The 118,938-nt window shown below is 45.9% G+C and overlaps 1 protein-coding gene and 1 long non-coding RNA gene across 2 annotated transcripts; both read right to left on the bottom strand.

Annotated features, from left to right (window-relative positions):
- Window positions 1-4,903: 4,903 nt before the first annotated feature.
- On the bottom strand, window positions 4,904-99,731 carry ME3 (malic enzyme 3). Its single transcript, XM_081909864.1, has 15 exons — window positions 99,434-99,731; window positions 98,985-99,202; window positions 50,472-50,605; window positions 48,018-48,167; window positions 40,631-40,706; window positions 31,526-31,687; window positions 27,726-27,829; window positions 18,157-18,266; window positions 13,620-13,717; window positions 12,618-12,731; window positions 11,864-11,969; window positions 11,577-11,719; window positions 9,817-9,990; window positions 8,196-8,294; window positions 4,904-7,159 (listed from the first exon to the last, which is right to left on the bottom strand). The coding sequence occupies exons 2-15, from the start codon at window positions 99,168-99,170 to the stop codon at window positions 6,998-7,000; spliced, it is 1,818 nt and encodes a 605-aa protein (XP_081765990.1). The 5' UTR covers window positions 99,171-99,202; window positions 99,434-99,731; the 3' UTR covers window positions 4,904-6,997.
- Window positions 57,806-60,637, bottom strand: LOC309369444. Its single transcript, XR_014168138.1, has 2 exons — window positions 59,757-60,637; window positions 57,806-59,093 (listed from the first exon to the last, which is right to left on the bottom strand). It is a non-coding gene; the product is annotated as an uncharacterized lncRNA (long non-coding RNA).
- Window positions 99,732-118,938: the final 19,207 nt, after the last annotated feature.

The raw sequence follows: 118,938 nt of genomic DNA, 5'->3' as shown, positions 1-118,938 counted from the left end.
GTGCCCACTGCAACCGCAGGATATGGGATCGCTGGGCCGTTTGCCTGATCCAGCAGATTCATTTCATGTTCTTATGAGGCGGGGCTGCCCCCTATGGTTGATGGCTGGTCTACCCCTAGGGGTCAGCAAACTTTTTCAGCAGGGGGCCAGTCCACTGTCCCTCAGACCTTGTGGGGGGGGGGGCGGAATATATTTTGGGGAGAGAAAAAATGAACAAATTCCTATGCCCCACAAATAACCCAGAGATGCATTTTAAATAAAAGCACGCATTCTACTCATGTAAAAACACCAGGCAGGTCCCACAAATAACCCTGAGATGCATTCTAAATAAAAGGACACATTCTACTCATGTAAAAATATGCTGATTCCCGGATCGTCTGTGGGCCAGATTGAGAAGGCGATTGGGCCGGATCTGGCTCCCGGGCCTTAGTTTGCCTACCCATGGTCTACCTACCCCACCAAAGGCCCTGAGACCAATGTTACATCAAGACACTCCGATGGGTATTTTTAGGTGCTGCAGGTGGGATACACAAAGGACTGTCCTTACTTGCCTCTTGTCAGTCCTTAGAGTTGCTCTAACTGTGGGAGTCCTCTCTTCTTCTACATTTCATTTATATACTGCTTTATGTTTTACATTTTTTTAAAAAAAATTCAAAGCGGTTTACAACACAAAAAACAATCCAGAATAAAATAAATCCATGCTTCAAAGAAAATATTTCAGATCCTTCTCCAAGTGACATTTTGCATTCCAATATTTATTTATCTACTTCATTCATAGAGCTGCCCCATAGCAAAAGTATTCTAGGAAGCCAGTGTGGTGTAGTGGTTAGACTACCGGACTAGGGCTTGGGAGATTGGGGTTCAAATCCCCATTTGGACACAAAGCTTGCTGGGTGACCTTGGAGTCAAGTCACGGCCTCTAGCAACAGTCAAAGCCAGAAAGACTATTGTACTGAAGGGTAATTGAGAAAACCTTATCTGAATTGCAGAAGGTGGAGTTGATATTTCTTCTCTTTGCCAGGGGGTGGCGGAGGAAAGTTAGGCATGCCTTTTAAAAACTGAAATAGAGCAAGGGCAGCTTTGTTAAGGAACGTAAAAAATGGGCTACTTCTCCATGAGTTGGCAGAGATGACTCATTCCCCACAGTGCAGCTCCAGGCATCTTGTGACATCTTATCGGTGTTGCCAGGCAGAACTGGCACTGAAGCTGGGTAGATAAGGGGCTCAGGTTACTGCATTCGGTGTGGTTGGGCAGTGGGATAATCCAAGTGAGACAGCGCGGAGCAGTTTGAAGAACAGGAACTGCAGAAAAGACTGCAGACTTTGTGAAGAGTTGCAGGACTTCAAAGCAATGGAACTACAGACTTGACACAGTGAGGACTTTGAAGCAGCGAGCCCTCTCTGGGCTCAGAGAGTGAAGACTACGTGTAACATCTGTAAATAGTGTGGATGTATTGTGGTGTTGGCCTAGTGAAGACAATTCTGCAAAATGGCTGTTTTCCGTGACGAGTTTAACAGCTTGACTGAGATTACGTACACATACACCCAACCAGCTTTTCCCGCCATGGAAACAAAAAGTTGCAGAAAACATCAACCACTTTATTTCCTTCATATCAGGCTACTGTTAAGGGCATAAAAGACTTGAAGGGCGGGGAGATTACTAACTGGAGGTGGAGTGAAAGTTTCTCAGTTAAGTTTCAGTCTTATTGGTGACTTGAATTTCACTGAGGTAACATTTGTGAGTGTGTCTGGGAATAATTCCTTCTGCCCCCGATGAACCTCCAACTCTATTTTTCTCCTTCCTTCCTTTTTTAATAAAAAAAGAGCAACTTTCTACCATTTGTAGAAGCTGAGATCTGAGGTAAAATGTACAGGGATTATTGTTGTTGTAGGAAACTAGCCTGCTCTGCCCTTTCGGTGCTGTCTGTGAATGGCTGTAGTTCAGCATCAAAGGAAAACAAACCCAGCTGTTTGTGGAGAGAAAACACAAATAAACTTAGTGCCTGCTTCACCAAGCCATGTGGCAGTAGCTTTTCTGTGGCACTATCCTACGTGGGTGTCATCATAGAATCACGGAACTATAGAATTGGAAGGGATCCCGAGGGTCATCTATTCCAACCCCCTGCATTTGTATGTGTGAATGCAGCCCTGTTGTGCCACAATTTGGGTGGGCTGAGGCCCTTCATCAAGTGGCAATGACAGTCTTTAGCCCAGAGGTTGGCAACCCAAGGCCCATGGGCCAGAAGCGGCCCATGAGGGTCGCTTAACCGGTCCATGAGCTGCCCCTGAACCGAGCCGCCCACTTGGCGAGTCTCTGCGCGCTGCACTAAAGTGGCGCAGTGCAGTGCGGGGACTCTCTTTTGCGGCTCTGGAAATCGCTTCTGCGTGTGCCCAGGCGCTGGAAAACATGTCTGCGCATGTCTGTGGCGCTGGAAATCGCATCTGCGCATGCCCAGATGCCTAAAATCATTTCTGCTCAGGCATGATTTTTGGCGTCTGGGCATGTGCAAAGTGATTTCCGGCGTCGCGCTGCACCAGGATCTCCACGGGAGTGATCTGGCCCATGCCTGGTATGCTGACTCCTGCTTTAGCCGGTAAACAAGGACAGTAGGTAAATGATAAACCAGATGGGAAGTTCATGGGGGCAGAATTATTTCAAGACAATTTTCACTCTGTGTTTCAAGTGCCCCCAATCATAGTTACAGACTTGAGAACAGACACGCTGTGAGCTCAATCACATACCGCCATTACAAGCACCTGCAAATAGCTTCTTCCTTTTCATATTAAATGCCAGAAGCGCTCTCTCTCTCTGTGTATTCTTATAATTCTCGTTCTAATTCAGGCATGGCACTTAAAAGAAATTTAGAATTAAAGCAATCACACCGGGAAGCAAAAGTTCTTGAACAGGTCAACTGGAGTTACAAAAGGGTTTTGTTGTCCGCAGCCTGGCATTTGCAGAAAATTACTGACTATCTGAAATACTGGTTTTGAAAAAGAAGCAGCGAAGAGCACTGTTATTTGGTTAGATGCAATTTAGTTTAAAAGGTGATTGCACTGTGATTATAATTCACCCCTAGTTGATTTCTTTTATTCTGTTAAAAACAGCCTATAGTTCATGTTCTCTTTTAAAAGTCCTGCAAATTCGTATGACGGCAGATATGTACTCTGTCTTCTGGAACCAGAGTCTTTATAACTCTGAAAGCTATTCTTATTCATGCAGCTAGAAACTTGTAATCCTTCAAGAATCATAGAGTTGGAAGGAATCCAGAGCTGGAAGTCCTACTCCCTTCAATGCAGGAATGTGCAGCTGTCCCTTACAGGGATCGAACCTGCAACCTTGACGTTGTCAGCACCATGCTCTAACCAACTGAGCTACCCAGCTATCCCAGCAGGGGGAAATGTAGGCACCAAATGACCAATTTGCCAGGCTACAACTCCAGCTCAAGACGAGGAGCTCCAGGGACAGCAATTCTCTCTTCCTGCTTCCTGCAAACATATTATTGGAAGGTTCCATTTTTAAAGATTAAAGACCCTAGTTGGAACCAATTATTGGCACTTAGATGTTAGCAGAGAGTTAGTGCCAAGGCGCCGGCTCTTTGTGGGCCAATGGCTGCAAAAGGAGATGTTTTTGGTGAGAGGGGGGTGTTTCAGACGGGGGGGACGGATGGCGACAAGAAAAAATCCTCTGTATCCTTTAGAAAATAATGGATACTGTTTGGCTGACTTTGCATGCAGCAGCTGCCCTGCTATTGGTAGATATGATGTTTTCCCACAATGCCCCACGGTCCATCTCTATCCTCACTTGCACAATACCTCTGGAATAACACTGCATCCTGGTGTTGCATTGTTACCAGTGCGGCACTGAAGGAGAACATAGCAAGTGCTAGACTTCTGCGAGCAGGACAATCACCGTTGGCAAGAAAACTTACATCTTTAAAAGGTCACAAAATGAACACAAGCCACTGTTGCAGGCACCGTCCATCTGCGTCGGCCTCCACGCCCATTAATTCCAATTTTCTCCTGTTCCGGAATTTGTGCTTTCTCCCCCTCCTGTTCTCCCTGCCCACTGCCCATTTTATTATTCCTCTTGTGGAGGAAAAAAAAAATGCCAAAAACTTCGGTTCAGATTTAGCAGGCTCAGAAACAGGTGCTACAATTGTTCTCTTTTGGTTTTGGTGCCGTGAAATCGCATCCAAGGCAAGACTCAAGACAGAAGTGTTCATGGCTTTCAGGGACAGAATACCATTGTGTAATGGTTCTAGGGGTTGCTCGTGCGCAAGTTGCCGCCACTCTTGGCTAGGTTACCTGGTTGAACCCTTTCTGTCTGGACAGCCCTTCACTTCGTGCCTGTCTCAGTCGCTGGCAGTATCCGTCAGTGGGCGTTTCTTGAACTTCTTCCAGCAAAGAAGTTCTTTGACACCAAGTCTACTCTCCCTGCGCGGAAGTCTTCTGCGCAGGGAGGGTGTGGGCAGCGGAGCACCCGTGCTCTCCCCGCTGGTCTCCGGTGAAGAGTCCTGGAGCCTCCTCTCCGATTCCCCCATCCGCCCCCCTTCTCCACTGGTGTTACGCTGATTTCCTTCCCCAGCAGATGGGCTTGCTCTCTCCCTACTGGGACCCTCTCCGGCATCCCTCTGGAGCCTTCCCTCCGCCTCTAGCTCCGATGGCAGTTCCCTGACACATTGAGTAACACCAGTTATAGAATCATGGACTTGGAAGGGACCTCGAGGGACATCTAGCCCAACCCCCTGGAATGCAGGAATCTCGACATACGGTCCATCCAATTTGAAACCACACCAGAACCTGCTTAGCTTTGCAGGTGTTGCAAAGGGGAGAGGCTGTTGCTTTCATACCCTGCTTATGGGCTTCTTGATAGCATCTGATTGGCTACAATTATAAAAGCAGAATGCTGGATAGGTGGAACTTTAATCTGACTAAACAGGGCTCTCATTATGGAACAAAGCCTTGATAGCAAACTTTTGAATGAATGGCCAGCGATACTAAGCACTATTCAAAAGGGGCTCCTGCGTCAGGTATAAAAGCTCCATGCGATTTTCCCATGCACGCTTCCTCCTATCAAATCCAAGCACCATGATACTTTGGGTACTGTCTTGCGCTCAGTAAAATAAACAACATTTAAAAATAAAACTGTAGTCCCTGAGGTTAAAGTTTCATCGTCGTAGCTGATACTCTGCAGAACATATCCTGACATGAGGACAGCCTTGCAAAGGAATCATCAAAACTTCGCAAGACCTGGTACCGAATGATATTTGTGTGTGAGAATTGAGGGCAAATCTGAAGGGGAAAGGGGACCGCTGCCGCAGAATAGCAAGCGATCGCCTGTATTTGCTGCAGTTGCAATAGATGCTGTTTCCGCTCAGAACCAGCCAAGTTCCTTTTTCAACAGAACTTGTTAGCAGGGGTTGCAAAAGCGGCGTTAAGAAAGGGCAATGTAATGCATTTACCTCCATTACTTTCCCCAACGTAAGCATATCTATGCACACTTTCCCCTAATAAATATGCCAGGTTTTGGTTAGAGAATTGCATCTCAAAATCTGGAGAAGTTCAATTTAAAAATAAAATAAAATAAAAAATACTTTTTATTTGTGAGACAAGGGAGTCTGTTCCACTACTGAACACCTCAGACTGTCAGAAAGTTATGCCTGAGGTTTAGTCGGAATCTCCTTGAAGCCACTGGTTTGTGTCCTACCGTCTGGAGCAGGAGAAAACAACCTTGCTCCAGCTTTCATGTGACAGCGCTTGAGATATTTGAAGATGGCTACCGTATCTCCTCTCTTTTCCAGGCTAAACAAACCCAGCTCCCTCAGCTGTTCCTCATAAGGCTTGGTTTCCAGCCCCTTGGTCATCTTGGTTGCCTTCTTCTGCTTGTCGTCTGAGAACTCTTGAAACAGCCTCCAACTCAGCGATTGCTTTGTGGTTGAGAGTGGGGAGAAATTTGTTTTGGTTCACATTTCAATAGAGAGCTACCAAAATTTCACTCTAGCCCAATGGTTGCTATTAATTTGATTTGAACTGATTTGATAATGATTTGATTTTAGAATGTTGTATTACTTTACTGTTGTTAGCCGCTCTGAGCCCGGCTTCGGCTGGGGAGGGCGGTATATAAATAAAATTATATTATTATTATTATTATTCCTGAATCAAAGACAGCTATCCTTTTGAATCTGAAATTCTCTTGAGTTTTGTGGTGCAGTGCTCCAACCAACCAACGTGTATAAGAATACCAATATCAGGAAAAAGTGTGCATTTAAAAATGCGTCAATTAAAATAAGGTACAAAATGCCTTCTGTTAGGGGCAAATGCTTGCAGAAATGCGTATATAAGGCAAAATTGCGTACAAGAATGTGTATATCAGGAAAAATGTGATGGATTTCTGTGTGGCTTTTTTTTTTTTAAAAAGCCACAAACTGATGTGGAATTGTGGGGAACTGAGCTTAGGAATGGGGGGGGGGAGAGATGCGAAAGAAAGTGAAATTGACAGATTTGGCCACATCCCTAGTTGTAAGGCCTCTCAGCAACTGCTATTGTGGGGTTTACTGGAGTTCTGTTCCAAGCACTAACACTGGGAAGGGCAGTGGGGTTATGCCAGAGCTGTGGGGCATTTGGTGGGATTTGGGGCATCTGCATTCCCTGCTGTAGAATGTTTCCCCAAAGTTGTGGCATGCACTTAAACTAAGAGAGGGAAGACAAAAGGATGGAGCCATCTTGCGCCGACCTCGACGCGTCAGTGCATTTGTTTGGGAACGCAAATGGCCCCTGTTGCGTCATTTCCGGCTCAGGTATGTGTGCGTTTTTCTTCGAAAAGAAAGGAAGAATGGAAAAATGGCACCAAGGAAAGATGGGCGCTTGCTCACCCCCCCTCCATCTATAAGCTGAGGAATCTATAAGCTTGAAAACCTACTGATATCCGAGGTGCTAGAAATGGGAGCATCTTAAGGATCAGAGTCTCTTTAAGACCAAAAGAGAGCGAGAGAGCAACATCAAATGTTTTGAGTCTGCATGGCTTCCTGCGGCCACCGGTAATTATCTATAATGAAGGAATCGTAGTCAGGGCTGTAGATGAGGGATTTGACAAAGGCTTCTTTGTCTTCCGGTTCCGGATACCAGGAGGCCAAGTTGTTTTTGTAGGCATAGTCGACAACCTAAAAGCAAGAGAAAGACGAGAAGGAATAGAGTGGCTTCCTCCAATCTGGTGCCTTCAAGATAAAAGGTAAAGGGACCCCTGACCATTAGGTCTAGTCGTGGCCGACTCTGGGGTTGTGGTGCTCATCTCGCTTTATTGGCTGAGGGAGCCGGCGTACAGCTTCCGGGTCATGTGGCCAGCATGACTAAGCTGCTTCTGGCGAACCAGAGCAGCGCACGGAAATGTCGTTTACCTTCCCGCCGGAGTGGTACCTATTTATCTACTTGCACTTTGACGTGCTCTCAAACTGCTAGATTGGCAGGAGCAGGGACCGAGCAATGGGAATAGTAAATAGTAATATATGCGGAGGTAGAATCAATAACCCATGCTCTTACATATTGCTCTTTTTATTGTGCTATATCTAAGATTTTTATTGAACCCTTTTAATGAAAATTCCCAGGACAATCGGATGGCATACTATACTTCTCTAACTCCTTTCAGATCAGAAGGCACCCACCTCTCCCAGGGTGGCTAAACATTCTTTGGCAGCATGTAAAACTCAACAGGGACTGGTTTTAGTAAACTTGTTATGTTCCTTGTGCCTGGTGTTTTATAGGAGCCTGGTAAATTTGTATACCGCCCTATAGTACAATACAGTTAGCAATTTTATTGTTATGGTTTCCTCTTTTGGTGTTATTCTATATATTTTTGTGTGCTTGTCACTGACTGTGATAGCGAGTTTGATTGATTTTAACCCATATCCACATTTATGCAACTAGACTGCTGTTCCCAAGGAGCTACGCCCACAAATGCTCTACAGGGAAGCGAGAGGATCTCATCGAGCCCTAAGCTGATCCCCTCTTCCGTGTCTGTAGCGAGTTGGTGGTGCTTAAACTGTGCTGTTTATGCTTGTCAGGTAAGCCTGCACCCTAGTATTTAAGTACCATTTTGCAAGGTACTTGCAAAAAGGAAGAGGGACTATTTTATTTTCAAGAGGAAGGCTTCCAATGTACCATTTCAACCTCGCCAAAAACGAAAAAGGCCACGGAACTTACTTTGACAGCGATTTTTAAGGAGACATCTCGAATGGAGCTCAGAGGCGGATACAGCCTTCCTTCTGCAAGATTCTCCTCAGTGACCTCTTCTGCGATTGACTAGCAAGGGGAGGAAAGGAGAGAGAGAGTCGTGTGGATTTTCAGCAAGATAAACGTGAAGGCCTTCTGAATGTGAGCTCTTCACTGCTAGTCTTCACTGAGACTATTATCCTACCTAGGCAGCCTTCGCCAGCTGCCTAGGTAAGATAATAGAAAATTCCCTGCCTATTGATGTCAAGCAGGTGCCTGATAAAGACATTTTTGTTTAGGCAAGCCTATGCAGACATGTAGAAGGTTGCTGTACATTTCAATGTGGTTTTCAGCTCCTTGCTGATTTTATCTCTTGAATGTTTTGCAAAATCACTTCGAGGTTTGTTTGTTTGTTTGCAATCTTGTCGGCATTTATCTGTCTCAAGGGACAATGGAGTGTGCCTCCGGGGGTGAAGCCAGACTGCTGTGTTAGTAGCACTTACCGTATTTTTCACTCTATAGGACGCATCAGACCATAGGAGGGGGATAACAGGGAAAAAAAATTCTCCCCCTCTCTGCTCAGCACCCCTTCAGCGAAGCGGCAGGAGAAACGGAGCCCCTTCCATTTCTTCTCCTGCTTCACTGAAGGGGCACTGTGCAGAGAGGGAAAACTGTGCAGGGCCTCTCCAGCGAAGCAAAGCCTGGAGAGCGGGAGGGGTTGGTGCACACTGACCCCTCCCGCTCTCCAGGCTTCAGGCGGCTATCCCGCTGCGCTCCGAAGGCTTGCGGATAGCTGCCTGAAGCCCCCTGAGCGCAGCGGCAGTTCGCGCTGTGCTCTGGGGGCTTCAGGCTTCTCCATTTTAGCCGTGGGGCTGGGGCAGGGGAAGCCCAAGCTTTTCCTGATCCCAGCCCCCAGAACAGGTTGGGGAGCAGCGGTCCCTTCTCCCTCCTGGGGAAAAGCCCGCAAGAGCTGCACAAAGCTTGTGTGCGGCTCTTGGGGGCTTTTCCTGCCTGCCTCCCCCTTGCATTCGCTCCATAGTACACGCAGACTTTCCCTCTTTTAAGAGGGAAAAAGTGCGTCCTATGGAGTGGAAAATACGGTAAGTGGCCTCTCCGGGGCACAAGCCTGGGCAGTGTGGATGGAGGTTCTGGGCTGCCCAGACAACAAGACCCCACTCTCAGCCTCACTGATGTGGTCCAAAGAAAAGCAGAGAAATACATTGCTGGAAAGAGGCCTACAAGGCGCCATCCAACCATCTTAGGGACTCCACTTCGGATTTGTGTAGAGTTTCCTCCTTAGCCTTTTCTTCTCCCGAAGGCAGCGTATAAATTTTATAAAAGAAAAATAAACTAAACAGCTTCCCTCACAGATAAACCTGGGTCTGCTCCTGCGCCTTGTGAGGAAGGGGACTCGGGTGTGGGGGTGGGAGTTGGCCTGAAAACGGAAGGTGTATGTGCCCTGGGAAGGAGTTCTGAAAGGACGAGGCAGAAAGGGGTAGTGGGCGCAGTCCTGAGAAATTCGCCGCCGCATGTGCTCGCTTCGGCAGCACATATACTAAAAAAGAGAAATTCGCCGCCGCAATGGTGGCAGAAGGAAAGGAAATTCCCAAACCTCTGCTGTGGTGAGAAAGATATCGTCGGAGATATGCCGGACTCCACAGGCGATCACTCCCAGAGCAACTCCCGGGAAAACATAGGCGTTGTTCCCTTGGCCTGGGAAGAAGGTCTGTCCATTTGGCAGGGTCACTTTGGAGAATGGGCTCCCGCTCGCAAATATGCCTCGGCCCTGTAAAGAGAGCGAGAAAGATTTGGGCACCTTGAGAGGCTTGCGAGAACGCCAGGCAGCTTGGGTGGAACTGGAAACCGAAAGGAAACTTGCAGCCTTTGTAGCAGCGGCCTTGGTTTCTTCAATCACTGGCAGAGGAAGGGGGGGCGGGTGCCCTTTCCATCGGTGATAGAGCGTGTGCCACCCTCCCTTGAACCCACTCTGCATTTCAGGGGGTTGGACTACATTGTAGGAATGGAGCACACTCCTGCCCGCGGGCAGCCTCAGCTGCCTGCACGCGTGAACTTGGGGTGCGAAGCACACTCCCCCTCACTGATAAAGCCACAGCTGTCTGAACATCTTGCCCTCTGTCTAACCTTTTGCGGTCTCAGTAGTCTGCCGCATCCTGTCTGTGACCTTTGTCTCTTTTGTCATACATTGTGCAAGGGGGAAATGGTGCAGTGGAAACAGGTGCCAAAATAACTTTGTACCACCCCATGATCTTGGGACTGAAAGATGTGTAAAGGTCACAGCCCAAAATGGATCTGCCTGGGTTTGCATATTGTGTCAATAAAAGGAGCCTCCACAGAGCTGGCTGGCAGCTTGCTCCTGCACAGCTCACCTGCATTATCAACTCCTGCCTCATGTCCTTCACTTCACTACGTGACCCTCGTGGTCCCTTCCAACTCTACAATTCTATGATTCTTATTCCATGAACTGCTGGGCAGGCCAGAACTCTAGGCAGGGGCTGGAGATAAGAACATCTTGACTGCCGACTGGAGGAAACTTCACCGAGAGACCAAGAGCCATGACTGACTGCTGCTTTTGCTGAAGCGATGAGAGGGGCAACTTGACACACCCTTGGGCTGTAATGTTCTGCACCCCCTCTACTGCAGACTTCCAAGTGTATAAAGGTAAAGGGACCCCTGACCATTAGGTCCAGTCGTGGCCGACTCTGGGGTTGCGGCGCTTATCTCGCTTTATTGGCCAAGGGAGCCGGCGTACAGCTTCTGGGTCATGTGGTCAGCATGACTAAGCCGCTTCTGGCGAACCAGAGCAGTGCACGGAAACGCCGTTTACCTTCCCACCAGAGTGGTTCCTGTTTATCTACTTGCACTTTGACGTGCTTTCAAACTGCTAGGTTGGCAGGAGCAGGGACTGAGCAACGGGAGCTCACCCCGTCGCAGGGATTCGAACTGCCGACCTTCTGATCGGCAAGTCCTAGGCTCTGTGGTTTAACCCACAGCACCACCCGCATCCCCCCCAAGTGTATACATGTTCTAATAAACCATATATCTTAAAGACAGTAGCTAGTAGCTTCCGCTGTGTCTCAATTTTCCCAACGGAAGCACAACCTTGGGGAAGCGCCTGGAATTCTGTAATTTCATTCAGCGGCTCAGCAGAGAAAGAGGCGGCAAGGTAGTAATATTTTTAAAGCAGCTGTCTTTAACTGTTTGCTTGTTTTTAAAACCAGTAACCTTAATATGCCGTTATATATTTTTGCAACCCACTTAGAGGTTTCCTTGCAGTCAACTGGTACACAATTATTAAATTTAATTCATTAATCAAAAATGAAATGAAAGCAGGAGGAAGGGGGAATCTTATACCTCGGTCAAGCGGTAACACTGTTCCGCAGTGCATTCTGCTTTGCTTGTAGGGTTGCTCAGGGCGAACACAATCGGCCTCTTGTTGAAAGACCCCATGTCCTTCAGAATCTGATCCGTGAAAGCGCCAGCAATAGCAGCCACACCTGCGACAGGTAAAGAAAAAACAACAACAAAAGCATCAGCAAATGGTTTATCTCTTAAGGCTGCAGTCTAAAAACCACTGCTTAAAAGCAGAAATATAAAAACAAAAGCCAGCGTTCCAAAGCATTTGGGAGCCTAACAGTTACCAATGATGGCTGTTGGTTTTACTGCCTTCACCACTTCCTCCAGGGTCTTCACATTGGGATGGTCTTGAGCGAACATCTCCTTCTCATGGTTCAAGTGACTTCTGCCCTGGGAGTCAAACAGAGCAAAAGCAAACGGTGATAGACTTGAAGCAGTCGTCTTTTCCCTAGCACCAGAGATCTGCTAAGATTATGCCACCTGGGCATCAAGAACTTATGACTTGTTCTTGGTGGGTGCCCCACAAATGCTGGAGAAGCTCCTTTCCTCTGGAGACGCTCCAAAGTCCAAGTTTGAGTGCTATCTGAAGTTGGTGCAAGACGGTAATTTCAGACCCTCCAAGTGTCCCTATTTTCTAGGGACGTCCCTGATTTACAGACACTGTCCCAGTTTCTGATTTGATCCTGGAATGTCCCACTAATATAACTAATATATACCTATGTTCAGAGGCCTTGGGGAACTGGACTCGGTTTTCAAAAGGAACAGAGGATGAAAATGGGACAGGATTCCATGAGTCCTGTGAACTAACCATTGCAAACTGCATTACAGACAAGTATTATACAGCAGCATGCTGGACTGTCAAGTTATATTGGCATACATGTGTTTGTGGCCATGGGTGCTAGCCAATAGGAGCTCTTCACAATAGGCTTCTTTCATTTCTGCACTGAACCATCCCAAACATTTGCAAAGCTGCTCTCCACCCCCCCGCCTGCCCCCAGAGTTGCCCCAGGATGGGGAGCATAGACCTGTTGTTAATACCTTTACAATGAGTCCCTTGGAGTCCACCATCCAGATTTTTTTGATAGCTTCTCCCCTTGAAATTCCTTCCTTCTCCAGGGCCATCACAATCAGGTGAGCTATGCCCATCGCCGCCTGAAAACACAGGCAGTAAAGACAACCAGTTACGGGCCCAACTCAAAGTGCTGGTGTTGACCTCTAAAGCCTCAGGACCGCAATACCTCAAGGATGACCTCTCCCCATATAGACAGACCCAGACTCTGTGATCATCTTCATGTGCCTCCTCCACAAGAGGTCTGGAGAGTGGCGATATAAGAACGGGGCCTTTTCTGCAGTGGCTCCCCTTTTGTGGAAAGCTCTCCCCAGGGAGGCCTGCCTGGCACCTTCATTACATACCTTTGGATGCCAAGCAAAAACATTCCTCTTTAACCAGGCCTTGGGCTGATTAATATTCTACAGTCTTTTAATTGTGGGGGTTTTTTGGGGTGTGTGTGTATTGTTTCTGTTTTTGTGGTCATTTCCAACTGTGCAATTCTGTAATTCTAATTCATTCCCTCAATGGGGGAAAAAAACCAGAAAGAAAAATCACCTGGGAAGGGAGGTGATTCTGGTTTCTGGCTGGTTTTTGTGTGCTATTTTTTTGTTAATTAAAATAATCTGAAGCACTGTTTACTTCATTTTCTAGACACAAAGCAGAAGCCTGTGAAATATGGGTAGCCGTGGGTCATGTCTCATTCTCTACGAAACACTGCGGGATCTTTAGGGACTTGGCACAAATGTAGGCTCACATCCCAAGCCATAAACACAAGGGTCGTTCTGGGCCGTCTCCCTCACAGCTGTGTAATCTCTTTCTGCAAAACTACCATGTGAGGAGAGCTGCAAAGCTCAAAACTACCCCCGCTTCCTGAGGCTGACGATGACTGCTTTCAGATTTCTGTCCAGCTATTTAAAAAGAGAAAAAAGAAAGAGCAAAAGGAAAATGGTGACTTGTTCGGTCTTCCCTCAGAGTAACAGGGATCCTACCTCTCCAGCTCCTTGGAAGACAAATTTGTGGTCAGAAAGCTTGTTCTTTGTGATCCTCAAGGCTGCAAGGATTCCGGCTACTGCAACAGAGGCAGTTCCTGGGAAAAGAAAACAACAACCCCAAACCCCATAGAGACACATGCAGTTGCTTGCAGATACTTAATGGGCTTAGGATTTTATTTATGTCAAGTGATGAATTAATATGTTTAATTCCATGAGGTGAAGATTTAAGGATGTTAATGTTTAAGTTAAATTTCATAAAAATTGGGATTTAGAAAACCATTAAAAGGACATGCAATGAAATTCAACCAAGGGGAAGCGAGGAAGTCATTTAACAAAGTTAATAACTGTCATTTTCAATAAGGCTATGATTTATGTTTGTTTGTCTTGTTTGTTTGTTTGTGTGTTTGTTTGTTTAAAATATTGTGAAAACTAATAATTTTTTTGGGGGAAAAAATACAGTCACATGCAGTTGCTGGAAATGTCCCTGGGAACACAGAGATAACAAGACAGACTAACTTTCCCGGGACTTCAAAATCAGCAGCAGAGGCAACTGTTTCCTGTCCTGTTTACTCATGAGATCCGTTGGACAGTTGAAAAAACAGGGCTTTTCCAGTGGTGGCATCAAAATTATGGAACTCCCTGCCGATTTGAAATGGTTAACAAATATGTTTCTGTCCCTAGCAGCTTTTGAAATATGGTACAAGTTCTGCAAGGTGTTTGCTTTGAAGTGTATTTTGCTGCCTGTCTTAAATGTGTTGTTATAATGCCTGATTTTGTATTTTGGTAGTATTTGGTGCTGTTGTCGGACGGCAACTCCCATCATCCCTCACCACTGGTCCTGCTAGCTAGGGATGATGGGAGTTGTAGTCCAACAACAGCTGGGGACCCATGTTTGAGAGACACGAGGTGGCTTGTGCATTGCTCAGGTTCGTTCTGAAATGGAAGATGGGCAGCACTGAATATGGATGAAAAACAAAGGAACGCAAGAAGCCCAAATGCTTGTTGTCTTGTCTTGTATCTCCAGAAAACCCATGAGCAGAAAACTGAGCACATTAGCAGTCTTTCAGATCACAGTCTTAGGATACATTTATCCAGCTAGGATTAAAAATTAACACAGATTTCCCTTTAATTTCCTTCACCCGCCCCCCCTTCCATGCCTGTCTCAATTAGGTACAGAGAAAACTATAATGAATAGTTCAGGAGGGGAGAGATTTCAACATTATCTTGGGCAAGCATGCAATCTAAACAACATTTAAAACCCAGCAGGTGCTGCTGCTCTGCTTTTAAGTGTTAGGAAACGGCACATCAAAGGGGGAAATACAGACAGTTATTTGAAGAGTAATCACAGCAGGTTCCTTGCCCGCAGTGTGAACACAGCTTTACAATTTGCTATGGCATTCATGAAATCCAGTGAGATGAATGTTGGCTCAGCTGTCAATCCGCCTCCTTCCACACACTTCAGGTGAGCTATTCTGTTTTTCCTTTTGATGAAGTTGCACAGGTAGGATTCTAGGCTTAGTCCTTTATTGGTTCCCCCCACCCATCACCTTTTTACCCTTGCGGTGTGTATTTTTAGGACTCACTTTATAGTTATTTAGTATTTAGCGCAGACACCGAAAATCGCAGGGATCTCCATGGGACTGATCTGGCCCAGGCAAGATAAACCTTGCTGACCCCTGCCCTGTGAGGTAGGTTAGGGGGAAAGACAGTGACTGGCCCAAGGTCACCCAGTGGGCAGTTTCCTGTGTTCTGGGTGTTGACCTATCAGATCTCTGCCTGAAACACACACAGTTGTTTTCCTCCCTGGTTCAAACGAAACCTTCCTACAGATGTAATCAAACCACTGTTTCTTAGAAGGCTGCTTGCAAGACCTCGGTTGATGTCTTTGCTTTTTCCTATAATCACTTTAAAAGGCCTTTATGCAATAATCCATTCTTGCACGAAAGATTAAAGGGTACCTAGCTATTTATCTATCTATCTTTTGATCAAACTGCAGGAGGCAGTGGAAGACAGGAGTGCCTGGCGTGCTCTGGTCCATGGGGTCACGAAGAGTCGGACATGACTAAACGACTAAATGACAGCAATCTATATCTATCATCTATCATCTATCTATCTATCTATCTATCTATCTATCTATCTATCATCTATCAATCTAATCTATCTATCATCTATCATCTATCTATCATCTAGCTAGCTATCTTATACAGCGGTACCTCTGGTTGTGGACACGATCCGTTCTGGGGTGCCGTTTGCACCCTGAAAAGTCTGCAACCAGAGCAGCACTTCTGCACATGTAAACACTTCCGGGTTTGCTGCATTCTTAATCCGAAAAAAGGCAACATGAAGCGTTCGCAAGAAGAGGTATGACTGTATATGAATGTTCATCATCTCAAAACTGCTCTGCACTCCTCTTTCCACTAGGTGGAGCTACGGATTAATAGTTGGTTTGTACAGCTAACTAACTAAGTGGACACTGCCAAATAAACTCAGGGTGTTTATTTTTTAAAAAATGCTCTCTTAAAGATAGAAGAAGTGGGGTGAGTGGGTTGAGGAATCGATGTTGCTGTATGACTCAGCCTGTTCTGTGATGTGGTTTTAAGAAGCCTATATCCCTGCAAGACAGGGTGTGTCGTTACTCATAATCCTATCCAATTCCAGATAGGATGAAAAGGTTGCAAGGCTTTGGTGCAACGACAAGAATCAGTAATAGGGGTTTTTTTTCCTCCTCAAAATGTGTTTCTAATCCTCCATCGCCTCCACATGTTTGTTCTCTCGCTCTCGAATTACTCAAAAGACAACAAAATTAATGCACCCTGGGCACAGAAGAATAATTTATCTTTGGGATTAGTTTGCTGAACTTGAAGGGTTTTTTTTTAAAAAAAAAGAAGTGTTCACAGCTGCTTTGCACAAACCGTTGGCTAATCAATGTTTGTTTAATCCCAAAGGGTCACTCTTAAAAAAATTAATCTTGCCACAGATTGCTGAAGGGATTCTTTTGTAAACTGGTCTCTTTGCTTTCCGCAAACTTGCAAGTTTCTACTTCAAACAGAGTTCCTTAATTAACAAAGGGAAGCTAGACTGGCTAAGGGCCCAGGGCCTCACCATGTTTACTTGCAAGTAAGTGGCTTTAATTTCAATGGGGCTTATTTGAAAGAATGTGTGTTTAGGATTCCAGCTGTAAGTCTCCTCTGGAAAGGGAGAGGAAGGCTGGAATCAAAGCTTTAATTGTCTCTTGGGAGTCTCCCCCCATTTCAGTTAATGCACCATTGTTCACAAGTTATGCTTATTCTGCTTTAAATGTCACCACACTCCCCCTCTAGCTAGTGTGGGACAAGACATTCCCCCATCTTCCCAGCCTGGATTCTGGCCATACTGCTCTGAGACTAGGCTGGTATTTGGTCCTTCCAGACTGGTGTTTTTTGTTTTGTTTTTGGCAGGTGTAGACAGCATCTTAAAAAACAGAGACATCACCGTGCCAACAAAGGTCCGTATAGTTAAAGCTATGGTTTTCCCAGTAGTGATGAATGGAAGTGAGAGCTGGACCATAAAGAAGGCTGATCACCGAAGAATTGATGCTTTTGAATTATGGTGCTGGAGGAGACTCTTGAGAGTCCCATGGACTGCAAGAAGATCAAACCTCTCCATTCTTAAGGAAATCAGCCCTGAGTGCTCACTGGAAGGACAGGTCCTGAAGCTGAGGCTCCAATACTTTGGCCACCTCATGAGAAGAGAAGACTCCCTGGAAAAGGCCCTGATGTTGGGAAAGATGGAGGGCACAAGGAGAAGGGGACAACAGAGGATGAGATGGTTGGACAGTGTTCTCGAAGCTACCAGCATGAGTTTGACCAAACTGTGGGAGGCAGTGGAAGACAGGAGTGCCTGGCGTGCTCTGGTCCATGGGGTCACAAAGAGTTGGACACGACTAAATGACTAAGAGTGGGGTTTGTGGAAGAAAACTGCATCAGTGAAAGGAATAAGACGTGTATGTATGTATGTATGTATGTGTGGAAGTGTAATCCAGAATTCAGCTGACCCCAAAAAGCTGCAATGTGACTGTAAATTTGCATTCCTCAGTAGCCCAATACAAGCATATTTAAAGCCCCCAGCCCCCCAACAGCAGGAAAGAGGCTCAAAAACACTTATCTGTCCAGAACTTAAAAAGGAAAAGATCAACAAGGGGTTGCAAAAAGCTGAACAAGCCCCAGAGAAACCCAGTTGATGGTAGTTCCATGTTGCCCAGAACCTTACCATCTGTTACTGACATCACAGTAGCAGCCAAGAAGAAATGAGTCTTCTTACTGCCAGATAGTTGTACTAATGGGTGTCATCCGCTGCCAACAACACTTCCGAATGCCCCTGCGGACTTTTTCCTCAAGTCTGGGATGAGCTAGTTCAGCACATCCATGTCTAAGACGCCACGCAGCTTCTGTGCTCATCCTTTGACCAATTTCCTCAACAGCGGAGAGCAGCTGCATGCGAAACCCCACACAGCGTGGTACCAAGTCCCGTGTCTCATCAGCTCTGCATCTCTTACCTTGAATGTCATCATTGAACGTGCAATATCTGTCACGGTATTTGTTGAGAAGGCGGAATGCATTGGCGTTGGCAAAGTCTTCAAACTGAATGAGGCAATTCATCCCATACCTGCAGGTTTCAAAAGAAAGACCAAGATTAACTGAGCTGGAGCCTGGTGTCAGCGCAAGTCTTTCCAGGAAGAAATGGAAGATCCATCTTCGCCTAGCATTATAGAATATTCTAATTTTGCACATGGCTGGTCAACCATTTAAAACATTTTTTTAAAAACCATTAAAAGATCCTGACAATAGGTTGCATTCAGCGAAGTCCTACTCGGAGTAGAACCACTGAAATGAACCTACGTGAGTCATGGCCTTTAACTTCGACAGGTCTACTCTGAGTAGGGCTAGTGTTGAATGTCAAAAAGGTGCTCAGTTTAAGATGTGGTCCAACACAAGGCAGGCTCCGTTGGCATGGAACCATCAAATTCGGTGTAAAAAACCCCATTCAAAACCAATTCCTTTGCCATCTATATTTTGGAAGCACAAAACAGATGACTCAAGAGGCAAATTTTTGAGTCTGACATTTGTGTGCTTGTGGGCTCCAAGGAGGGCAGGAATCAATAATGTCTTCTCAAATGTAAATGAATAAACACGGGAAATAGACATATGGCCAGCAGGTCATTAGTATGTTCAATGACTACATGCTCCTCTAAATGACATATTTATTGAGCATTCATGATGAATTTTCTTGCACAAAGCTTACATGGAAGTTAGGCATGTACTTGGTCTTTATTAAGCATTAGTTGTGATTTATTTGCACTGGGGTTATAGGACCTCAATGCAAATAAATCACAATTAATGCTTAATGCTTGCTTGCGGGGTGCTTATATGTCATCCTGTTAGTGATTTGTTCATTTTACACTTTCTAAAGCACTTCCCTGTAAGTTTCCAAACTCTAGAAAGCCAAGTTTCTCCTTTAAAGTGGATTTGTGTTTTGCACTGGTGTATCGGGCCCCTTAGGGCCGCGGGTGGCGCTGTGGGTAAAACCTCAGTGCCTAGGACTTGCTGATCGTAAGGTCGGCGGTTCGAATCCCCGCAGCGGGGTGAGCTCCCGCCGTTCGGTCCCAGCTCCTGCCTACCTAGCAGTTCGAAAGCACCCCTAAGTGCAAGTAGATAAATAGGTACCGCTTTATAGCGGGAAGGTAAACGGCGTTTCCATGTGCGGCACTGGTGCTGGCTCGCCAGTTGCAGCTTCGTCATGCTGGCCACGTGACCCGGAAGTATCTTTGGACGGCGCCGGCTCCCGGCCTCTTGAGCGAGATGAGCGTGCAACCCTAGAGTCGGTCACGACTGGCCCATACGGGCAGGGGTACCTTTACCTTTACCTTTACCAGGCCCCTTTAACCCACTTTAACTCTGCAAACCTACACCTTTGGTGTGCGCTTGAATCCCTCGCGAAGAACGGTGACAGTCGGGAGGCAGCCCAAGTGACAAAAAAGAAAAGAGAGAGAACTAAACCCTGCAGCGTATGAATAATCATAATCACAATACTGCTGCCTTTGGGACCTCAAGCATTGCAGGGAAACGTTGGCACAGCTCTCCCTGAGAAATCCGGCGTGAACAAGTGGGACACACCGAGGGCTTGAAACCAGAAACTGAAACCAGACAAATCATGTTTCACTTCTAGCCAGGCCACTGAGAGCCCCATTCATTGCAGCTTTTAAAAAGACTCCAGCCTTTGTCAGCCTCTCTCAGACGGGGCCTTTTTTTGTCTTCGATATTTGTGGACAATTTCCCCTGCTACGGTGCTAAAAAGTGCCTGTCAGCAGGAAGGTCCAATGATGGCCTCTCTTTATTGATCCAGACAAGTAACTCCCTCCTTTGAAAGGGGGGGGGAGCACTCAACTCCTACAAAGGCCCCTCATCCTATTCATTCTACAGGCAGGTACCCGTTCTCCACTTGTAAAGCACGCCATAAAAGCTCCTTTCTTTTTTAAAAAATAGAAACGTATCTCCACTTAGATGCTACTATCTCATACACCCCCCAACATTTTGGGAGGAAAATTTGGGGCACCCCCCATCCCATCGCTTGCCCCCTCCTTGCCGCCAAACCCTTTCCTGCCTGCCCGCTTACTGCCGCAACTCATTCCTTGGCCCCCCTTCCCCTCTCCTATTTCTGTTTTCTGTCTTCCACCTCCTGCTCTCCAGCCTCATGAGAGGCTACGTGGAATGGAGTGTCCTGGGGAAGGATGCCCCAGTCTGCACAACATTGGGAGACACTGTGCTGTCCAGAGCGGCCCAGGGAAGGTTGCCCCGACCTCTGCAGCATCGCGACCAGTTTCCTTCTCCTCCAAACAATGCAGACGTACTTCCGGAAGTTCCGTGGCTCAAGGAGGAAGAGGAGAGTGGTGACGTACGGGGTCAAGGTAAGTTTTCCTTCTGTTTTTTTGGTGCCGTGCTCTGGAGTCAGCCTATGATGTAAGTCATGGGCCCCGCCTGCCAGCCTGCTCCCTAAAATATCACTGGTTTGCTCATTTCTATTCCTGCCAACCTAGCAGTTCGAAAGCACATCAAAGTGCAGGTAGATAAATAGGTACCACTCCGGCGGGAAGGTAAACGGCGTTTCCGTGCACTGCTCTGGTTCGCCAGAAGCGGCTTAGTCATGCTGGCCACATGACCCGGAAGCTGTACGCCGGCTCCCTCGGCCAATAAAGCAAGATGAGTGCCGCAACCCCAGAGTCGTCCGCGACTGGACCTAACGGTCAGGGGTCCCTTTACTTTTATATATAGGGTGCCTACATTCAGCATGGACTGGTTGCACAGTAACATGTGCAAATGGCTTTAGATACCTATTAGGTTCATAAATTACCATGTAGCATATATTCAACACAAAAAACAGCAACAATTTGCGGTTGACAAAGGACAGCTGGACATATAAATGGCCCCATTACCTTCAGTAGCTTAGGGCCTCATCAAACCTAAATCCAGCCCTGATAGGGGGGTATGCTATTTTTGATCTGCTGTCCCACAGAACCTTGCTGAAATGATTGGTTCTCAGCTGGAAGCATGTGACCCGCAAGAGGCCGTATCCTTATCCCAAAGTGGACCACAAAAAGGGCTCCAGCGTCTTGTTTTCTTTTAAGGAAGAGGTGGAGAGGAGGAGGAGAGAGCAACAGGAATCAGAAGAGCTCTTCCGGATCGGCTCAAAGGTCTATCTAATGCAACACAGAAGCCAATGTGTTGCATTGAGAGCCAGTGTGGTGTAGTGGTTAAGAGCGGTAGTCTCGTAATCTGGGAAACCGGGTTCGCGTCTCCGCTCCTCCACATGCAGCTGCTGGGTGACCTTGGGTCAGTCACACTTCTTTGAAGTCTCTCAGCCCCACTCACCTCACAGAGGGTTTGTTGTGGGGGAGGAAGGGAAAGGAGATTGTTAGCCGCTTTGAGACTCCTTAAAGGGAGTGAAAGGCGGGATATCAATTCCAAACTCTTCTTCTTCAATGGAAGGAAAACTCACTAGTAGGACCTGAGGAGACCCACCCCATACCCACTTTAAAAGACCCAGGGCACCCGTGAACAGTGCCCTGGCCTGAGTCCTGTGGGTCAATCTCTGAAACTGCTGGCTCATCCGGAAGAAAACAATGTTGTGCTACACGGAAGCTTCCAGTGCAGAACCAAAACCATGAACGCATAAAAAAAAATATTGGCCTTCTGGCAGCTTCTTGCAAGTTTCACACGGATGACCCACTTACAGGCTCTGCCCTCGCAAACTCTATGCAATGTGGACCCTGACGTTTACGAGAGCGAGTGTTCGGCATCAAAATTCCTGCCGAAATACTCACTTGGAGAAAGGGAAAGAAGCTTCCCACAAGTTTAGTCTCTCTTCCCTTGAGCTAGTAAAAGAAGATAGCCAGCCCAGGGTTTGCCCTGATGGGTTTAGCAGAGAGAATGAGTAACCCGGCAAGCATGGAGTGCTTGCAGTGGGGAAATAGTATGCATTCTTGGTTAGTGGATGATGCAAAAATCAGAAAGGGTGAAAACTGCACGATTAGGAAAACGAAAGGTCACCTCAGACTCATCGGGCTGAAGAAATCGGTCTATGAAAACGTGCGCTAACATCACATGAAGTCCAGTTACTGCTGGACTGCAAACTGCAAGGGGAAGTTCACATGACTCAATGTTTTCTCACAGCTGGGAAAGGGTGGCATGGTTGGAGGCATAAGCACAGAAGCAGAGTCTTGGAATAATTGGTCCCAATTACCTCTTGGAACCCTCCCGGGTTGCAGAGGAAGGCAGGATTAAGGGGCTGAATTTTGGTTAGAGAGCAGACTTCTCCCTGGAGATGTTTGCACTGGGAGATGTTTGTAGGTAAGAAAAACAACGAAGTAGCTCATTGCAGGACATAGGTACATGGATAGAAAATATTATACCCCCCATGCAAGCCTTGCAACATGCAAATCAAGACGAATACTCAGTAAACAGGTCGACTAGGGAGTCCCCACTTAAAGTGGTTGGATCTGACAGTGGGCACCCAAGACTGAATAAGTGTAACATTTTTTGGTATTTCTTATGAAAACCTGTTTTCATATCCCTTCTTTCTATTCCAAGTCACCCAAGGCTACTCATATGAGAGGTAGTGCAGAATAAACAAAAAGGGATAAGAAAATCAACGCAATATAAAAATATTAAGAAATCTCTTGGGGGGGGTGGATTTGGAGGTTGCATAAGCTTTATGCAAACCCCGAAATTTAGAATCTCCTCAAAACTGATAGCAAATCCTAGTTTGATGTATCAATTGCTGGGTTTTTTTTTGGGGGGGGGGGTACAGAACACAGGGCTTGGGGTACAAAACGAGTAAAAAACTTTGGCATCAGTTTGGAGAAGGCCCCAAATTCCAGGGTTGGCGTTTAATAAAGCTGGTTGCCTTTGGCCTCACAATCCTGTTAGCAAGAACAGGTACTCTTCCCGCCCTTGAGCTTTACCACGTCACCACGTATCAGGAATCGGCACTCAGCTGGAGCAAAGGGCACAGCCTCTCAGCGGGGCTCTGCAAACAAATGAATACTTGGCGGAAAATTCCCAGGCCTACTGCACCAACCCACTTCTCGTGAGTGCTTTCAGATGACCTGTGCATTCAGAATCCATTGTGATTTGCCTGCTGGCTATTTAGCGAGCGTCTGTCCTGATTTTTTTGTGGGGAGGTTAGACAATGTCGGGTGTCAAGTACACGTTATCCCACACTTCCTGATGATGAATTTCGCCTGTCACTTTCCTGGCTGCAGAAAGGACTCCGGGAGGAAGCGGTTTTGTTGTGCAGGAGCTCAAAATCTACTTTAATTTGTCAATTTGCCAGCTCAAGGCTATTGAAGCCTCCTACTGCCATTGAGATGCTGCTGGATTCCAACTCAACGACTCAGGTCCCAAATACTTGAAAGACCACTTCTATCTCTACAGACCCACCTCGGGTTCTAAGATCAGCAAAGGGGGCCTTCTTGGTAGTTCCTTCTCCCTTAGAAGCTTAGGAGTGTTGGTGGTGGACCAGAAGAGGGCGCTCTCTCTGCAGCAGCCCTTAAATTTGTGAAATTCTCTCTCCATAGAGTTGCACCTGGGACCTTCTGGCCAATGGTGAAGATGCACCTCTTTGCTCTTGGTGCCTGCAAGTTGCTTTAAATGGTTTTTAAGGTGGCACTGTGGGTTAAACCACAGAGCCTAGGACTTGCCGAACAGAAGGTCGGCTGTTTGAATCCCCACAATGGGATGAGCTCCGTTGCTCGGTCCCCGCTCCTGCCAACCTAGCAGTTCGAAAGCATGTCAAAGTGCAAGTAGATAAATAGGTACCGCTCCGGCGGGAAGGTAAACGGCGTTTCCGTGCGCTGCTCTGGTTCGCCAGAAGTGGCTTAGTCATGCTGGGCCCACGACCCAGTAAAGCTCCCTCGGCCAGTAAAGCTAGATGAGCGCCGCAACCCCAGAGTCTCTCATCACTGGACCCTTTACCTTTAACAGTATGGCCAATGGTCAGAGATGATGGTGAACGCCAACAACATCTGGGGATGGCGAACGTCATGGGTCCCCCATCCCTAGGAGCTTTGGGTCAGGGATACTGGCTGAACGAAGCATCTCTCAACAACGTTTCCTGCTGCTCTCTCCTCCTCCTCCTCCTCCAGCAAAGTTGCGCCGGTCGTCCCGAGTGTCTGCCTTCTCGGGATTTGCGGCCTGCTGTCAAAACAGGGGAGGAGGGCTGATGAAAGGGAGCGAGCGTCTCCTTTTCGCAGTCAGCCTGGCAAAATGGGTGTGCGGCGTGAAAGGAAATAGGAGAAGGCTGTTGACAGTTTAATGAGACTTCAGCGACAGCGCTCCTGAGAGTGTGGGAGCGCATCTGAGTCGCTTGCTCAGACGCCCATCATGCCAACACAAAGCAGCAGCTTTGAGGCTGGACCAGAATCCAGCATTTCCCTGATACCTGGAGACCGACGACTGACACGGCTGCGGCACAGTATTGCAGAGAGGGAAGAAGCAAAGGGGAGGAGGATATGGGAAGTAACATCCTACATGTTCTTCACTTGGAAACAAACGCCACCGAGTTCGGTGGAGCCTGCAATTCTGCACAGGGTTTTTCAGCTTAGCCGGTGCAATCCTTTGCATGCCTACTCAGAAGTAAGTCCCATTCTGTTCAGTGGGACTTATTTCCAGCTCAGTGTGGATAGGCCTCAAATGAGGTCAAGAGAAATCAGCATGAGGTCATATTTGTTTTAAGCGTTTCACTGGTGAATTTTGGTATCAGGTTCAATTTCTCTAGAGGCAGCTGGGGATTGGTGAATCTGTCAATTTCATTTCCTCTCTAGTTTCTTGTTTTTCCACCCTTATGTTTACTTACTGCGATCGCCCCCTTGAACCCCTCATGAAAACTCGTTGGCATCTTAGTGTGAATTTCTCCTGACATATTTTGTGTGCAATGTCCACTAATATAATTCTCTGAATGCTTTTTTCATTGATATATGCTTTTTTATTCACACTGTGTGTGTGTGTGTTTGTGTGTGTGCATTTTGCAACACGCAACTTAACTCAAGAAGTGCATTGCAAAATTCAGAGAAGTGTGAATTTCGAAGGATGGCTGTTCACACACATCATTAGATAGGTTAACCTGCAAACGTGAACTGAATTGGATTACTCCCCAGGAGTGCTAGCTCGGCCATCCCCCCAATCTGCCCCTGGAATTTCTGCCTCTTGCCCTTTCTGCTGGAATGGTGAGAACGACAACCTCGCAGAGATGATAAGCTTGCCGTTTAATTGGCAGGTGCATCAAACAAAACTTTAATTTCTTAATTGGAAACCAATTTAATTGCGGAGGGAGAAAAATAAAACCGGTGATGCTGTAAAATAAGGAAACACTTTTAATTATTATTATTTTTAACACAGTTTGGATCTAGGTTAGCACTGAAGGAGAAGAAAATGTTGAAGATGTTCCTTCTTTTAAACAGAGTGGTAGTTTTTGTTTATCAAATTGAAGCATTTTGATAAATATGCAAATGTACGTATACTTAACTGATTATTAAAAGGCAGGTGATTTAACTAAAAATCATTTTAACCCTTGCTTAATTATCTTCCCAGTCTTTTCAGAGGGCATTGGAACTGTTTTAGCACCACCCAAAAATGGGATATGTCTCCTGTGCTCACAAGCTGTACTGCAGATGGTTAAGGGAACATGGAAGAGGATCTCAATGGATGATCACAAGGGTCCGGCAGATTCATAGAATCTTAGAACTGGAAGGGACCCAAGGGTCATCTAGTCCAACCCCCCGCAATTCATTATGGACGAAGGTAACTCTTAAGATATTTGGGTCCCATGTCGTTTACGGGAAACCGCAAGTTCATGAGCCTATTCAGGAGGGCCAAGCCTCCCAAACTGAGGACACACTGGCCATGTGAAGCCGTACCCACCTGCCTTACGATGTCAGGTGTGGGGCAGGTAAAACCACAGCTGCCCTATAAGTGAATTTGCAAGCATCACCGACCAGCTGATCTGCTATAGGGGAACGGCTTGCAGACCAACCTAACAACTCTGTTTGGCATCGCTATTCCAAAATCTATTAATTGCTCACGTTTGAAAAATAGCTACATGCCTGAGGCACCATCACCAAGTGGCTAATTACAGGCGCCTCCAGGAATCTTGGAAGATCAGAACAGCTGCTGGATGTTACTAATGAATTGTAACGTTCACATTAGAGCAGTGACTCTTCACTTAAGTTTCCTCTCTTGTGTTCTATTAAATTCCCTGTTTCTCTGAGCTGGTAGGAGAGATTCCCAATGGAAGCAGCTCCCTGGTTCTCACAGGAATCTAAATGCTTACAATTGTGCTCCAATTTAAAGACCCGTGTTCAAAGGGCCTGCTAAACTACTGGTGGAACCAGTATGGAGAAAGGACAGAGAGTCTGCGAGACCCCAATCACCGTTACTCTCTTTTCGATCTCTCCCACCAATGTATGCTTAGGTTTATTTATCAAATTTCTGCTGATATGTTTACAGGGAAGGGCCACAGCTCAGTGGTAGAGAACATGCTTTGTGCACTAAAGATCGTAATGGCATCTCCAAATAGAGATGTCTGAAGTCCTGGTGCTGCCAGTCAGTGTAGACAATGTTGAATTAAGTGGACCAGTCGCCTGATGTGGTAGAAGGCAGTTTCCAATGTCCCTCTTTATCTGAATTTGCATAGCTATGCAAAGTGAAATATTCTAATCTGCTAAAATAAGCACGGGGGTTATATAATTTCCCCTACCGCTCAAACCCCATCTGCATACTGTCCCAATTCATTTTTCAGTCCAGCTGGCTCACGCCAGAGTGCCGGACCAAAAGATGGTCGTATTTTTGGTCTCATGCACTAACTCCCACAATAGCTGGGGACCAAAAAACCAGCGTCCCAATTTAGATCAGAGGGGCGTTGGAGTGTATGCATCGGAACTAGACATTTAAAAGTACAGTGGTACCTCGGGTTACAGACGCTTCAGGTTACAGACACCACTAACCCAGAAATAGTACCTCGGATTAAGAACTTTACCTCAGGATGAGAACGGAAATTGCGCGGCAGCAGCGGGAGGCCCCATTAGCTAAAGTGGTACCTCAGGTTAAGAACAGTTTCAGGTTAAGAACGGACCTCCGGAATGAATTAAGTTCTTAACCCGAGGTACCACTGTATACCACCATGCTTTGAACCTCAAAGAATCCTGGGTTTCTTTTTTAAAAAAAATATATATATATATACAGAAATGAAAAATACATTTAACCACCCTGGTGATAACCGGGCCTCTTTTAACATGTCTGTGAGTCACATCTGTCCCTTCTTGAGGGGCCTACGATGACAGCAGGAAATTGTTCCAGATAAACGAGTCTCTCTCCCATCAGATTTCTGTGGACATAAATAACCTTGACTCGAGCACAAAGGGTCATTCTCAGACCACCCGCAGGGGCACATATTCAATGGTTCCCCTCTGCCCAAGCCCTGCCTTGAAACGGACTGTTTGCGTGGCTAGTTTTAACCTCTCTTAAAGCCAAGCAGCTAATGGGAGGAAACACGCGCACTCGAAATCCCACTCACTTGTTAGCAACTGCTTGCATAAACTCATCAATCAGGCTGTCGTACTGTTTCCCACGAACTCTCTTGTGCTTCAGGCCAATGTAGAGCGGATCGTTCAGGAGGGCCTGAAACGGAGTCAGAGAGAAAAAACAACAATGTCTGCCTGCTGCTGCTTTTTGGCCCAGCAAGGTAGAAACTCATATTCAACCCATTCAGCAGGATGCCTAATCGTTACCCCCATTTCAGGTGGTTAACCCTAAATAAGACCCAACTCTGCAGGCTGTATGGTTTCTGTGCAATTAAACCAGCCCCCCGAGGGGATAAAGCAAATGCAGATATATTTTGCAGTGTGAGGTCTTATCCTTGTCTCGGCGTTCTAGCATAGCAATGGGATGGGGTTGTTTGGAACTTAAAACTGCCACGATCATTAATGCTGTTTTGAAGGTCGATACAGGAAGACTGCTTATTTGGAGATACAATGCACCTGTGACTCTGGACAAACTGAAACAACAGAAAAAAAATCCTTCCAGTAGCACCTTAAAGACCAACTAAGTCAGTTCTTGGTATGAGCTTTCGTGTGCATGCACACTATCTGAAGAAAGCTCATACCAAGAACTAACTTAGTTGGTCTTTAAGGTGCTACTGGAAGGATTTTGTTTTGTTTTGACTATGGCAGACCAACACGGCTACCTATCTGTAACTGAAACAAGAGAGCGTGTGCTTTTCCAGTGCCTATACTATAGAGACATTCGTATTAGCCTTATCTCCCCACTACTCCATAAATACCCAAGACGCACAGGACAATTATATACCTCCCTGCTGTGGTCAGATACCAATCCTGCTCCAACATACAGTGTTGCCAGATTCTGCACAGCAGGGTTGACAATTTGTCAGATGTGCCACAAACTAGATATAATGAACACTCACATCAGAGTGCTCTCTAAACTGATAGTTGTAGTCTTTTACATACTAACCTTTTATGCTCTTCCATATCCGTTTAATGTTCCTAACCCTTCTTTTAGATTCTTATAGTCTTTTAGAGATACCTTCTGTTTTAATACTTTTTTAGATTTCCAAAACGATTCTAAATTATTGTACCCCCACCCTACTTATGCTGGTCTGTGACCATAATAAAGATTTGATTGATTGATTGATAATGCTGTTCTCCAAAAAAATATGGTGCAGTTGCATTTAGAATACCGTGTCACTTTCCTTTGAAAGGAATATTGTATAGAGATGGGAAAGGTTCTGGAAAGCTCAACCAAACTGATAAAGGGGATGGAGCAACTTCCCTTTGGAGAAAGGTTAGAGAGGAAGCTCAGAATGTTTGGTCAGTTGCTGGGAATCTCAAGCGGGAAAATTCGCACTCAGGTCCTGGCTTTGGGGCTTCCCTTAGACATCTGGGCTAGATGGGCCTTTGAACTGATCCAGCGGGGTTGTTCTTGTGATCTTGTGTCTTACTTTGTATGAGATTCCCAACAGGCCAGTGGCAAGGTCAAGGCCTGCATAGCTGCAGGACCACATTGTTGTTTTCCCAAATGATTTTCCATCCCGGCCACCATGCTTGCTCCAAACTGGAACGTCCAGCGCAGCTGATGACTCACAGCAAGGCCTTCCTCAGCTTTTAGCCTGGTGGGAAACAGGATCTTGGCTCAAAGCGAAGGAAACAGAAGCAGGTGTGATGACTAACCGGCCTCGGTGACTAAGTGGAACGGGATGCCGTTTGTACCCTGTAAAGACTTGGTAGTTGTATCAAAGGCAAGGGATGCAGGGGGCATCCCAACAACAGACCCCCATTGTCCCGTGACTTCCCTGTTGCTCCACGGACGGCTGGGCTGCAGGCGCTCCCACCTCATTGTTGCCGTTGTTTTCCAAAGCTGCAGGCGCACAGCTGTGCTCTATCGCCAGGAAGCGTAAAAGGGGATTCCCTGAGTCGTGACTCAAGTTCCTCTGTGCCATAACGAAGTCCGCAGAGGAAAAAGGCAACGTTTTATAGCAGTGTTTTCTGCGCAGACAAAGGGCACTAGGTTAAAGGAAGAGCCACCTGTCTCCTGCTGCTAGAAAAATAGGGAATATATATAAATAAAAGAAAAGGTGCCACTATCAAGGCCAAACCCAGGTTTTTCTGGATAGAATCAGGGCCTTTTTTGCAGCCTGAGCTCAGCTCTGGCACCTCTCAGGTGGGCGCCATTGCCAGTCTAAGAGAACAAGAGAGATGTTCATGGAGACCACCCCCTTCCCAGCTGTAACTCCACCTGAAATTAGTCTTGAAAACAGCCCTCTATTGGCTATTAGAGATGGCTTCCTGCTCCCTTAATTCGGAGGGTGGGGTGAGACCTCAGCCCCCAGCAAAGTCTACTTGTGGGCATATCCAAACCCATAGGCACCACATTATCAACCTGTGTGGTAAGCTGTCGAATGAAAAAGAGAGCGAGAGCAAGCTTTATTTTTAAAAAGAGCATTTTGTTGACTAAACTTGGACACATCAAAAAGCCGCGAGGTATTTACTGGCTAAAAGAAGAAGAGGGGGCAGTCCCCCCCCCAAAAACCCCCCTCTTTGCAGATGTCCTTTCTGGCACAAGCTAAAACTGCTGGAGTCGCAAAGCAGAAAACTGCTAACAGATGCAACCCTCTCATATTATTATTGCAAGAATTAGAGTGTGTGATCTGACAAACCGCTGAAATTAATTAGCCTCCAGCCACCCGCGGGGGCATTCTTCGTTTGCTGAAATGTAATCTCTTCCAAGCAGCCGTAGGGATGTGTTGGTTTCAGGAAGAGTAAAGGCTGTATCAGGCCTGGGCAGCCAAGGATCTTTTAAACTCCCCATTATCGCGCTGAAAGATGGAGCGGACCTCTTCAACTCCTGCTGGCTGGAAAGCTGTTTTGAGTTTTCGGCCAGCTGGATGGGAGAGCATCCAGCATTTATCTTGGGCTTGCAATACCTGCTGCAATGTTTTAGATTCCAAGAGGTTCCGCAAGAGCTGAAAACTGTGCTACAATAGTCGCTTTGTGCCTGTGCGTGCATTCAGACAACCATGCAAACCCAAAGTATTTCAGGGACTGTCCTGGATTTCTGCATCCAAAATCTAATATTCTAAAGTACTCACATGTGTCGCAATGCACATTATTAAACCCCTTTGCCAACAAAATTGGGCAGAAGTAAGATGGGGTGCGGTAAGTAAGGGCGCGGTAAGTAAGGACGCGGGCGGAGCTGTGGGTTAAACCACAGAGCCCAGGACTTGCTGATCAGAAGGTCGGCAGTTTGAATCCCCACGATGGGGTGAGCTCCCGTTGCTTGGTCCCTGCTCCTGCCAACCTAGCAGTGTGAAAGCACGTCAAAGTGCAAGTAGATAAATAGGCACCACTCTGGCAGGAAGGTAAACGGCATTTCCGTGCGCTGCTCTGGTTCACCAGAAGCGGCTTAGTCATGCTGGCCACATGACCCGGAAGCTGTACGGCGGCTCCCTTGGCCAGTAAAGCGAGATGAGCGCCGCAACCCCAGAGTTGGTCACGACTGGACCTAATGGTCAGGGGTCCCTTTACCTTTAAGATGGGTCAGGCCAATGGCCCATCTATTCCAGCATCCTGATCTCACAGCGGCCAACCAGAGACCCATGGGACGCCCAAAACTAGGACCTGAGGGCAACACTCACCCCTCCTGTAATCCTCAGCAACTGATAATCCGAGGTGTACTGTGCAAGGCTAACTGAATTTCCTGGGGCAGTGCCCCATACGCTCTAATGGACCAGCCTCCACTGACACACACATTACCTTGAGATTCTAGGATAGCAGCAAATGAAAATGAGCAAGTCAAACTCACCTCGTTGTCTGTGCCGACATCCAAAAGGACAGGAAGGCAATGTTGGGGATGGACGCCCCCACAAGCCGTGTAGAGAGCGAGTTTCCCGACAGGGATTCCCATGCCGTAGCTTCCCAGATCCCCCAGTCCCAGAATTCTCTCTCCGTCTGTCACCACGATGGCCTGTGAGTGAAGAGAGAAGCTTGCTGTTAAAAAAAGCAGCATTTGATACGACTGTGCAAGAGATTGTATTCCACAGGGTGAATGAAGGCGGACATTTGCACAACAGTGAGGCCGTTCTAGAAGCACCTTTGCCACTTTCAGAGCAATTTTGTCCTCTCCGAAAGACTGACGCTGCATGTTTGTAAGTTGGGTGGGAGTGGGAATTGAGTATTGGTGTGGCACTGATGGGCTAGTGCCTGTGACGTCACTGAGAGAACTCGCCACTGCCACCAACCCCCCTGGAGGCTTTGCAACTGCTGTAGAATAGTGGGTAGACATGGCAGACGACACAGCGATTTCTCCAAAGCTGCTCTTTGTTTTGTAAGCTGGAACAGAAAACTGAACAGCAAACAGCTCAGCCGGCCTGCTTTTATAGGCAGCCGGCTGTCAACATTGTAGCAACAACAACCCAGAGTTTCCCGCCTAAAATAACTGACGTGGACCTGAGTGAAAACTATCTACAGTATCCCCCTGCTGGCCCAGGGTGAACTTCACTACATAACAACTGCCTTAACATTTCATTTAATAAGATGGTGAGTGAGCATATTGATGAGTAGAAGCATGTCTGGACCTTAAAAATAAAGAATGAGCGAATCCTACCTGACTAACAAGCAAAGCAGTGAAACGAATTGCAAAGCAGGAAAATGTGCAGACAAGGTCAACCCAAATCACTAAGGGGCTTGAGCTATTCCCCCCATGAGGAAACTAAGCACATGTGCTGAGTGGTTAGCCCAAGGCAGAGGTTATCAACCTTTTGGTAGCTAACAGATTGAGGTTGAATCCTGACAAGACATAAGTACTGTTTTGGGGGGACAGGAGGCCGGCAGGTGTGGGGGACTCCCTGGTCCTGAATGGGGTAACTGTGCCCCTGAACGACCAGGTGTGCAGCCTGGGAGTCATTCTGGACTCGCAGCTGTCCATGGAGGTGCAGGTCAATTCTGTGTCCAGGGCAGCTGTTTATCAGCTCCACCTGGTACGCAGGCTGAGATCCTACCTGCCTGTGCACTGTCTCGTCAGAGTGGTGCATGCTCTGGTTATCTCCCGCTTGGACTACTGCAATGCGCTCTATGTGGGGCTACCTTTGAAGGTGCCCCGGAAACTACAACTAATCCAAAATGCGGCAGCTAGACAGGTGACTGGGAGCAGCTGCCAAGACCATATAAAACCGGTCTTGAAAGACCTACATTGGCTCCCAGTACATTTCTGAGCACAATTCAAAGTGTTGGTGCTGACCTTTAAAGCCCTAAACGGCCTCGGTCCAGTATACCTGAAGGAGCGTCTCCACCTCCATCGTTCTACCCGGACACTGAGGTCCAGCGCCGAGGGCCTTCTCGGTAGTGGCACCCGCCCTGTGGAACACCCTCCCACCAGATGTCAAAGAGAAAAATAACTACCAAACTTTTAGGAGACATCTAAACGCAGCCCTGTTTAGGGAAGCTTTTAATGTTTAATAGATTATTGTATTTTAGTGTTTTGTTGGAAGCCGCCCAGAGTGGCTGGGGAAACCCAGCCAGATGGGCGGGGAATAAATAAATTATTATTATTATTATTATTATTATTATTATTATTATTATTATTATGGCTCCCTTGACCAACTACATTCTTTCTGCAGCACCCCTGTGGGGCTCAGGAGCCCAGTTATGCCACCCCTTGACCAACTACATTCTTTCTGCAGCACCCCTGTGGGGCTCAGGAGCCCAGTTATGCCTGCAGAGCTGGCAGCCCCTCACCAGCAGGAATGAGACAAAGGAAATAATGTGGGTATGTCGTGGGAAGTGATGCCTGTCCCAGTCTGCTTTTAAACACCCTTAAAAACTAAACAAAAACTGACTCCAGTTGCAGACCAGATGGAACCCGCCCCCCATAAATAAGTAAATAGGTGGATAGGAAATCTGCAAAGGGCATGATAAGCACGGGTGCAAATGGGCTGAAAGTCCAGGATTGCCCTGCTTTTGCCTTTTTTGCCTTTGAAGGGCAAAAAGGGACTAGAAGCCATTGCAACTTCAGGAAGTAATTTAATTTGCTTATTTTTCATACGTCTAGTTGGCAGGCTTTGAAATGATTTACTGTAGCCTTTATCACCCACAGGAAGTGCAAAACACAATTTAAAAGAGCTTTAATTCTGTTTTCCTTTTAAGTGGTGTAATTTAGCTCTTCTTATCCTCCAGCCTCTGGGACAAGCTCCAGTTTACAATTCGGTGCCCGGTGCAGCCCATAGCAAAAAAATAAATAAAAACTGAAATCAGAATCCAGGACATAGTTAACAAAAGGAGAATTGTGTGGGGTTTTTTTTGTTTTTGTTTTTTTGTTGAGTCCCCTTTCCTTGCTCTGGAATGCCATCAGCTTGTAGTCCTTGCTGTAATTAACCTAGAGCGATTTCCTTTTTTTAAAAAATAATATTTTATTAAGTTTTGACAATAAAGAAATTATAAAACAACAAATAGAAAAAACACAAGAAGAATACAGAAACACAAAAATACAAAGATACAAAAGTACAAAAATACAAACATTTAACACAAAAAACAAAAATCCCTCTTTTTAAATTTCTCATCTTTGATTAACTTGTTTTCCTGACTTCCTCACGCCTCCCTTTTTTGTATTCCATTAAAAAATTGGTTCAGCAAATTCATAACCTAGAGCGATTTCCCAGTATTAAACCACCCCCTGATAGCTGGGTCTAGTTTGGGGCTGGATCTGCAGATCATGTTCCTTGGGTAAGCCACAAGAGCTATCTGAGAACATTTGACTTAAAGCATCTTTTATACTGCTCTTCACTCTGTTTATAATTTCAGGGCTGGGTACCGCCATGTGCACCACAACAAAAATGCGACGAAAGAAGAAGACCCTTCAAAATTTAAAAATGCACAGGTTAAAATGCCTGGAAGAATGCAGGAGTTAGGAGTCCAGCCCAACTTGCTCAACCATGGCTTGTGGCTTAGCACTGCACCCAAACACGGCAGTGGAGTCCTTCTGAGCTCAGTTGGCTAGAGAATAGTGCTATTAAGGCCACAGGTTTGATCTCCATACGGGACAGCTACATACTCCTGCACTGCAAGGGGTTGGACTAGATCAGGCATAGGCAAACTCGGCCCTCCAGATGTTTTGGGACTACAGCTCCCATCATCCCTAGCTAACAGGACCAGTGGTCAGGGATGATGGGAGTTGTAGTCCCAAAACATCTGGAGGGTCGAGTTTGCCTATGCCTGTACAAGATGATGCTCAGAGTCCCTTCCATCTATACAATTCTATGATTCTAACAGGGATCGTGCACATAGGCATATCAGGGCAAGAGGGCAGTGAATGCAAGACTACGAGACTGTCGGATATTTCATCAGATTTACCTGCTTTAGGGAGTGGGTGGAAGAGGAATAAAAGCTGTGTTTACTTAGGAACAGAACAACAGAACTCACGAGGAATTTTTCCCTAGTTCAGAAGGAATTCGCTGTAAAATATTCTTAACATATTTCAGATGATTAAAGGAAGAATTCACTGGGGGATTTAAAAACTTCTGCCATATGGCTTGAGCGGGTTTTTTGTTGCTGCTGCGGTCAGAAGATAAATAGGCGTTGCTATCCACTCTAAAGCAATGAGCGTCACCCAAGGGGACCGACAGCTTCCTTCTTTTCCAGGTCTGCCAGTCGCTTTCGGTTGCAAAAGTTATGTGCAAAGTTATCTACACGGGTAATCGCTTCTGACATGGGCGTGGGTGGAGGAAAGCTATTGTCTTTAAACACGCACGGAAAATAAAAGCATGTGTGTGTATATTTGTGGGTTAGATTTGCTGGCTGAACTCTGCTGCGCATCTGTGTCCCATTGGACTCGTTATAAACACACTGCAGAACCAACCCTCGCTCATCGGAAGTTTCCTCGTTGCACCTAATCAGGAGTTAGGTCAGGGGACATTCTCGGTGCAGAAACCAATTCAAAGCCAGACACAGAATGAGGTTAAGCAGACAGCAGGCCCCACATTCTCCAAGTCCTTTGTAACAGTGAAACCCTGATTAAAAGGGAATGATATACATTGGCTCTGTAATAGATGCATGCATTCAATTGGCTCCGGGGTCTCTCAGCCCCATTGTCACTGTAAACTTGAAACGAGTATTACTTTGAGAAAAGTAAGGTCGGTGTGGCTATCTGCTGATTAAAGGCATTTGAGCTGATTAACCATCTGCTGCTTAGCCAACTCAAGAACTGAACATAATTAAGTGTGCAGATTAGATTAAAGAAATTCAAACCGCTATCAAATTAAGTAAATGTGCATTTAACCCAAAACACAAACGCAGGTGCCTTTTTGACGTAGTGCAGAGATGACTTATAATTTAATATACCAAATGAGCTGGTTGGGAAATCCACTTACTTTTACAGTATTACAGCAACACAAAAGAATCAGGACAGGATAAGACTCTAAAAGTAACTCGACTCGCATCACCCCCAATTGAAGCTGAGCCCTGGCAGCTCGCGAACTCACAGCTTTGACTGAGTAATCCACGGTTTAAAACTTGAAATCCTGATTTAGGGAGTTGTTGCTTTCCATCTCACCCCATCTTGCTTTTAGCATTTATCCACTGCTGGGATGTGGGAACGTGATGGTTTGCGGGAGGCTCCCAACACCATTCTGGCACCAAAACCAACGTTTCAAAGCGTTGCTCAAACCTGGATGGCTTTAAAAGCCTCTGGCTTGGCTGGGGCCCAGATCCATTAGGAGCTCCTGAATTGTGCCAACTGGTCATTATAGGAAGAACTGTTCAGAAACTGGTGCCTGATTTTCCTCTTCTCTCCCTGTCCCTTTCCCCTCGCGTGCTGTGTTTCTTCGAAGATTGTAAGTCCGTGGCGAGGGCCTGTCTTGATTTGATTGCCTGTAAGCCTTTTTGGGAGACTTGCTGCCTCAAGAACTGGGTGCAAATGCTCTAAATACAGTGGCACCTCTGGATACGAACAGGCTCCGTTCCAGAGCCCTGTTCGCATCCAGAAGCAAATGCAACCCGCATCTGTGCATGCGCGGGTCGCGATTTTCCACTTCCGCACATGCACGTGACGTCATTTTGACTGTCTGCGTATACGCAAATGGCGAAACCCGGAAGTTACTTCTAAGTCGCCGCGGAGCACAACCCGGAAGCGCTCAACCTGAAGAACATTTAACCCAAGGTATGACTGTAAATACAGTGGTACCTCAGGTTACATACGCTTCAGGTTACAGACTCTGCTAACCCAGAAATAGTGAAGAGAAGAGAAGAGTTTGGATTTGATATCCCGCCTTTCACTCCCTTTAAAGAGTCTCAAAGCGGCTAACATTCTCCTTTCCCTTCCTCCCCCACAACAAACACTCTGTGAGGCGAGTGGGGCTGAGAGACTTCAAAGAAGTGTGACTGGCCCAAGGTCACCCAGCAGCTGCATGTGGAGGAGCGGAGACGCGAACCCGGTTCCCCAGATTATGAGACTACCGCTCTTAACCACTACACCACACTGGCTCTCAGGTTAAGAACTTTGCTTCTGGATGAGAACAGAAATCGTGCTCCGACGGCGCAGCGGCAGCAGGAGGCCCCATTAGCTAAAGTGGTGCTTCAGGTTAAGAACAGTTTCAGGTTAAGAACGGACCTCTGGAACGAATTAAATACTTAACCCAAGGTACCACTGTAAATGGGGTTTAGAGAAACCCATGGACATTATCGGCTACTCGTCACGGAGGCTAGGTACCACACCTGCACTGTCTCAGGCAGTATGGCCTTGAAAATATTCCTGGGTTGGACTGGATTTCCCTTCCAACTCTACAATTCTGTGATTCTATGAATATCGCAAGTGGAAATTGGAAGTGAGGAGAGAATTGTTGCACTCAGCTGCTGCTTGTGGGCTTCCCATAGGCATCTAGCTGGCCACGATGAAGACACCATGTTGAAGCTAGATGGGCTTGCCAGATCCATAGAATCATAGTCACATAGTCCAACCCCCTTGCAATGCAGGAGTCTCAGCTAAAGCATCCATGACAAATGGCCATCCAACCTCTGGTTTAAAGCCTCCAAGGAAGGAGAGTCCACAACCTCTTGAGGGAGACCGTTCCACAGTCAAACAGCTCTTACTGTCAGAAAGTTCCTCCTGATGTTTAGTCGAATCTCCTTTTTTGTAACTTGAAGCCATTGGTTTGGGTCCTACCCTCTAGAACTGGAAAAAAACCAAACTTACTCCATCTTCCATGTGACAGACCTTGAGATATTTGAAGATGGCTATCATATCTCCTAGGGACACTGGTGGTGCTGTGGGTTAAACCACAGAGCCTAGGATTTACCGATCAAAAGGTCAGCGGTTCGAATCTTCACGACGGGGTGAGCTCCCGTCGTTCGGTCCCTGCTCCTGCCAACCTAGCAGTTTGAAAGCACGTCAAAGTGCAAGTAGATAAATAGGTACCACTCCGGTGGGAAGGTAAACGGTGTTTCCGTGCACTGCTCTGGTTCGCCAGAAGCGGCTTAGTCATGCTGGCCACATGACCCAGAAGCTGTACGCCGGCTCCCTCAGCCAATAAAGCGAGATGAGCGCCGCAACCCCAGAGTCGTCTGTGGCTGGGTCCCTTTACCTTTTTATCATATCTCCTCTTAGTCTCCTCCTTTCCAAGCTAAACATACCCAACTCCCTCAAGCGTTCCTCATAAGGCTTCGTTCCCAGATCATCTTGGTTGCCCTCCAGCAGGGCTCTTGTTTATTTTCTTGGAGGGATGTTGGAGAAATCCAACGGAAACCCACAGTGGCCAATCAGATGCATGTGAGAAACCCACAAGTAAGACCCGAGCACAACAGCACTATCTCCACTTTTGATTCCCAGCACTCAGGCGCATAGTGCCTCTAACACAAGTTGCTTTCTATACAGAATGGCGACCTCAGAGTTCTCTAGGTAGGACTGGGAATATCCCCTGCTTGAAATGTTGAGGAGCTGCTGTCAGTCAGCGCAGACAATACTGAAGCTTCATGGACTCAATGGTCTGACTTGGGAAAATGCCATTTCTTGAATCCTGGATATATTCCTCCGACGTGGCTCTGGTTTCCTGCTTTCTAACACAGTTTGCCTCCATGCACTTTTGAACCAGGCTTTAGTCCCTGACAACAATCCCATGCCAGACGGTAACTGTAAATGACGTGGGAATTTAGCAAGCGTGGGACTGCAGGAAACAAAGGACCTCGCACTTTGATGGCAAATTTTGACGAAACCAGAGCAAATGCAATTGGGCATGCGCAGCTCTACCACCCATGAGACTCAAGTGTTTTAAGAATACCAAACCACAAATTAGCCCCATGACTGCTCCAAGCTTGATTTGCTTACACTGTGCAAACTTGTAACTTGTAAATGTTAAATGGGGTCGTTTCTTGCAAAGCAGCCCCACAAGTGATCCTGGAGATATTGCTGGTGACTTGGCAAAGCTTCCCTAGAAAGCTATCGACAGGTTGTTGTTGTTTAGTCGTTTAGTCGTGTCCGACTCTTCGTGACCCCATGGACCAGAGCACGCCAGGCATTCCTGTCTTCCACTGCCTCCCGCAGTTTGGTCAGACTCATGCTTTTAGTTTCGAGAACACTGTCCAACCATCTCGTCCTCTGTCATCCCCTTCTCCTTGCGCCCTCAATCTTTCTCAACATCAGGGTCTTTTCCAGGGAGTCTTCTCTTCTCATGAGGTGGCCAAAGTATTGGAGTCTCAGCTTCAGGATCTGTCCTTCCACTGAGCACTCAGGGCTGATTTCCTTCAGAATGGATGCGTTTGATCTTCTTGCAGTCCATGGGACTCTCAAGAGTCTCCTCCAGCACCATAATTCAAAAGCATCAATACTTTGGCGATCAGCCTTCTTTATGGTCCAGCTCTCACTTCCATACATCACTACTGGGAAAACCATATCTTTCACTATACGGACCTTTGTTGGCAAGGTGATGTCTCTGCTTTTTAAGATACTGTCTAGGTTTGCCATCGCCTTTCTCCCAAGGAGCAGGCGTCTTTTAATTTTGACAGGTAGCATTTGCAAAAATGCTTTGTTTTTAATGGGGGAAAGGACCTAAGAGCAATTTTGTCTGCAAGGCACACTCCCATAATAGTAGATGCAATCAAGTTGCAATTATTCAGTGATAAAGGAACGACGCGAGCTCAGAAGCAGCCACTTCATTATCAGTTCACGTTCATTCCTGCAATAGGTGGGAGGAGCAGAAAGCACCATTGTACCTACTCAAAGAGTCAATTTGCTTGCCTGGTGTAGTCTCTGAATTTTGCAAGATGGGAGTGTAGCATCTCAGAACATCCAGGGCCATCTGGAATACTTGAGAAAACTCAGCCTATCTGCCTATGCCCACTCTGGATTTCCATTCTTGGTCACACTTCTGTGTGACAAAGAGACAGAACCCAGGAACTGGCTTTTAGATATGTAATGGCTGAGCCTTGACACTAAAGCTAATTTCTGGGACAAAGCCCTCATAGGCACAACCCCAAATTCCTGAAGCTTTTTGCAGCTGGAATACATCACACACAAACATGAAATCTGCTCTAGCAGCTCGAGATTTTGTAACCCCTTTAGTTTCTATCCAGCTAAAAATGAGTCAAGATACCCATTACATACCCCACAACTGTCTCAAAAAACTGGGGACATCCTGTTTTTTTTTATCACGTGAGCTTGGGAGCCATTTTGGTTGCTGAGATCTTGCCTGGAGAAAAGTGTTTTTTTGGGGGGGAACATGATCTCATGCAGCACTCCAAAACACATACTTTTGGGGTGCGGCCATTTGGGTCACTGTGATCTCATAGTGCCAAGATGTCACCCTGAAAAAAGCACATCTTTGGGGCTTTGTGATCTCAAGTGGATCACATGACACCCATGGGAACACAGACGGGAAGACATGTGTCTTGGTTTGGGGAGCTCACATGTGGGAGGATATTCCATTACCTTTATGTTTTCTTCAGGCCATGAGTCCAGCATCGTTGCAATATGTCCTTTATCGTGAATGGTAATGAACAGCCCCCTGGAGGAGAGGAAAAAAGAACAGAGCAATCACAGTCTAAGAAAAGTTGCGATGCTCAGAAGTTGCAGTGCTGTTTAGGGGGAAGAAGGGATACATTGCTGTGCAAAAACAAGAAACAAAAACAATTGCATCTTTCATGCAATTGTTGAACCAGGAGTGAGGAATCCCAGTCTCCCCCCCCCCCAGCCGATATTTGCATCAATATGGAAGTCTACACTGGTGCCAATGAAGGATGCCCTACCAATGCATCAAATAGTAGATTTTGGGGGGGGGCATTGCAGAGACCACAGGAGGGATGGAGGAAGAGCTAAATCAGGGGTCAGCAACCTTTTTCAGCTGTGGGCCGGTCCACTGTCCCTCAGACCATATGGTTGGCCGGACTATATATATTTTTTGGGGGGAGGGGGGAATGAACGAATTCCTATGCCCCACAAATAACCTAGAGATGGATTTTAAATAAAAGCACACCTTCTACTCATGTAAAAACACGCTGATTCCCGGACGGTCTGTGGGCTGGATTGAGAAGGCCTTAGTTTGCCTACCCCTGAGCTAAACTCTCTCTCTCTTCTCATACCCAATGGTTCCACTACTGCTCAGGTTCTTCCTGCTTCAACTGCTTGTTTTGGTTTGGATTTTTAAAAACAACAACAATAACAATGCACTTTAAATATATTCATGCAATGAACATCTTACCTGGTTTGGCTCTAACGCCTAGAAGAGTTTTGCTGGCTCTGGCATTTTATGATATGTGTGTGTGTGTGTGTATTCATGCAATATATATTCATGCAATGAATATACACACACCTCTGAGAATATATATATATATATATTGCCATTCTTCACTCCTGCTTCCCTTGTTTTCGTTAAATCTGCAAATTCCTGTCTGCTCTGTGTAACGCAATGCACGATTTAATGATGCATCCCCTCAGCAATACATTAAAAACAACAACCTTGGATAAGGGATTCATGGTTTTGTTTCCAGTAATGAAAACTCCCCAAAAATGTATGCAATGAAGCATGGGTCTCCAGAGAGCCTTTCCAAAGAACCACTCCCATCACTCGCTATGTTTGCAGATATTCTTTCTGAGGTCGCCAAGGCAAGTGCATTAGGCCCTGAAATTTGAAAACCAAACATTTGTAATTGTTTAGCTCTTTGGGGGAAGGCTTAAGCTAACAAGCTCTCCTCCTGACAAAGGGCCAGTAATGACAGAGGGCTCTGCCTGAGCCTGCACTTCATTTCTCCAAGCACAGATCATAATTAACCATCCGAGGGGTTGAAGTAACGGCAGTGACTAATTGCCGCTTTTTATGGGTTGGCTCTTGCATGTACGTGCAAAGGCCTGGCTAATTGTTACAGGGTTTTGTTTTCTGTTCTTTAAAAAACCCAAATAGCCAATAATTTCTTTCCTCCTGCAAGTACTCTTAATGTGAAGTGGAGGAAGAAGAGGAGAATGGGGAACCAGACAAGAGAGTCAAGATGGATTTGTCTTGAAATAATTTGCAAGCACAAAGCAGAAGATAATAAGCCACCTACCTTTGCTGAGAAACCATCGCATGTTTTAAGCCAGACCTTTGAATGAGAGCCAAAAGGTGCCCTTTCCAAGGCATTTTTATGAATCCACTGCAAAAACACACCCTTAAACCACGAGGATCTCAAGGTCCGTATAGTTAAAGCTATGGTTTTCCCAGTAGTGATGTATGGAAGTGAGAGCTGGACCATAAAGAAGGCTGATCGCCGAAGAATTGATGCTTGTGAATTATGGTGCTGGAGGAGACTCTTGAGAGTCCCATGGACTGCAAGAAGATCAAACCTATCCATTCTGAAGGAAATCAGCCCAGAGTGCTCACTAGAAGGACAGATCCTGAAGCTGAGGCTCCAAGACTTTAGCCACCTCATGAGAAGAGAAGACTCCCTGGAAAAGACCCTGATGTTGGGAAAGATGGAGGGCGCAAGGAGAAGGGGACGACAGAGGACGAGATGGTTGGATAGTGTTCTTGAAGCTACCAGCATGAGTTTGACCAAAGTGTGGGAGGCAGTGGAAGACAGGAGTGCCTGGCGTGCTCTGGTCCATGGGGTCACGAAGAGTCGGACACGACTAATCAACTAAACAACAACAACTGGCTTTAATTGTGGCTTCCTGGCTTATTTCTTTTCTTCACACTGTGTAGGAGCAAAGCAGAAGCGATCGGGGAGCGTGCATCAGAAACCACGATAAGCGGGAAAGCCAGATTTATTGTGCCATGCAAATGCGGCCAATGAAGACAAAAGTTTTTTTGCAAGTTGGCTAGAGGTGACGGGTCATATGGGGTGCAGTCTTTGGCAGAAATCATTTAGCTTCTTGAGAGAAATAACTGCTTCAGTGGCTGGAAGCGTACAGAAAGCAGATGTATCTGAAGAAAGGAAGCCTTTTTTATGAAAGGAAACTAAAGAAGTGGGGAAAGGAATTTTGGCTCCCTTTTCCATAAACATGAAACCCACATATCTCAGGAATGGCTCCCTCCTGTTGCAACAACCCTCTTCTCATAACAGTAAAAAAAGAGAGGGGGGAAAAGATGATCTTTCAATCCAGCTAGAATTTTATTGCCAATGAAGAAAATTGCTTGTCGTAGCATTGTGTTCTCTGTCTGTTCTTGAAATCAGCTTAATGAATGTATTGGGATAACTAGTTAAGTGTTTCCAGTATATAAACAATGCTGTCTCTGTAAAGGCCCAGCACAGATCTAACTTGCCTGATCATAGTTAGGAGACTATGATCAGGAGGAGACAGGGGGTTCGTGAGTTCCCTCCCTGCTTCATGGATCTTTCAAAATCAGATTATATGGCAGGATGGGAGTAGTACAGACAGGGTTTTGTGTGTGCGTGGGTGGGTGGGTATACAGTGGTACCTCAGGTTACAGACGCTTCAGGTTACAGACTCCGCTAACCCAGAAATAATATCTCTGGTTAAGAACTTTGCTTCAGGATGAGAACAAGATGTGGCGGCAGCGGGAGGCCCCATTAGCTAAAGTGGTACCTCAGGTTAAGAACAGTTTCAGGTAAAGAACGGACCTCCGGAACGAATTAAGTTCTTAACCCGAGGTACCACTGTATTCTGCACCATGTCATTGACACAGTAACAGTGCACTAGAAATTTATTTATATTGGACTGTCCACATATCATGCTCTTTATTCGTTGTTCTACAATGTTCCCTCGGGACCATCTGCATGCGAAAGCAGCTGCTGTGTCACTGAGCTACAGCCCATTACCATGGAGAATGGGGTTAAGAAACTCTTTTCCTCTGCCTCAATTCAAACTGGAGTGGATCGGTGCCGCTATCCCTTCAGGCTTTGCAGAACTGGGGGGAAAGACACAAAATGTCCCTGGTTCAGTCCCAGGCATCTTGTGGTAGAGCTGGGAGAGGCTTCTGTCTGAAACTAATCGGTTCTGATTTTTTCGTGGTTTCCCCAAACCCATTCTGATTTTGTGAACTGCAGCCATCAGAGAGCCAGCATTATATCCTCTCCCGGCCAAATCTGACGGGACAAGAACTTTTCTAAGGAAGGAAGAAAAATGCTTAACATAAACAAGAAGAGCATTATTTCTCAAGTGAAAACCACCCCTTTTAATCGTGATAAAAGAGGAAGTTTCTAGGGGGTCGAGAAGCAGATAATTGGAAAAAGATGTCTTGAGAAGGCAGCTTCCAAAAGAGCTGGAACTGAATTATTGGCAGAGGAACCTTTGCAGAGGAAGTCTTGCCTTCTTTGTGAATTAGGAAAACAACTGCACTTTGAGGAGCTAGTAGCAGGTGAGGGAACCTGTGACTCCCGCCCAGACCTTGTGGGACTCCAGCTCTTATCAGCCCCACCCACCATGGCCAAAATCCTGCGAACCCCCAAAGGAAGAAGGCTCAGAGCCCGGGAAGCGGTGGTGGGACAATAATGAGTGGTCAGAGGGAGAAGAGGGAGGAGACTGGGAAGAGGAGGAGTCAGAAGCTGAAGAGATAACAGGGCTTAGTGAGCTGGGAGAGTCTGTGCCAGAGAGAAGTCCAGCATCAGAGGCAGAAGCTGAAGCAGTGGAGAGGGATGAGGGAGGACAAGAGGCAGAGATGAGTCAGGCTGGTGCAGTCACAGATGTCTCCCCCTCCGGCTGCAATAAGCTTCCCTTCCCCCCTGGTCTCCAGGTCTCCCAGAACCAGAAGAGGCATGAAGAGGGAAGAGCAGAGACACACGCAGGCGCAAGTCTCAGATTGCTTAGGAAGGGCCCAGGAGAGAAGGAGACTTAGGCAGCTGTGGGGAGGTGGGGACCTTCAGTCTCCACAACTGCCTCACAGGGGCAAGACCTACTAAGAAGAGAAGAGAATAAGAGTTTGGATTTGATATCCCGCTTTATCACTACCCTTAGGAGTCTCAAAGCAACTAACATTCTCCTTTCCCTTCCTCCCCCACAACAAACACTCTGTGAGGTGAGTGGGGCTGAGAGACTGCAGAGAGTGTGACTAGCCCAAGGTTACCCAGCAGCTGCATGTGTAGGAGCGGAGACGCGAACCCGGTTCACCAGATTACGAGTTAACTGCTCTTAACCACTACACCACACTGGCTCTCTAAGAAGAGTTGCTGTGCTCATTAGGCCTGGCACTCCTGAGCAGACTTTGTTTCTTCTAATAAACTTCACTTACTCAGTGTGATTTATTGCTGGCTCATGCCTGAGAAGTGAGGACGTATTCAATGAAATAGAGTTACATTTGTGTACTGAAAGCAACAACAGTGAATGCCAACTGTATTCACTGGATTGACTTCTGTTCTGGGTATGGGACACAGGGGCAGAGCTCCGCCACTGGGGGGTGGAGAGCAGGTGGGGGCAGGGCTGGCGTGTATCCCGGGGGTCTGGCGCTCAGGTGGGGGGCAGCCGCAATGGCACCCCACCGGGATTGCGCTGCCGGGGTCACTGCGCTCACTCCGCACTCCTCTTCCTTCGCCAGTGATGGGACAAAATAGGCGAACACCAGCAATTTCTGCTCATTTCTTTGAATTCTCTGACACTCCTACTGCTGAGATTACAAAACGGCTCGTAATCTATTGACAGAGCAAACTGGGGATATAATGACAGCCTCCCCAAGCCTGGTCCCATCCAGATTTTTTTCCATTACAGTTCCCATCAGCCCCAGCTGTTCTGATGGGAGTTGTAGTCCAAAACATCTGGAGGGCACCAGGTTTGGAAAGGCTGGCCCTGGGAAGAAAGCCTGAAATGAACACAGCCAGATGTAATTTGATTCAGATTTGTAAACTGGCCATTGCTAATGGAATCCTGGGGAGTACTGGTTACCTGATATACGACATTGGAAAGTTGAAAAAACAGCTGGTTATACTTCTGCATTCTGCACCACAGGCACAATTATTCTGCATTATTAATTATACACTTAGTGTTCTACTAAGAGCTGTACTAAGAATAAAATTGGCAGGTCTCTAACAGAATGGCTGATAATCTCCATAAAGCAAGCCAAGAGGGTGTATCCATTGTTATATTGAATATATTCATTCCATGTTTTTCCTATTAATTGTCTAAGGCTGCTTACATTAGCAATGTAAAACCCATAAACCAACCATAAAGCAATAGAGACACCATCCAATAAAAACAAGGGTTAAAGCCAACAGCAGGAAGACAAAAAACAACAAAAGCGTTAGAACCAGAAGCAAGCTCAATGGCAGGAGAATAAAATGAGCTTTACCTGGTGCCTGAAAAGTGAGCAGTATAGTCACCAGGAACACTTGCCTGGGGAGAGCTTTCCAAAACTGGGGTGCCACCACTGAGAAGGCCCTGTCTTCAACAAACACCTGCCTAACCTCTGATGGAAGGGTCACTGGAAGCAGGGCCTCTGAGGATGATCTCAGAGAAAAGGCAGCTTCATATAAGAGATGATACTTCAGGAACTAGCCATTACAGTCAGTCTCCAGTTCTGGAAGTGTTATGCTTCTGAATACTGAAGCAGAAGTAGGCAGAGTGCTGTAGCACTCAGATCCTTCTTCCAGGCTTCCCACAGGCATCTGGTGAAAAGAGGTTGCTGGGGCCGTTTGGCCTGATCCAGCAGGACTCTTCTCCAGTCAATGTTCACAAAGCAATGTAGGGTTAGTTTAAGAAGATTGTGAAACAAATCCAATACATATCAACTGAGTTCCCTCTTCCTCAGGGGCTACTTTTAAAAGCACAGAGAATCTATACCAAGGATGAGTAATCTGCAGTTGTCCAAAAGTTGCTGCCTGCATAAGAACAGTCTGCTGGAGCAGTTAGGATCATAGAGTTGGACGGGACCACGAGGGTCATCTAGTCCAACCCCCTAGTGTTTTGCCCAACGTGGGGCTTGGACTCAGAACCCTGAGATTAAGGGTTTAATGCTCTGCCAATGGAGAGTTGCCCATCTCGTCCAGCACTTTGTTCTCCCAGCGGCCAACCAGACGCCACTCCTGGAAAACTTGCAAGCTGAATCTGAGTGCAACGGTGCTCTTCCTAGCTGTGATTCCCAGCAACTGGAATCTGATAGTACTGTCCTAGCTCAACCTGGACACTGTTCCACAGAACAGGGGCAGCCACAGTGAAGGCCCCGCTGCAATGGAAGGGGCTTCTGATATTTTAGGGAGCTGAAGGGTAAATCCTCCCACAGAATGCAGTGACCACGTGCCTTGGAAAGTTAGCTCCCCTGGCCCTACTTGACCTTTCCTTATAAAAGGAAGCAGGAAGAAGCTGCTGGCAGGCTGATTGACAGCTCTCGTTAAGGGCTCTTTGGCTGTCCTAAACCTGCCACCTTTGCCTTGACTCTTGCGAAGTTTGCCACCCAGGTGCCGGCAAGTCCCCTGCCCATGGTCTGCAGGCATGGTTCACAGGCATAGCGATTTCTGTCTCCTGACGCAGAAAAAAGGTATTTGCTCAACCAGCCCTCATGACAAATCACACAGCAAACGCTGTTTACCCCCAAGGGTTGAACAGCAAGACAACAAGAATCTTAAAGGTTATTGAACTGACAGAGGAGGGCTCAAGTGAGAATGTTTTTGCAGTTAAATTTAGCTAGATTGCACTGTCCTGTTCTTGAACAAAACTGCTCTTGTTTTGCAGGAATTCTCCCCAGCATGCCATTAAGCAAACACATGCAAACTGTTTTTGATAGCTGCATCGTTTCATCAAGAATCATGAAGGGTGTTTCTTTTTTTTCTTGAGGGCCACCCACATTAAGAGGCGTACCAATGACAAAAGGAACATTCGTTTCCAATTAAGCATGGGGTGGCGGGTGGGGTGGCACAATGATGGGATAAGAGAGATAAAAATAGGCCCGTCTACTCACCGAGGCCTTCTGAAAGCCAGCCCATACTGCTGACAGGCCAAGCCGACGGTGGGAGTGTATACTATAGGCATGAATCTTTCTATGTCCGACGTGAGGACCCGGTAGAACAGCTTCTCATTTCGGTCTTGGAGCGTCATAAGGATGATATACCTGGCAGGGGGCAGCGGGAGGGGGGAAGAGGGGGAAGAAAAACATAAGAGAGGCATTGCTGATACTAAGCAGAAGCAACAGAGACAGTTCTCTGCCATCCCAACCCATGCTTCCGCCATCTCAACCCATGCTTCCGCCATCTCAACCCATGCTTCTTATAGCTGCTATTAGGCAAGAGGTTCCATGTTTAATCTCTGGTAGCCCCCAGGTAGGGCTAAGAGAGCCTTACTCCCAGGTAAGTGAGCACAGGACTACAGCCTAAGATTCCAAGCAGACAGAGCTCCTTGCCCCTCCCCAGTCCTTGGAAAACCAAACAAATTACAGAGAGATGTAAAGATGGTATACAAGAAATATGTAAAACAACTAAGCAAGTATTAGAAATCACACCAGAACTGGCCCTACTAAACATCTTCCAAGACCACAATGCCCATTTACACCACAAAGAACTCATAACCCACCCACTTTCAGCAGCCAGAAACACCATAACCAGACACTGGAAAAACCTGTCAGGAGTAAGCATGGACCAATGGTACCAAATAGAAACAGCCCTACTAGAAAAATTAACCAATAAACTGAAACTGGGACGGGGACAAACAGAAGAAGACGCCTTTACCCCGGTATGGCTCCCCTTCATCACATACACAGCCCAACAAGAGAATGACAGTAATCCACCAACAGCATACAAATCAATATGGCTAACCTGATCCAAAACACCCACCCACCCCACTCACACATGAAAACAAAGATCACCACAGCCAATCACAAATGAACAACCACACCCTAGGCCAACCCCGACCTCTCTCACCACCAAAGGAACACAAGTGAACAGCAGAGAACCTGCATAAGCAACACTGACCCCAAACCCTACATACATTAAGCAAAATAGAAACATCGTCACCCGACCCCCCCCTCACCCATCTTCCCCCCCCTCCACCCCCCTCCCCCTTTTCTTCCTAATGTCTCAACAAATGAAACTGAAAAATGTTACATGGAAAAAATACAAGAGAGAGACATTACAGTGGTGCCTCGCAAGACGAAAATAATTCGTTCCACAAGTCTCTTCGTCTAGCGTTTTTTTTGTCTTGCAAAGCACGGCCATTAGCGGCTTAGCGCTATTAGTGGCTATTAGCGGCTTAGCGGCTTAGAAAAAGGGGGGAAGGAAAAAAACTCGCAAGAACTCGCAAGACGTTTTCGTCTTGCAAAGCAAGCCCATAGGTAAATTCGTCTTGCGAAGCACCTCAAAAACGGAAAACTCTTTCGTCTAGCGAGTTTTTCGTCTTGCGAGGCATTCGTCTTGTGGGGCACCACTGTACACATTCTTCTGTAAATCAAGAAAATCTTTAATAAAAATACAAAAAAGAAGAAAAGAAATGTAAAGATGGTAGGATAAATTATGCAAAGCAAGAGAAGCCATGGCTTCTGTGCAATTTTGTTTATTTATTATTAACTCCTCGGTGAGTTGGGGGTGGGTGGGTGGGGTGAACATCCCTCCATCCTCTAACCAGAGAAAGGCTACCTGCCAGTTTTATTACGTGGTGAGGAATACAGAACTCTTGGTGTTGGAGAAGGGATTGTGAGAGCATCACGCATGAGGTCATGTGGGATCAAGGTGAATCAAGGTGAGGGAAAGCGATGGCAACTCCACAAACAATAATAAGGATATGGTAGGGGGATGGTCCCCATTTCATTTCAGGCTGGAAGCAGAAACATTGGCTGCATTGAAAGCAACTACCTTTTCCTACTCTACTTCCTCCACAAACGCTAGTGTATAAAGCCCTAAATCACTTAGGCCCCAAATATCTGTGAGACCACCTCCTTCTCTTAGAGACCACCTCTTTCCTTTTGGGTGTTGCGATCAGCAGAGGAGGTCCTCTTGGCAGTTCCAACACCCTTAGAAGCCTGGGGTGGTGTTGGCCCAGGAGAGGGCCTTCTCTGTGGTAGCCCTAAGTTGGAGAACTCTCTCCTCATAGAGGTGCACCTGGGACCTTCATTGCACAACTTTCATAGTATGCAGAAGACGCACCCTTTCATCCTGATCTTTGAGATATATTTCTTCCCTGAGATATATATGTTTGAACCCACTCTAGTTGCATTTGCCATTTCTTTTAAACTGTTTTTAATGGGGACCTTCTAACCACTGTCAGCCATCTGCTATTGCAAACAATGTAAGGCATGCTGTCATATTGCAGGTTTCTCTGCCACCCACAGAGTTCTTCGGGGTGAGCAACCTTATCTTACTATCTCCTAACGTTTAGCTCCAGCCACAGCCCCTTGCCTAGCGCTCTCGCCTCACATCTTGCTTACTTGTCTAGATCGCTGGATTTGGTCTCGTAGCTTTTGAGGACGCGGAGAACTTGAACGTCTTGGCTCAGGAAGCAAGGAGGGAGCAGGCCGTGGATTCCCAGCTGAAGCCTCTCTTCGAGGGTAAAGGCCATTCCCTAGGAAGGAAGAGAAGATGTGTTGAAGCAGTTATGGAATGGAGAGGCTCTCTTAACAGAAAGGAAGTATTATTAGATTTCCACTTTGGTGGACTCTCTTTGGGATACGCCACAAAGAATAAGAACTTCTTGGGAGGCATTTTGAGTCCTCCAACCCTCTTGCATTCTCACGACAACCTTCTGAGGTGAGTGAAGCTGAGGCTAAGGCCAGCAGGTGAGTTTCAGGGCTCTGCAGAGAACTGAGCCAGCCTAAACTCTGTGTCAGGGATGGATCAACTCTGGACTACAAATCCCATCATCCCTGACCACTGGCCATGCCAGCTGGGGGCTGATGGGAGTTGGAGTGTAACAACACCTGGGGGATGGTCACAGCTTCCTCACTCTTGACACAGGGTGCTCCCAAACAACCTTTTTATTCAACGTTCACTCTGCTTTGGCTGCAGGGAGATCAGAGGACATTGGACTCAGCTGTATGGCTGCAAATAAATTGTTTTAAGCGTGTTTTAAGTGCAAGATACGATGTGAAACTAGATGGCCTTATGGAAAATTCAATGTATTTTTTAAAAACACTTTTAAAAAAGCATTTTCAAAGCGGTTTTTATATGTGTCTAGATTCCACCATTGACTACTGAACGAGTGCACATTCTGATTTGTTTCCAATGCATAGCCCTGGCCCACACTTTCTAATGCATTTCCCCATTACTTTCCTTACAGCAGAAAGTCTGACCTTTCGGGAAAGGAGATTGGTTGCGAATGAGCACCCAATCATCAATGGTTGTGCAATTGACCGGGCATAGCTCATTTGGTAGAGCATGAGCCTTTTAATCTCAGGGTCAAGGGTTCAAGCCCCACGCTGGGCAAACAACTCCTGCATTACACAGGTTGGACCACATGACCTTTGTGGTACCTTCCAACTCTACAATTCTATTATTCTAATCTGAATTTGCCAGTATGTCCTATTTTTAAATCTCACCCAAAACCAACATCACCCTGAAAGTGCTCACAGGCTTCAAAACGGTTCATATCCCTGTTCAGCCATGAATCTCACTGGCTAAGGCCCAGGTTTTTTTTAAGGATTTTGCTTCATGTGGTCAACCATTCCTGTTTTTATTTGTTTACAATAAATAAAAGCTCAGTTTCTACATGTCTTCTCTAAGTAAAACTTAGCAGGCTGCCATTCAATAGGTCTGCTTTTGAGAAGAACTAACATTTGCTACAAATCCAGTGTTTCGCAAGAAACAAGAGGAATTAATCATAACACGATAGAGCTTGCTACGCTTCTGAGTGCTATGCAATAAATTTGTTATCACAGCATGCTAGGGTTATAAATCAGGTTGGAGAGAGATACACATGATTCTACATGGTTTTCTGATATTACCCTCAAACTCAGGAAAATAGGGATTGCATTAGATTCCCTTCTTCTATTTGATGAGTCACAAATCATCTCTCTCATCAAGCAGAGGCTGCTAGGTCATGGAAATCCAAAAACTACCAGACTTTTGTATGTTAACCTGCCTGCTTAGAATTGCAGCCCCACCATGGAGTAATGCCTAATTACTTCTATAATTTAGATACTCCATCACAGAGCTTTTATGCTATCTTGTCTAAATGCATTCCCCTCATCTGTATCATTTGGAAGGTTTCAACAAATCCCCTTCCAGAACAGATTTTCTGTTCCTGTAATAAGAAAAAACCAGATACAATGCATCACATCGTTTTAGACTGCCCTCACCCATCGCAGAGATCTCCTAGTGACTCCCTTACAGTTCAAAATATTGACTTACAAAGAGTCTGTAATCAAAGATTTGCTGAGGGATGATACTCCTGAAACTACCAATATTGTTTCGGGGTACAGTGGTACCTCGGGTTATATACGCTTCAGGTTACAGACACTTCAGGTTACCAATTCTGCTAACTCAGAAATAGTACCTCAGGTTAAGAACTTTGCTTCAGGATGAGAACAGAAATCGTACTCCGGCGGTGCGGCGGCAGCAGGAGGCCCCATTAGCTAAAGTGGTGCTTCAGGTTAAGAACAGTTTCAGGTTAAGAACAGACCTCCAGAACGAATTAAGTACTTAACCCGAGGTACCACTGTACTTAGCCAAGATCTTTAAAGCTAAATCTAAAGTTGCCCAATTTATTCAATGGTGGCTATTTAGTCTTTTATATATTGTATGGATTACCAATGTATTTCATGACTTTGTATGATTTTACTGTTTTAACTTATGCCAATAAAGGCTAGTAGTAGTCGTATAAATCAGTTTGTCAATCAGCTTTGCAGTGGCTTAACATCTTTGACCTGCTCAGTGTTTTCTTTCTTTTAAAAAATGTTTAGGGGTACTCTCATTATCCTCCTCGTATTGAAATACTGCCCCTCAATGAGGCCAAACTTAGATTCACAAAATGTTTAGGGGTATGCGAACCTCTGCGTCCCCCCAGAAAAAAAGCGCTGGACCTGCTAATATTGTTATAAGAGAGAGAGAGAATGAGAGTTTATTCAGGCTCAGGGAAGGGATGGGATTCTTCCTGCTCAAAACACTTGAGGGCTGGACACCCCTCAACCATGACATCACCCCCTTCTCCGACACCTTGGCCAGGGAGAGTCCAGCTTCCCAGGCCAAATAATCCTCACAGGGTTGAAGAGGCAGGTTAGGCCAGAAGCCTCAGTGATAAACCACAGAAGCCTCTCTAGGGGCATTTTTTATTTCAGGGCCAAGAGGAATTTCAGCCAGCTGGAAGGGAATCCCAAGAACAAAAATAGCCAGTATTTCCCTCAGGCGTGCATCCCGGTGCTGGAGCAGAGAGGTCCCAAAGGCCTCCACATCATCCAAGATGCCTTTGTGTACATTAGAGAGAGCCATTCTCTGTTTATTCCATGAGAGCACGGCCGCCATTTTGGGTGTCATGATCTCGCGCAATTCCATGCCACGATTCCCACCCCCTCCAAAAGTGGGCTGCGATCTTGCGTAGCATTCGAAAACATGCATTTTGGGGCACCGTACCCAAAAAAGGGACGCGGGTGGCGCTGTGGGTTAAACCACAGAGCCTAGGGCTTGCCGATCAGAAGCTTGGTGGTTCGAATCCCTGTGAAGGGGTGAGCTCCCGTTGCTCTGTCCCTGCTCCTGTCCACGTAGCAGTTTGAAAGCATGTAGAAATACAAGTAGATAAATAGGTACCGCTCTGGTAGGAAGGTAAACAGTGTTTCCGTGCGCTGCTCTGGTTTGCCAGAAGCGGCTTAGTCATACTGGCCACATGACCTGGAAGCTGTACGCCGGCTCCCTTGGCCAATAAAGTGAGATGAGCGCTGCAACCCCAGAGTCGGCCACAACTGGACCTAATGGTTAGGGGTCCCTTTACTTTTTACCCAAAAAAACCCGCTGGTTTTTTTAGGGGGGAATCGTGGCATGACGTGTGAGATCACGACACCCAAAATGGCCGCTATGCCCTCGTGAGAAAAAGCGGGAAGATGGCGTCTTGGAAAAATAGTGTCCTGGTTTTTCCCTTAGATGTTTTGGAGGGTATGATACACCTCTCTCTATCCTCCACGCAGGCAAGCACGAGGCCTCATCAGAGTTCAAGGGAGAATTTCGGCTAGGCAAAAACACTCCAAGATGGTAGAAAGCACAGCCAGCAAAGGAGTGGAGGACATGGGACCTGGACAGAGTCCCAAGGAAGGAGAAGGAGATCAATTGCTACTAGCCATGATGGCTGTGCTTTGCCTCCACAGTCAAAGGCAGCAATGATTCTGAATACCAGTTGCTGGAAACCACAGGACGGGAGAGTGCTTTGCTGGCAGATTCAGCTGCACACAACCTTCCTCTGAGCCAGCACGTGCTACAGAGATGACTAAACAGATCGGGATGGGCGTGCCAAAAATAATATTGTTTTCATTTAAGTTATTGCATTGGAATATTCAGAAATGAAACATACACTTTTTTTTTTAAAAAAAGAACCCATTTGAATAGGTTTCCAGGAGGTGGCGTGACTCATGGCTTCCACGTAACAACAAACAATTCAAGTGAACAGCACGTGGTAACCTATCAGGCTGAACCCAAGGAAAATATTTTTATTCAAGTATTGGCTTTGATTTATGCTCCATGGCAACCATCGCATATGATTTGCAACACTGTGGTTTTTTTTTAAAAAAAAACAACTCAGAACCTGTGTGTCTTCCCTGAAGAAATCCTGAAGAAATATTGTCTGTGCAGACAATATTGAGATAGGCGTGCTGAATGGTCTCTTTAAATTTGAAGGTTCATTATTATTCCACAAGATGTGTATTTCTTTAAAGGCCAGAGCAAACAACGTGTCCTAGTTTTACAGCTGTGAAGCAGTACAGTGGTACCTCAGGTTACATACGCTTCAGGTTACAGACTCTGCTAACCCAGAAATAATACCTCGGGTTAAGAACTTTGCTTCAGGATGAGAACAGAAATCGTGCTCCGGCGGCGTGGCAGCAGCAGGAGGCCCCATTAGCTAAAGTGGTGCTTCAGGTTAAGAATAGTTTCAGGTTCAGAACGGACCTCCGGAATGAATTAAGTACTTAACCCGAGGCACCACTGTATAGCAGGTGCTGTTAAGTTGTGGTAATTAAGCTGCTGGGTATGGTATATAAAGAGCAGCATGTAACTCTCTTTGTACCCTGGTGTATGGGAGATGCTTACTGATATATTGTAATTTAGTGTAAAAGGAGTTTTTGTTTTTGTTATTAAAACCTAGCAAAAGTTAAAAAGGTAAAGGTAAAGGTACCACTGCCCGTACGGGCCAGTCTTGACAGACTCTGGGGTTGTGCGCCCATCTCACTTAAGAGGCTGGGGGCCAGCACTGACAAGCTGCATCTGGCGAGCCAGCGCAGCACACGGAACGCCATTTTCCTTCCCGCTGGTAAGCGGTCCCTATTTATCTACTTGCACCTGAAGGTGCTTTTGAACTGCTAGGTTGGCAGGCGCTGGGACTGAACGACGGGAGCGCACCCCGCCGCGGGGATTCGAACCACCGACCTTTCGATCGGCAAGTCCTAGGCGCTGAGGCTTTAACCCACAGCGCCACCCACTGTGGTGCTTCTGCTTTTCTTGAAATGTGTGGTCTCCCCAGCACGCCTTCTGCAGCGCAACTAATCTGCAAAATAGCCAACAAGGTGGACCAATGTTCTGACTTTGTATAGGGCAGATTCCTATGTTCCTATGGGGATTTCAGTGCCTTACTTTTTAACTGGAGGCAGATTCCACGCAGCTCCCAGCACCTGCCAGCAGAGCCGTGGCAGTTCACATGCCACAAGTGGCCCAGGCACTGCTAGATTAGTGTTGACAAGCAACATGCAAGGCATCACATACCTCAGGCATTTAGCTAAATAGGAAAACCTTGAGAGGCCAATGGGAGCTAGTGCCATATGCTTCCTCCACTGTTGAAGGTCATATGACTCACAAGTGCAGAGAGCAATGGTGTGTGGTTAGTGGACTGGGGACTGCGCTAGTCCCCTAAATGTTTCCAGTAAAATAGAGTAAAGGTAAAGGGACTATTAGGCCCAATAGTGGCCGACTCTGGGGTTGCAGCGCTCATCTCGCTTTATTGGCCGAGGGAGCCAGCGTACAGCTTCCGGGTCATGTGGCCAGCATGACTAAGCCGCTTCTGGCAAACCAGAACAGCGCACAGAAACGCTGTTTACCTTCCTGCCTATTTATCTACTTGCACTTTGAGGTGCTTTCGAACTGCTAGGTTGGCAGGAGCAGGGACTGAACAACAGGAGCTCACCCCATCACAGGGATTCGAACCGCCAACCTTCTGATCGGCAAGCCCTAGGCTCTGTGGTTTAACCCACAGCTCCACCCGCATCCCTCTGGAAGAAGGTACAGGGTTATAAAGACTAGGACTAGCCGCCTGAGAAACAGTTTTTATCCAAATGTGATTTTGGTTTTAAACGCAGTGTAAAGTAGTCTCTGTGGGAGTATATTGTATTTAAATATGGGGTATCAGCAAAGTAAATAACTGTTATTTTCAATAAGGTTAGGATTTATGTTTGTTATGTTTTGTTTGTTTTATGTTTTTGTTTGTCGTTGATATTGTAAAAACTAATAAATTTTTTGCTAATAAATAAATAAATATGGGGTATCAGAGTTTTTAGGGATGGGATAGCTGGGATAGCAGGCTTGTTGGTTTTTGAATGTCTGATGTAGATTTTTTCAATTTTGTTGTTCCGTATGGGACAATGACAATAAAGATTATCGTATCATATCCAAGGTATTTAACTTGATGAGCTGATGGTCGGACTTGGTTGGAGGAAGCTTTGTATGTTCCTGTGCTAACCACTCTGCAACCAAAAGCCCTCGCACCTCAAGCATAATATTTCCTGACCCTGCTGCTTGAGATTCCTCGGCTGGAGATTGTTTCATTCCCAACAGGCAAATCCTGTTAATGCCTACGATCTACGAATCTGAGGCCCCGGTGCCAGGACGACTGCCGATGCCAAAGGGAAATATCATAAATGGCAAGGTGGCCAAAAGGAGTGGGTTTTCCTGTGGCGATTTCCTGACGAAGCTTTTTAAATTCCGCAAATGCCGACGCGAAGTGTTCTGTGCGTCAGAAGAGGAGCAGAGCCAAGCCTGAGAGGTGAACTTTGCTCCCTTTTGACCTTGCGCTCCAAACAGATAACTCGGCAAGAGTCCAGATAATGTGCCTCAACCAACTATGGGTGATGCCAACCGCGAGAAGGAAGGAGGGGGAAAGGTCCCAAACCTATTAAAAATCCACCACTTGGTTCCTAATTAGCTATTCACTCTGGTTGATGCCAGAAGCTGCAAAAGAAGAAGACAAAGAGACGTTTATCTTCCTCTCGCATAATAAAGGAAGAAGTTTTCTACCAAGCCAAGCCCATTGGCCCATCTACCTCAGTATTGTCTACACTGACTGGCAGCTGCTCTCCGGGGTTTTCGGGATGTGAGGGATTGAACCTTAAACCTCCTGCATGCAAAACAGATGCTCTAAAACCACTGAGTTACGGCCCTTCCCAAAGACTAGAAGCCAGGGCCCGTCAACAAAGCTGAATTTTTTGGGACAGGAGAAAGGGGCACTGCTTTACGCAGTACACAGCCAAATTGGCTTTAAGGAGGGGCTTGGATGAACTCATGGAGAATAAAGCAATGTGGATGTTCTATGGGGCTAATTCAAGGCGTGTTGGAAGTAGACTAGTAGCTGCCGATAGCCTTTCCTTTCGAAACAGATTTTTATTGGTTTTTGAACAAATACAAGAACCCATTAAACAGTTATCGAGCAGTACATCTAATGGTGTTTGTTCTATCCATTTACTCTACACATATGGTCAATGTTCAACCATATTACCTAACATAACCTCCCCGCTGCAAATATTGAGCGGTTGTTGTATATTGGTCTTGATTTTGTTCATTCACACAGTTAAAGTTGGAAGGTATCTTTTTTTAAAAAAATTTTTTTACTCATTTTTCTTTTTCATTCATTACATACATCTCAAAGTCTTAACATTTACTATGTATTCCTTCCTCCCTCCCCTCCTAGGCTTCCCCCAACTTTCACTTCTGGTTTGTTTCTCTTTTCAACCACTTTGCTACCCCCTAACAGAAAAAGTTATTAACAACATAACATCAAACTTAACATTAACAATGTAATATCAAACATAATAAAAATAAAAGTAAATACACCATAATATTTCTCTAGCTTCTAAACATTTTCTAATACTAATAGTGTGAATGTTTATTTAAACCCTGCCATCAACCTTCTTTGTTTCTGCAAGTATAATTGAAATATACTTAGAGTCGAGAGCTGATTTCATGCTCTTTATTCAGCTCATAGTGGTGTGGAGGAATGAAAGTTTCCCCAAAGTATCTGCTTTATATACATTATTTACACAACGGGCTGCACGTGATTGGCTAATTCCGGACTTCTCCTGTAGGCCAATCAGGTTGTGGATTCACTTCCATCTGGAGCTGGATTGGGTGGCTACTGCAGACCAATCAGACTGCTGCATTGTTCTAGGACCAATCAGAATGCTGCATTCTGAATCCTATTGTTCTAAGACCAATCAGACTGCTGCATTTTGGATCCTATTCAACTCAGTACATAACAATAATATAAATGGTTCCCATTCTTTTTCAAAGTCACTGTTGTCTTTTTCTCTTAGTCTGACAGACTAAGAAAAAGTTGGAAGGTGTCTTTATTCGTTATGCCTTCAATTGCCCTCCTGTTCCTGGTGAGATGTTCGGACATTGTGGCATCCCATATATTATTTTCCCATATGTTCATGAAAGGGTATCTGGACCACTTCCCCCCTTAAAGCCATCTCTGCTCGCTCAAAGCCAGTCTCTGATAACCTCCACAGAGAGGTCTATGACTGCTGGTCTATGACTGTAAAAAAGATTTGGATTGTATAACCTCAGTTAACTTGTTTATTCCACTTTAAAAACCATCTTTGGCCTGATCCAGCGGGCCTTTTCTTATGAGTTGAGCTACCTCAAATCACCTCAGCTGATTTGCTCAAATCACCTCAGCTGATTTGCACCTCAGCTCATCAAATGCCAACAGTGTCCTTCAGCTCTCTATATTGGACAAACAGGCCAAACCTTACGCCAAAAAATAAACGGACATAAATCTGACATCAGAAATCACAAGACAGAGAAACCAGTAGGAGAACACTTCAATCTCCCAGGACATTCTACACAAGATCTCAAAGTAGCTGTTTTACTACAAAGGAATTTCAGAAATAGACTGGAAAGAGAAGCTGCTGAATTGCAACTTATTACCAAACTTAAAACCATGGAGAGACCTGGTCTGAACAAAGACATTGGATTCTTATCTCATTATACATGACAAAGCCATTTTTCACCTTCTCACCCCTTGCTTTTTCCTGTAAGACCTATTGCAGTCGTTAAGAGTCATCAACAGGCTCATCACAGCTATCTGCCCATCACCCATTCCCACCACCCTTCTGAGTAATACCCCTCCCCACCTTCTCACTATATAGAAGGGTCTGGTGACTTCTGTTTCAGTGTATCTGAAGAAGTGTGCATGCACACGAAAGCTCATACCAAGAACTAACTTAGTTGGTCTTTAAGGTGCTACTGGAAGGAATTTTGTTTTGTTTTGACTATGGCAGACCAACACGGATACCTATCTGTAACTACACCTCAGCTGGTGAGCTTTAAATTTCCGAGGCTTAACTAACAAGACTACAGGGGGGCTTTCCTCAGCCCATGTGAAAACATCTCCTTAGAGATAGGGGCATCCACTGATTATTGCGCCTCCTCCCTCAACCTGCCCCAAATCTTCACTTTTGGCTTTTTCGAAGGCTGACAAAAGGCCCAGTGTCCTTCTGCCTGCTTAAAGAGAACAGGCAAATGTATTCCAGGTCGGTCTCAGCGACAAAGAGAGATCCTTCTGTGTTTCTCCCGATGCCTGCCAAATTACATGAAAAGTTAGTTGCGGGAAACAATTCCCTTTTTAAAAAATATACAATGTGATTCTTTCAGTGACGTTCTTATTGAGGACTCCCTTTCTTCTTCTTCCTCAAGGCTCTTCGTTTCCAGTTAAGCCACCAAAGAAATGGGGGGATAATGACCTTTCTATAGGCCTTTTGCCTGTGTCTTGGACATAAATTAAAGCACGTTGTTCATTTGGCGCCTCAGAAACGACAACCGGCTTTTCTCTCCGTTTAACCAGGCCTCTGCACATAGGCGAAACATATGGTACCAAAGCCTGATCTTAATCACACATGGGAGCGGTGAACCCTTTTGTGTTCACTTGGACCACAAAATGGCCACACTCCAAAGCAGACCATTTGCTAAGGACCCCGCTGCTTGATTCATTCCGTAAACCGAGACTTCTGTTTGATAAAGGAGGCTCGAAGGAAAGGAAAGGAAAGGAAAAGAGAGAGAGAGCAGAAAGCAGCTAATGGCATCTTCTCCTACAGCATACAAAATATTAAGGGCTGAAAGGTAACTCTGTTCTAGAAAAATCCTCTGTATTTGCAGATATAGAACCCGGAATGGCAAGGATCATTCTGTTTCTGAATTACAGTGGTACCTCGGGTTACATACACTTCAGGTTACAGACTCTGCTAACCCAGAAATAGTGCTTCGGGTTAAGAACTTTGCTTCAGGTTGAGAACAGAAATCGTGCTCCAGTGGTGTGGCGGCAGCAGGAGGCCCCATTAGCTAAAGTGGTCTTCAGGTTAAGAACAGTTTCAGGTTAAGTACAGACCTCCGGAACGAATTAAGTACTTAACTCGAGGTATCACTGTAAGGGTTATCTCTGTTATCAGTTAAGTCAGTTAAACCCGGGTGGTGGAGGTGTTGCTCAGCAACCAGGCAGAGTGTCATGATCTTTACTGAGGTAACTCATGCTCTGACTGGCTATGCAGTTCTGAGGGAGTTTTCCTCTGTATGTTTGGTTGGCTGTCCGCCTCCTATGTAGAAGGCCTGACCCATGCGAAAGACAAGAACTCTCTGCTCCTTTCTCCTCAAATTATGCATGGTTTTTTTTTTTATTCAGTTTGCTCTGTAAAGTGCACCGGATTCAAATAAGTAGCTCTGCTAGCGGAAACCTGCACAAGGACATCCACTAGCACAATGGGGCTTTTGCCCCTCTTTATCCCACCCCATTGCCTCCTCTAGACTGGCTGGGGGGGTGGGCATTTCAGGAGAAACCTCTAAATAAACAGCATGAGTGGGGAAGAGAGGGGAGGTGGTTCCATGAAGAAAGCCGAAATGCTGGTGCTGATCGCAACATTGAATTCTTCCCAGTGTTATCAGGGCTTTCCTCTCTGCACTCTGCATTATTTAATTGATTTTCTTGACAAGCCAATGAATCTGAATCGTGGGAGAATCAGGGTGGCCCAAAATAAGGACCGTTTCACGCAGTGCATAGTTAAAATGTGCAATTTGCTACCACAAGATGTGATGATGGCTGCCACCTTAGACTGCTATAAAAGGAGATACAAAAAATTTGTGGAGGAAGGAGCTTTCAACAGCTGCTACCCACCATGCTTATATACCGTCTCCAGGATCAGAGGCTGTACGTCTCTGAATACTATTTCTCTGAATACTCTTATTTCTCTGTGGTGAGGGAGTTTCACAACATAGAGGCCACCACAGAGAATGCCCTTTTCTGGGCCACTGCCACCCTAGCTTCTGAGAGCGGTGGAAAAGCCAACAGAGTCCTCTCTGCTGATCTTAAAACCCAAGGGGGTCTTGTAGGAAGTGGTTTTTCGGGTATTAGGGACCCGAGTTGCTCCGGACATGAAACGTGAGCCCCTTGAATCGGGCCAGGAAACGACAGGCAGCTAATCTCTAGGGAGCAATAGTGGAAGAGGGCTAGGGGCCTAAGCCCTGCCACCCATAAGCCTCTGCTTCGGCACTGTGGGGGGAGAGGAAGCTGAAGAAGAATAGCTCTCAGTCTGATCCAAAAGCGTGTGGACCATCCATGATGACTAGCAAAGGCCTTTCTTACTTCTGCAGAGACTGCTCAGTGATAGTTCAGTTGGAAGAGCATGAGATTCTTAATATCAGGGTCGTGGGTTTGAACCCCACACTGGGCAAAAGATTCCTGTATTGCAGGGGGTTGGACTAGATGACCCTCGTGGTCCCTTCCAACCCTACAGCTATTTGATTCTTGTGCTCCATAAATTGGCCTAAAGAAAAGAAGCTCTGGTACAAAATAACACACACACACATAGTCTCTTAGAAGGAGTGGTGAGCCCATTGAACAAACAAACGAAAACCACAGTTGGAAAGGGTGGGGAAGGCGCGTCAGGAGAGGGGCATACAAAAGCAGTACAACGTGTTGATCATCACAAAAATGTTCCCGCATACCAAGCGGGAAAAGACGATTAAAAAATAAAATTGGCATGCAAAAGGGATGGGCTACCAACTGTGAGCAGCACATCGTAAAAAGCATTGTTAGGCAGCAGTTCACAGGTCCGCAAACATGAGGCATCTGCATCCTGGAAAGCGTTGGCCAAACATCTGCAAATAAAGCAGTCTTGAGGGTTACAGGAGGATTTGAAATCAGGATCTGCCGCAGCCCCACTCCACAACCATCAGAAGAAGAAGAGTTTGGATTTGATATCCCGCTTTATCACTACCCGAAGGAGTCTCAAAGCGGCTCACATTCTCCTTTCCCTTCCTCCCCCACAACAAACCCTCTGTGAGGTGAGTGGGGCTGAGAGACTTCAGAGAAGTGTGACTGGCCCAAGGTCACCCAGCAGCTGCATATGGAGGAGCAGAGACGCAAACCCGGTTCCCCAGATTACGAGACTACCGCTCTTAAGCACTACACCACACTGGCTTCGATCTTACCCCATGGCCTGCTGCTAGTCTGGCCCCATCAAGAGGAATGGAACCTTTAAAATAGGGAACGGACACCATATTTTCTCTGGCTTATATTGTGCTTGCATTCTTATCGGCGCAGGGCTGATAGAAACATTGGGGATATGCGTGAGAAAGATTGGGGCGATGGAATGGGAGGGAAAGGTTAAACACATCCTCTTCAAGAGACAGAGCTCAGATCAGAACCAGAGTATCCCCCCACAACAGGGTTGTGCTGCTTTTAGAGTTAACAAGACAGAGGACATGAGATGTGACTACAGACCATAGTCTATTGCAGACCTCAGCAAACCTGACTTATTCAATTGGGCTAGCTAGGTAATCAGTGCAGGTCTTTCAAGTTGGGCTCATTTCCTTAACTTAGATGAGATTTTACATCTTTCCCCTACCACCCTAAAGGGGCCATTTCTAGTCTCTGCTTCACTTAACCCTCTTTCCCACCCGCACCCCATGCAATCTGGAAAATAACGCGTTTGATTTCCTTTCTCTATTTCACCAGGGGGAAAAGAAAAGAAACATCGTTCATTTTATTCCCCGTAGATCTGGCATGTCTGCTGCATGACTCAGGCATGGAAGCGCTCTATAAATGAACTTCTCCTCTGTTCGAAATGTTAATATTTTCCGACATCTTTATTCATTGCGCTGCTCCCTTTCGCCCTCCTCCACACACACACACACACACACACAGGATTTTCCATTTTCATCCCAACACTGAACAGTTTGTCTTGCCACCTGGGAAACAGACCACAACAACCCACAATGCCCTAGTCATTCAGCTTTCGTTCCATACCGTTGTCAGGTTACAGGACAAATAATCCCTTACTGGCACTTACTGTTTTTGCAACACTGGGCAGTGAGAGGAAGCCACCTCGGGCAGCAGATGCCCTTAAATTGTTGCTGCTACTGTGTGTGGCATAAAGGGTAAAGGTAAAGGGACCCCTGACCATTAGGTCCAGTCGTGGCCGACTCTGGGGTTGTGGCGCTCATCTTGCTTTATTGGCCGAGGGAGCCGGCGTACAGCCTCCGGGTCATGTGGCCAGCATGACTAAGCCGCTTCTGGCGAACCAGAGCAGCACACAGAAACGCCGTTTACCTTCCCGCCGGAGCGGTACCTATCTATCTACTTGCACTTTGAGGTGCTTTCGAACTGCTAGGTTGGCAGGAGCAGGGACCGAGCATTGGGAGCTCACCCCGTCATGGGGATTTGAACCGCCGACCTTCTGATCGGCAAGTCCTAGGCTCTGTGGTTTAACCCACAGCGCCACCCACATCCCTGTGTGTGGCATACAACCTGCCTTGTCCTCGTCCCCCTGCCCTATAAGCTAGCCTGCTTCCCTCAGGTGTGGTAGAGGAAACTTCCCTTTGGCCAGGGTTCAAGGAAGATGCCATCGCCAATCTGCTCAGCTTCTGCACATGGGCTGGAGGGCAGCTGGCTGCCTTCTTTTCCTTTGCGTCAGGCAGCAAAGCATATTGGACCAACCCTGTCCCAGCCAGGGCTCATCTCAAGGGCTGTCGCGTGGAGGAATAATAATAATAATAATAATAATAATAATAATAATAATAATAATAATAATAATATTTATATCCCGCCCTCCCCAGCTAAAGCCGGGCTCAGAGCGGCTAAGAACAATAAAAGTGACACAGGATTCTAAAATCAATTCATTTTAAAATCAGTTCAAAATCAAATTAATGGCAACCATTGGGCTAGAGTTCTGTGAGGATTACCAAAGGAGGGGGTCAGACTGTGCCTTGGACAAAGGCTGGTGGAACAGCTCTGTCTTGCAGGCCCTGCGGAAAGATGTCAAGTCCTGCAGGCCCTAGTCTCTTGTGACAGAGCGTTCCACCAGATTGGGGCCATAGCCGAAAAAGCCCTGGCTCTGGTTGAGGCCAGCCTAACCTCCCTGTGGCCCGGGACCTCCAAGATGTTTTTGTTTGAAGACCGTAAGGTTCTCCGTGGGACATACCAGGAGAGGCGGTCCCGTAGGTATGAGCGTCCTAGGAAAAGGGAGCAAGCTTGTTTTCTTCTGCTCCTGACTGTAGGACTCGAACCAGTGGCTTCAAATTACAAGGAAGGAGATTCCAACTAAACATAAGGAAGAACTTTCTGACAGTAAGAGCTGTTCAACATTGGAAGAGGCCCCCTTGGGAGATTGTAGACTCTCTTTCCTTGGAGGATTTTAAGCAGAGGTTGAGTAGTCACGGATGCTTTCGTTGAGATTCCTGCATTGCAGGGGGTTGGACTAGATGACCCTTGGGATCCCTTCAAACTCAACAATTCTATGATTGTATGAATCTAAGTCTTTACATGTAAAGCTATATACACCAGGAGTGGCTGACTTTAGGCCCTCTAGATGCTGTTGGAATTCCAGCTTCCAACCACCAGTATGGCCAATGGCCAAGGATAATGGGAGCTGTGGTCCTGTAATAGCTGCAAGGCCACAGGTTTGCCACCCCTTGTAGACATGAAGACTGGCAACATCAACCCTGGAGTGTGGGAATCCCTTGCAGACAACCACAGTGCCCACATGCCTTCATCTTCCTCAGCTGCAACAAAACATGTCTCTCCCACATCAGTCTCTACAGCCACAGCAGGTGCTGAAACTCTCCAATGGTTTGACTTCACCTCCAAAGGCACTCTTCTCCATTGTCTCCCGAAACAGACGGGTGCCAACCATTCCCTAACGTACAAAACTGTCTTATACAGTATACATTGGGAGCTGACTTCTTCTGAGTCAGACCATTAGAGCTTAGTACTGTCTACACTGACTGACAGACGCTCTCTAAGATTTCAGGCAGCCCTAGCTGGAGATCCCAGGGATTAAACGCGGGACTTGCTTGAATGTCCCCTGTGATATGTCCCTGTGCTATAAAGCTAAAGGAGGAAAACTTCAGGGCACAGAAAGATTTGGCACATGTAGACCTGGAGCTTGCATCTTGCGCGTTGAAAACCCAGGTCAGAGGATAAACATTGGCTGTAATTAGGAAGTCAAAGCAGATCCTGATTGTTAATGGACTTGCTGGCTGTCCGGGTTAATTTCAAAGCATTCCTGCTTGCTTCTCCCAGGGGATGTCTGGGTTTGGATCTAACATAGCTGATGAAAAATGACAGGAAATGTTTCCTTAGGGTGGATCTACTCGTAGGAAACATGTTAATAGCGCAGCCTGCCGCCACCACCACTGGGAAACGCAAAACTAGGCCCCTGAGGCTCCCAGCACTGCAATAAAAATCGTTCACATGCAGCTTCAATCGTGAAAAAGAAGTGAATTATCTGGGTGTTGTTCATCTTGTTCACAAATTTTGACAAGGGAATCAAACATGTTCAGGCATCACCTGCCATTGTAAAAGAGGGCTGGTAGTGGAAGCACAGCTGGCATCTTTAACAGGGAGCCAAGGCAAAGAATACTAATTTAGGGGAGGGGAAAACAATGCTGTTTTAACACTGTCTAGGAAGTTAAAAATGCATTTGAGTCAGTGCATAACGACCTCATCGCCAATCAGTAACCCTATATTGCAAGCAGGGATGGGTGTGTATTCAACATCCTGGAAACACACAAGATTCTAGCACTTCTGACACTGATGTAAAGTACATTTTTCTCCCTTTCCTCCCCTGCACACTTGAAAAGATGCAAGTACACACAAGACTGATGTTCCATAGGCATTAACCCAATATGGGCCTTCTAGGAGGTTGTTTTCCATTTGTGGAAATTCTTCCTTCTTTGGCGATCACTTGTAGTCAAGTAAGATTGTCTTCCATAAACACGGTTTTAACAATGAGTCTGTAAGTGACTGTGGAGGCCAATTCTGGATCCACATGTCCTTCCACAGTGGGGACATTGGTTTCCGGGTGGGAGTTGATCACAATGTGGATTTGCCAAGCGTGCCTTCCTCTTAGCACGTTTCTTCTCCCTTGCGTTCTGAGTTCGAGTGTCTTCAAAGTCCATGACACCTTTGATAATGGCTGTTCTCCAACTGGAGCGCTCACAGGCCATTTGTGGAACACCATCCCTCTTGAGGTGTTTCTGTCTCCCTTGTTATTGACTTTCAGGAGAATTCTATTTTTTCAAAATTCTGTTTACTCAGGTATTTTAAAAAAATGTTCTAAAGTGTTAGAAATATTTTTAGATACTTAAATAAAAAATACTGTTCTGTAATAACGTTTTGATGTTTGCCATCCTGGGCTCCTTTGGGAAGAATGCTAGGCTTGCCATGTGTCAGGAAAATTCCCAACATGTCTGGATGTCATGGCAACATGATGGAAAAAGCAGCGGAAACAGCTCCAAAATCACTATTTGGGGGGAGGGAGTGCAACAATTTTGGTGGTCTCCTAAAGAAAGCTCAGCAACTTTGCTGGTGTCAATAACTTTACTTTTTTAAATACAGCAACCCTAAGGAATGCAAACTCTGCATCAAGGGAAGTAATAGTACCACTCTATTCTGCCTTGGTCAGACCACACCTGGAATACTGTGTCCAATTCTGGGCAAAACAATTTAAGAAGGATGTTGACAAGCTGGAATGTATACCGAGGAGGGCAACCAAGATGACCAAGGATCTGGAAGCCAATAATAATAATAATAATAATACAGTGGTACCTCGGGTTAAGTACTTAATTTGTTCCAGAGGTCCGTTCTTAACCTGAAACTGTTCTTAACCTGAAGCACCACTTTAGCTAATGGGGCCTCCTGCTGCTGCTGCGCCGCCAGAGCACAATTTCTGTTCTCATCCTGCAGCAAAGTTCTTAACCCAAGGTAATATTTCTGGGTTAGCGGAGTCTGTAACCTGAAGCGTATGTAACCTGAGGTACCACTGTAATAATAATACCTTTATTGTCATTGTACAACCTGTGTACAATGAAATTAAATGAGCCTCCCTCCCCCCCCCAAACACTCAATCTCTTATCGAACAACACACCACCTCGCAAGTCAATTTCGTTATGTTATTTTCCGTTCAACAGCCTGGAAAAGAGGAGACTGTTTAGCCTGGAAAAGAGGAGACTGAGAGGAGATATGACAGCCATCTTCAAATACCTGAAGGGCTGTCCCATGGAAGAGAGAGCATGCTTGTTTTCTCCTGCTCTGGAGGGGAGGACTTAAACCAATGGCCTCAAGTTACAAGAAATGAGATTCTGGCTAAACATCAGGAAGAGCTTTGCAACAGTAAGAGCTATTGGACAGTGGGAAAGCCTCCCTTGGGACTCTCCTTTCTTGGAAGTTTTTAAGCAGAGGTTGGATGGCCATCTGCCATGGATGCTTTAGCTGAGATTCTTCCATTGCAGGGGGTTGGACTAGATGACCCTTGGATCCCTTCCAACTCAAAGATTCTATGAAACAATAATGTAGTAGAATGCTTCCTGGACTGAATCTCTTTAGGTTGCAGGTGAAGGAATTGCATTGTTAATGTATTCCTCTTTCTTTCTTTCTTTCTTTCTTTCTTTCTTTCTTTCTTTCTTTCTTTCTTTCTTTTTAAAGAACATCCAACTATGTGTCCAGAGGAGGGCAACCAAAATGGTCAAAGGCCTGGAAACGATGCCTTATGAGGAACGGCTAAGGGAGCTGGGCATGTTTAGCCTGGAGAAGAGAAGGTTAAGGGGTGATATGATAGCCATGTTCAAATATATAAAAGGATGTCACATAGAGGAGGGAGAAAGGTTGTTTTCTGCTGCTCCAGAGAAGCGGACACAGAGCAATGGATCCAAACTACAAGAAAGAAGATTCCACCTAAACATTAGGAAGAACTTCCTGACAGTAAGAGCTGTTCGACAGTGGAATTTGCTGCCAAGGAGTGTGGTGGAGTCTCCTTCTTTGGAGGTCTTTAAGCAGAGGCTTGACAACCATATGTCAGGAGTGCTCTGATGGTGTTTCCTGCTTGGCAGGGGTTTGGACTCGATGGCCCTTGTGGTCTCTTCCAACTCTATGATTCTATGATTCTATGTATGTGTGTGTAAAAAAACCTAGCATGTCAGGCATTAAACTTCATCATCGCTCCGATATGGTAGCTTTGTTTAAGAATAAATTTTCATTGAAAGCTCATCCATACGTGCCACCCTCCAATTGCAGCTTCAAGAGGTAAAGTCAAAAAAAGACTGTATCATGTGAGAGCAATTTGGTTCTATAAAAAGGGCCTATATGAAAACACAAGACTCCATAGGAAAAAAACAACTTATGAACCGCAGTTATACTGAATAGATAAACCAGATGACAAACATTGAGTCAATAAAAAAATTGCTCAGTTCTTAATCACAAGAGAGGGGGAATGTTGCATCATGTATGTGGCACATGTAATGTGTTCATTTACACAGGAACACTCAATTATGTTTACAACTTCTTTTTTAAATGGATTGCTTTTAATACTGTTAATTCATTTGTATTTTAATTATTTTAAGCTGTAAGCCACCCAGAGCACGCAGTTTTAATTTGGCACACACAAAAATCTAAAACAAAACAAAACAAAACAAAACACAGTGACTGTAAATTTGAAAAGGCGTGAGAAAATGTATTAGGATATCATGCAGCATAAAAAGGTCGGCAGTTTGAATCCCCTCGACGGGGTGAGCTCCCGTTGCTCGGTCCCTGCTCCTGCCAACCCAGCAGTTCAAAAGCACATCAAAGTGCAAAGTAGATAAATAGGTAGCACTCTAGCAGGAAGGTAAACGGCGTTTCCGTGCGCTGCTCTGGTTTGCCAGAAGCGGCTTAGTCATGCTGGCCACATGACCTGGAAGCTGTACACCAGCTCCCTCGGCCAATAAAGCGAGATGAGCGCCGCAACCCCAGAGTCGGTCACGACTGGACCTAATGGTTGGGGTCCCTTTACCTCTACCTTTATGCAGCATAAAAGCTTAAAAATGAAACCAAGGCTTCTTCTTTTTGCCTTTATAAGACGCTTCATAAAATAAATTCTCCAAATGTTGTATTAACATTTGTTGTATTTCGTGTGCATGCACACTTCTTCGTATCTGAAGAAGTGTGCATGCACACGAAAGCTCATACCAAGAACTGACTTAGTTGGTCTTTAAGGTGCTACTGGAAGGAATTTTTTTTGTTTTGTATTAACAGGGTTCTTTGATTTAAAAAAAGGCCCACAATATTTACAGAAATGTAAACAGCATAAAAGCTACATAGCCGACTAAAACCAGGAAACATCTCAAACAAATTCAATTCAATTCTAGGGCTATGTACAGTTTAAGAAGGATATAGACAAGCTGGAATGTGTGCAGAGGAGGCCAACTAAGGCGATCAAGGGTCTGGAACCTAAGCCTTATGAGGAACGGTTGAAGCAGCCGGGTATGCTTAGCCTGGAAAAGAGGAGACTGAGAGCTGATGTGGTAGCTATCTTCAAATACCTGAAGGGATGTCTTGCTTATTGCCTGAACAATATATATATCCTCACAAAAGTACAATATAATTAAGGCTATGGTGAGAAGGAGGTTAGTCTCTTCTGGGTATTTGTGGGGTAAGACTGACACAGGGTTTTAAAAAGTATCATTTCAAAATGCTTTCAAAATCTCAATTTCCCCCTAAGAAAGAAATGAAGAAGTGTGGTTTGATTTTCTCATACTCTAAAGAATGGCATGGACAGTATTAGTCAGAACAGCCCACTAGTCTCGCTGGAAGCAATTCGGAAAAGGTTACAGTGATGACACCATGGGAAAAGAATTACAAACTTCTTTCAAAAGGAATGCTTCAAACCAGAATGGAGCTGTTTCAGGATCACTAAATGATCCAGTCAGCTGTAATCTTGCTTGGGAATATCACTGAACATCCATGGCTGCAAATGGATATTTAGGAAATGGAGAGACCCTTCTATTAGCAAAGTCCAGGGGTAAGGGCTGATTCCTACTGATACCATCTGTACACAAGTTATATATATCATCTTGAAGAAAACCTAGTTTGTAGAAAGACTACTACTACTACTACTACTACTACTACTACTACTAAATCTGAATTAAGAGCCTCTTCCCCCTTTAACTGGCAGCTCACCTAATGAGGACTGAGCATGTTTAGTTGTTGGAGAAAAGCAAATACATTTCCTTTTCTTGAGTTTGTAGTTAATGCACATGTTACTTTAAACCCCACGAAAGCACTGTGTAGCTCCACCTCTAAAAGCTAAGCCAGTTTGTTTGCTGTTCACACCAGATAAGTTGTCTACTGCTTTCTCTCTCACACCTCCGCTCATCTTGTAAATAGTTCCTGCATGAATAAAACCTTCAAACTCCAGAAACTGCAAGTGACTATTCCAATTTAATTTACCCAAGCTGTGACCTGGAGCATCTGGTGGTAGGGTTCCAAATGGAGTATCCTGGAAAGGGGTGTGGCTGGAGCACTGAACAAAAGCAATGAACAGGAACAATCCACTCTACAACATTTTGTTATGGATCCAACTTAAGAACATAAGAAGAGCCCAGCTCCTGGATCAGGCCAAAGGCCCATCTAGTCCAGCATCCTGTTCTTCTAGGGGCCAACAAGATGCCCCAATAGGAAGCTCGCAAGCAGAACCTGACAGCAGTATTCCCTGCAACATTCCCTGTTGTTCTCAACAACTGAAATTCAGAAGCAAACTGCCTATGACAGTGGAGGTGCAACATAGCCACAGTGGCCACTTTTGTTGTTGTTGTTTAGTCGTGTCCGACTCTTTGTGACCCCATGGACCAGAGCACACCAGACACTCCTGTATTCCACTGCCTCCCGCAGTTTGGTCAAACTCATGCTGGCAGCTTCGAGAACACTATCCAACCATCTCGTCCTCTGTCGTCCCCTTCTCCTTGTGCCCTCAAACTATGGCAAGTTCTTAAAGAAATGGGAGTGCCTGATCGCCTCATCTGTCTCCTGAGAAATCTCTATGTGGGACAAGAAGCTACAGTTAGAACTGGATATGGAACAACTGATTGGTTCAAAACTGAGAAAGGAGTACAACAAGGCTGTATATTGTCTCCCTGCTTATTTAACTTATATGCAGAATTCATCATGTGAAAGGGTGGGCTGGATGAATCCCTAGCCGGAATTAAGATTGCCGGTAGAAATATCAACAACCTCAGATATGCAGATGACACAACATTGATGGCAGAAAGTGAGGAGGAATTAAAGAACCTTTTAATGAGGGTGAAAAAGGAGAGCACAAAATATGGTTTGAAGCTCTAAAAACCCTTAATTTATAGCTCTCAGTTCTAAAGCAGTACAATATCACCCCTCGTTCTAGGACGATGCTCCTTTCCCCAAATTTCTTGCTATATCAAAAGATTCTATAAATCAGGCGGTCCCTTCTTTTGTTACCGCACGCAATAAATTCTTGCAGAGGACGGTGAATCCATCAAGTTCCAGCCCATCCATTTTTATTTTGCGTCTGTCTTTCTTTTCTTCCTGTTGAATTTCCGTGTTCAGGCACGAACCAGCAATTTGCTCCTGATACCTACAATTTGCAATACGCCTTCTATATCTGCTCAAGCGGTTCACCTGTAACGGCTCAATTGTATCAATTAGGTACTTCTGCTGAACTGAACAAGAAAGAGAGAATGCACATTGCAGGGAATGGTCCAAAGGCACACGAGACAGTTCTGTCGCCGCCTGAGCAGGTCTGGCGCTGTAAATTGACAGGATGGGAGAAGCTAGCTTGGGGGCCAGTCTCAAGCAGCCTGCACCTCTGGGGACGTATAAATTAATATTCCTCTGAATAAACATCCAAAAGCGGTGATAAATATTTCTGAAAGTGAAGAATTAGGGTCCTTCTAGGCTGGTGCATTCTGCAACATGACAGGGGCAGATAGCCATTCTATTTATTCTGCATTTCTGACTATTTGTGTTCCGTGATGGAGAGGTTATAAATGATCCGGCTGTCGATGCTATTTGCACCTGCAAAGATTTCAGGGCAGTCACACTGCTTCATTTCCAGTCAGTGTATATCCCGAAATCCTGTAACTTTTCATGCAAAAATAAATTCCTGGTTATTTTTGGTCCCATTTTTGTTCTGCTGTAGCCCCTCTGGATAGTAATAATGAAGTAGCATTAGTGAAGCATTGTAGAACAACATGCTGGCATTTGCCTGTCTCAGGAGACAATGGAGTGCACCTCCACGGGTGAAACCACTGTGTTTGCAGCACCAAAGTGACCACCCTGGGGCGCAAGCCTGGGCAGTGTGTATAGAGGTCCTGGGATGCACAGATGACAAACCTCACTGATGTGATCCAAAGGGAAGCTGTGCTGGTCCCGGGGGGAAGGTACTGTTACCGTAGTCAAAGTTCAGTCCTGAGTCACTAGCCTGGTAGAAGTTCACAAGATGTGAGGCGAGGTCCGAAACAGGGAGCCGGGCGGGGACAGGAACACTCGAAGAACAGAAGCAGGAAGCCGGGCAGGGAACAGGAACACTGGAAGGTCCGAAGCAGGGAGCCGGGCGGACTGACCTTTATCTTCTCTAAGGCCAGGGGCGGTCCCGGCCCCCAGGAGCCCCGCCTCTCCTGGCCTTAAGGCGAGCACTCCTCCTGGGAGAAACCAGTTCCCTTCGCCTCTCTGCCCTAAGCCTCTGCAGTTCAGGAGAGGCCGAAGGGTTACTGGGCCCCGGGGGAGGCTCACCTGTAGACACTGAGTCCTCAAGCACCTCTGGGGCCAGAATGGTTTCACCTGGTGCCTGCTCCTGAGGATCTGGCCCAGGTGCAGGCTCCTCAGAATCTAGGCCTTGACCCAGTTCAGCCGGCCCTGGAGGTGGGGACTCCTGTGCCGGCTGGGATTCCTCCGGTTCACTCTCAGAATCGGAATCCCAGGCCATCACAGAAGCAGAGCAATACGTTTTGCACCAGTTTGGCTGCAGGAGTTGCCAGAAGGAGGTGCCATCCAACTGCCTTAGTGGTCAGGGGGAGAAGACTAGGAGGAGGAGGAGGTGTCAGAAACTAAAGAAGAAGAAGAAGAGGAGGAGGAGGAGGAGTTTGAATTTGATATCCCGCCTTTCACTCCCTTTAAGGAGTCTCAAAGCGGCTAACATTCTCCTTTCCCTTCCTCCCCCACAACAAACACTCTGTGAGGTGAGTGGGGCTGAGAGACTTCAGAGAAGTGTGACTGGCCCAAGGTCACCCAGCAGCTGCATGTGGAGGAGCGGAGAAGCGAACCCGGTTCCCCAGATTACGAGACTACCGCTCTTAACCACACCACCACATTGGCTCTCAAGAGGTAACAGGGCTTAGTGAGAGGGGAGCAGGGCAGAGTCTGTGGCAGAGGGAAGTCCAGAATCAGAAGGAAGCCAAGAGGCAGAGATGAGTCAGGATGCTGAAGAGGCATGGTCCCGCTCCTGCTATGACAAGTTCCCTTCCCCTTGTCTCGCAGAAACAGAAAAGGCATGAAAAGGGCAGAGAGACTGGTGACACAAAGGCACAGTCTCTGATTGCTTGGGAAGGACCCTGGAAAGGAGGATTTGTAGGGACTTTCAGTCTCGGCAACTGATTCACGGGGCAAGTCCTACCAGGGATGAGACGCTGTGCTCCTTGGGCTGGACATTCCTCTGAGTCTGTGCAGATTGTGTTCTTGCTAATAAGAGTTAACTCCAACATGCACAGTGTGATTTACTGCAGGCTCAGTCCTGACAAAAAGAAAATAAGGTTGACCCAATTGGCTGGCTGGGAGCAGAATAAGGTTGATGGAGCAGTGCCCCATATGGTCTAATGGACCAGGCCTTCACTGCCAACTGGAAGCAAGTGGGGAAACTAAGTGAGGAAAAAAGACAAGGCTTTCTCCTCCCTTCTTTCCTTCAAAAGTCTGGGCTAATTAAGAGTGAAACTACTCCACCCATCAGTTTCCTGAGCTCGACTAATGGAAGTGTTTTTTTTTCGCCCCCAGGGCTGGCTTCAAATCCAGACCACAGAGGTGTGGCAGGCTGGTCAAGGCCGCTGGCTGCCACAGAGATAGCTCACGAAGTCCTTCCATTGCAAATACCTCCCAGGCAGCGTTGAGAGGAAGAGGAGAGACACGTGAAGTTCGAGAGCATGGATCCGAAGCTCACACACGCCTGCTTCTTACAGATGGAACTCCCTGCATGTGAGGGAGAGAAATAGCTTCTGCAGAAGAAGACAGGTCTGCAAAAATGCTACCCATGCTTCAGATGTTAGTAAAGGGAGAACGTTGCACTCAAGTTGCAACGCCCCTCTATGAAACGGATTTGCCAAATAGTATAGTGCTGCCAGGCTGAGCAGCAAGATGATCTCACTCCCACAAGATGCAGTGATAAGTCAACAACTTGGGTGGATTAAAAAAAATAATGATTAGGCAAATTCCTGAATAGTAAGGCTATCGGTGGCTATGAACCAGGGTGGTTGTGCTCTGTCGTCACTGTCAGGGACTGTACACCTTTATAATAATAATAATTTTTTATTTATACCCCGCCCTTCCTGGTTCAAAAACCGGGCTCAGGGCGGCTAACAACAAATTTAAAACACTTAATTGTAAAAGCAGCATAAAATGCAGTATAAAAACATGAACAACCATAAAATTCAAAACAAAATTTTTCCCCCTTCTAGTAGCACCTTAAAGACCAACTAAGTTAGTTCTTGGTATGAGCTTTCGTGTGCATGCACACGAAAGCTCATACCAAGAACTAACTTAGTTGGTCTTTAAGGTGCTACTGGAAGGATTTTTTGTTTGTTTGTTTTGACTATGGCAGACCAACACGGCTACCTATCTGTAACATAAAATTCAAAGTTCAGAAATCAATTTAGGGGAAATAAGAGAAGTGAAAGCTGGACCATAAAGAAGCCTGATCACCGAAGAATTGATGCTTTTGAATTATGGTGCTGGAGGAGACTCTTGAGAGTCCCATGGACTGCAAGAAGATCAAACCTCTCCATTCTGAAGGAAATCAGCCCTGAGTGCTCACTGGAAGGACAGATCCTGAAGCTGAGGCTCCAATAGTTTGGCCACCTCATGAGAAGAGAAGACTCCCTGGAAAAGACCCTGATGTTGGGACGACAGAAGGGGACGACAGATTATGAGATGGTTGGACAGTGTTCTTGAAGCTACCAGCATGAGTTTGACCAAACTGCAGGAGGTAGTGGAAGACAGAAGTGCCTGGTGTGCTCTGGTCCATGGGGTCACGAAGAGTCGGACACGGCTAAATGACTAAACAACAACAAGCGTTAGATAATCCCCAGGGCTAGCTGGCTGAATTGGTCCTAATTGGGCCAGCGAGGAGGCATGGGGAGAATTAGCTGTGGGGTCTCAGAGCAGGTAATCTTCATAAAAGGGGAGTGGGGAGAGAAGGGAAATAAAAGATCAGGCTGAATTCAAATTAAAGGTCAGGCAGAATAGCTGTGTCTTACAGGAAGGAGGTTAAATCCTGAAGGGCCCTAGTCTCATGGGACAGAGCATTCCACCAGGTTGGAGCCATCACTGAGAAGGCCCTGGCCCTGGTGGAGGATAGTCTGACTTCCTTAGGGCCTGGGACCTCTAAACTATGGTTATTCATGGACCTTAAGGTCCTCTGTGGGGCAGACCAGGAGAGGCAGCCCCATAGATACTAGGGCCCTAAGCCACAAAGGGGTTTGAATACCACTTACTGGGAATCAGAGGTAGGGAGAGTGCTGCTGCACTCGGGTCCTACTTGCTGGGTACCCCATGAGCATCTGGTCCCTGTGAGAAAGGGATGCTGAACTAGATGGACCAAAGGAAAAGAAAAAACATACTGTATTGGGGTTTTTGTTCGGTTTTTTAAAAAAGCAATTTCATCTTTAATAGATGTCAAGGTTTATCTTTGCTTTTCAGGTGAAGGGGCTCGTTGCTGGTACACAGCTTCCTCCAGCTCCCATGCCACCCCTCACTTTTGAGTTTTCACAGGATATAGTTTGCCACAACTGTGCAGTTTATGGTTTGTGCAAACCACAGTTTCCCACAAACCACAACTAGGAACCTACTTCAAGCCACGGTTTCCAATACCCAAATAATTCCAAATTATTGCAATTTCAATGCATTGAAATTTGGTTGTGACAACCACTCCTTCTCACAAACGATGTGTTGTGTAAAAGGTAAATACAGGACTACTTCCTTCTATTCCAAGCTTGAGAAAATAATATATTTGTATCAGATCTATGAGACACATAGAAAAAAAAATCTAGTATAAAAATAAACACACACTCCATTTATTAATGCATTATGTAGCAAACTCTCATTTCTTTTCCCCAAAATAACTGGTCCCCCCCCCCAATAAGGCACCACATACTCTGAAATACCCATCCAGTGGGGAGCCACTAAAATCCCTTGCAGGCTACAGCACAGTAATTTGGAATTCAACTTCTACCAAAACTCTGGCCTTCAGGATGATCACCTAATAAGGCTGAAGTATGTCCTGGTTCTTTGAGACACAAAAATAGCACAGTCTTTGAAAAGGTCTTAAGCACAACTCTGCACTGCAGGACTCCATGATGGGAGCAAAGCCTTCCTTAGTAAATCAAAAGTTTGATCTCAAAAAAATAAAATCGATGCTCTACATTAGACTCGCTTGTTGCTGTTAATCCAATGGAGGTATTGAGTTCCTAATGGTGGAGGAATGCGATCGATGTGTCAGGTTTTTAGAGGGGTTTCTTTCGTTTTGAAAAACCTTCCCAAGTCTGAGAAATTGTGGAGAACCCTTCAGAGCCTGGGTGGCTTCAATGTACAGCAGAGTCAGTTTGGCTGGCCAAAGCGCCAAGGACGAAACCCAAGTTTTATTTTATTTTTTTATTTTTTTTAAATAATTTTTATTCATTTTTCAAACACATAATAAAAACAAACACAACACAAACAAAAACATACCAAACATTAAACATATATAATTTCATAACCTTAATTTCATACACCTTCTTTCCTCCGACTTCCCCATACCTCCCTTTCGCTGCATCCTTATTCTGCAATTCTTTAGCAACCCTTTAGTCAATTTGTCTATTAGTTCCCTTTCATTAAATTTCCTTAAACTTATTATTTACAGCTGTAATTCTCTACTTCTTACCCCCTGACATCTTAACACTCCTCAATTTTACAACAGTTTTTGAGATATGTTTTAAATTTCTTCCAGTCCTCTTCCACTGTCTCTTTTCCCTGGTCTCGGATTCTGCCAGTCATCTCTGCCAGTCCCATGAAGTCTGTCACCTTTGTTTGCCATTCTTCCAGAGTAGGTAGTTCTTGCATCTTCCAATACTTTGCCAGAAGAATTCTTGCTGCTGTGGTAGTGTACATAAAAAAAGTCCTATCCTTCTTTGACACCAATTGGCCAACCATGCCCAGGAGAAAAGCCTCTGGTTTCTTAGGAAAAGTCCACTTAAGGACCTTCTTAATTTCGTTATAGATCATCTCCCAAAAGGCTTTAATCTTTGGGCAGGTCCACCAAAGGTGGTAAAAGGTACCTTCAGCGCCATAAATCGTCTTAATGAGCTTCTTTAACAACCTGATTAGCTGTAACTTGGGCAGCCCCGGCCGCACTTCCCTGGCCTCCCACCAGCTTTTGTTTGGCCTTTGAAGGATACTTAGATAACCGAGCCACTCAAGGGGTTTAGCATGATGAACCTAATACGTGGTCGTACTTCTTCTATGGAAGACCTTTCCTTTAATGCCTCAGAACCTATGTCTAAGGTTTCGAAGCCTATTGGGCTGGATTCACCACCTAAGAACTTAGAGCCTTCTATCTCATCATTGGAGGAGTTTTTCTGCAATCTTGTGCCTCCTTCGCCTGTTGTCGCTAAGCAGTTAGACTGCCTACATGATCCTGCAATGACTCCAAACAACCTTTTAAACACCTGCAAGCAGGTAGACTGTCTATATGACCCCGTAACGACTTCAGATACTCCCTTACCAGGAGACAAATAGCTGTTGGATATATCCGCCAGCCCGGATGGCCTCTCTTCCCGCCCCGACCCTCATTGTAAATCCTTATGTGATATAGTACAATCAGTGGAGCTGAGGACTTTGCAGAAATATTGCCTGCACTTGGCTGATGAAATAAAGGTGCTATCAGCTTCCATCAATATGCTAGAGGGAAAACTAAATGCCCTCACCAAAACCCCTACCTCGATTTTGAATCCATTAATTCATCAGGGACCTGATAATCATGAGGCACAGAGCATAAGAAGGGGACAGCAGCTAGTAAACCTTCAACTCACCCCTAACAATATATGCTTGAATATCGCTCACTCCTGCTTCCCCTACTATGCTTGGAGAAATCGTAAAGCTGCTGTGATCTCACTGCGAAAGTTGACCAGGTCCTATTTGGCCCAGAGTGATCTCCTATCATTAGAATGGCTGCCAGAGACTCCAAAATTTAAGCGCTTGTTGCTCAAGTTCGACTCTCCTAGGCTACCTGCACTCTTGAGAAAACTTCAAAATCGCCTCAATTGGTATGGAATCTTCCCACAAAGATGCTTCTTTAACAACTGTAGGGGCATTATTGGGAAAATCCCAAATTCGACAGATTTGGCTAACCGGCCTACAAGGAGGATTGAGGATTATGACCGGAATTCGCAGCAACGGACCCTCCCTATGAACCCCTCACCACAATTTACTAGCCGACCATCCCACCGGCAAGAAGAGACTGCCTTAAGGCATAGAGCTTTGACGGGCCCAGCCTCGGCCATTATAGATGCTCCTAAAGATTGGCAGACACAAGCTCATGTGGACCCCTCTGCAGCGATAACGATCTCCAATCCTCAAAATGGCTGCATCCCCTGTGCTGATACCATGACGATGCAGGAGACACTGGGAGACCCAGTAGCCCTCTGGACAAATACTGAGGCAGCGGCAAGGCTAAACAAGCTACTGGAAGCTAACCGAAAAGGATGTCTTTCTTCAATCTTACATAGTGCTTTTCCATCAACAAACCCTGAGCCTCAAGGCACGACTCCTGCAACCATAGAGCATACGGCAAACGACGAGTCTATGGACTTGTCGGTTAGTAACATCCCCTCGTATCAAGATTTTCTCTTACAGCGACCTATAAATTTGCCCCAGCCACTAGCTGCTCCTGTGATATGTGACAACTCGAACCTGAAAGGCAAACAATCAAAAATTACCGCTTTCTTTCATCCTACTGCCCCTTTACGCAGCGTGCCCCACGCAGCGTGCTCCAGGATTAACCGCGCAAGAGAAATCATGACTTGAGGGAAACACAAAGCGGTCTCTTACACTATTATCATGGAATGTGGCTGGTATTAAATCCAAACTGATAGATCCATCATCTGTTACCTATATAAATGGCAGCCACATCCTTCTATTCCAAGAGTCATGGGCCTGTGAGGACTTCTATCTACCAGGATATAAGGGCTTCTATCTGAATGGCACGCAGAATTCAGTATCACATGGGAGACCGCAAGGAGGTTTGGCCACCTTTGCTTCCTTAGCCATAAACCTTCAGGCCGAAAAAATCGACATCCAGTCGTCACTCATGCTGATTATAAAGTTACAAACAGCAGAGGAAATGATAGTAGTGATCAACATCTACTTATGCCCAATTTATAAGAGAAATCTGGTTGATCTGAGATGGCAGGAAATCCAAGCGACATTGGAAACGCTCTCTGATAACTACTCAGAAGCCTCTTTTCTGTTGGCGGGAGACTTTAATGGACGCCTGTCATATACTGACCAAACCTTATTCTCTAAATTTAACAAGTACCCTTCTTCACCTTTTATGACTACAGATCTTTTACCAAGGAAATTCAAAAATATCATAGCCACTTACGCAGGTTTCAAATGTAGGCAAACCTTGCTGGCCCTCAATTTCCCTTTACTAAATGGGGCAGATGTGACCAACTTGCGCAAGATGGGGGCACCAAAAAAAAAAGAAAAGAAAGAAAAAAAAGAAACCCAAGTTTTATAGACCTTGTTCGTAGAATCATTCCTCCACCTTGCTTAAAATACTTTGATTCATGTTGGAATGGCATACAAAGCATGAAGAAGTTAAGGCAGTGATTTTGGGTATAACATCCAACTTTCATCTTGGGGAAAGTTGTGGAGAGAAGAAATAAAAATTACAGCATGCTGTGCGTTGAAAGGAAATTACATGAAAACGATGTACCGTTGGTATCTAACACCAAGTAAGATTGCAAAAATGTATAAAACTAAATCAAATATGTGTTGGAAATGTAAAGAGAAAGAAGGTACTTTTCCATATGTGGTGGTCATGTTGTAAGGTAAAAAGCTTCTAGAAAATTATTTATAATGAACTAAAGAAAATGTTTAAAAATGCATTTGTTAAAATAAACATAAGTCTTTCTTTTAGGTTTAATAGGGAAAGAAGTAACAAGAAAAGATAAAAGACATTTTATGTATGCAATGACGGCAGTGAGAACGCTACTAGCCCCAAAATGGAAAGAAGCAGCATTACCAACAAAGGAAGAATGGCAGACAAAATTGATGGATTATGCAGAAATGGCGAAACTAACAGGGAAGATCAGAAACCAAGAAGATCAAGTATTTGCTAGAGACTGGAGTAAATTCATAGTTTATTTGAAAAACCACTGTAAGCAGTTAAAAACACTGGTAGCATTGTACTGTAATGACATTTGTAATGTGAAATTGACTGTGATAAAACGGATACATAATAGCTGGAAAAATTATAATATGCAAAAAATAATAACTTTTAATTTAAGAACCCTTGAGAGGGAGGGGAGGAATTCAGAAGGTTCAGGGAACCTTGTAATTGGATATACAGTGGTACCTCAGGTTAAGAACTTAATTCGTTCCGGAGGTCCGTACTTAACCTGAACCTGTTCTTAACCTGAAACACCACTTTAGCTAATGAGGCCTCCTGCTGCCAACGCACCGCCAGAGCACGAATTCTGTTCTCATCCTGAAGCAAAGTTCTTAACCCGAGGTAATATTTATGGGTTAGCAGAGTCTGTAACCTGAAGCGTATGTAACCTGAAGCACATGTAACCCGAGGTACCACTTATGTGAAAGATAATATGTATAAAAATGTGAAAACAAGTAAAAATATTATTATTAAAATACTTTGATGCGAGCAGAAAAGGTTGGGTTTTTGGGTGACTGGTCAACATTTGGCTACATTGTGCCTCCACTGTTGGGACACAGCATGAATCTGAAAACCAGCCACTGGGCATCACTAGTGTGCTGATGTGCCCAGATGCTTGTGGGCATCTCACAGGCATCTGGTTGGCCATTGTGAGAACGAGACGTGAGACCTGATGAGCCATTGGCCTGATGCAAAGACCCTTTTCATGCCCTCATATTCTTATTACTTGGAGTTTAACCCAGAGGCTGATTTCTAAGCCACTACACCACGACGGACACCATGGAGGAAGGCTCCATTGAACATGGCTTCTCACTGGGCAAGAGGTTGCTTGACGCATGTACACATCACCCAAACTCTTTATGGCAGTCATCGTGTGGGACTTCTGTGGAGAAATCTGGTTTCATTCTAAACCAGACCTAAATGGTGCCAGGAATGTCCACAGAAGAGAAGACAGTGGTAGATTTGCAGTTAAAGGTGAAGATAAAGGGACCTCTGACCATTAGGTCCAGTTGTGGCCGACTCTGGGGTTGCGGAGCTCATCTCGCTTTATTGGCCGAGGGAGCCAGCGTACAGCTTCTGGGTCATGTGGCCAGCATGACTAAGCCGCTTCTGGCGAACCAGAGCAGCGCACGGAAATGCCGTTTACCTTCCCGCTGGAGCAGTACCTATTTATCTACTTGCACTTTGACGTGCTTTTGAACTGCTAGGTTGGCAGGAGCAGGGACTGAGCAACGGGAGCTCACCCTGTTGCAGGGATTCGAACCGCCAACCTTCTGATTGGCAAGTCCTAGCCTCTGTGGTTTAACCCACAGCACCTCCCTAGATCTGCCAGCTACACAACACCACTTAAAAGGGAGCAGAGTATCAGGTGACCTACGTAACAGAGATGCTGTGTTGGGGGGGAGGGAACGATGCTTTCTCAAGAGATCCGCACGGAGGAGTATGGCAAAGAGGGGGTTACTGCCTTCAAAGGATGTGCCAAAAATGAAAAAGAACAGCGTCTTGTGTGTGCTGTGGACTGTAGTCTTGCTCCAGAAATAGCTCTGGGGAAAGGTGCCAGCTATTATTAGCATGCGAGCTACTTGCCACTTCTTTGAAGCGTATTAAAGACTCAGAAAATGAAAAAATACAAAGCAATAGAAATAATGATGGTGGTGATTTTATTCTTTATACCATGCCCATCTGGCTGGGTGCCCCTCCCCCCCCAAAAAATGAGGAGGGGAAGTCCTAATGGGTTCTCATTGCCCCATATGAGCACAGCTTCCTCTATCTTCACAACCAGGGATGGGAAACCTCAGGACCCAAATGCAGTCCCCCAAAAAACTTCTCTGTCTGGTCCTTGGGACTATCTCCAGGGCCACCCACACTCCTGAGTCACATCTATTACCGGCCCTGCTTTGAACTGCCCTGAGTGTTTTTGTCTAGCTGCAAAGCTCTTTTTTTAAAAAAACAAAACACTTTTTTATTGATTTTCCAAAACAAAATTAAATAAAACTTAAACTTTAACATTCAACCTTTTTTATCTTCTTATTCACCCTGCGCAATTTCGCGCCCGGACTTCCCTCCTTCGGTTTTCCCAATTTACATCCATTCCTGCAGATTCTTAATTACATTCTATATACATCACAATATTTATGTTAGCCCTGCTACAGTTTTTAAACTTCTACAGTTATTTCATATATTCACAACAAATTTACTCCACTCCTCCTCAAACTTTGTCACTTTTTGGTCTCGAATTTTCTAACTCATTTTTGCCAGTTCAGTATACTCGAATAATTTCGTCTGCCACTCCATTAGGGTTGGTAACTCTTGGGATTTCCACTTTTGGGCTACAAGAATCCTTGCGGCAGTCTTGACATATAAGAGTAATTTGCAGTCTTCTTTTTTCACTTTATCTCCTATTATCCCTAATAAAAAAGCCTCTGGTTTCTTTGGGAAAGCTCTTAACCTCTTCATCATTCTGAGTGCTGGCCTGGAGGGAGATTAGAGAGAGAAAATAGCCTAATGGACACGAGTGGAAGTTACGTTTATGGCTCCACACACTTTTCCCTGTGGCTCCGCTCACCACTGGTATGTGCCCCCCCCCCGAAAAAGTTTCTCATAAAAGGAATATGGCAACAAGAAACCAAATCTTCAGTGTCATTGGCCCAGCCAGCCCTGTGGAACTCCCTGCCACTAGAGATTCAGCAGGCTCCTTCTGTTTCAACCTGAACTTTTTCTGTGCTGTCCAGGTCACGCAGGCCCTTCAGAAAACATATTTGCATCATAGTAAGGTGATGGTCTCTGATTTAAATTTTTTAAGTTTCAATTTTTAAAAATATGTATATTGTTGAAAACTGCTCTTATAAATAAATACAAATTCACTCCACAATAATAATAAAAATAAAAATATGAAAATAAGCATCTCCACGTAGGGTTTGGAGAGGCGGCTGCCACCGCCCTATGAAAGCCTTTCTGGTAACATAGGAATCAGGGAATCTGCCTTATACGGAGTCTGACCATTGGTCCATCTAGCTCAGCCTTTCTCAACCTGTGGGTCCCCAGATGTTGTTGAACTACAACTCCCATCACCCCTAGCTAGCAAGGCCAGAGCTCAGGGATGATGGGAGTTGTAGTCCAACAACATCTGGGTACCCACAGATTGAGACCGCTGATCTTGCTTCTCTACTGGCTGCACTGATGGGCAGATTTCAGATGAAAAACTATCTGGAGTCGCCACAGAGTGAACCCAGGGCTTTCTCCATGCAATGCAAACACTCTGCTGTGGTGCTTCTCTCAGGAATACCAGAGGCGAGCCAGAGGTCCTTTGGGTAATGTTTATGCTGCTGCTGCATTTAAGTACGGAACATCTCCCATCAGGAGGGCACAATAAACAAACTCATTTGGAAAGGATTACATGGGTTCCTTGGTTTAGAATCCAGGAAGATTGCGGGAGTCTAGTTAGGTCTGAATGTTTATCAGTTTCTGGGAAGCGATTTGAGACGTATTTTATTGCTGCTTCTGTGCTCTGTATTGTCTGCTCTTTCGTGCTTTTTAACAGTTTCTAGGCAGCGCAGAAAGGAAGTTTACGGCTTCTCATTTTTATTTGCTGGCAGATTTGCAAAGAGCTCTTTGAAGCCAGGCTGGCAGAGCAGAAATGAATTAATAAAAGTATCCGGGCACTATATAATTATGCAGTTCAAGCAAGCATCATTACATATAAAACCAGCCAAGGCATATCTAGTAGCACAAAACAATCGTTTCTTCAAGCAACAGAGCTTCTGTGTTGTATATTGCCCTGCGATCTTCGAATGAAGGGCTATATATAAATTTAATAAATTTAATAAATAATAATATCAGCAATGTCCTTTGCAAGTGTGGTGATCCTAGGTCAGCTTTCATCCACCAGACATTCTGGACTACACCTCTCATAACCTCCTGCTTCCCAGGTTGGAGACAGCCATCTTAGATACATGCAATTTATTGCGTTATATTTGCAATGCAGAAACACCGAGAAACGAGCTCTGCTCTTCACCATCAGGGCTTGCTCTGAGCTCTCAGGTGCCAACAGGGTTTTCTGGGCTCAGTACACTGAATGTGGATTGGGGCCCAGACAAATTAAGATGGTCTCACTGGTGCTGCAGTCTGCAGGGTGCTCACCTGCCCTATAAGCAAAGTAGAGGAAATTTGTAGATTTTTTAAAAGGGGAAGAGGCAAGAGATTGGGGTCCAGCGCACAGGACTTGCGTATTGAGTGTTCTGGGCTGTCTTTTAACAATGACCTTGGGTAAAGGGTTAGGGTAAAGGACTCCTGGATGGTTAAGTACCATCAAATTTGAGCATGGGGTGAGACACTCAACTCCGCTTTCAGGCTGAGGGAGCCGGTGTTTTTCCACAGACAGATTCCTGGGTCATGTGGCCAGCATGACTAAACTGCTTCTGGCGCAACGGGACACTGTGATGAATGCCAGAGCACATGGAAATGCTGTTTCTTTTCCCATTGCAGAGGTACCTATTTACAGTGGTACCTTGGGTTACAGACACTACAGGTTACAGACTCCGCCACCCAGAAATAGTACCTCAGGTTAAGAACCTTGCTTCAGGATGAGAACAGAAATTGTGCAGCAGCGGTGTGGTGGCAGCGGGAGGCTCCATTAGCTTAAAGTGGTGCTTCAGGTTAAGTACAGTTTCAGGTTAAGAACGGACCTCCAGAATGAATTAAGTTCTTAACCTGAGGTACCACTGTATTTACTCGCGCTGGTATGCTTTAGAACTGCTAGGTTTGCAGGAGCTGGGTCAAAGCAACGGGGGCTCACCCTGTTACACAGATTCTACCTGCTGTCTCAGGCTTCCTCAACCTCAGGCCTCCAGATGTTTTGAGACTACAATTCCCATCATCCCTGACCACTGGTCCTGCTATCTAGGGATCATGGGAGTTGTAGGCCGAAAAACATCTGGAGGGCTGAGGTTGAGGAAGCTTGTGCTGGCCCTTCGACTGGCAAGCCCAAGAGGCTCAGTAGCGCCACCCGCATCCCTGATTAACAGATACAGCAGGTCACAACCTCCATTTAAAGCATTTATACCACTTTAACAGTTATGGCCCCCCAAGGAATCCTGGGAACTGTAGTTTGTTAAGGGTGTTGGAAACTGCAGCTCTGCTAGGAGTAAACTGCAGTTCCCATAAGTCTTTGAGGGAACTGTTAATGTGGTTTAGACGTACAGTGGTACCTCGGGTTACATATGCTTCAGGTTACATACGCTTCAGGTTACAGACTCAGCTAACCCAGAAATAGTGCTTCAGGTTAAAAACTTTGCTTCAGGATGAGAACAGAAATCAGGCTCTGGCGGCGCGGCAGCAGCAGGAGGCCCCATTAGCTAAAGTGGTGCTTCAGGTTAAGAACAGTTTCAGGTTAAGTACGGACCTCCGGAATGAATTAAGTACTTAACCAGAGGTACCACTGTACTTTAAAGCTAGGGTGTGGATTTGACCTGAAACTATGGGGGGGGAGGAAGGAACTGAAAGAGAGGAGGGCAACCAGCCTCTTAGGAGTTTGGGCCAAGACACGAGGATTTTTAGAATTAAAAACACACACCCAGCTTAACACACCAATCTGATTCTTCATGGGAGCCATCTGGATTCCTGCCAAAGGAACAAAATGCTCTGCGCAGCAACTGCTGTTGCATGTGCCTCTGATTTGAGCTAAACAAGAATGCAGCAACAGAGTTTCGCAAATAAAGGTCTAAACGATGGTCTCGTCCGCAAGTACCCTTGATGTCAATCACGCTGCAGCTTAGGCAGCAGGATCCGATGAGGCAACACATAGGAATTCTGGCAATGCCTGAGAAATAATCTGAGACTGTTTATTGCCTCTTTCCACGGGGCTGCAAGTATTCCCCTTCCCCGCCTCCCCCCTTTCCCCAATCCTTTCCAGCTGTGACACAGCAAAGAGCAGAAATCTCAAGACCCTAATTAACCCAGAACGAAAACACCCACCATGAGTCCCATGTCATTCTCTATAATCCTCTGCTCTGCAACTAACTTTTAACAGGTCTGACGGGCTGCAAAATTGTCTCCCTCAGATAAGTTACACCCACATCACACACAAAGGGGTCTTTAATCACCTCCCCCCCCACAACACAGGCTCTTTCAAGGCCCCCCGCCCTCAGGCACCCTCTCACTCCTAGGGACTCTGGGCTCACACAGTGATAGAGCCTCTATAGCTATTTGCAGCACGAAAGAGGGAATTAAAGGGTATTTTGCCTGTGTCCACGCTCAGAAAAAACTGGAATTCACAAGAACACAAGGAATTCACTGGAATTCTAGGACCCCTGACAGTTAAGTCCAGTCAGGGACGACTCTGGGGTTGCAGCGTTCATCTCGCTTTTCTGGCTGAGGGAGACAGCCTTTATTCGCAGATAGTTTTTCCAGGTCACGTGGCCAGCATGACTAAGCCGCTTCTGGCGAAACCAGAGCAGCGCATGGAAACACCGTTTACTTTCCCGCCGGAGCAGTACCTATTTATCTACTTGCACTTTGAATTGCTTTCGAACTGCTAGGTGGGCAGGAGCTGGGACCGAGTAATGGGAGCGCACCCTGTTGCGGGGATTCGAACCGCCGACCTTCTGATTGGCAAGCCCAAGAGGCTGAGTGGAATTCTAGGAGAAAAAACACTGTGATACCACAGCCATGGCTTCCTCTCAAAGAATCCTGGGAGCTAGAGAGACATAGCCCAGCAAAGCCCCAAGGGCCAGACCAGGGCTTGATTTAGGTTTGATGAGGCCCTAATCTACTGAAGGTAGATTGTCGCTGTTTTTTTGTGTTGAATATATGCTATATGGAAATTTATGGACCTAATAGGTATGGACTGCAAGAAGATCAAACATATCCATTCTTAAGCAAATCAGCCCTGAGTGCTCACTGGAAGGACAGATCCTGAAGCTGAGGCTCCAATACTTTGGCCACCTCATGAGAAGAGAAGACTCCCTGGAAAAGACCCTGATGTTGGGAAAGATTGAGGGCACAAGGAGAAGGGGACGACAAAGGACGAGATGGTTGGACAGTGTTCTCAAAGCTACCAACATGAGTTTGACCAAACTGCGGGAAGCAGTGGAAGACAGGAGTGCCTGGCATGCTCTGGTCCATGGGGTCACGAAGAGTCGGACACGACTAAACAACTAAACAACAACAACAAATAGGTATCTAAAGCTATTTGCACATAACAGTCCATGCAGAATGTAGGCACCCTATATATAGAAATGAGCAAACCAGTGATATTTGAGGGAGCAGGCTAGCAGGTGGGGCCCATTACTTACATCATGGGAGCCTACACAACACAAAACACTGTTGTTGTATATAGGTTTTATATGTTTTTTATCTTATATTTTGGAAATGTACATCCAGGTTTATTTCCTTTAATTCCCCCCCCCCCCCGAGAGTGGTGCCCTAAGCTACAGCTTGTTTAGCTTATATGTAAATCCAGCACTGGGCCAGACAGAACGGCCCCCGCTAGACCTCAGGTTCCCCAACATGACTCTAACCAACATATATCTCTGCATAGCTCATTTATAATTGTATCGGGATGTGCCTTCTAATTGTGAGCTGCTGCTGGAGCCAATCTAGGCTGAAAAGAACAGCATGTCTAATAAATAACCCCCACTTACTTCCTCAGCAATTAGCATCCAATTAACAATTGCCATCGCCACGCTGTTAACAGCTTCGCTGTTTCTGCAAAGCTGTGCAGTTTCCCATGCATAAGGGGTTTTCTGCTGCTAAATTAAGCACAACTGGCAAGGCCTCCTCCCTTTGAGAAGATCTCTTCTGAGAAGCCGTCCCAGGCACAGTTCCTCAGCAGTGACTACGAAATCAGCCTGAGCGGCTTCTAAGAAAGATGGGCTTAGGTGTTAACCATAGAAAAGGATGCATTTGGCCCTGGGAAGGTTGGCAGGGTGCAAATCTGGCCCTCAGGCTGAAAGCGGATTCGCACCTATGACACAGGCCTTAAATCCAAGCCTGTTGCACATAATCTGTCAATTGGAATGCCTGGTGGCGGCGTTTAATCATTCCAACCAAGTGCTGAGTCAGCACCACCACGAGGCGGAGTAGCCTTGGGGCTACCGCCCTGCAAGGAGCTGAGTCATCGCTCAGCTCTCAGAGGATGTAAACACAGCTGCACGGGCCTCATCCACGCCAAGATCGCCAAGAGGTTTTTGCATTGCGCAAGACTTCATTCCTTTCTTGCAGAGATTCCAGATGAATTGTGGTGCCCTGGAATTCTGCATCCAGTTCTGGGTGCCACAATTTAAGAAGGCTATTGTGTGTTTCTGTGAACTGCCCTGAGACCCCCCCCCGGGGTATAGGATGATATATAAGTAAAATAAATAAATAAGATGGAATGTGTGCAGATGAGGGTGGCCAAGATGATCAAGGGTCTCAAAACCAAGCCTTATGAGGAATGGTTGAAGGAGTTGGGTATGTTTAACTTGGGAAATTAAAAGACGCCTGCTTCTTGGGAGAAAATCAATGACAAACCTAGACAGCATCTTAAAAAGCAGAGACATCAACTTGCCAACAAAGGTCCATATAGTTAAAGCTATGGTTTTCCCAGTAGTGATGAATGGAAGTGAGAGCTGGACCATAAAGAAGGCTGATCACCGAAGAATTGATGCTTCTGAATTATGCTGCTGGAGGAGACTCTTGAGAGTCCCATGGACTGCAAGAAGATCAAACCGATCCATTCTGAAGGAAATCAGCCCTGAGTGCTCACTGGAAGGACAGATCCTGAAGCTGAGACTCCAATACTTTGGCCACCTCATGAGAAGAGAAGACTCCCTGGAAAAGGCCCTGATGTTGGGAAAGATGGAGGGCACAAGGAGAAGGGGGTGGCAGAGAATGAGATGGTTGGACAGTGTTCTCGAAGCTGCCAGCATGAGTTTGACCAAACTGTGGGTGGCAGTGGAAGACAGGAGTGCCTGGCGTGCTCTGGTCCATGGGGTCACGAAGAGTCGGACATGACTAAACAAATAAACAACAACAAATTTGGGAAAGAGGAGACAAAAGACGGAGAGAAGATATGAAAACCATCTTCAAATATCTTAAGGGCTGCCACATGGAAGAGGGAACAAGCTGGTCCGGAGCGTAGGACCCGAACCAATGGCTTCAAGTTACAAGAAAGGAGATTCTGACTATAAACATCAGGCAGAATTTTCTGAAGGTAAGAACTGTTAGACAGTGGAACGGACTCCCTCAGGAGCTGGTGGACTCTCCTTTTTTGGAGGTTTTTAAGCAGAGGTCGGATAGCCATCTGTCATGGATGCTTTGGTTGAGACTCCTGCATTGCAGGGGGTTGGACTGGACACAACCCTTGAGGTCCCTTCCAACTGATTCAATTTAGGGAGTTCAGTCCTGCTTGTTCACTCTCTCTCACCCCTTACCCTTGCAGACCTACTATCCCATGTGGGTGGTCCAAAACTGGTCCATAGGGTGGGGTTAGGAAGATCAAAATCTTGACTAGATGATCCTCAGGGTCCCTTCCAACTCTATGGTTCTATGATTCCATGAGACCTTCTCACTTCCTGGAGCCTTTATGATGGACTGGTTCATAATAGCCAGCAACCACCTACAATCACCATCACTTGTGGTAGCATCTAGGAGGATGCACTGCTGCCCCCAAGCTCATGACCCGGCTGTGATCACACAGAGGCACCCATTTTAACAGCTCATATTTCCGCACAGTGCAGGAGTGGGGGGACTTTTTTTAAGCCCGAGGGCCACAGCCCATCCTAAGCAACGTTCTGAGATGTCGCATAGCAGGTGCAATACTGGGCAGTGCAATAAGCTAAAACAAAAAGCTTAAAAACTATGGAATAAAAGGAAACATCTTGGCAGAATTAGACTGTATTGTATAAATATAAGTTCGTAGGGAGGTAAAAAGAAATTATATAAGAAATATGTAACTGTGCGGTATAAAGTAATGGATAGATAAAGTACAGTGAGATTAATTGGAAGTCAGTTTTAAATTTCTTCTCTATAGGTTTTATCATTGTGTTCAGTATCAGGAGCATATATGATGATAATTATATTAATCTTGTATCTTATAGTGTGGTGGTTTGTTTGTTTTTTCTGTTGTTTGTTTGTTTGTTTGTATGTCTGTTTTCTCATGAATTTATTTTAAATTAATAAAGATACGTTATAAAATAAAAAAGCTAAAAACCAAACCAAAACTCATGCCAACAATCTATGTATCTGGATGGAAATGCCTAAACAAAAGCCTTCTTAGTGGGTGTCGAAAAGAGTGCCTGATGTCAATAGGCAGGCAGTTCCAAATTTAGGCGCTGCCACACTAAAAGATCAAATACAGAAGGTGTATTATGTGGCACACCTGAAACATTCTGCAGATACATATAGGGTAAAGTGTTCTTATCAAGGTTATGTAAGAAGCATTAGCATTCACAGCATGAACTTCAAAAAGAGAGGGAATGGATTCCACTAAGGACAGGATTTGGCCTTCGGCCCCTCTGCTGAAACATTTTCTTCCTTCATTCCTTTTTTTTAACCACCCAATGAACGCTTCCAGCAGCAAGAACAGCTCTCTTTTGTGCTCCATCTCTGACAACTCAGCCCTCAAAGATTTCCTCTTGGCCACCACGGACTTGACCCGCCCTGGCAATGGCCTTCTTTGAAATGCCAATATTCATGCATCCTGAGCGTTGCCAACAGCCTGGAAAGGAAAGGACTCTGTGGTTCATTTAGCCCAATTTTCTAAATTGCACGCTGACATCATTTTTAATTTATTTTTATTTTTCGTAACCTGAGATGATAAAAATGTTCAGTGCAGCAGTGGAATTTTATTTTATTTTTGAAAAAAATATGAATATTGCAGGCACGTGGTAATTCGTCTATGAACTAAACTGGTCTTTCAATTATCCCCAGGGTCCATAGAATGATAATTGCTTGGAGATCCTAAACTAAGCTAGGTAGTATGTGTGCCTGTGTGTGTAGATACCATCTCTTCCTCAATGTGGACTACAACTCCCATCATCCTTTGCTATAGGCCATCCTGGCCAGGGCTAATGGGAGTCCAGCAACTTCTGGAATATATCAGGTTGGAGAAGAAATAATAATAATAATAATATATTATTTATACCCCACCCATCTGGCTGGGCTTCCCCAGCCACTCTGGGCGGCTTCCAAAAAAAATATTAAAATACTGTAATACATCAAACATTAAAAGCTTCCCTAAACAGGGCTGCCTTCAGATGTCTTCTAAAAGTCTAGTAGTTGTTGTTCTCTTTGACATCTGGTGGGAGGGCGTTCCATAGGGAGGGCGCCACTACCGAGAAGGCCCTCTGCCTGGTTCCCTGTAACTTGGCTTCTCGCAGTGAGGGAACCGCCAGAAGGCCCTCGGAGCTGGACCTCAGTGTCTGGGCTGAACGATGGGGGTGGAGACGCTCCTTCAGGTATACTGGACCAAGGCCGTTTAGAGCTTTAAAGGTCAGCACCAACACTTTGAATTGTGCTCGGAAACGTACTGGGAGCCAATGTAGGTCTTTCAAGACCGGTGTTATATGGTCTTGGCAGCCGCTCCCAATCACCAGTCTAGCTGCCGCATTCTGGATTAGTTGTAGTTTCCGGGTCACCTTCAAAGGTAGCCCCATGTAGAGCGCATTGCAGTAGTCCAAGTGGGAGATAACCAGAGCATGCACCACTCTAGCGAGACAGTCCGCAGGCAGGTAGGGTCTCAGCCTACGTACCAGATGGAGCTGGTAAACAGCTGTCCTGGACACAGATTTGACCTGTGCCTCCATGGACAGCTGTGAGTCCAAAATTACTCCCAGGCTGCGCACCTGGTCCTTCAGGGGCACAGTTACCCCATTCAGGACCAGGGAATCCTCCACACCTGCCTGCCTCCTGTCCACCAAAAACAGTACTTCTGCCTTGTCAGGATTCAACCTCAATCTGTTAGCTGCCATCCATCCTCCAACCGCCTCCAGACACTCACACAGGACCTTCACTGCCTTCACTGGTTCTGATTTAAAAGAGAGGTAGAGCTGGGTATCATCCGCATACTGATGAACACCAGAAACCTGATCTATAGCTACGACAGGGGTGACGCAAATTTTTGCAACCCAAGGGCCGCACTCCCTTCTGGCCTGTCCCCAAGTTAACCTCTTCCAGAGCAGAGGGAGAAGGCATTTGGGTGCGAACCACAGTGGTGAACTCCAAGTTTTGATAGTTGCACTGGTAGCATGTCACTGAATAGGAAACGAAAGCAGGGACTTGCCATGCAAAACACTGCCGTTAATTCAGCCTTATCCAGCCTTGATTTTGCTTAGACAAGGAAAGCCCCTCTTCCAGAGGCCACAGATTTGTTAAAACAACTTCTAAATCCTTTTGCTCACAGCTCCACTATCGCACAACAGAGGTTGATCCTGCCACCCAAAACCAACAGCAAAGGCCCCTAGCAAGAAAACCCGACTGTGGGCTGCAACCCATGCTAGTCATTTTCAAGATGAAACCCTCTGGGTTGAAGCCAATGGATTGTTTATCTATTTATTGCATTTGTACCACACTTTTCCCCTCCACGGAGCTCGAGGGAGTTTACATGGTTCCCCCTTGCTCAATGAATACCCACAACGACCCAGCGAGGTTGGGTTAGGCTGAGACCAAATGGCCAGCCCAACGTCACCCAGTGAGTTTCATGGCTGAGTGTCCTAGTCTGACAAGTCTAACCATTACGATGCACTGCAGCACTAAGGAGAACGTTCCATGGGCACAAATTTTTCCACTTGTGCAACAGAACCTTCTCCCACTGTCTCCTCACCCTGTGACCCCCTAAATCTGTTGTAGGGGTTCCCTCGACACTGTGAAGTAAATCTGGAGAGGGCATGGGGCACGAAAAGCAGGAACAAGGAGGGAAATGCCATTGTGTTAAGTGGAAATCCTTGTGCCCTCGAGACACAACAGAGTATCACCCATATAACTGACTTAGGTCCATTTGTTCTATTTTGAATAATATTCTTTATAGTTATGGAGTAGTGGGCATTGGGGATGGGTTTATGGAACCAAGGAGTCTGAAAAGGTTTGGGAACCACTGATCTAGGCATGAATGGCAGTACAGTGGTACCTCGGGTTACATACCCTTCAGGTTACAGACTCTGCTAACCCAGAAATAGTACCTCGGGTTAAGAACTTTGCTTCAGGATGAGAACAGAAATCATGCAGCAGCGATGTGGCAGCAGCGGGAGGCCCCATTAGCTAAAGTGGTGCTTCAGGTTAAGAAGAGTTTCAGGTTAAGAATGGACCTCCAGAACGAATTAAATACTTAACCCAAGGTACCACTGTACAGTGGTACCTCTGTTGTCAAACATTTCGGTTCTCGAATGCTGAAAACTTGGAAGTAAATGCTTCTGTTTTGGAACGCTTTTCGGAACTCGAACGTACGACGCAGTGTCCATTGAGTGCAAGAAGCTCTTGCAACCAATGGGAAGCCATGCCTTGGTTTTAGAACGCTTCGGAAGCTGAAGAGTCTTCCAGAACGGATTATGTTCGAGAACTGAGGTACCACTGTATACACATTTTATAAATAATAATAGCACATAATCTAAATGTTTGGCTCTGCATTGCTTTCCCGTTGCAACACTTTGGGTGGCTGCACAGAGCAGACCTATTTGCAAAAAAAACCCCATAGTTGGCAAGTCACTATAATATCGATATCCTGTCACGTTTTGTTTTTTTTTAAAAAAGGAAGGGAAAACTGCTGACTGCTGAACTGTGTGTCTGCAAAGCTAGCAGTGGCAGTTCTCCAAAAGATAGGGAAAGCTTTGCTCCAAAGTACATAAATTACACCTCCAGCAGAAAGAAATGAAAGGTGTTTAGCTGGGTAAATGAGATGACTTAAGGCACAGCTCCCACAAACAGTAAAGAGGGGAGCAATCCTGTCTCAGGTCCTAGTGGGGGAACCACAAGATAAAATGCTGGACTAGATTCTGGGAGACCAGGGTTCAAATCCCCACCCGCTACTCAGCCAGGACTCTCACAACGTGGCGTTGGACCAGTCTCAGTCTCTCAACCTTAGCCTACAGGGTTGTTGTGAGGATAAAACTGGGAAGGGGACCCATGTCTTTGAGCTCCTTGAAGGAGAGGGGTGTTATAAATGCGATGAATAAATAAAAAATGCAGCTATCTGCCCATAGAAAAAATAAGGCACAGAAGAAGAATTTGGGACCTGCTTTCTCATTCCTATGGTAGTCTGGCATCCACAGATGTCATGGTCTCATCGTCAATAACTTGCTTCAGGGTGGGTGTTCAAACTCTTGAAACCTTAATTCCAGGGTTAGGGTTAACAGTTAACAGTTTAACAGTTAACAGTTAAACAGTTAACAGTTTAACAGATTTTATTCTGCACCTGGCTATCAGCCACTTGTGACCCAAGGAAGATGCCCAGGTGCTAGGATGACGCCAGACGTCTACACCATCTGAAAGAGCATATGGTTTTCACATACATCTGTACCTTGGAAGTCAAACAAAATCCGTTCCGGAAGTCAGTTCAACCTCCAAAACATTCAGAAACTTAGGCTTGGCTTCTGATTGGCTGCAGGAAGCTCCTGCAGCCAATCGGAAGCCACGGAAGCCCCGTCAGAGGTTTGGCTTCCAAAAGAATGTTTGGAAACTGGAATGCTCACTTCCGGGTTTTGATCGTTCGGGAGTCGATTTGATCAGGAGCCCAAGGCGTTTGAGATCCAAGGAACGACTGTACTAGCAACACATCCTGTAGAGTTCTGTATCAGTTATGTTTTACCTGCACAATCAGAATGAATTTCAGGAACCAAATAAGACTTTCAGGAAATAAGACTTTAGGGCTGCCTTGTCCAAAAATGGCAACTACACATTCCGTTCTGGAGACGGTAACCCTGGCTTAAGGAACCATTTGGCGCCTAGCTTATATACCTGAATTTCTAACACTGCTTCCAATCTTGAAGCATCCTGCATTTGTCTGATGCTAGTGGCCGCAGGGCACTCCATAATTCATGGTCCGGTAAAGGTAAAGGGACCCCTGACCATTAGGTTCAGTCTCGGACAACTCTGGGGTTGTGGCACTCATCTCGCTTTATTGGCTGAGGGAGCTGGCGTACAGCTTCCGGGTCATGCGGCCAGCATGACTAAGCCGCTTCTGGCGAACCAGAGGAGCGCACAGAAACACCGTTTACCTTCCCGCCAGAGCGGTACCTATTTATCTACTTGCACTTTGACATGCTTTTGAACTGCTAGATTGGCAGGAGCAGGGACCGAGCAACTGGAGCTCACCCCATTGCAGGGATTCGAACCACCGACCTTCTGATCAGCAAGTCCTAGGCTCTGTGGTTTAACCCACAGTGCCACCCACGTCCTGGTTTTGTAGGATACTCCAAATGGGGAGAAGCCATTTTGGCATAGTGAAGTGGTTTTCAACCAGTGTTCCGTGGCACCCTGGGGTGCCTTGAATGATAGTCAGGGGTGCTGCAGGCAACACTGGCCTCTGTCCCTCTTTCCTTCCCTCCCTCCCTCCCTCCTCAGACGCCCTTTCGCGTCGCGGCTTTTGTTGCAGCAGCCCTGGCTACAAGCTCCCCAGGCAAATGGTGCCTCTGGGGCTGGCCAGGGGGTGCTTCCCAGGCCCCTGTGGGGCAGTGTGAGGAGGCACCTCTCTTTGGGGCAGGTGGGGGGCAGCTCAGAGACCAGAGGTGGCAGCTGCAGCTGCCCAGAGGACTCCCAAGGAGCAGGGAGAAAAGAGGAGGCTGGGGGAACACTCCACAAGGGAGGCTGTCCGAAAAGGGGTGAGGGGCTGCCGGCTCTGTGGGCAAGGGGTGGCATAACTGGGCTCCTGAGCCCCACAGGGGTGCCGCAGAAAGAATACGGTTGCTCAAGGGAGCTGTGGACCCCCAAAGGTTGAAAACCTCTGGCATAGTGGGATTAATTCTTTAGCATATTAATGTTGTGTTTTTACAGTCGGGGAGATCTGCTGCTTCAGATGTCTCTGAAGAGACCTTGAGTTTACTTAATAGTGTGCAGTGGGGTGGGGAGGGGAGGGGAGGGGAGGGGGGAGACGTTACCAGCAGTTAAATGTCCCAGGCCAATCCTAGTTCAAGCTTGCTACTAGCTTTCCAGGAGCAATGCTCAGCACTGCAGCTATGAGTGTGTGTTTATTTCCAAAACAAGCCCAAAATGTTTTCAGTCTTATTTGGTCAACAGATATCCACTCTAGGAATGACGTGAACCCAACAAACACCAATTATCTGAAACATTCATCTACTAATAGGTAACTAGCAGAAAACTGGTGGTGGAGGTGTATTGTGGGGTGGGTACAGAGAGACAGAATTATATGCGCTTTATTATCTGATTCTAAAGCCTGTGCAGGTTATCATAAGTGCAGTTAGACTATCGGGGGCTGGAAAATAGTGGGCAATACAGAGGAACATGACAGAGAATGTTTGTGTGACATGGAGAAATGGGATGGAATGAGGTTTCTCCTCCCTCTCTCATAAGACCAGAACCAGGGTTTGCCCCCAAAAGCTGAATGTTGCAATATTCATGGCTTATTCACATAGGTAAAGGTAAAGGGACCCCTGACCATTAGGTCCAGTCATGACCGACTCTGGGGTTGCGGCGCTCATCTTGCTTTATTGGCCGGCTTCCGGGTCATGTGGCCAGCATGACTAAGCCACTTCTGACAAACCAGAGCAGCGCACGGAAATGCGATTTACCTTCCCGCTAGAGTGGTACCTATTTATCTACTTGCACTTTGACATGCTTTCAAACTGCTAGGTTGGCAGGAGCAGGGAGCGAGCAACGGGAGCTCACCCCGTCACGGGGATTCAAACCGCCGACCTTCTGATCAGCAAGTCCTAGGCTCTGTGGTTTAACCCACAGCGCCACCCGCGTCCCCCCCCCCTTATTCACATATCACATAGTTAAAAAGGGTAGAATTCTCTGCCACAACCAGGGTGGAGAACAAGCCTATCAATGGCTACTAGTCAAGATGGTTTTCTACCACATCCAGTATCAAAGGAGATGGGCCCATAAATACCAGTCACTGGGAATCGCATTGTTGCACTTAGGCCCTTTTGGATTTTGGCCACAGTGAGAACAGGATGCTGGCCTAGACGGGCCTTTGGCCTGATCCAGAAGGCCTCTCCTTATCTTCTTACATAATGCCAAGACCACGAAGACCTGAAAAAGATTTGCTGATCCACAATCCTGCATCGTGAGCTACAGCAATGAGAGCAGGACCCATGTTATTGGTATGAATGGGTATCATAACCAGGAAGCTGTTTGGAGGCACAAAATCGAAACCTGGGGCAGTTTGCAGGAAAAGTTGCACATTGTTAGGTTTCCTTGCTTCTTCCAGAGTTCATTAAAAGTTTTCATGCAGCACTGTGAGATCAAGAAGAGGAAACATACCTGGGAAGAACTAGGCAAGCTGGACTCCACAGCAGCGCCAAAATAAGAATTTTATTAACAGAGGATGCAAAGACATGCAAATTCTCTCTTTCTCTCAGCAAAATAAATAAGTGCAAAAATGAACAAAAGCTTCCAAGCAAGAACAGAGAGGTTTAGTCTAACCTTGTTGAGATGGGGGTTCCTGGTGATGTCATAGCCCCTCTTCTTCACCCCCCTGGCTTTAGTGGGGGAAGGGTAGGCGTCTCCAGAGTAGCAGCATCTGTTCTGGGGGGAGCTGAACACCTGGAGCCGCAGCGTGGCCCCCGCCAGCCGAAGGACGCTTCTGCTCAACGTGGGCATCATCAGCATCGTTGCACAAAGCAGCCGGTGTCTATCCTGAGCTGTTTTCGAGACAAAGGCACACACATGAAAAAGGTTGCTCTGAGCAAAGGCGGGTCCTGCCAGCGCCACCAATAGATGGGATGGGATTTGGGGGCGGGGCTGGGGGCTCCCTTTGCATGGAAGGTTAACGGCGCCCTCCCCAAAAGGCCCCCCCACCCCAAACTCTGTCCTCCTCTCCCCGGACCAGAAATGCAAAAGGATAAAAATGGCAAAGAGCCACCGCCGCTTACTTTCGCCTCTTTCTCTGCCCGGATCAGGGCCCTGTCAGTCACATCACCAGCCGGCAAGTGCATCCAGCAGCCTTGGAGGAGGCGACCCTGCAAAGCGAAAGCAAACCCCAGGAAGCAGATCAAGTAACCAAATTTGTAACCCGGAGACTGGCTGCTGCGGAACGGAGCCCCGCGGCGCCTCCGCCTCCCAGTTTCCGTCCTCGACCCCCATCTGGGTTGAGACGCTGGTACTCCAGGACGGAGGGGAGAGGAAAGAGGAAAAGTCGTGCTTTAGCAGAGAGAGATCCTTATGAGCTTGTAGAGAGGCAGAGGGGGGAAAACAGAGCGAGGAAAGGAGAAGGCGGAGCTGAGGTTCGCAGGCGCCGTGCGCTCTGCGTAATCTCCAAGGTTGCACCTGAAATCGAAGGAATTTGGCTGCAGCTGGGGCCAGGATGTGTTGACAGTGATGCAGCTAGAACCACAGAATTGTAGAGTTGGAAGAGACGCTGAGGGTCATCTAGTCCATACCCCCCCCCCCCCGCATGCAGGAATCTCAACTAGATGTCAGATGGCCATCCAACCTCTGCTCGAAAACCTCCAAGCTAGCAGAGTCTACCAGCTCTCGTGGCAGTCTGTTCCACTGTCCAACAGCTCTTACTGTCAGAAAGTTTTTCCTGATGTCTAGTCAGAATCCCCTTTCATGTAACTTGAAGCCATTGGTTCGGGTCCTACCCTCCAGAGTGGGAGGAAACATGCTTGCTGCATCCTGCATGTGACAGATATTTGATACAGTGGGACCTCGGGTTAAGAACTTAATTTGTTCTGGAGGTCCGTTTTTAACCTGAAACTGCTCTTAACCTGAAGCACCACTTTAGCTAATGGGGCCTCCCGCTGCTGCTGTGCCGCCAGAGCACGATTTCTGTTCTCATCCTGAAGCAAAGTTCTTAACCCGAGGTACTATTTCTGGGTCAGTGGAGTCTGTAACCTGAAGCGTCTGTAACCCGAGGAACCACTGTATTTGAAGATGGCTACTGTATCTCCCCTCAGTCTCCTCTTTACCAGGCTAAACATACCCATTTCCCTGGGAAAGGCTTGCTATTTCCTATTTAGTTAAATAATCCATAAAAAGGTAAAGATAAAGGACCCCTGACAGTTAAGTCCAGTTGTGAACGACTGTGGGGTTGCAGTGCTCATCTCGCTTTACAGGCCGAGGGAACTGGCATTTGTCCGCTCCGCAGACAGTTTTTATGGGCCATGTGGCCAGCATGACTATCTACTTGAACTGGTGTGCTTTCAAACTGCTAGGTGGGCAGGAGCTGGGACCGAACAATGGGAGCTCACCCCATTGTGGGGATTTGAACCACTGACCTTCTGATCGGCAAGCCCAAGAGGTTCAGTGGTTTAGACCATAGCGCCACCCGCGTCCATGTAAATAATCAATAGGAACTTGGAAAACTGTCTTATACAGAGTCAGACCATCTTCCATCTATCTCAGTATTGCCTGCACTGACTGGCAGTAGCAAACCAGGGTTTTAGACTCCAGCAGCATTCACATTCGTTTCTTTTTACTGATGTTTCCCCATCTGCAGAAAAGAACTGTACTGGTGATATGACAGCCATTTTCAAATATGTGAAGGGCTGCCACATGGAGTAAGCTTGTTTTCTCCTGCTCTGGAGGGTAGGACTCGAACCATTGGCTTCAAGTTACAAGAAAGGCGATTCTGACCAAACATCAGGAAGAACTGTTCCGCAGTGGAATAAGCTACTTCCTTCACTGGAAGTTTTTCAATAGAGAATAATGGCCATATGTCTGGGAACCTTTAGCTGTGATTCCTGCATTGCAGCGGGTTGGACTAGATGACCCCTGGAGGGTCGCTTCCAACTCTGTAGTTCTGTGATCACACACTTGCTGAAGGGAGGGAGGTATTTGTAAACTGGCATTTCCATTTCATGATTGTAAGCGATAAAAAGAAAATTCAGAAAGAAAGGACCAGCTTATATATACAGTGGTACCTTGGGTTAAGTACTTAATTCGTTCCGGAGGTCCGTTCTTAATCTGAAACTGTTCTTAACCTGAAGCACCACTTTAGCTAATGGGGCCTCCTGCTGCCGCCACGCCGCCGGAGCACAATTTCTGTTCTCATCCTGAAGCAAAGTTCCTAACCCAAGGTACTATTTCTGGGTTAGCAGAGTCTGTAACCTGAAGTTTATGTAACCCGAGGTACCACTGTACACAGAAAATAGAGTGGGAGTTTTGGAGAAGGTAAAGGTAAAGGGACCCCTGACCATTAGGTCCTGTCGTGGCCAACTCTGGGGTTGCGGCGCTCATCTCGCTTTATTGGCTGAGGGAGCCGGCGTACAGCTTCTGGGTTATGTGGCCAGCATGACAAAGCCGCTTCTGGCAAACCAGAGCAGCGCACGGAAATGCGGTTTACCTTCCTGCCAGAGTGGTACCTATTTATCTACTTGCACTTTGACGTGCTTTCAAACTGTTAAGTTGACAGTAGCAGGGACCGAGCAACGGGAGCTCACACCGTCGCGGGGATTCGAACCGCTGACCTTCTGATCGGCAAGTCCTAGGCTCTGTGATTTAACTCACAGCGCCACCCATGTCCCTTTTGTTTTGGAGAAGACTTCCTCACAATGACGTGGTGTGTACACACACACACACACACACACACACACACAACTTTCAGTCCACAGAGGGTGGTAGGAGAAAGGTTTGACTGTTCACTTCGCTGCTTGGTCACCGGTCAGTTCTCATCAATATACTTTCCCCTGAGCCTGCTAATTAGTTTTAATTGGGCCAGTCTGTGTTTTGGATTGTCGGGAGTTGTAATCGTGTAAGGAGTAAAAGAAGTGTGGCAAGAAGTTGATGCTGCCATGGCTTTAATCCCGTGCCTCTGGGCGCACAGAGGGGTGTCTTGGAGGAGCCAGACTGGCAGTAGCATTCTACAAAACACATTTCTTCACCTGGGTCAACAAGACGGTGAATCCAATTTAGGGCAGTTTGGTACATGTGCTGGTAAATCCCACTCAGAGGAAAAAATCCACTTGGGCACTTCGTTGCAATGAAAGGGAGATGAGGTGTGCAAGAGGTCAGGCGAGCGCAACTGATCTCTTGCACAGCTCCCTCTCAGTTCACCAGGGCAGGAGAACCTGAAGGAATGCGCTTCATGGGCCAGATCTTCCTGTATCCTACTATACCACCCTAAATTGTTCCCTTAAAGGTAAAGGGACCCCTGACCATTAAGTCCAGTCGCGGACGACTCAGGGGTTGCAGCGCTCATCTCGCTTTATTGGCCGAGGGAGCCGGCGTACAGCTTCCGGGTCATGTGGCCAGCATGACGAAGCCACTTCTGGCAAACCAGAGCAGCGCACGGAAATGCCGTTTACCTTCCCGCTGGAGCGGTACCTATTTATCTACTTGCACTTCATGCTTTTGAACTGCTAGGTTGGCAGGAGCAGGGACCGAGCAACGGGAGCTCACCCCGTCATGGGGATTCGAACCACTGACCTTCCGATCGACAAGCCAAAGAGGCTCTGTGGTTTAACCCACAGCGCCACCCACGTCCCAATGGTTCCCTTAGTCTAGCACTGAAGAACCTTACCTCAAGGGTTATAGGCTGCACCATCTCATACGCTGTGAGGAAGAAGAGGAGTGTTTGCTGCCAGGCAATTACTTGGAAGCTGTGGTGTATAGCTTTTAAAAGAGGCATAGCTGCTATCCAGGTTTGATTAGGTACTCCCAAAAGATGTGATATTTCGAAATGCATATGGTATGCAGGCAGCCTGTGGGCCTCTGTCCAATTCCATTTGGGTGACAGGCAACTTTGTTTTTCCTTTACAGCTCAAACAAGTGTGGCTCTGGATACCCGGCCTCAGTTATGGATGCTGAGAATGGATAAACTGAAACTCCTTGGGGTAGTTGACTCCTTGCTCATGTTACTCTCTAAAACTGATTTCATGTAGGTGGTTGGAAGGGGGAAACACAGGAGAAGACGGTAGGAGAAAGAGAGAAAGGAGGAAAGAAAGAAAGAAAGAAAGAAAGAAAGAAAGAAAGAAAGAAAGAAAGAAAGAAAGAAAGAAAGAAAGATTGGCTAGAATATGCCCCCAACAATTACTCCTGAGGTAATATGGACGCGGGTGGCGCTGTGGGTTAAACCACAGAGCCTAAGACTTGCCGATTGGAAGGTCGTGGTTCGAATCCCCTCAATGGGGTGAGCTCCCGTTGCTTGGTCCCTGCTCATGACAACCTAGCAGTTTGAAAGCATATCAAAGTGCAAGTAGATAAATAGGTACCACTCCGGCGGGAAAACAGCGTTTCCGTGCGCTGCTCTGGTTCACCAGAAGCGGCTTAGTCATGCTGGCCACATGACCCAGAATCTGTACGCCGGCTCCCTTGGCCAGTAAAGCGAGATGAGCGCTGCAACCCCAGAGTTGGTCACGACTGGACCTAATGGTCAGGGGTCCCTTTACCTTTACCTAATATGAGCCTAGTCAGAAAATAGGTTGTCCACACCTATATTAAGACCTTGCTTGCAAGTACCTTGGAATTCGAATGGCTTAGTTGCCAAATGTTTTGGCTCCCGAACTATTGAAACATTCTTTGGAACCCGAATGTCTGGCGCAACTTCCGTGGCTTCCGATTGGCTGCAGGAACTTCCCGCAGCCAATTGGAAGCCGCACCTTGGTTCCAGAACGTTTTGGAGGTCAAATGGACTTCCGGAACGGATTCCGTTCAACTTTCAAGGTACGTCTGTAATCAATGCACATTGTTTGTTCGATGGTGTTTTGTGCAAACACTCCAGTTTTGCACACCCAGGTCCTTAGCGGCTGATAAATGTTGGAAACACATGTGCTGGTTTACCACAGCATTGCTATTTTATTTCCATATTTGTAAGCTATGTTTACAACAGATCATAGGTTGCTTTGCAGCCAAGCGGGCTAATCATTACCTCTCCCTCTTTTTTTAATACAGTAGACCCCCTGTTTCTGTGCCTTAAACGTGATCTGCAGATAATCAGCAAGAATTACTGCTTATCTCCAGGCCATGAGAAAGTTCATTTGCTGATTTATGCATGTTCGGGTTCACCTACTGGTTTCTGTTGACCTTGTCCACAGTTAAAGGGGCAGGAACAGGCCAGGCAGAGTTTTATTTTTACTGCCAGTTGCCATCGGTGAATGTAACATGGCAAACAGCCATTTTTAATGCAAGATAGAATTATAAACTCAGACGGGGGCCATTTAGACCCCATAATCCTGACCCCTGTTTAACAGCAGGAAACTCAAAGCTAGAACCCAAACATCTGATGAAGCTAAATGCTGGAACGTTCAAGACAAACTATGCAACTAAACTATGGAATTTGCTCCTTACCGTGTCCTGGGAACTGTAGCTTACTCCCCTCAAAAGTACAATTCCCAGCACCCTTAAAAAAATACAGCTCCCAGGATTCCTTGGGGGAGGTTACATGCTCTAAAAGGTATGAGGACTTAATTGAACTCCTCCCTGTGGCTCTGCGCTAACAGTATAAAACTTCCCTACTTAGGAAAGTATATGGATGCTAAGTTTATGAGATTACTTCTCAGTTTTATGCTGTGGGATATTTTGGGCAGTGTGGTGCAGTGGTGAGAGTGCCGGACTAGACTCCAATCAGCTGTGAAACTCAATGGGGTGACTTTGGGCCAGTCACTGCTACTCAGCTTAACCTCACAGGGTTGTCATGGGGGTAAAATGGAAAAGAGCCATGTACGCCATTTTGAGCTCCTTGGAAGAAACATTGGATACAACTGTTAACAGAGAGAAAGAGAGAGAGAGAGAGAGAGAGAGAGAGAGAGAGAGAGAGAGAGAGAGAGGGGTGATCCAGTATTGTTTTCATATTTTATTTTAAATGCTGGTTGAATTCTTCCTTGGGCTCTTTTGGAAAAGCAGGGGGTTTTCTTAGGGGAAAAGGTCAAATGGAAATAGTGCAAATATATGTCTTGCCTTTACACATTAGGAAGGTCTTTCATTCTTTATGCTGCCAGACTCCCAACTTTTAGAAGAAAAAAGTAGCTGTTGGCCACAAAGAATCCCGAGCTGGAACCCAGAAACTGCCTCAGGAAGAGGAAGGCTGATATAACGATGAGCAAATTTGCTGTTGTTATTGTTATTATTATATTTATTTATACCCTGCCTTTTTGCCTTACTCAAGGTGGCTTACAGATGAAATAAGAACAGCCAAAAATATAGGGGGGGAAACGCAATAACAATTAAACATTAATAGAATTAATACTACACACACAAACACATCACAGATATAGCTGACATATTAAAACCATACAGACAAATTCAACAAAACAGCATGATACCAGTCCCCTCATCAAAGCAGTCAGTTCCCAAAAGCCTGTTGGAACCTGACTGTCATTGCCAGATAGTAAGGATAGAAGAAGAAGAAGAAGAAGAAGAAGAAGAAGAAGAAGAAGAAGAAGAAGAGGAAGAAGAAGAAGAAGAAGAAGAAGAAGAAGAAACAGATCCGTAGCCAGCAGAGCTGTCGTAACAAGGGAGTTGCATGTTCCCTGTAACCAGCTCCGGTCAACAGTTTGGCTGCAGCTGTTCTGTTTTGTTTACTTGTTAGGTGGAGGAGACAGGCGGTGACAAGGGATTGCTTTGTAATGTTCATTTTCCAGGGCAGGATCAAAGAGACCTGCATTGATTTCAGGTGGGTTGGTTAGGCTGATCTCCGAAGAATTGATGCTTTTGAATTCTGGTGCTGGAGGAGACTCTTGAGAGTCCCATGGACTGCAAGAAGATCAAACCTCTCTATTCTTAAGGAAATCAGCCCTGAGTGCTCACTGGAAGGACAGATCTTGAAGCTGAGGCTCCAGTATTTTGGCCACCTCATGAGAAGAGAAGACTCCCTGGAAAAGACCCTGATGTTGGGAAAGATGGAGGGCACAAGGAAAAGGGGACGACATAGGACGAGATGTTTGGACAGTGTTCTCGAAGCTACCAGCATGAGTTTGACCAAACTGCGGGAGGCAGTGGAAGACAGGAGTGCCTGGCGTGCTCTGGTCCATGGGGTCACGAAGAGTCGGACACGACTAAACGACTAAACAACTACAACATGTGTTGGTTCTTCATATTAGGCTTGCAAACGGACCGGCATGTGAGGGGGAATCTAGCAAGCTCTGGTGCCATTGACAGCAGCTGAACCTGCTATCACCAGGCTGACCTGCTTATCACCAGGTAATGCTTGCAAATCAAGCTGCAACGAAGATGGAACTTGATTTGCTCTTTTTTAAAAGAAGAAGAAGAAGAAGGCAGCTCTATGCCAGGTGTACATTTCTCTGGGCTAAGCCTTTACGTTATATTTGTTTATTGCACATGGGTCTGTTCCGACGGTGCTTCTGAAAGGAACGGGGTTTGTGTTTTTCCCCCTTCTGCAAACCTAGGGAGCGCACCTCGCCCACTCCAGTTGCAAGCCAGTGAATTAATGCCAAGGCGACATGACATGTCAGCTACCAAGTTCGACAACCTCCCCCAAAGCAAACCAGCGCTTGGCCCTGCTGTCAACCCTCAAGAACAAACATGACAAATTGGTCAGAAGGAGTCCTAAGGCAAACTGGTCGTTTGTTGGTGCAGCTGGGCGAGTGCTTTGTTTCTGCACTCCACTGAATAAATGCACAAAAGGGAACTAAGTTTGGATACTATTAATATATGTTTACAAGAGAGTTCCCAGTGCAAGGAACACCGTAGCTTATGTTTTAGAATCCCGCGGAAGCTGGTTTGAGGGAAAGTGCATGCAAAAGCAGCATTTCTAAAAAATTACAGTATACGTATGGATTGTGGCTAACGTCATATGTCCTCAGCTTCAAATACCAGTGGTCAGAGTACACTGGGACCAGACAAGCAGTATTTGTCTACATTAGTGAGAGGACTGCCCTTGAAGACTGTTTAGAACAGCCCTTCAGGTGTTTAGACGGCAACTCCCATCAGTCCCAGGTAGACTGGCCAATGTCCAAAACTAATTTTAGTCCAAAATATCTGGAGGGCACCCAATTGGTGTAGGGTGTTGTTGTTGTTTTCTTCTTCTTCTTCTTCTTCTTCTTCTTCTTCTTCTTCTTCTTCTTCTTCAATAATAATAATAAAATTTTATTTATATCCCACCCTCCCCAGCCAAAGTCGGGCTCAGAGCGGCTAACAACAGTAAAATAATACAGCATTCTAAAATTAATTCATTATAAAATCACTTCAAATCAAATTAATGGCAACCATTGGGCTAGAGTTCTGTGAAGAATTACCAAAGGAGGGGGTCAGGCTGTGCCTTGGCCAGAGGCCTGGTAGAACAGCTCTGTCTTGCAGGCCCTGTGGAAGGATGTCAAGTCCCACGGGACCCTAGTCTCTTGTGACAGAGCGTTCCACCAGACTGGGGCCACAGCCGAAAAAGCCCTGGCTCTGGTTGAGGCCAGCCTAACCTCTCTGTGGCCCGGGACCTCCAAGGTGTTTTTGTTTGAAAACCGTAAGGTCCTCGGTGGGACATTTCAGTATTATTATTAATTGAATTTATATACCACCCTATACTCAGAGGTCTCAGTGCAGTTCACATAAAAAGATCGCAGTATATAAGATAAAAATAAAAGCAATAAACTAATAATAACCACCCCCCCAAAAGCCACATTTTAAAAGGGTATGGGATGTTGATCCGGTCAACCAAAGGCCTAGTTAAAAAAGAACAGTTTTGCCTGGTGCCTAAAGGTGTATAATGAAGGCGCCAGGTGAACATCCCTGGGGAGAGCATTCCACAGAAGGGGGCCACTGCAGAGAAGACCCTGCTCTTGTGTTGCCACCCTTCGGACCTCTCAAGGAGAGGGCACACGAAGGAGGGCCTCAGAGGATGATCTCAGGGTCCGAGTCGGTTCATATGGAGAGAGGAAAATTTCATCTGAGCAGAAAGCCATAGTTTGTCTCCTTTTGGGGAAGGATAATCAAAAACATGCTACTCCACTAATATGCTGAGATTTCCTCTTCTAGTTTTATTTATTTTTTAAAATTAAAAGAATGTACTTCAACTCACTTTAACACAGACAGCCATTGGGGGAGCAGAGATGTAAACACATCAGAGGGAGACATGAGAAGAAATATGCTGGATCGGAGTCAAGTTTTGTCTAGACCAGTGTTCTTCAACTTTGAGTCCCCAGATGTTGGGCTGCAATGCCCATTATCCCCAGCCAGCTTAGCCACAGATGATGGGACTTGTATTCTGGCAGCATCTGAGGACCCAAAGTTGAAGAACACCGGTCAAGTCTAGCATCCTTTCTTTCCAACTGTGGCCTGCCAGATGTTTCTCAGGTGATCACAAGCAAGGCGTTGAAGGCCTTCCACATAGTTTGCACCAGAGAAATTGGCATTCAGGAGCTTACTGGCCCTAACCAGGGGATTCAGTTTAGTAATTGTGACTAAAAGGTCTACAGAAGCCTTTGTCAGCCTAGTGCCTTCCGGATGTTTCAGACTTCAACTCCATCAGCTCCAGCTAGTATAGCTGTTGCTTTCCTTCTCTCTTAGATGACTACACCAGCTTTCTCCAACCTGCCCTCCAGCTGTTTGGGGCTACAACTCCCACCAGTTTACTCCAAGCAGAGCAGGCAGAGGATTGCAAACAAAAATTGCTGGTCAACCTCTCAACCTGCTCATTTTACCAGTAAGCAAATTATAAGATTCCAAAAATCTCTGGCGATTTCCCTCCAAATAAATCTTAGCCTTTAAAGCCTGTTCTGAGCATCCAGCCGTTTAAAGGAAATTGGAATGCAGCGTGATATGAAGAAGTATTGTTCCAATGGGAAATACACGAGGCATGACGTGACACAGAGAGATTAAGGGACATGTCCAAGGTCATAAATGAACATCCAAGGCAAGAATAGAGTCTATTATCAATCCTCCACCCCGTTTCCATTTAACTCCCTCATCCGCAGTTGACTTCTTGGATATCTTTGCTGGATAAGTTGTTGTCTTAGTGGTTGCCAATGTCTCATGGAGACAGAAAACATCTGTAAGTATTAAGCTAAGTGGTTTGGCTCGACTCAGAGGCCAAGTCCTGGCTCCATTTAGTAATCACCATTATCATTATTATTATCTTAAGGATAGATTGTACTTTTCTTCTCTTTAAGCTGAAGAATGAGCAACTAAGAGCACCCCCCTTTTCTTACTGTATAATTTTAAAACTTGAATAAAAATTATATAGATAATGCCCCAATCAGCAGTCTGAAATGCCACCATCTAGGACCAGTTTTCCTATGTGATCTGCCCTTTGTCTGGACTTACCCCAACTTGTGCAGGAGAAGTCCTGGTGCTATTAAAAATACTACCCACTTGGACACAATTTCAACGTATGCCTACTACATGCTACAATTCTTCATTCATATTATTTATCATTGTCATACGGGACATCAGCATTGTTATGCTTCAGCCCAACAAAACAATCTTTTGTCTTTCTGCTGATCCCTGAACTTGTGTCTCAATAAAGTCTTTATTCCTGGTTCCAGTATGTAGCTAAATTGTACCGTCTGTGATTCAGAGTTGGACTAGATGGCCCTTGGGATTCCTCCTTCTCGACTCTACAATTATATGATTCTATGATGACTTATGGATACCAGTGGCTTCTGAATCTTAAGCCAAAATTTGCCAAACCTTCGCTTATTTTCTCCCCGTTTTTTGGCCCAGACATTTTCGTAGCCATGCACAAAAATAGCTACCTATTTATAAAACGTCTGCACCCTTCTCACTGTCAGATTATTTGTGAGTCACAGGGTGGGGCTGGGTATTCAATGTCAAATAATGAGATTCTTCCATTATGCAAAACGGGAAGGGGGGGAATTTGCAAGGCAGAAACAGTAGGGAGGTGTCCTGGCACACGTCTCCCACCTACCCACCCTGCTGCTCCTCCATCATGGATCAAGACTGATCAAGTTACTGAAAATAGCTGGGGAGAGGATTTGCTGGGGGGGAAAGGTGCCGGACAGAGGATGGGTCAAGCACCTTTGGTGACTGCATAAGTGGAGTGGATCCACTTAGTAAAGGGTCTTGTCCCTCCATCTTTGATACCCGCAGCTATTGAACTGGTGTCTCCCACATGTGTGCAAGTTATGTTAACTGGCATGCAACCAAAAGATTAAGATTGCAAACCAAAAGATCAATACTGGGTATTAGCTCTTCGTCTATCAGTTGCCATAATACAAGACACCTTAATTAGCATGAATTTTTGATGTTCAGAAGCCAAGCGAATGGGATCTGTTCCGGAGCCCCATTCGCAACATGAGCAGAATGGGACACTATAAATAAGTCAGAAATTAAATCGTTATGACAAAAGGAAGAAAAACCGCTATGGAAAATCGCATGGAAGTTTTATTTGCTCTCCAGCACCATCTGGTGTTGCATATTTATAACGCACTCAGAACACTGTTTTTTGACTAATGTAGCTGAGTCCTTGGTTCTTGCCCACAAGGACATCCAAATGGCCACAGCCTTCCCACAGGAACTAAAAGGCAGAAATCTGGTATACAGGCAGTCCTAATCACCAGATTTCTACTGAAAAGGGGACCTTAAAAATATTTAACAACCAATGCATAAAATAATATCAACAATATGTTGGAATGAAGTTATATGGCTTTAGCAGAAAGGTTATAAGGAATTAAGTACAAATAGATTTTTAATGTATTAAAGGGAAAAAATAAGGTTAGAATATGTTAAGATAAATTACAGGACAGAAAACTGAGGAAGATGGAAAGGAATTGCTGAAACAGTTAATTGAAGTGGAATACAAAAAGGGAGGTGTGAGGAGGTCATGAAAACAAGTGAATGAAAGATAAGATACTGAAATTATTGGATATGTTTTAAATTGTGTTTGTTGTGTCTTGTTAATTTAATGTTTTAGTGTTAGTGTTACGTAGTGTTTTTGTTTTTGTATTGTATTGTTGAATTCTTTTTCTTTCTTTTATAGTCTTTAAACTGCTAATAAATATTATTTTTTTAAAAATAAAAAATAAAATGATATCAACAATATTAGCTGCCACTCTAGCAGAAAGCAAGCCATTTGCTAAGGAATGGAAGCGGGCGTGGGAATTACAGTACCCCGTCACACACTTAAGCCAGCTCAGATTAGATATGAGGGGAATGTTATTTAGGGCAAGGGAGCTGTTCTAGAATGTAAACTGTATTTTACAGTACAGTATTTATATTTGTATTACTAAATATTATTATTATTATTACTATTACTATTATTACTATTAGTATTATCATTATCATTATATACAGTTGTATCTCAGAAGTCAAACGGAACCCATTCCGGAAGTCCACTGAACTTCCAAAACATTTGGAAACCAAGGCACGGCTTCTGATTGCCTGCAGGAGGCTCCTGCAGCCAATCAGAAGCCACGGAAGCCCCACCGGACATTCGGCTTCCAAAAGAACATTTGAAAACCTGAACACTCACTTCCGGTTTTTGATCGTTTGGGAACCAGAACATTTGACTTCCAAGGCGTTCTGGAGCCGAGGTACGACTATACTTATTGATACGCTGCCTTTTCCCCTGACAGGGACTCAGGGTGGCTTACAGATAAAAATAGCTAAAAACATAGGTGGAGAAAACAATAATAAAAATAAATAAAAATAAAAGATTTCTAGAATTAAAACTATGGATAGCTGTAAAAGATCTATTTAAAACGCACAGATAATTGCAATAAAAACAGCACGGTCCCAACCCTTTCATTAAAAACAGTCCATTTCCCAAAGTTTGTAGGAATAAGAAGGTCATATACACATGAAGAATCACAGAATCGTAGGGTCGAAAGGCACTCCAAGGGTCATCTAGTCCAGTCCCCTGCAATGCAGGATTGTGCATGACCTCTGTTGCCTTTGTCTTTCTCTTCCAGGCTAACCGCTTTGCAAATGTAGGTAATATGAGGTCTCTCTGTATAATGATTTACTCGGAGCTCGTCAAAGGGCAATGACCAGCCCAACCAGGTGTGTGCCAGGAGAGATAGCATGATAACAAGTGAAAACTGTCCAGCTTTTTCACCCGTTTGACCTCTGAAGCCACTTCACACTTTCCTTTGCGATTGCTCGTTCTTTTTATCAGTCGCTTATCGTGCCCGCCTTCCTCTGAGCAGCTTGCTGTGCGGGTCGCTCAGGTGCCAGGAAGCAAAAGGGGCATAGAAGCCCACGATAAAACATACGTGAGATCCGTTCCACTAACAAATTATAGGTGGACAGGTGGCTACTTTCCTTTACCGCAGCATGCATCTGAGTGCTCCGTAGGCAAACTGGCTGGCAGTATCATCCTGCTCCCCCAAAAGGGAGCGGGGGGCGGGATTCTGTATTGCTGATTTATACAAGACTGTTATTGTAGACGGCACTTTTGAAAAGTTCGTTGCAGCAGAAATGGAGCTTTCTGGACAGGTGCGGAGTTGATGCAAAATTCCATCTCAGAATATGAGAGCTGGCCAGCTCAGCAAGTGATGGTGATGTTCACATGCTGGGTATCTCTCTATCCAGAAGTCAAAGGGTGGTGCAGGATACAGGAGTGGAGGAAGGGGGTATAGTGGGGGCGGGCCACCCCAGGTGTCACCACTGAGAGGGGTGACAAAATGCACTCACTGCAGGGCCTGTAGCGCGCCTGAGCCATGAGTCTCTCCTGGGAGTAACACAGTGGCTTGGGTACTTGCAGGTTCAGCACTGCCCCAAACAGTCCACCTGCCGCCTCCCCCTCAGCTGTAGGGTGCCTGAGTGGGAGGAGGCAGGCAGACTCCTCAGAGGCCCCATGGAGCATCCTGCCCCTGCTCAAAAAACCCCCCAAAACACACATCCAGAACAAGGCTTCTCACCTGCTCACATTTATGATAGTTGTTCAATCTGAATCTTCGCCCCTCCCACAATAGGAAGGACACCAAACTCCCGCCTTTCCCCTCTTGCCCATCCGTTGCCATCTGATCTTATCTAGTCTCCTAGAATGGAGACTGAGAGGCTGACCTCTGCCCTCCCCACTCTCACTCAACCCAGACGCAGACCTCTGCTTATCTGCTGATTGCCTAGCAACGCTCTGGCTGCCTTCCAACTCTTCCTCTTCTTGAGCGCTAACAGAGTCTCCCCCGGGACGTGGGGTCGAATTGCCCTTTCCTGACTCTGTCAGCCAGCTCTCACCTGCACAGTCAGTCCCCTTTTCACTTTGTTCAATGTCTGAGTCTGATGCCACGTTCCTGACACCAGGCTTCCCACGGATATCTGACTGGCCACTGAGAAGAGGATGCTGGACTAGATTAATAGAATCAAAGAGTTGGAAGGGGGCCTGCAGATCATCTAGTCCAACATCCTGCAATGCAGACAATACGTAGTTGTCCCCTCTGGAGATCAAACCTGTGACCTTGGCATTATGAACACCATGCTCTAACCAACTGAGTTCCTTTTTATGTTCTTCATATGTTCAGAGGTACCGCTATATATACTCCATGTTTTCTGACATAGCCTAGGACACTAATTCCATCATTGGACATATGGCAACAGTAAAATAACCAGCACTGTATAATTACGATGCAGAAGGACATTACAGCATGAGGCTTGACTCTTTTATACATATAATATTTGTATCTTTCCACTTTATTAGCATATAATTGCATACAATCTTTTCATGTAATTGTAACTGACAATGCATGGGCGACTCAGGCATAAGTGGGCACTCAAGGCAAGAGAAGCTCGATGGGATCCGAACAGCCAAGTTCCATGTATAAATCCATTTATAATGGATTGCTCTTCCATCTGTAACTCCAGAGAGTTGATGAGCGTCAGAATAGTTAGTGCTTTATTAGACGGGCAAAAGTGCAACTCAGGGCAGCACCTTATCATCCGCTGCAAGTCTTACATCTACTGGCGGAAAATGGTAATGATCTTGAGGTCTTCAGAGTTAATATTTACTCCCCGTGACTCAATAAACACGATTAAGGACGTCCTATTCTTATACCATTTTGCGTTTATTTGAGAACAGAGATATCCGAGAAGTAGTTTTGCTCTGGCCGCATTGGCGTGTTTCTGTTGCTGTGCTCATTTTCATTTTTTAAAGAAAAAAATAATGAACTCATTAAATGCAACAAATGAAGAGCTTTAATGGCTCAGAACTTAAAACTCCTTTTCCTGCATCTCTCAGAAAGAAAGCCAAGTTTTCTTGCCGCCATGTTTCTCTCCTTAGAGCTCAAGAGTGGATGGTGATAGTAGAGGTGGCCAGGTATGAGGAAACCTGTCACTTTCAGTTTCTTTCCATTTCTCATTTTTTCAATCTTAAATTCAGTTCTCTGCATTTCCACATCATTTTGCAATTTACTTGTTTTTTTAAAAGCCCTCATGGAAATGAATCAGAATTATGGTGTGAATTTCACCTAATACACACATTCAGAGGTGGATCTGCACACAGGGGAAACACCCCTCCCCCGCTATAAATAAGTCAGAAATTAAATCGTTACAATAAAAGAAAAAAAAAGCTATGTAAAAATCGCTTAGAAATTTATTTTGCTCTCTGCTGCCATCTGGTGTTGCATGTTTATAATGAATTCAAAACGTTGTTTTTTGACTAACATAGCTGAGTCCCTTGTATGCAATTCTGCCTAACATACAATGCTTTGAAAAGCAATTTCTCCTAATGCAATTAATTTTTATAAACTATTTCTCCCAATAGGTTTGAGTCTCTTTTCCTTCCTGGAATCCTGGATCCGGCAAGGATTCAAATCTGATGAAGGATCCCATTGTTGAACTAGCCAGACAAGGGTCACAGGTGCCCCCTAAGTCCCACCAAGGCTAGAATAACAAAGGAAGTTACTCTGTGCCAGAGTCCAAATAGGTGGTCTCCTCACTTTGCTGGCAGTGCAAATGACAATGGCCAGAGTGGAGTGTGTGTGATCCGGATGAGAAACAGGCAAAACCTGCGAGGGAGAGAAATGCCCGATTTCTGCTCACCACAGTTGGCCATTTTAAGTTATGTACAGGGCCAGATTCAGGTTTGATGAGGCCCCAAGCTACTGAAGGTAATGGGGCCCTTTAGATGTCCAGCTGTCCTTTGTCAGCAACAAATTGACACTGTTTTTTGTGTTGAATATATGCTACATGGTAATTTATGGACCTAATAGGGATCTAAAGCCATTTGCACATAACAAGAAGGAGCCTACACAACACAGAACACTGTTGCTTTATGTAGGTTTTATTTTATTTGTTTTTTATCTTATATTTTGGAAATGTACATCCAGGTTTTTTTCCTTTACATTTTTTGGGGGGCCCCCAAGAGAGTGGGGCCCTAAGCTATACCTTGTTTTGCTTAAACATAAATCCGGCACTGGTTATGTGAGCCAGGGAAGCTGGAAGTTGGAAGCAAAGTGGCTGACTGGGAAGCCCAAGAGACGGAGCCATGCCTGATTTCTGTTGGAATCCTACGCTGTGGCAATGGGAGAAGCAAGATCATCCTTGGGGTGCTAATGGTGTGAACCCCTCCATTGCAGTCTCAGATTGTATATACAGTGATACCTTGGGTTATGAACTTAATTCGTTCTGGAGGTCCATTCTTTACCTGAAACTGTTCTTAACCTGAAGCACCACTTTAGCTAATGGGGCCTCCTGCTGCCGCTGTGCCGCCGCTGCACGATTTCTGTTCTCATCCTGAAGCAAAGTTCTTAACCTGAAGCACTATTTCTGGGTTAGCAGAGTCTGTAACCTGAAGCGTATGTAACCCGAGGTACCATTGTATGTGTAAATAAAGCATAGTCTCCGCTGTCCCTCATTCTGAAGAAACAGAACCCTGCGTTAAGCGTCTGGAATCTTGCACCACTCAGAGATTGGGGTGGCGTGAACAATATGCATTTTTATACACACTAGTATGTTCATTTTTTAATAGACCACTTGGCAGGATAACTGCATTTCCAAGATCTGGAGAAGGGCAAATTTCGAAGGATGGCTGTGTTTCAGGTTCTCAATTTTTCAAGGAGAGTGGATGAGGTAGATGAATCAATTTGGATTTCTTCCCCATCCTTAGTGGTGTGACACCCACCCTGTGTGCATTTTCAATCCCGTGTGAACCATTCTGCAAGTTTTAAGTCCTTGCTGAGTCATAACTGAAGGAGCTGGGAAGCTGACCAGGGAATTTCTGTGTAGGTGGTGGTAGTCAAAGAACATCCCGTCTCAAACTCTGTGGTAATACCAAATGCTCCATTCCTGTAAGCTCATCTGGGTTCAAGGGAGAGGGTGAACTTTCTCCTTTCATTAGGGGATAATAATCTTTGACCCTCTGGCAAATGGGCAGAGAAACACAAGCAGCTTGCTCTCTCTCTCTTCCTGAAATGGCAGGTTTCTTTTCGTCCGTTGTGGGAAATACCGAGGCTGCTAACATGAGTGAGAGAAACAAAAAAGAGATTATTATATATATATATATATATTTTAAGGGAAAAAAAGTAACTGCATCCCACATACTCTTTGCGTGATGCATCAGAGATTCATGTGGAGATAAAAAAAAATGTTGACAAAAAAGAAAGGCCTTGGTTTTCAAATAATGTTTCCTCAGGAGATGGATAAGTCTTGATTGTCTGAAATAAACACAGAGAGAAAAAAGAAATCCTTTGCCCGCTCTCTGAGGTAACATAATCAAATGCTGCCTCAGCAATTCCTTTCTTTATTTCCTCTTTTCTTTCTTCTTTCCTTTTAAAAAATGGTTTCCCAGAACCTGTGGAAAGCAAAAGGAATTTCTCTGGGTATAGATTTTAGTTTGCCTCGTGATTTTTCAGTACTTGGTCGTGGTGGCGGTAGAGGATTTTTTTTTTTACCAGAAGAGATCCCAAGTTTTTTTTGGTTTTTTCTAAGAAGCCTTCTCAAGAAAACCACTTTGGGCAAAATGCATATTTTATCAAAGCCATTTGGAAAGTATGTGAGGCGCTGGAGTGTTTATCGTCTTACCCTCAGGACTTGGGTCTACAATCAAATTTTTGAGGGCAAGATAACTTTACAATGTAGGGGGGCCACTTACGCATTGCTGGAAAGAGAGAGATGGAAAGCATTGCCAAAAAAGGAGAAACAAATCTTATTCCTTTGTGTATTTAAAGTACTTATACACCACTCTCTCAAAAACATCAGGCTGGTGTACAACAACACTGAAACCTTAAAAAGCAATGGAGAATAATCATGAAAAGTGAAAGGGTTTTCCTGGAAATCTTGCCGATTTTCACCCGGACACTACTTCTGACAACAGTATGTCCAGGAAATTCCAGACGTATAGCAACCCTAAAAGAGAGGCAGTGTGGTATAGTGGTTAGAGTGTTGGACTGGGACCTGAGAGATGAGCGTTTGAATGCCCATTTGGACATGAAGGTCACTGGGAGGCCTTGGGCCAGTCATTGCCCCCTACCTCACAGGGCTGTTGTGAGGATAGTGTGGGGAGAACCACGTACACCACCTTGAGCTCCTTGGAGAAAAAGGGGGGATATAAATGCAATCAATCTATCAATCAAATGACTCAATATTTTTTTTTTAAAGCTTCCAAGGCATGTCAGCAAAAAACAGCCTTCAAGAGATGTAGTGTACCTTGATTTCAGTAAGGCTTTCGACGAAGTCCCCCATGATATTCTTGCAGACAAGAAGGTAAAATGTGGGCCGGATGAAGTAAATGTTTGGTGGATTTGTAGCTGGTTGACTGACAAAACCCAAAGAGTGCCCATTAATGGTTCCTCCATGTCCCGGAAAAAATTGACAAGTGGGGTGCCGCAGGGCTCTGTCCTGGGTCCATTGTTGTTCAACATACAATGGTACAGTGCTACTTCTACTTACGAACCTGATCCGTTTCGGGGTGCCATAAGTAGAGTGCCACTACTGCGCGCGCATGAAGTGTGCAGATCGCTTCTGCGCGTGCCCGTGTGGTGAAACCCAGAAGTACAGTGGTACCTCGGGATGTGACCAGGAGCCCCGTTCGCATCCTGAAGCGAATGCAACCCGCGTCCGCACATCTGCTCATGCACGAGTCGTGTTTCACCGCTTCCGCGCATGTGCACGGTGTCATTTTGACCGTCTGTGCATGCATGTACCACGAAACCCGGAAGTAACATGCTCCATTACTTCTGGGTCGCCGTGGAGTGCAACCTGAAAATACTTAACTTGAAGCACATTTATCCCGAGGTATGACTGTATACACTTCCACGTTTGCCACGTCTGCAACCCGAAAATCCACAACCTGAAGCGAATGCAACCAGAGGTATGACTGTACCTTGGTTTTTCGAACTTAATCCATTCCGGGAGTCAGTTCGACTCCTGAAACCATTCAAAAAACAAGGCACGGCTTCCAATTGGCTGCAGGAGCTTCCTGCACTCAAGTAGACGCTGTGTCAGACGTTTGGCCTCTGAAAAACATTCACAGACTGGAACACTTACTTCCAGGTTTGCGGCATTCGGGATATGATCTGTTTGACAACTAAGCCATTTGGGAACCAAGGTCTCACTGTATTATAAATGACTTGGATGAAGGAATTGATGAGATCCT

This window comes from Podarcis melisellensis, assembly GCF_964234715.1.
Source record: "Podarcis melisellensis genome assembly, chromosome: 4".
Taxonomy (NCBI): domain Eukaryota; kingdom Metazoa; phylum Chordata; class Lepidosauria; order Squamata; family Lacertidae; genus Podarcis; species Podarcis melisellensis.
The sequence above is the reverse complement of the archived record's forward strand: the minus strand, read 5'-3'. Positions and strand labels throughout refer to the sequence as shown.

Coding starts and splice junctions, on each gene's coding strand:
- ME3 (XM_081909864.1), bottom strand. CDS start 99,170: ATGCTGATGATGCCCACGTTGAGCAGAAGCGTCCTTCGGCTGGCGGGG. Junction 11,970..12,617: donor CCAAGGGACTCATTGTAAAG/GTATTAACAACA, acceptor TTTGACTCCCAG/GGCAGAAGTCACTTGAACCA. Junction 7,160..8,195: donor CCTTAAAAATCGCTGTCAAA/GTAAGTTCCGTG, acceptor TCTTGCTTTTAG/GTTGTCGACTATGCCTACAA.